We start from the raw sequence: 126,648 nt of genomic DNA on the forward strand, positions 1-126,648 counted from the left end.
TAGAAAGAAGCAATTGTCCCTGACAGGGCAGGGAGACAATTGCCGTCCTAAATATTGCATGCATGTGTGTGCACACACACACACATACACTGACACAGACACACAGACACCCTCACCCCCAAGATCAAGGACCACAATGCATTGTCTTTTGCATATACTTTGTGGAACAGGTAAGGGTTTTCCCTCCTTTAGTGAATGCTGGTCCTAGAACCTGGCCCCAAGGCAAGGGTGAAGATGGGGCCAGCCCTGTGCCCATGAGGCCATGAGCAATGTCAACACCTTGATATGAACATTATTTACAAATGCAAATTTCACTGTGGAAAATCTCCAGAGAAATCATATAGATGACATCCTGAATTGCAGCCAGGAGCTGAACCACTCATCCAAGTCTACTTTATTTGTGGTAAATAGATGAACTGGAGCCCAAGTTGTCCACATAGGTGGGGTTCTGGGTACTGGCTGTTCAACAGCCTTGTATAATAAGTTTAAGTATGGGATCCTCTGGAGCACATTCAGGAGGCACCAAGCATTTGCTGAAGCATTATTGTATGCTCAGTGCCACATGGTAGGGGCAGGTGGAGAAGAGAAAACCTGGATCTTTCCTTGGAGAAGATGTTGCCTGTGTGGGGAATTACAACTAACATCCATCATGGGAAACAGCAACAAACTAGCTCACCAGCGTGGGAGGAGTTCTAGAACAGGTTGCTTGGTTGGAAAGTACTGACTCCTCCTTTGTAATTGCAAATATCCAAAGGGTAACTAAAAGTAGGATAATAGCATGGCATCCCTGTCTCCATTTCACATCTGTCTTCTGATTTCTCTTCACTTTGGAATCCAGGAAGTATGGAAGCGATGGAGAAACATCTATTGACAAGAGTCAGAAGCCCCCACCAAATCACACTGACTTTCTCAAGTAGAGATGGGAACAATAGGTCTCTGGAAGCCCTTCCTAATGATCCACCAGGCCACACTTTGCCTGGCACTGTTGAGTAAGTGTATGCAACCTTCTCACCCTCTACCCTAATTCTTCTTCTGCCTCTTCCTACTTCATGCCCAGGCTGAGTAATAAGCCTCTGCCCATCACCATTCAGCATGTCTGAATGAAACGACCCATGGTTGAACCTGACATGTGGAATTCTGCAGAGTTGAACCTCTGGTCTTGAACTTCGGAAACAGTTTCAAGAACTCAGAAGTACACAGAGGGTAACTTAGGTCATAATACTCCTTTGGAAGAATATCCAACCTGCTGGGGGTTTGGCTCAAATGACAGAGCACCTGTGTGGCAAGCATAAGGTTCTGGGTTTAAATCCTGTTACCATAAAAACAAAACATAGACTGGCTCTAAGCCTGGCTTTTTCAACCTTTCCAAATCTCACTTTACCCATCACTTAAATGGGAATGCACAACAGTGTATCTGCCATAGGAGAGCGAAGTTTAAGTAAAATCTTATCTGGGGTTTTTGCTGTTTGTTCATTTTGTGTCGATTTGGGGGCTTAGACTCAGGGTCTGGGCATTGACACTCTAATGGAAGATAAGAATCTCACAGATTTTCTTGCCTGAGTTGGCTTTGAACCATGATCGTCTAGATCTCATTCTCCTCAGTAGTTAGGATTACAGGTGTGAGTCACTGACTCCTGTCCACTCTAGGGTTTTTGCTGGTAAATTGGAAATAAACCTCATGGACACTTCTGCCCAGGCTCCCAGTGTTAATTCCCAGATCTCAGCCTCCTGAGTGGCTAGGATTGCAGGCATGCGCTATTGGTACTTGGCTAGATCTTGCCTGAAAATAAAGCTGAGCAACATAGCAAGCATCTTGTGAGCTAATTAGTTTACTCAGTAATCAAAGAGCCACTATCAAAAAAGCAGATACTTTGCTTCTTGTCAGTCATCACTGTGCATATGGTATTCCTAAGGGTCTCCATTTGGGGTGTTGGAACAATCCAGAAGAATGCTAATTAGAGGACTGTGATGGTCCACCAGAGAAACCTGATGTAGAAGAAGGATTAGCTGAGGGTCAGCCAATTAAGGCGGGATTACCCTGCTGCTGATTTGTCGGGGGCGATGAATGTCATGCAGCATTTGGGGAGCAGTAATCACCTGCTTTCCCACACACTTCCTCAGCTTTAGCCCGACAAGCTGCCAAAACGCAAGCACAGTGCTAAAAATGACTAAGAAATCCCTCTGCAGACTCATCTTTGCAGAGCCACTGCCATGCTCAGTGCTGAGAAGGATTAATTGTTCTCCAGGCTGCTGTTTGCTAATCTCACTAGCTTCACTAACACCCCAAGGTCATGTTTATTGTGGATCAATCTATTGTAGAGCAACTCCAGGGCGATAAAATCTTGGGGCCAGGGTGTGCTCCTTCCCTGAGTTCTTCATGAGTTAATTAAAAAGGTGATCACCAGGCTACCATGCACAGATGGAATCAGAAAGAGACTGCCTGTCTCTCTAGCACAATGACAAACATTCTCACCTAAGGAGGATGGAATCCAAGTTCCAGAATTCTGAAAGGTAACTTTGGTTCCAAATAAAATGTGATCTTTATCTGAAAGATGTGTTGAACTGGAAAACAAATCCTTAATCCAGTACAAACACTGTAAGGGCTTCTATGGCTACGAATCATAGGAAGTCAGGATATTAAACAAAGTCTGTGATCTGATTACTAAAACATAGAAAGAATTGACAGTTATTTTAGCACCTACAATGGTGACAAGCCTGTGTCCTTTCAAATCCACCTGTGCAGTGACACTGATGTAGCACAGGAAAGAAGACCGACATTAACTGTGAAGAGTAATCCCATTACCTCCAGCTTTGCCCCGAGAGCTTTGTCACTGACCACCCTCTTTTAAGGGCAAGTCTTTAGCTTAGAATAGTTTGGCTTCATGTAATCATCTGCTTTGTAGGTCCTTCCAGGATCCTGTTTTCCCAGTTACTATCATGGTTTGGATACTCCAAACGAAAAGTCATGGTGCCCCCCAGGTGAATCAATCATTGAGAGGTGACTAGCTCTAATCAGTGGATGAATCCATTGAGAGATCCAGAATTGGATAGGATTCATGGGAAATGGTGGAATCTTGTGGAGGTGGGACCTAGTTAGAAAAAGTGAGTCACTAAGAAGGTGTTCTTGGGGTCAGGTCTCCCCTTCTGCCCCTCCATCTGTTTCCTGGCCTCCATGAGGTGAGTTGGTACTTGGCTACTGTTACAGTCTGTCTCTCCATAGGCCCAGACATAAGGAGTCAAGTGACTATGGGCTGAAATCATAAGCCAACTAAATTCTTCATCTCTTAAGCAGTTCCTTTTCGGTACTTTGGCATAGCAAGGAAAATCTGACTAACACAGCCACCTAAAACATATTGACATGAGCTGGAAAAAAAACAAAACAAAAAACAAAACCTAACATTGTAATAAGCACTTGACAGATTTTAGAATAGCTACAGAAACATATTAACTTTTTAATGGGGGATTTGGAACCCTGTGCACTCTTGTGGGATTATAAGATGGAGAACCATATGGAAGTGCCCCAAAAAATTAAAAATAGAAGTACTATGTGAGCCAGCAATTCTGTATTTAATACCTATAATACATATGTACCTAATAGTTATAACTCATTTTTCTTTTCCTTCTATTTTCTTGAATCCAGATCTCATCATGTTATGCAATATGGCTTGGATTTCCTGAGCTCAAGAAATCCTCCAGCCTCAGCCTCCCAAATAGCTTGGAATAGTAAATATGCAACACTATCCTCAGCTTAGAACTCATTTGTCTTAAAAAAAAAAAAAAAAAAGAACTACACCTCTCTAAATAAATAGAATCATATTAAAATACATTGATTTCAGCACTTTTCCATCAGATGGCATGCGCACTCTGGTATTTAGAAAATACCTTGTGTAGAAGGGCACTGGGGTAAATGCCACCAACCACTGCTTGTTGATTCCATTTCTTACCCCCAGAACGAGCTATAGATAACAACCTCTGCTTATTGGTTTCTGCTCTATCTTCATTAGAGTGGTTGTCCCATCAATTTTCATGTTATCAACCTTAGATGTGAGGTGTGGGTTCTCAGGCCCTGCTCCCACCCACCATGCACCCCACCCCCTCCTTTCCCTCTGCCTCCCCCCTCTTTCCCCCTCATAATATTCTCACTCATTTCCTCCACTGCCTGCTCTGCGACTTCAAATGAAGATCTAGGCCTCCATTTTCTGTGTCACTAACCATCCCTCTTATTTCTTGATTCTCTGTTTTTAAGGTGGGTATTTTTATATATTTCCATCCTTCCCCATAGATCTCCTTCCCCTCACCTTTCCACCCACTCCCCCACCCCCTACCCCACCACCAGACAACTCAGCATGCCTTCACTTTTGAATACATGAAAACAAAAACAAATCCTCACAACTCCGTGTGGAAAAATCTCTGTGTCTACATGGCAAATGAGCGCAGTACTGATGGAGTGGTACCTCATAAACACCTAGATCATTGGTTAAGGGTCATGTTTGCCAACACTGAGCTCAAAAGCTAGGTCCTTTGCCATGGACAAGCCTCCTCATCCCTGTTCAGACACTAGTTCATCATCACCCTAAGCAGGAACAGAGGCCAGAGGCCTCTCACAAGCTCATTTCTATGTTATTTCTATGGCTAATCAAAAGGTACCACATCAATGCGGCATCTTTTATTTTTTCAGGTCTGACAGGCATATATAGTGTTTTCAGTTTTTAAAGCAAGATGAAAGAAATTGATGCAAGCTAAAGTGGGTTGGTGAAGGGGATGTCATGCAAAGAGAAGGGATATCGTGGCCTAAGTTGGGCTGAGCTGTCCTGAATCTGTCCCTTTGTGTCTCCATCAGAGGCGGGGCTCTGAGCTGAATGCACCCCAGGCATGAGCCCCGAAGCACTGCTCCTAACGTGGTGGACTCTGTTTCTCCACCACTCCTAAGTTACAAATGATTTGAACTCAAAGCTTTCAGTCATCTCCATTTTATCCTCATTCACCTCACCCCCTTCCCTTATGGTCTTTGTACTAAGATATGTAGGCCAGTCTACTCCATGACCTTGCTGAAGATAGCAAATACTCAGTACTGGTTTCCTCAGAAGCTGGTTGTTTATGATGTACTCTGACATGCACTGACCTCCCTCTCTTTGCCCTGCTGCTCCCAGGACGCTGCACACAGCCCCATCCCACAGTTTCATACAGTGCATTAGGAATGTGACAGCCTCCAATTGCCCTGTCGCATGGTAAATGCAAGTGGAGAATCTCTCCTATTTTAATTTGACCAGAGGAGAAAGCACAAGTTCAGAGAAATTTTGCACCTTTACGCATAAAATTGTATGTTGCTTTCACTTAACTGAACTCAATCTGGGTCTCTGTCTGCCAGTGTGGACAGAATAATACACCTCCAATGATATCCCCAGGACCTGAGAGATATGTTACTTTACAATGCCAAAGGAACATTGCAACTGTGATTGACTAAGGTGAATGCCTGTGAACCAAACGTGTAAGGAGCCTGAGATCTAGAGAATTATGATTAGAACCCAGACTAGACAGAAAAGTCTACAAGATTCCATCTCCAAAATAACCAGCAAAGGCAATTCGGAGGCATGGCTCAAGTGGTAGAGTACCAGCCAAGCAAGAAAGCTGCACAAGGTCAAGGGCATGAGTTCAAACCCAGATAGCACTAATAATAATAATTTGAGATGAGGAGATTATTTGGATGATCTGACCTGGCAATTCCTAGAAAAGGGAGAGACTTCTCCCACTGTGGAGAAGGAAAGGGGCCAGACTGAGGGAACATGAAGAGTCCTTGAACTATCATTGCTGGCTTTGAAGATGGAGGCACAAGCAAATGCTTGTTGCTGGTGTCTTCTATGAGCTGAACAAGGCACAAGGATAGGTTTTCCCTCAGAGACTGAAGAAAGGAAGTATTGGTCTGATAACACCTTGATTTTAGCCTAGTGGCAATGCATTTCAGACTTCTGATCTCAAAATTGTAAGGTAATATGTATTAAACCACTGAATCGGTTATAATTTGACAACTAACACAGGACTCTAGTGTAGGTTGACATACCATAAAAAGATATAAAAGCAACAGATTCATCATAATGTCTAGGCATTTGGAAACTATCCATAAATTACGTATGTGACAATATAAAACTCTTGCATGATATGTCATGATGACACTTGAAGTTTAAGTTTAGCTATTGAAGGTCCAAAGCTGCTTTTTTTTTGTACTGGTGCTTTGAATTCAGAGCCTTGTACTAGCTAGGCAGGTGTTCTATTGCTTGAGCCACTAATTATTTTTCTGAATAGAATCTTATTACTTTTTCATGTCCAGGATAGCCTGGACTGAGCTACTTCTGCAGAGTTGGGATGACAGGCACAAGACACCATTCCTAGCTTTCATTGGTTAATAAGGGGAAGCAGGGGGTCCTCATGAACTTTTTTGTTGTTGTTGGTTGTGAGGCCTGTCCTCTGGTCCTGGATGCTGTATCTGAGCACCTAGGTCCAGAATTCTTTAGCTCAAGGCTAGCACTCTACGAGATGAGCCACAGCAACACTTCTGGTTTTCTGGTTGTTAATTGGAGATTAAGAGTCTCACAGACTGTCCTTGTCTGGGCTGGCTTATTTCTGGCCCCAAGTAGCTGGGATTGCAGGTGTAAGCCACTATACTAAGCCAAAGATGGCTATTTTTAATCTTTAAAAAGATGTACAAGTTCTATAGATAGAGATAGCAAGGTGTGATAAAAATATCATATCTTTGTGTTTAATGTATCTTCTCACATATACGATAGAGCTCCATATATGTCTCTGCATCTATTTCATCCTATTTATACATATATGATGCATATATATATACATACATAAGCTTTCTAATTATACAGAATATATTAAACTTTATGTAACATTTTTATAATATGTGGGAAGATTTCTTACTTAGATTATTAATTATTATCCAATATTGCTGCTTTGTTGTTGGTGACTGAGTATCTAAAAACTACCATATGCTGCAGCTTTTCTGGAAAGATCTCAATTTAAAATATTGTTTTTCTTTCCTTCTTGTTATCAGACTACCTTTCCTAAAATTTGATACAAGCACTTTGACTATTAGTTTATATGACTGCTCCTTTCATAATAAATGTCTTCAAACTACATACTCCCTTACAGGGAACCCTAAACCATGTATTATGTATTAGTAGAAATATATTAGTAGAAATACAAATATTAGTAGAAATACAAATATTTTGCAGCTTCCTATTTTGTAACTTCTCAAGTGAGAGAATGAGTTTTCTGCACCAATTTTCTAGTTAGTAAGCTAGCTCTTGGGTTACTGGCCAAGAGAGATTCAGCACTGAATAGCACAGGGCCACATGGACCTCAGAACCTCCCTGCTCTTATTGTTTGACCTGACAGACTTGTCATTTTGCTGCTCCCCCAAGAACCTCGTATGTCAACCAAACAAACCAATGCAATCATCTCTTCCTCTTCTTCTATGTAATCAGTGCACTTGACCTATAGGCTAACTCCTAGCACTAAAAATTGACCCCTAGAAGGACTGAGTCCCTTATCATTGCGTAGAATGGAGGAAGTTAAAGGCTACAACCAATCCTGAGACACACTGCCTTCTCACCCTGGAAATTCTGGGATAGGTAAACCAGAAAGCTACTTCCTTGAAATCAAAGCCACTTTGACGATCACAAATCATAACAGTAACCCAAAGAGAAACTCAGATGAGGTAGCTTGCTGGGTTAGAAGGTCAGGCTCAAGCAGGATCCGATGGCAGTGGCCCTGCCTCCCTCCCTGTGGTATGGTTTTGTGTGTTAAGGCCTTCTGCTTGGTGCAGCCTGGTCCTGTCCTTACATACCACATTGTGAGCCACCCACTTTGTCAACAAGCAGCTGTTGTGCCTTAGCTCCCGAAGCATATGCCATTTCTGGATTCTAGCTGCCTTGAATGTCACCGTAGACTAGCCCTTGCGTGTTCCGGAGGGATTAGAAATCAAGCAATAGCAAGAAACTCACTCAATCTGGACTAAGTTCTCTTTGAGATTTTTCTCATAGCTCTGGGGTAAGGAGAGGCACCTGCCTGTGTGTTGGAGGGGTGGGGTGGGGTGGAATTTGTTCCCCATTGGTCTGAAAAATGACCAACTCCTCAAAAGCCAGGTGGATAAATCTGCGAAATCAGTAAAACTTGCATCCTGTTCCATTTGGAGGGTACAGCACAGACAGATGTACAAAGCCGAGCAGTAATTACATCTCAGAAGAAAATACTAAATATTTAAATGCCTGCTTGGTGCTAATTCTTACCAGCGGGAATGTTATGGTGTGGGGTTTTACAGGCTGTCAATTTGTCTACTAAGTCATTTTTCTCAAAGTCTTAAGAAAGTGATATGTCCATAGTTCATTTTATGTAGCAGATAATAGCAAGCTGCCTTCTTTTTTTTTGGTACATCATTCTTCACCTTAAAGCTCAACTTCAGTTCTCACCCTAGAAAGTTCTTTGCTGGAGTTATCTAGAAGCCAGAGAAGCTGCTTCCTAATTGGACCAGCGTTTATTTTTGTTTCTAGGAGCAACCACTTCAGATCTCCAGTGTGTGGGTGGTTTGCATACATGAGTCATGCAGATGTTGCATTCCTTCAGAAAAAAAAAACACCACCCAGCCAGAACCTCCTAACAGGCAGGATTCCCAAGCCAGAAGGCAGCTACCTAGGAAGTCCGCCATGCCATTGTGAGCCATAGCTAATTGATGGGGGTACCATGACTGTCCTATAGAAATGCTCCAGGGGCCTCAGGGCACAGCTCCCCTGGACTGAGCAGAGCTGTTCTTGCTCAGCCCCTCCTCCCTTCACCCCCATGGAGGTCTGCTCTGATAAGACACTCTTACAAATCACAGACCTGGAGTCTCTGCTTCTGGCACCTGAACTTCTTAAGACCATACAATAGATCTCTATAGAAACAGTCCTGAAGAACATGGAGTCTTGGTGTCTCTTACCTGGTGTCATAGGCAGCTCCTTTGTGGCAGCTCTGTCTTCCTAGTTTCCTGACTGGAAGAATTCTTCTCTCAGATGCATTCATAAAGCAAAGTGCTTCAGATGTGAAGGTCGAGGGCTTAGGCAATGGAAAGGGAGAGAGAGGAGTGCAGTCACTTTATGCAGACATGCAAAACCTGCGCTGTCCATCTAACTCACCCTTAGAGATTCAGCCCATTATGCTGAAACACAATGCAACTTTTTGTGTTGTCAGCTGTTACTAGTTTCATGTAAATTAATTTGTCTGAGATCTCTATGTGACAATTAGTCCAGGCAGCACTGAATGGGGGACTTCAAGGAGAGTTAGCACCAGAATGGAAATCTGGGTGGAGGAACCTATACTATGAGCTTCAGTAATACAAGGGGCCTCAGTCAAGGTGTGGGCTCTTCCCAGGTTAGCCAAGGATACTGGTGGAGTGGCAGTAATCTAATGTGAGAATCTCTTTTCTAGTTTCAGAATCACATACGGCCGTGGACACAACATAGGACTTAACTACGCTTGCTCGTCAACCCAAAGACAAATACTTTACAACCCAGCTGACACAAGATACTGGAGCAGTCAACCCCATAGAAGCAGGAAACAGAAGAGTGACTGGGGAGAGGGAGATGGGGTATGAGAATGTTCTGCAGAACCATCACCCAACAGTGTGAATAGACTTAAGGCAACTAAACAACACACTGAAAAATGGTGGGTGCTGAATTTTATGTCCTCTATGTTTTTACTACAATTTTTCAAAAAAAAAAAATTAAATGCATTTTCTTCCAAGACAATTTGAACTTCTCCTCGAGAGCCCCAGAGACTGTTTGCTTGACTTATTGGTTGAGCTCATTTCTAAGATAATCTCCCAAACCGAAGAGGAATGCTTAACACTTTACAGCGATGCACTTCAAAATTCACATACATTCTAAAAAATTCCCATTGAGAATGATCTCAACATGGAGCCACCTCCTCCCCCACCCCAAACTCAATCCCAGGATTCTGCTGCTCTTCCACTCCCTCTTGTTACCCCCCTCCTGTTAGGTTTCACTTGTTTTTCTAGAACTTTGCCTTAGTCAAAACACACTCCTTTGCATTCCCATGTGTCTCACTGTCCTGGTTCTTATTCATGACTGGATCAGAATGAGGCCCAGAGGTTGATTTGAAGTATTTACTGAATTGTTCTCAGTCAGGCTAGGGAGAGGAGATAGAAAACAGGGGGCATTGGGAAAGAGACTGTAAGGAGACTTGCTAAGGGAAAGTGAATATATGCACCTCATCAAATCTATCTCTGTGAGGCTTCCACGGTTGCCCCAAGCCTCAGCAATGTGCTCTTGGAGAGACTCAGGATCTGACCTAGGACTCCATGGTCTGGGATCTAAACACTGTAGGAAAGTCTGAGAGCCAGAGAAGACTATTTCAGAGGTGCTAGAGAGCTGCTAGACTGGTTGGAGCTACTATTATTTAAAACGTTGTGGGTTGGGAAGGTGGCTCAGTGGTAGAGCGCTTGCCTTGCATACATGAGGACCTGGGTTCAATTCCTCAGTATCACATACGCAGAAAAAGCCAGAAGTGGCCCTGTGGCTCAAGTGGTAGAGCGCTAGCCTTGAGCTAAAGAGCTGAGAGACAGCGCCCAGGCCCAGAGTTCAGGCCCCAAGACCGACCAAAAAACAAACAAACCAACCCACGTGTGCCCCCTCCTAAATTCATGCCGAAACTTCATCTCAAATGCACTTACATGGAGAGGTTGGGCCAGTCGGAGAGGATTGGGCCACGAGGGTTCTATCCTCATGGGCGGGAATAGTCTCTTATAGAAGGGCTTCAGCACTGAGGATCTAGGTTGAAGCTAGGTAGGCCCTTACTCCTATGAGGACACAGCAGTTCATCCTCTCTAGAAGATGTAATTCTGCTACTGTAGCCCTTACCAGATACTGAGAATGGATTTCCCAGCCTGTGGAACTGTGAGCAATAAATATCCATTGTTAACTCCCAAGTTCAGAGTGTTGTATTATGGCAGCAGTAATGTACTAAGACAGAAGCAGTCTAAAGAGGCCAGAGCCTCCAGCAGAGGGAGCTAGGAGTTGTAATGAAGATGCCCCTAGATGATGAAGGGTGCCATTGGGAATAGAAATAGAACTCTCCCATCAGAAGTGCAGGAGAGCTGATTGGCTGGGGATTTCTAAAAGGCCCCTGATGCATGTTTGTCCTAACTATCTGCAAGACCCAGGGGAGCCCACATTAGGATTCCTCTTCCTGTCATATAAACTGTCTTCCTCCCTTCTTCCCTTTCCAACCACCTTCAACCCTATACTTGGAAGGTGATCAAGGAGACAGCATTAACCTGAAGAACCTATTGAGCATCTCACTCAGAAAAAAAAAAATCATACCAATGAGGGAAAAGAGACCTTTAAATTTGGGCCTTAAAGGGGAAGTTCTGAGAGCCAGCTGCAGGTGACTGTCACCCTTACTGGGTAAAATTTGAAGACACCAAGAGAGGAAGAGCTAAAGTGCTATTTTCATCGCAATCCAAATGTCATGCTAGTTTACATAGGTTTTCACATAGATTAATTTCCGAGTAATTATCCTAACTTCGCTCCACAGAGCTGTGCAAACCACTTTGGGAAAACGTGCTCAGCTTGCTGAATAGGCAGCAGAGATGTTGGCAGTGACACCCCTCCACCCCCATTCAGGCAGTTAGGCCTTATCGATCTTCATTTAGATGAACAGGACAAGCTTATATAATTAACATATTGTTGTCAACTTGGACTGTCTGCTGGGCTAAAAAATGCAATGTGTAATTTATTATGCCTGGTTTTCATTGAAGGGGATAAGAAAAAAAAAACTAAATTAGCCATACATTTAGAGAGTTGGCACATGGTGGAATGTGATGGAAACTGCAACATTCGCAGTAAAAGGCCAGCTCCCCAGAGAACACACAAGAGGAAAACCTACTTCCTCTGAAGTTCCACCAATGCTAAGAGGGTAAGAAATTGGGGTAAGGGTCCAGTGTAACAAGATCCTATGCATCTGGTTTTTCTAAAGGAGATAAATGGCTGAGTAGAGGCTCTAGGGTCCTCAGGGCTGAACAGGACTATACCAGTCCCTTCAGCAGGAAGCTGATGGAAAATCCCCAGGCCTCATTGTGGTGCCTGCGCCTGACCTGCCAGGTGACCGAGAGAGAAGATACGCTGGAAAGCCTGTCTGGTACCTTCGAGGCTGGGCCACTGCAAACATAAACTGACTATTAGCATTGGTGGCTAAATCAAGTGTCATAGACTGGTTTCTCACATAATAGTTCTTCCCTTGAAGTTCTGGAGGATAAAGTTCAAGGTCAATGCAATCTGCAGACTTTCTCTCTGGCCTACACACTGCCAGTTTCTACTTGGTTGTCACACAGCAGACAAAGGACATTCTAGCCTTTTTTCTTCTTTGTATAAGGGCACTAACACCATCACAAGGACGCCCTTACCTCATCTAAATCCCTTCCCAAAGGCTCCCTTCCCTAATAGCAATTATTACAGGGGGCTAGTACTCTGTGAATTCCAACTCTCAGCCATGTCATATGTCTGGATGTGGATAATGGACCCTCTGAAGTTCACCTGCCCCAACATGCAGTTTAGCAGTGGAGACATAGCTCTGTCCTTTCCCACACTCTAGTCTTTCAAGATACAAGAAGAAAGCCTTAGCTGAAGCTCGATCAAAGGCCTTTGAACACTATTTGTTGGGCTGAGTTTGCCCGGATGTTGTCTTGTTCCAAAAAAACATGTAAGGTGCTTTACCGTGATAAAAATGTCCGCAGTCAGTAAGAGAAATGAGGTAACAGGAAAACAAGGAAAGGGCCAAAATATGGGCCAAACCTTAAAATAGAAGGCAAGTTCAATCTATTCTGCGTAAGTAGGGAACACAGCCAGGTTTTCTGGGAGGCCAATGAATGACATGTGGTCCCATCTTTCTTTTAAATGAAGAGTTAAGTAGTGTTCTTCTCAATCTAGGGACCTGCATTTTGATGAGTTTGTTCTGTTTGAGTTTTTGTTTGGTTCCCTGACCTAAAATCTCCATTTCAATATGAAAAGCAGTTCCATCATGGCCAGTTGACAGTTTTCTTGTAACTGCCTTCCTCTTGGGTTTTTTTTTTTTCCTGGGGAACTTGGCATCTTGTAGGGGCAGCAGAGGAAGTCAAAGGTTAAGAAAGAACTGGACGGCCATAAATACAGGAATGCAGGAACTCCAAATTTTAAGAAAGAAAACTATGGGCAGAACAATTCATTTCACCTCTAGCAGTTACATGGTTCATGATCTAATTATTTTTCTAGAAGAGGATAAGATGAAGTAGGCATCCTCTCCTACATTAAAAGCTCCCTAAACAAAATTGAATGAAGGGTAATGGGCTTGACTTAAAAAACATTATTTTGGCTATGTAGGCACAGTGGAACAGAGCCGTGTTTATCCACTTCTGTGATATTTTTATGTGGGGAACAAAGGCTATCTTTTCTTTCAACTCCAGGACTTGTTTGCCAAGACTATCTTTATTCAAATGCTCTGTAGTAAGCTGCACCGCTATGGCTTCACAGACAACAGACACTTTCAGTCCCTGAAGTTGGACAACAAAACAAAACAAAAAGCAGGAGAGTTAAGAGGGAAGCTACACAATGTGATGCCAATACTGTCTCCATAGTCTATTAGCTACAGGGTCAAGTCCAGTTTTTTTAGGCAAGAACAACAGGATTTGTTACAATCTGACTTGGTACTTCATTTTTCCTCTAGAAACGGTCCCCCGGGGACTCTCTTTGTTATCCTAGATAGACAGATTGGGGTGCCATTCCTACCAGTGTCCATTAGGGTTGTTTGGTTGAAAGTACCAGAGAACTGACACCTCTAGAACTACCTTTTCCCCCCAGAAGCCTTCGATAGCAGTTGAAGGATGAAATCTGCCCAGCATCTTCACCTCCCCTTCAGATGGAATGGCTTTGTATGACATGTCAATGGCTGAATTGTGTCCCCTGCCCCTCAGTCTCCTAGGACCTCAGGATGAGACTGCATTTGAGATAGGACCTTTAAAAAAAATCAGGTTAAAACAGAGTCATCAGAGCGGATTCCTAAATCCAAACTGACTGGTGTCCTTATTAGAACAAACTTCTGCAGCAAGAAGGGAACCATCTGCAAGCTAGGGAGAAATCTCTGGAAAAACCAGGCCTGCCAGCACCTTGACCCTGTGCTTCTTCTAGCCTAGCATTTCTGGTGCTTGAATCACCTGTCTATGGTCTAGGTTAGACATCCTAAGCAGACAGATACAGATATCCCCCCTGGAAGATTTTCATTTGCAGCTCAAGTTTCTTGTGATCACAAGTCTCTCAGCTCATTGAATTTCTCCCACCCCACTCATTTGAAAGTGAATCCTTAACATTTGAAGTGATTTTACTTGGCTCTTTGTGCCTTTTTTCCCCACCTTGTCTTCAAGTCTTCATTCCATCATTATCTGGGTCTTTACTGAGCACTTTTCTGTGCTAAGTCCTTTACTAAGAGAACCTCAAGTCTGCAGATGCTCCAGCCATGAGTTTACCAGAGACTCTGACAGAGCCTCTGACACTGTGAGGTTTAGAAAAGGATGAGGTTGCTAAGCACTGCTTATGCCTATAATCCTAGCTACTTGGGAGGCTCCGATCAGGGATCACAGTTAGTATCAGCCAGGAAGCCAAAAGTGGAGGTGTGGCTCAAGTGGTACAGCCTCAACTTTGCATGAAAAGGCCAATTGGCAGTACAAAGCCTTGAGTTCAGCCACAGTACTGGAATTAAAAGAAGACTAAAGAAGAGGAGGACAGAGGAGGAGGAGAAAGAGGAGGAGGAGGAGGAGGAGGAAGAGGAGGAGGAAAAAGAACAGAAAGGAAAAAGGATGAGGCATTTTCTTTTGCAAAATTACCATCTTACTGATTTAGTAAAGTACTTGGGATCATTAGAGCATTTGAAAACTACAGCTACAAAAATAAAAATCATGAGCAAATTTTACATGAGGGAAAACTGCTATTAAGTTTTGAAGTATTTTTCTGTAACTTGATTTTTCAAATAGATATCAGAGAAATTTTCTCATATTGTAGAGCAGCTTTTTAAAACCATTGCTATTGGTGTAATAACATTCTATTGTATGAATTTACTTGATCATTCATCTATCTAACCATTCTGTTATCAGACATGGGGTTATTTCCAATCATTATTAGTATTATTGTGTTTTGTTAATTAGCCTGGCTCATTAACTTCCATACAAATCTTTGTTCAATTTGGTGATTATTTCCTTAAGGCAGGTTCCAAGGACAAAGTAACCATATAGGATCATGGGATATGACCCTTGCAGTTCTTGGCAGGCATCGGCATTCTTCCACCCTTGGCGTGGCTGTACGAAGTAGATATGGCATTTGCCATAACATATCCAAGTTCATGCTAAGGGACCTTTTCTACTTATATTTCATACCTCCAAACTTAAAGAAAAAGTTTCATTAGATCATTAGAAAACTCCTGCATAGTACTGGAGAGTTTATGCTAAGAAACTCAACTTTTTAATTATAACACAAATCATTTAGCATGGGCTAGTCAAGATGCAATGCGTAAAAAGTAAACTTTTAAGTCTGGAATTTGACAAAGTGTAGCATGAAAGATAGTATAAATCTTAGAAAGCACCCACCAACTGTAGATGATCAAATTTCATCCTAGGAAAGTTGATTGATTGAGGCCATGCAGCTACTAGCCAGAACTGATATTGGCATTCATGTCTCTAGACTCCTACTCTTCACAATCTCTCTTATGAGATTCAAGTGAACACAGTGTTTAGCAATAAGACATTTGCTATCGGCGCTCTCCCTCACCTAGCTGCTAATAAGCAGCTTCCCTAGCACCTGTGTTAGTTGATTAATTAGGAGAACTTTACAAAGGACAGGCACCCATACAGAATCTGCTATGATTTGCCTTCAGAGGAAATCTAATCCCTTTTGGAGATTTTGACTGCTTGGTAAAAGACCTAAATTCACCTCCATTCTCAGAATTTTCAGGTTATGCAATTAGTGAGGAGTGTTACATTGCTCTTGTTATCACTAGACCTGAGAAAAAATGGGTTGAGTATGCAAGGAAGGTAGGCAAAGCAAAATGTTGGTCTTCCTGCTTTGAATTTAAAGACTTAGCAAGTTCTCTACCAGCATTATCCAATAGAATACAATGCAAGCTATACATGTAGTTTATTCGGTTTAACCTACTGCATCTCAAATCTGATTCAACATGGAATCAGAATAAGGATGATTATTCATTTCTTTCACATCCATTATCCTATTCAGCGAAATCTTTGAAATCCAGAACAAGTTTTGTTCTTCTCAGGTGGGACTAGCCACATTTCAACTGCTTTCCTTTGTGGCCTCTACGTTGGACTGCAGAGCTCTCTGTAGGAAGATTCAGTCTCAGGTGGACCCCTGAAAAAGCACTTTATACCAAAGTAGAATAGGCATATTAGAATAGAAAAGAGGACATGGTCATTTATTTCTCTCTTAAATGTCTACCTGCGATATGTCTAGGTGGTTATTAAGCACTGAGTGGGAAGCTGGGCATCAGTGGCTCACATCTGTCATCCTAGCTACCCAGGAGGCTGAGACTTGGAGGATTGTGGCTCAAAAGAGAAAAAAGAAGTCTTCTAGACTCAGGATCACTGTTTAAAAACAGCCCACAAAAGAAAAATCTTGCACACTCTATCTCCAAAATAACCAGCAAAAAGCTTGAATGGAGGCATGGATCAAGTGACAGAGCACCAGCCACACAAGCAAGCCAGCCAAGTGTGAAGCCGGAGTTCAAACCCCAGTACCAGATGGGAGAAAAAGAGAAAGAGAAAGAGATAGAAGGGGAGATGAGAAACAGGAGAGAGAGGGAGGGAGGGAGGGAGAGAGAGCGAGAGAGCGAGAGAGAGACATCCATCAGTCACAGTTGGGTAATTTTGCATGCTTGGCCAACAAGTTAAATTCATGTCTCTAGACCAAAAGTTCATCTACTCTAACCTTGGGCAGCCACGTGAAAGCGGCCCAGCCCCCACAGCCATTAATCATACCCAGCAAAGTCTTGCCAGGCAGAGGATCTGCAGGGCGGTCCTGAAACAGGATGCCACCATTGGAAGACAATTTTCCTTATCAGGGACTCACAGTCTGAGAAAGAAAGTTTCCTTGTGTGGGGAGTGTGGCTTTTGTTTGCTTCTTCTTTTCTCTAGTTGAAAGCAGTTCCTGGAGAAGAAAAAATTCCAGTGGAAGCAGAAAGGAAATTCTTGCCAATCAGAAAAAGCCTTCCCCATCCAGATACATGCCCAGCCCAAGGGACTGTCCCAGCTTCAAAGCTACTGCCCAGACCCCCTCCGCTCTCTTTCTCTCTCAGAGCTGCCCCAGGGCCAGTGGCAGGCCAGTGACAGACTCAGCCTTTCAGAGAGGCCTGCTTTCCATTTCCTCTTCTGCAGGCAGGACTGCATTTAAAGCAGCCTTGGCCACAGCTGCTGTTGCTGGCTTGGTTCAGGGATAACTAGGAAGGCCAAAAACCTGATGCTCTTGGGTTCCAAGGGGCTGAGGAAGCTGAAAAAGACCTTGGTGACCTTCTCATTTAAGAAGATCCAAAAAGGCAGCGGTCCTTCCCCAAGCCACACAGCTCAATAAAAGAGAGCTGGGAACTGAAGGTGTCTGATAGGCAGCCAGCCAGTCTGTTCCTTCTAACTCATGTGGTACCTGTGGGATTTGCTGCTGAAATGTCACCACATTTACGAGCACTGTGTTTATGAGCATTGAGACTAGAGGCTGACAGAGAGGGGTTGTGCACAGGAAGTCACACCCAAGGCTAGCACCCAAGGTCAGTAAGTGAGGGTACTGCAACACTGGACCCCAGATTTACCATTTTATCACTCAACAGATCTTTCTGTGTCCTTACTGTGTGTCAGGCTGTTTCAGGCACTAGGGAATGAAGTTGGCGGAAACTCCAGCCCTTGCTATCCCTCACTTTTGGATGGTTGGGGAGATTAGTGAATAATAAATAAGTAGGCTAGAAGAAAGAAAAAGAGGAGCTGCAGCCATTTAAGATATGGTGGCCAAGTCTTTCCATTTCCTCATGCATGGTACAATATCATTCTTCCTGATGGAAAAAAATTATATTAAGTGAAGCAAGCCAGACCCAGAGAAACACAGGTTGCATGGTGTCCTCATTTGTGGTAGCTAGAATGTACCTATAAACACACTGGATGGCTTAAAACTACACTGGAACATGATAAACTATACAAGTCTCTAGGCATTTACCCAGTGAGACCCAAGGAGGATATGCTTAGGAGAGGAACACAAAGGCACAATGCCTACGTGCATCTGATCATATAAAATAATACTTATGAACTGGAAATGGAAACAAGAGATTTTTCTCTATGTTGCTTTTTTGTTTTCTTTTCCTTTTGTTTTTTTTATTTATCTGTTTGGGGGAGGGGGAAGGGAGCATAGAAATGGAGGGACAAAGGGTCAACAAATGCATCAGTGGTATTCACCAGACACTATACTGAAAATGAACTATACAACTTGTGGGTGGGGATAGAAGGGAAAAATTGGGAGAGAGCAAGGGAAGGGGTGACATTGTTCAAAAAGAATTGTACTCATCACTTGACTTATATAACTGTAACCCCTCTGTACATCACCTTTATAATAACAATAAAAAATTCATGAATGCAAGAAAAAAAATAGGCCAAGGAAAATCTCAGGGACAAGGTAACATTTGAACACAAACCTAGATGTGGAATGTTTAGGCAAACTCCATAGTATTCTGACTTTTCTAAAAACAATAGCAAGAATAATACTGACTCTTCTAAAATAACAGTAGCAAGAATAAGACTAGGCAGGTCTATTTAGCGTGTCTCCTCTGCACTCTTCTATGTTTTTTTCTATGCATTAAACTCATCGATTGCCTCAACCCTCTCCGGGACAGATGCTACTGTGAACCATAGTCAGCAGAGCAGAAAGAGGAGCAGAGACAAGTGAGATATGTCTAAAACCCAGGCGGACAGACTGAGTCCAAAGCCCACTCCCAAGAAGGGGTCTCTTAGACCTATCACAATTTCAGTATGGAAATGCCCATTGGCAAATCGGCAGGCCTTGCTTTCCAGCCTGCCTCCTAGTTGACAGAGGGGAGCAGAGACTGCAGATCAGGTGTAAATCTAGTCCTAAGAATCTGGTCTTTGCTTTGGAGAGAAACACTTGTAAAAGGTAAGCAAGCTGCATGGCCAGTTTCCAAGGTCAGAGGACCTGAGTTGTAGAGTCATCTGCCAAGACCTACACAAGGACCAGAGAGGATCACTGGCCGCTGAGCAGGTGTGACTTGGAAGCGGAGAGGACACTGCCCAGCAGGACAGGGTTGTGCAGGCCTGAGGGGAGTGGCACGCTGCAAGGCGCATGAGAACCTTGTTTACCAAAACAACGTGTTCCGAGGTTTGTTTCCCACAGGTGTTAAGATTAATAAGTAATCTTATGAATAACAACTAGCAAATCCTTATTTTCTCTCCTGATAGGCGTTAGTCTGTTATGTAATCAAAAAAACATGAGCAGATCCCCAAATAACTTCCAGTTGGTCCCTGTGGTGCAGCTGAGTTGACTTTCTGATCACGATGCCTTCCTGGATGGATAGCACTTTGGGCCAGCTGGGAAACCTGGTAGACCAGAGAAAAATCCACTTACATGGCAGAGAGGGAAGAGCCTGGTATACTGACACAGCCTGCTGGTTCCATTCTGCAAGTGGAGGAAGTATCTTACCCACAGCTTGGGGATGAAAGAGACCTGTGGCTGAAGCAGACATCACTGGTACTAGTCCTGCTGGGAACGCTACCATTGGTCCTGTGGGCCTGTTCCCCCAGCTCCCAGCCAAGTCCTTCTCCAAAGGACTGACTCTGGGCTATTGGAGTTGCTTCTCCCATAAAGAAAGCTCAGAAAATCCGGAGGCTTCCTGACCTCTCCTGGCCCCAAGGGCCCATAGCTATGGACAACCCTCTGGCCTCCAGGAGGAGATATCAAGAGCTATCATTTACGTGCCATGGCCCCCTCAGAAGTCACACCTCGGCTTTACCTCTTCTCACTTTGTCCCTGTTCCTTGTTGTTTGCTGGTTCCTTTTGGGGGTGCACTGCATGTGGATCCCGCCACACCCCGACTTTGTACATGCCACCCTATCACCAAATCAGCAGGGAGCTTTCATCTTCCGGGGCCTCTGGGGCCCCTCGAATGGCTTGGGCTGTGCAGCCTGCCCTGTTTTCCGCCCTGGGTTGTCAGCGTATTCCCACTGCACTCCAGGCATGACCTTTCTCAGGGCTTGAGGAAAAAGCCGAGGTCCCAAGCATAGGACAAGGACAAGGCCCAGGCGAGGGTCATCTGAGCAATGTAGAAGGAAGACATATGCTTTCGGAAATTGTCAAGGGGACAGATCATAAACCCAGATTTTTTTTATCAACAAAACTTAAATAGAAACGGAGAGTATTCATTCTACTACCCAGCTTAGTGTTTGGTAACAAGAAACACACGGGTGCTTAAAAAATAGATCCTCAAAATACAGTCTTGTTCTCATTTCCACGTGGTGGGTGAGTGTCCATATTTCAGAGGTAGCCATGTGGTTTGGGGGACGGATGGTCCCATCAGCCTGTTCAGATCCTCAAAACATTCTTCTTCTCCATTCAAAGGGCACATTTCAACTCTTTCAAAACCACAGCATAAAACACACTGACTTTCTAAGACCCGACAACCTTGATTTCCTAACGGTAAGTTTTCTACCCTATGCTATAGCCTCAGGCCAACAATGTAGGAAATGACACTTGTGTTTTTGTGCTTAAATATCATGGCCATAATTCTCTTAATGACCTCCTTGATTCAGGAAAGACAGGGGAGACTTGCTCTGGAACTGGGCCCAGCAGGAGTATTTGGGGGGGAAGACACAACTGAGATTGGGAAGGAATCCTGAGAGAGGTTCTTGATTCTGGTGGGACACCCTGTTGGGGATTTGCATTACACACTAGGTAGTTACCATAGCGCAGTCCAGGCAAGCCTTCAGAACTGGAGAAGTATAGCCCAAGACTGTCATAACTCTCACGAGGAGAACAGAGCAGGACCAAGGCATTGAGGACTAAGCACTAGGAAGTTTGTCCTAGGTAGGGGTGTAGTTCATAGAGAACTGAGCAGAGAAGCCAGCGGCCAGTGTCATGGCAGGTTACCTCTTCAGCCTTAGACACAACTCTAGGACATGTTTTGTTTTCTTTTCTGCTTGTTGTCTATTGGGAATGTAAGGGGAGGCCCAGAACTAGAGCGACAAAGGGTGAACAGATACAGCCACGGTACTCACTGGACACCATGTTGAAAATGACCTATACAACGTGTGGTTGGGTTGAGAGGGAGAAACTGGGAGAGAGAGAGGGAAGAGGTGACATTGTCCAAAAGGAACTGACTTACGTAACTGTGACACTTGCATTTAAGATTTTAAAGTAATAATAATAGTAATTAAAAGCCTCTAGAAAATGAGTGGTCAGCCCAACTCAATTAGAAAGCCCAGCACTGGTGACTCTTAAACACTTCCTAGCAGACTAAGAATGCGCCTTTTTGAAGGAGCCAGGACAAGGTCTGAGCAGAATCAAACTCCACGCCCCATTCCCTGACTTCTGGCTCAATAGCTACATTGAGTAAAGTCCCCAAGGACCAAATGCCAGAAAAATCTCAGTCCTAATTCTGCGACTCTGGTCATCCTGCTTTACAGGAGCAAAAACTATTTGTCATGTGAGTCCTTTCCTGGGGTGACAAAGCAGGAGAAATGGGCTGGATGTTTATGGAACATTTGTGGACTGTGAATCTAGTGATGGAGTACAAAAACACTCACCGTGGGCAAACTAAGTCAACAGACAGCCTCCATCACATGTAAGAGAAATCAGAATCCATCCTTTTCCAAGTGAACACATCAAATCACATGAATGGAGATTTCAAAATCTCTAGGTTCTGTTGGAATTTTGTTGTAGCAAATATTGACTGACGTTGGTGGGTTCCTGGCAGGGTCTTACCAATGTTTTGGTTATCTGGAAACTCTGACAGGCTTGTAGTGGAGAGAACACAGTCCCGGGGAGTTAGGAGACCCAGCCAGTTCTGGCCCAATTACTGTTATCAACAGCAGTGTGTCCTTTGGTGACCCTCTTTCACTCACTGTTTGCCTGTATTCCACCTTTGTCAGATAGGGTGTTAAGCTACAGGGTCTCCAGCTCTTTGAAAGGGTGATCTTACGACATGAAGATCCAGGAGGGAGGGTCAATGCCTAAAATTATCTGATATTAAGTTGGACTTAAAACTTATTCTAATCAATGGTTTTAGACTCAGGAGTAGCCTGAAGTGCACTTGTGAGTTCCAAATTGACTTCTTCCAAAATATAAGTCGACATGAGGTTTGTGGTATCAGAGAGCTACTTGGGAGTCTCTGGGCTGGGCAGATAATATAGAATTTCGTGCCATTGACAATAAAGGTTTGTCCAGATCTGGCTAGAGTCTGCAGCAAAAAGTACATCCATATTTCCTTTCCCTGTGTAGTTGGAGGAGGCTCAGTTGAAACAGAGCTGGATACTCCAAATGAGGACACAAGTGTTTTAATTGACAGTCTCTCAAGAACATTAAAACTCCATTAAGGGTACTGTAGACCTCAAACCACACTGGCATAGGCCCAAGTCCAAGCTGTCAGGAGGGACCGTGAGGCCCTGATTTATAGACACTGGGGAGAAACAGGACAACTCCTACATGGAAACTTTTGTGGGAAAACTGATCAGCATCTGGCCCCATCTCAAACATCTGTAACTCTTCTTTTCAACATACGGAATAAAATGAAAAAAAAAGTTTTGTTGCAGGTAGGGGATATCAAAGTAGCCACGAGAATCTACAGCCTTCCTTATGCATGAGGTCTGCACTCCCTGCCTCCCATGGATGGTACAGGGAACATCATGTTAAGGAAACCCTGCACAGAATCAAGGGGGGAAGGAGAAAAGGTTCCTTTAGTCCTCTAAAGACTTCATGATTCATTTATGAAAGGTGAGGGCTCCTGGAGGAGGGGGCTGCCTATCTATGTGGGGACAGCAAGCAGGGCAGAAGTCTGCATTTGTAAGACATAGAGGGTGATCAGGGATCAGCTGATGCTGGCCAGCTTTGGGTGGCAATGGGTAACTAGCTCTCTTCAACCTCGTGTGAGGCCATCCATCCCTTCACTTGTATCTACCCCGTGTGTGCCCATGCGCAACATAAGGGAAGACGTTCTCAGCTTTAGAAAAGATAATATGTACCGAATGTCCCAGAACTTCAAGTGGCCTCGTGTGATGCTTAGATGATGGTGCTAAATGTATCACTTACTTATTTGAGGTGGTGGGGGTATGGAGGGTTCTAGACATCTCAAAACCACAGACAGTTCAAGAATTATTTCTGTCAAACCCACAGATTATTGTCTTAGATTGTTTCTAGAGTTCTGTTATAAAATCACACGTTTTCAGGAGCAGAAGATTAGTCTGTTCTCTCCGTAAAATATTCATGGTAAAACATAAAACTGATATCAGTTTTAAGGGTACATTGTAGAACTGCTAACCATATGCACATTGTTGACACAAGAGATCTCTAGAATATTTATACTTTGCAAATCTAAACCATGAAATGATAATGGCTCCCCACTTCCTCCTTCCCAGACACTAGCACCACATTCTACTTTGTGTCCATTACTCCTTAAGAGTCCCTCACAACTCCCACCGTCCTTCCCATTCTGTCTTACAACAAGCAATAAACTTGACATATAGGTATTATTCCACCTTTATAGCTGGGAAAACGGAGGCATTGAGAATTGAAGTGATTCGTCTGACACCACACAGTACATAAAAGTGTTAAAATTGGAACCCAGATCTCTTTCTCACCGCCCCCTTCTTTCCCCACTAGTAGTGGAGTTTGAACTTACTTGGCTTTTTTAGACAAGGCTAGTACCCCACCACTTGAGCCACACCATCACTGCCTGAGCTGGCTTCAAACTGGGATTCTCAGATCCTAGCCTCCTGAATAGCTACAATTACAGGTGTGAGCCATTAGTGCCCAGTGAACCCAGATTTCTTTACTTTATAGTACTGGGATGAATAGCATCACCTCTGCCCTCCCTGACATATATCAAATTCATATCTATGTCATGTTTTAGAATGTGATTTTATTTGGAAGTAGGATGATTGCAGGAGTAATTACTCAGGGAAAAATGAAGATATACAAGATTAAGTGGGTCCTAAATCTGAGGGCTAGTGTTCTTGTAAGAAGACCATAAAAACACACAGAGACAGAGACAGCGACAGAGACAGACAGATAGACAGACACACACACACACACACACACACACACACACACACACACAAATTGGAGTGATGCAACAGTGACCCAAGAAATGTCAAAGATTGCTGCACCCACCAGAAACTAGTAAGTCATGGAGGGGAGCCTTTGAAAGTTGTGTGGCCCTGCTGATACCTGGCTCCAGACTTAAATCTCCCAGAACATAAGAGAATAAATCTGCCTAGTTTCTAGTCACTCAGTTTGTGGTAATTTGCCACGGAAGCTCTAGGAAACAAATATGAGTTTTATCTTTCTGGAAAAAGGTAGCCACTGGCTTGTCAAATGTATGCAGCATATTGAAGAGATTTCTGGTAATAGATCAAGATAAACAGGTACCCTAGCTCAGTTCCCCTCTCCGGGCCCCCTCCCCGCCCCCACCCCCAGGATACTTCTTTCTCTTCTGGCCAGCATCCATCTGGTTTCCTCTAACTCCACTTTAGTAGCCTTAAGCCAGAGCTGGGGGAGGAAAAGAGACCCAGTGGGGTCCTTGTCTGTAATCTCAGATGATAATTATTACAGGACATGAGTTTCTTTCTTTTCCAGTGTGACAGGCCAAAGATTACAATCACTCTGCCTTTCTCCCACTGACGTTCTTGAACTTGAATGCACTTGAGCAGTTTGTTCATAGCAGCTCCATATTGAGCACGTGTATGTGGAATTTTTGGTAGTCTCCAATGCCTGTAATTGTACTGACTTATAATAAGAAGCAGAGGTCAGGGTTCGGCTGGACATGTTGTTCTGTGCATCTAAATTGGCAGGCTCACACAGAGAAATCAACGTTGTGCAAAAGAAGAGGGATGCTAAAAAGATATTCTTCAGAATTAATGCCTTGGCCAGGGGCAAAGGCTCAAATTTATAGTTTTTGAAATGAAAAAGTCTCTACTAAGCCCTGTGGATGGAGACATTATTAGAAAAGATCAATGAGTTTATAATCTAATCAGAGAGCTAAAAATGGTATGAAAACTGGCCTCCTTCAAAGGAGTAACTTCCTCATCTAGCAAAGCATTTCAAGAGTTTGGAAGATGATTGCTAGTAGAGAAAATAGTCAGTATTTGAATAAGAACCACCTACTGACCTGTACAATTTGGAAAGTTACTGAAGTATATGTTTGGCAACCATATGGCCTGAGTTTTTTTTTTTTTTTTAAATAAAACAGCTTGAATACAAAATGTTCTGTTTTCTTTTTTAGTCTGTGCGTCTTGACTGTGCCATGCCCCTGTCTGAGAAACTTCATTGAGCCCAGTTATTCTTCTCTGTTCCTTCCTTTTCTCTGCCTTGGAAAGCTTAGTGCTTTGGACGTCAGTGCCAAAGTCTCCTGTTACAGTGTCTGAGCCATACAGTAGCTCTATGTCTTCATTTCCCTGAAGCCCTGCTTTGGATGGGGTTCTACACTGGTGGGAGGGGGGAATGAAGGAGCACTGGGCTCTTGAGCTGAATGGCAAATGGGATGTGATGAACAGCACAGATAGCAGCGATTCCCACCGGAACCTTGACTGAATGTTGGGGAAGAGTGGGAAGGACTTGGAGAAGAGCCTGAAGAAGTGGGAAAGAATGAGAGTGGTCCTTTCATTCCTTTTATCACATGCCCTCGCATGAACTCAGCTCGCTCAGAGCTCAATGGCCAGGGCCTAAAGACTTAAACCATTTGAAACAGGAAGTTTGAAAAGTCTTTACATTGTAGTTTTTCTTCTTATTCAATAGCTTGGAGAGAAGATTAAGAAATTTTTTTTTTTTCTGTAGTGAAAACACCTCCAGAGATAGAGACAAATGGCCCTCTGAGAGACAAATGTCCACCTAATTGTGGACAAATTCAACAAGAAATCAGAGCACATACCAGTGCGTGGCCTACAAATCCCCCTGCTTGTTAGTCCTACATAGGTGAAAATGGGCAGTAGCCTGTGTTATGCAATATCGGCTTATTTCCTCAAATTCTGCCTCACTGGCATCTCAATTTAATTGCCAAGCTACTTTTAAAAGTATGTATTTGATGTACATATGCACATTCAGAGTTTTCGTTTCCTTTAGTAAAACTGATTTTGCTTATCCAAATGCATTGTGAGCACCAACTGTATATCAATACATAGAAACTAAAAGAATCAGAGTCCTTGGAACAAAGCGCCCTGTAACAGTCTTCTGGGAATGAAGTCGGAAATGTGCCTCCTCTGCTGGGATGTTTCCTCTTTTGAAGTAAGACTTTTGGATCTGAAATGTATTCTACAAGCCAAATCCTCAACAAAAGCTTCAAGGTGAGCGCCCTTAAATTCCACAGCAAGGACCTCCCTGGCACAGGCCCCGTGCTCTTCTTGATGGATTCCAAGGTTCAGAAAACTTTCTGTATTGAAATGATTTTAACCTCAGGCATTTGGCCCATCATTGTCTTTTACTGTGATGCTTCATTCCTGGCCTGTGTGTTCTTGATCTTCCATCTCATCTGTGGACTACAGGAAAGGCTGTGGAGCAAGGCCCAGAAGGGTCAATGACCCTTTCTGTGCAGAGGGTGAATTAATATGGTGAGACTTACCATATTATCTTGGGTTGGGAAGGATCAGAGGCAGCTAGTTTTGTGTTAGGAACTTTGTTTTTCAGATAATTAAGCAGAGAGGACCAGAATGGGTTATCGATCTATAAACATGTGGAATCATGGATGTTTTTTGAAGAGGTGGGTGCTTTAGATCTTTTATTATCTAGCTTTACCATAAGCCAACAATAGTTTTCACATACCATTGGCCTGGTCTTGCATACTTCCAGTGATGGAAAGTACATGACTTTTTTCTGTCCATGCATTTATGGACAAATCTTAATCCTTGCCAGCCTCTTCCCCATTGTTAGAGGAAGTCTGCGTCCCTGCTGTATCTATCCACTGACAGCCACATTACATTCAGAGCATCTAGAATAAAACCTGGTGTCTTCTGTGGCCCAGGGAGATTATCTTCCAATCATGTCATCCTTCTACTCAACTGGACTAATTGTTTCACTTTCCTGGGGAGTTGGGTCTTCATTGAGCTCCAGTAATGCAACTTAGATTGGCATGTGTGTTTATTTGTTTCAGTCCTGGAGATGATTGAACCCAGGACCTCCTGCTTACGAGGTGAGTGTTCTACCACTTGAGTCACGCTCCCAGTTCTTGTTTTTATTTATTAATAACTGCCATCTTCTGTAAATGTCATCCATTCCCTTCTCCTTTCCTGAGGCACAGAAAGCTCTCATTAGAACATGTGAGAGTTTACAACCCCCTTAGGAATCGGCAATGAACAAAGGCGTGAATATGTGTCTCTAGACTAGGCTGCTTAAGTATAATCATAGAGTTGTCACAAAATATGCAGGCTTATGAGGGGTTGCCAAAATTTCTTCTGAAGTGGGAGATGCTTTGGAGAAAATTAAGTTAAATGAAAAGGAACAAAGAGAGAAAAAAATCAAAGACCAAATGGTTTTTATGCGTTTTATATAGCAATAATGCCCCACATTTGCCTAATGTTGCAGAGGATTCTTGAAAAGGAGAAAAAAAAAGTTCTGAGCTGTATCCGAAGTAAAAGGTCTTTACTCTTCCATTCTCTAAGGTTTTAATTCTCTCGGCCTAGTGAGGAAGCAGGGGAGGTAAAAGCATTTGTTCATCATCCAGATTTCAGATTAGTTCTGCAGGAACTCACCAAGATGATTGCTTTACAAACATATTTCTTCAGGTAATGACCTCATCAAATGAGTCATAGCCACACCATCCAGGGATTAGAGATTCATAGGTTTTTAGTTGTTGTTTTTAAGATTTCTTTTGTACTAGATTAGAACTCAGGGCCTTGGTGCTTGCCAGGCAAGTGATCTACCACTTGATGAGCCACACTTCCCATCCTTTTTGATTTAGGTTATTTTCCAGATAGGGTCTTGCTTTTTGCCCCTGAGCCAGGACTGGCTCCTCTTATGTCTCTTATGGGCTGACAAGTGTGCCATCATGCCCAGCTGTTCATTGAGGTAGGGATCTCATGAAATGTTTCCCTGGGCAAGCCTCATACCACAGTCCTCTGAATCTCTTCTTCCTGAGTGCTAGGATCATGAGCACTAGGCCCCATGTCCCCACAAGGGATTTGAATCTATATTTCAACATAAAGAAGAACAATTCAGATCCCTCAGGGTACTGTAGATGGACCCATGGAAGGAGTCTGGTCTTTGTTTCTTGAAGCAGCCTCTCAAATGTCCTGTGCACATGAGTCTAGACCTCCAAATCCAAGAAGGATCTTCTCTGGCCTGAGTATCTGGTTGCTTCCAGGATGTAGACACAGCCCACAATGCCCAGTACCTGGAGGCACAATTTCAGTCTATCAGTGAACATGATAGTGTGGGCTTCCTATGCATCTCAGGGACTGAAATGGGGCAATATTGAAATTGTGATGAGCTGAACTTGTGGGAAATATTGAAAAAGTGATGTCGCTTTTCTCATCCACTCCTCTGTGCCCTGAATTCGATAGTATATCAGCAGACAAATCCACGGACTCTCAACTGCCCAAATGGTACATTTCCATCCTCTAGAATGCTAGTTAACTTCTCTTTCTGCTTTCTCCTTCATACACCAGGCTAAGAGAGCATTACTTCAGAGATTTTTTTTAAAAAAGTACTGCTAGGACCTACATTCTCCTGAAAACTGGCTCACCTTCTCCTCCAAGTGAGAAAGCAATCCCATCTTCTCAGTTCCCAGAGATTATAACAAGGGATTATGAACAAGCACCCCAGATCCCGATTTTCAAATGAAATATAAGAACCCTTTCAAGTGTTTAACCCTAATTGCAGACTAAGGCTGTGTTGTTGGAGCTGGTTTTAAAATCCAGGCTGATGAGGCCTCAAATTAAGTTATGTTGTACCTGTTTCTGTGAAAGAAAGGGACATCAAAGAAAGAATCCATTTGGATAACAAACAGAAATAAATGTGGACTACAGACGTGGAAGACATCTGGCTCCCTTCGATGCTGCTGTTTGTTTTGTAGGTGGGGACAATTAGTGAGTTTCATGTGGTTTTGTTATGTCATCCTCTGACTCCAGTCTTTTTCTGAAGGCATCTTGATGTTTTGATGGTTAGTCTTTACAACTCTTAATTTTAATCTAACTAGAATGAGAAGTCAAGGTTGACTTGAATGCATGCCATGTCAGAATTATACTATTTTAAAGGAATGACAACTGCATTACTTTTGACCTTAGACAATAGAAATTTGCTGGACAGAGGAAGGTCTTGGAATTTGTTCAAGTGGAAAAAAATAACATTTGTAATTAATATGTCATCTATCTTTTTATGGGCTTTCAAGTGTTTTGAGTCATTCTCAGATGTAATTTTAACACTGCCTTCCATGATATTTTTATACTTTATTTCATCTAAAACATGTCAGATTTTACACTGATGACATTTTACTAAAAGGAGTGCTTGCCCATATAAAACAGTAGGGTGGTTCCAGATTTGACCAGACATGGGTTTGAGTCTTGACCTGGGTTTGAGTCTTGACCCCACTTGCTGCATGGAATGACTTTGGGCATGCCCTTAATTTCTCTCCCATGTCCCATTTCCTCATTGGTGAATGGGAATATGAAGTCTTTACTTCCTGGTGATGTTGTCAAAATAAATGACAGAACACACATGGCCACTTCTAATAGAGCTGGTCACAGACTGTCAAGAACATAAGCCACTATTCAGAGACTTCTGAGCAAGAATGGAGGGAAGACTGATTCATCAGGGCTCTGTGCTCTGTAAAGCCTTCCTAGAGGAAACTGGCTGACAAGGACACCTCCTACTGTGCCCAGCTTTAAATCCTGAGTCAATAACAGATTTAATACCACAAGAAGCAATGTATTTTGTTATGGGTTCAGAAACATTTTATCAGCCTTTAGTAAACAGCAGGGAAAGGACAATCCCTCCTGTGAGCCTCCCAGCCCCCCACCCCTGCCTGGGCTAATTTTCTGATGTGCAGAGTAAGAAAACTGCAGCGCTCATTTCTGAGAAGTTTTCAAGGCACCCAGGCTACAATAAATTAAACCCATGTCACTATGAGGGAAAAGCCCCAGACTGGGCTTGCTGGATACTGAATTTAAAGCCTAGTTCTGCTACTGTCTCAGTTTAGGTTACTGCCACAAAATAACAGACTGAGGAATTTATAAACAACAGGAAATTTTCTTTTTTCATTCTCTGCAAGCATCAGGAATTTATTGCTCACAATTCTCTCTCTTTCCCCCCCCCTCTCGTCATGCAGCTTGAACTCAGGGCCTGGGTGCTGTCCCTGAGCCTCTTTGTGCTCAAGGCTAGCACTCTATCACTTGAGTCACAGAAGCACTTGTGGCTTTTTCTGAGCAGTTTATTGGAGATGAGTCTCATGGACTTTATTGCACGGGCTGACTTCAAACCATGATCTTCAGATCTCAACCCACTGTGTAGCTAGCTTATAGGCATGAGCCCGGCTGATTGCTTACAATTCTAAAGGCTGGGAAGCTCATGATCAAGACACCAATAGATTTGATATATATCAAATGAGGTTCAGTTATTTATTGATTGTGTCTTCTTGGGAGCTTCCCCAAACCTCTTGCATAGGTTACAAATCCATTGTGAGTTTGCAGACCTCCTGTTAGGAGTTAGCAGGAAACTAGGCAGCTAGGGAATTGAGAGTTTACAACTCACAGGCAACAGGTTAAGCTAATAAACCAAAACCCGTCCAGTCAACAGTGAAGTGGGGACAGGGAGCTACAAAAGATTGGGGAAGTAAACAAATGAGGAAATAAGGCCCAACATTAAATCTTTGGCACTACCACCTATCTGAGAAGAAAAGGAGATCCACCAACAGAGAAAGACCCACGAAACTTGCCCAATAAATACATAAAAACTCTCTAGGCAGCACTACCACTGTGACTCAGTTTTTCTGGTTTTTTTGTTTGTTTGTTTTTTTTGTCCAGTTGTGGGGCCTGAACTCTGGGCCTGGGCGCTGTCTCTCAGCTCTTCAGCTCAAGGCTAGAGCTCTACCACTTGAGCCACAGCGCCACTTCCGGCTTTTTTCTTATGTGGTGCTGAGGAATCGAACCCAGGGCCTCAGGCATGCAAGGCAAGCACTCTACCACTGAGCCACCTTCCCAGCCCAGTTTTTCTAAGTCCCTTTAGTGCAGGAGTCCTGTCTGTCTCCATCTTTCAATAAAACTCTTTACTGCTGACCCTTGTTGACAGAAACCTTTCATTCTCAACCACTGAGCACACAAATTCAGCTCACCATCAGTGACTCAACCCTTCCCAAAGCCTCCACCTCCCCAAACAACTAGATTGTGGATGTAGTAGTTGATATATTAATTCTAGGTGCTCCCACATTCAGACAGTGACTGTCACGAACAATGGACTTAAGCCACAAACTCCTCCAACATCAACAGCCCCATGGTTGCTCAGTTCTTTGAACTCCTAAGCACACACATCAGGTGTAACTAGCTGGAGGGAGGGAGGGAGGGAGGGAGAGGGAGAGGGAGAGAGAGAGAGAGAGAGAGAGAGAGAGAGAGAGAGAGAGAGAGAGAGAGAGAGAGAAGACAAACTTTAAGTGAAGCCTCCAGTGATTATCCAGATGGCCAACAAAACTTACCTAATGCACAGCCAGAAGGGTGGAAGTCTTTTATAAGCAGTTTTGGAACTGTCCACATGGACTTCCTGTCCTGGTCTCCATGCTGCTGGGCAGCCAGGCCAGCTTCTGTGGAGTACATGCTGCTCTTCCTTCCACAGTCTGTGCTAGGACACTGTTGTATTTGCTCCACCTGAAAGCTAGGCATTTCCCCTGCCCCAGCCTTGACAAAAAGCCCTGAAAAATCAATCACCCATCTCTGTCCCTCTTCCATGAAGGCTGAGGATGAGCATGCTATAGCAGCAAATTTGTTTTAATTGCTGATTTGTTAAGGGGAAAGTAACATTTTCAAATGCCACATAAACAGTGAGAGCAAACCAGGAGCATCCATAAGAATAGATCCTTCCTTGCTCCTTAACTGATGCTCCACACAAGTTTCTTCTCTCCTCTGCTCCCCAGAATACTCAAGATCTGAAGAATGCCCCCAAGAAGCCAAGAAGTTTCTGAAGGACTGGTTAAAGACCTTATTTGTAGATCAGGCCTGACTAGCAGTAGCAATATGCCAGTCAATGAGAAAAAAATAATTTGTCAACTACCACTGAAAATGCTTTTTCTCCTAACAAATTTAGTTTGAACTTAAATATCTTTATATTTTGTTATATGTAATAAAGATATGTATAAATAGCATACAAATAGATTTGACAGATCAGAAAAGATGTTGGATCTTTTCCAAATGATTTTCTGCATGATTTTTATGAGTATGTGCCTTTTTTTTTACTCTGTTGGTATGATATTACCATATGATATAGTATTGATTTTTTGATGTTCAATCAACCTTTCATTCTTGGGATTAAACCCAACTTGAGTGCTGTAGTTCAATTCTGGCACTAACAAATTAAAGTGAGTTCATATCTCTCAAACGAAAGTGTGTGGCTTACAAACTTCTAACTTTAAAACACTGGCTATAAATCTGGGGATATGCTCATGAATACCCTGGGTTAACCAATCCTCTAGAGTTGTTTACAGAAACACAGAAAAATGCTATTCTCATGATTGCTGGCAAATGAAATCATGCAGATTAATGTCTGGAGGGTCTAGAACACAAAGCTTTCATGTCTTCTCCTCATAGAATGTCACTCTTCTGATGCATCAATACATAGTAAGCTTCATTAATTGTGTCCATTAATTGATTGGCATTTCATTCATTAGGCATAATTTATGCAATATTGGCAACATGATTGACTTCAACTTCTAGTTCCTCTCTTTCCTTCCTGGAGGTTAGGTCAGGCTGAATCTTTCAAATCATAGTTAATCATTCCAGACCTCACTGTGAAGTTTTCCAGGGGTGGAGAGTGAGTTATTTCATTAGTATAAACTCAGGTGTCATCTAAGAAGCGCATAAATAACATGCATTCCTAGTACTTAAGAAAACATAAGGGATTTTATATTCTTCATTCCAGGGTTCCAAGACAAAGACTGAAGTCTTTATTATACAACATTCATGATTCTTTTGTATGGTATATTTTTTTATTGAGGATATTTTTGTATCTGTATTACTACACATTGGTTTGTAGTTCTCTTGTTGCTGTCTTGTCTTGATATCAGGATAATAGAATGAGTTGGGAACTAGCGTATGCTATTTTGGGGGGAAGGAATTTGTATATAACTGGTATTAAATATCCTTTTAAATGTTTAGTAGGCTTTACCAGAAAAAATGTATTCTTTGCCTGACTTATATAACTGTAACCCCTTTTTAGTATTTTCAAATAAAAAATTTAAAAGTAGAATTTATCAGTAAACTTTTTTCTCATTTTTTTGTAGGATATTTAAAAAATGCCTATTCTGTTTACCTTATTTAGATTTTGTTTCTTCTTTTTAATCCTTTTTTTTTGGGTAAGAACTTTTCTATTTTATCCAAGATAATTGTTCCTAGTATCCGTTTATAATTGTTTCATTTCTGTAAGGTCAGTAGTGATGTTCCTCTTGCACTCCTGATTCTCTGTGCTACTACTTGGGAGTGGGAGTTGGGTGAGTATCCTGCTTTTTCCAGAGTGACACTCACGCATGAGCAGAACTCTAGGTGGGGGAGTGGACTCTGAGGTGAAAGCAGCTGGGGATGCAGACTGTTTACTTGCCATGTTTGGGGTAGAACCTCCACTAAGTCAGGTTTAGATGAAGGAAGAGTTCTGGGCCTCATGCACTTACATGGAATTTTTACAAGCATAGCTAGAAGACATGAGAATGCTGGCAGCCTACCCTCCTGGGAACTGGGAGAGAGGGAATGGCACATCAGGCAAGGGAGGGCCGAAGGGGTCATGGCTCCATGGATCCATGTACTACAGTCACACAATTCTCATGAATCATTTTTCTTGAATAAATCTTCCACTTGCTATATACCTTTGGTATATTTACAATTGCTATATACCTTGCTATATATACAATTTCCAGAGACTTTAAAATGTTATTTGAAAATAAATTTCACCAATTATAGTTGTTCACTGGAACGAGGGAGCTCAGAGGTCTTCTTGCACCATTCAGAAAATCAGCATTGGTTATCTTTTCCACAGAAACTTTACTTATTTTTTTAATTCTTGGCTTTATCACTTCAGGTGTCCATAAACAGGTCAGGGAGAGCTCATAAAACAGAAGACTGGCAAACAGGACACAACAGGCACATGCACAGGTGGTAATTAATACTGAATCTGGTGTTTAAGTATGAAATGGTTAATTTAGACAACAGAAAGCCAAGGTTATCAAGAGCGAGAATATATGTACATTCAACAATGACAGAAAAAAACCAGTGGAATGCTTACAATGCAGAGCAGGGTATACAGATCAGACACAGGAATAATCCTGGTAAGGTTGTTATTGAATGTATTTCCTGTAAAGTTTGCAAAACAGCATTTTAAAACAGTCTGGCTCCTTATCTATCTGTAAGATTTCTTGGTTAATTTCACGAGTCACTTAAAGGCAGATGCTCTATCACCTCATTCATTGTGGTAGAATTTGACAGAAACCATCTTAACACAAGTTATGACTTCAGTGTTGTAGCTTTCACCTATAACTTTAACACACAGGACGGACATCAAGACTATTGAAAAGCAGCTTGTAATGTGAAGGTTAAGGAAACCCAAATAAGGTTTTTGGCCATGTAGATAATTATTTATGTTCTTCCTCCAGAAAATTAAATAAAAGCAGCTGTTTTTTCCTCCTTCCTTTGTGCATCACGCCTAAGAAGAGGAATGGGTAAACAGCCCTGCCAGCCCTCCGAGATGTTTGCATTCTGAGGTCCTATCAGCTTCCTGAACATGGGTAAGCTATTGTTTTCTCTCCTTCCAGGATGGGGAGATAAACTATACTTCAAATATTTACACGTCTTATCTTGTCTCCTTCAATAAGGGACTTGGTTGCGGTGACATTTCCAATGAAATGCTAACTATAGAACCATATCAATTTACACAGAGGTATATTATTCAGTGGGATGAGTCTTTGCAAACTAAGATCCTAAACACATTCCTTACATATTGGCAGCACACAGCCTTTCCTTAGTGCCCTTCCACTCTGACAATGGCAGTTCAGTGATTCCTTCTGTAAGAGGAGTTAATGACAGCCACATCATAGAGCAACACTAATAACCTTTCTTAACTGCTGAAATAAAAATATATTCAATGTATTTTAATATCATTTGTAAAATGTGATTAGTGAGGTTGATGTGCAACATTGTATGCATGTATGGAAATGTCACGATGAAATCCTACTTGTACAACTAATATACGCTAATTAAAAAAAGATCCTAAGATTGATTTGAATTTGACTTTGGGGTTACAAAATGGGAGGAGCAGAAATTGCAACTGGTCAAATACACACACACACACACATACACACACACACACACACACACACACACACACACACACACACACACACACACACACACACACACACAAACCTTCATTGATTTTCAAATGGGGATAAAACACATATGTCTTAAGAATACTTTTTGGGGCTTATTTCCTTTTGACCTTCCATTTGTTATCTTTTGTTATATATATACTTATATTTTTATGTAGCCAAACATATCAGTCATTCAAATCATTTGCTTTATGATTTGGGTCAGTTTCAGGCACACCACAGTCAAACCCAACACTATGTTCGCCATCTTCTGGGCTTTTTTTGTTGTTGTTGCCATTTTACTTTTATGTTAAACTATTGATTCCCTTTAAATCTTACATGTGTAGTATCAGGTAAAGTTCTAATTGTCTTTTTCTCCCAAATTTCCCAAGACTATTGAATAGATAGTCCTTTCCAGTGTGACTTTTAAAAATCTGTATGACTATATGATCAAAGGCTTCTGAAGGCTTTGTTTTAGTGTTGGCTTTTTTTTTTAAACTAAATTTCATGCTCTCTACTTCCCTGAAAGTTCAGATAAACCATGGCTTACAGGTTTGTAAGTAGTGAAGTTATCTCATGATATACTTAAAAAGAGAAAGCATATTAGAAACAGAAACATGACTTTAGAGAGAAAATATTTAATCTATTCCATGAAAAATTACAAAGCTTTAGAAAAGAGGCATTCGGTTTCCATGTACAGTATAAACACATTCTTGCTTTCCACAATCATAGGTATTACACTTCTTTTTGAGTTGGTAAAGGCCACTGTAAAATATGCACTTGAAAAAAAAAACTGAAGAACAGTCTTGAAGTAAATGCAGAAAGGCAATGCTGTATAAAAATATATTAATTCATCTACATTAAACACATTAAAATGCACAAGTAAGTTCTTATAGAATTATACCATGTCTAGAAATGCAATATATGAACTTGTAAATAGGATTTTCATTGTACTTCTAATTATTGAAGAAAAAATAAATATAAACAAATCTTTGGAATGACAGATGTGAAGTCTGCAGAGCAGACCAACTTGAATCTCAGAAATAAAACCACAAACTTTTTCCACATAAAAGATGAGAAGCAGATTAAGTCTCCATATATTTTACCTAAGAAATGCTGTCATCTGAAATATACATAAATGTCAATTACACAGAAAAAGAATTGTCCACATCTAATGTAATGTGATGACAGCAATTGTAAGATTTCTGAGCTGACTCTCAAGGCAATCTAATGGCAATTTAAAACTTTTTGTTTCAATTAACCTAATATAAAAATATAACTAGGGAGGTTTATTTCCCAAATCAGAGATGTTAATTTGAAGCCACAGAGGGTATTGTTCTCCTTCTTTGAAAACTGAGATGCTATCAGAATTCTAGGAAAATAACTGACCATAACAACATCACTTCCATCTGTTGTAGTTATCTGTGTAAGCCAGATCCTCATCAAAGTGCTACAGAATGTACAGTATCTAGAGGGCACCTGAGGTATTGAGAGGAGATGGTAGTGTACTCTGCAGCTACATTTCAGTGATGCGTATCACAGGTGTACATAAACAATACATTTCAACTCAATGTAAGCTTCATCTGGCTAATGATCCTGCTGAGACTAAGAATAATGTCTGTAAAGTTTAAAAATAGAAGACAGTTTCATGGCAGAGTTAGGAACTTCTCTATTTTTACCCTTCATTAAGCATAATTTCCTGACGGAATGTTTTGTCCTATTTATCTCAAATATTTTCTCATGAGCATAGCACAGTTAGGTAAAGAAAGGATAATGAAAGTCCCATTTAAACCAGGTATATATAAATCTCAGAGCTCACTGTCTGCCACTTCTTAGCCCTAGTTCTCCTTTTACTTGGTTTCCAACAGAAACATATAACTAAGCATGTTAAACAGGAGTAAATCCTGTTTGTCCTATCTATTCAGTTTTGACTTTCAATGTTAGAAAAATCCATGGCAATTTTACTTAACTCTATTTCTTAATCAGGCGTATAAGCTGCAGTTTAAAGAGGAGAGAATTTATACCAAGCCCTGACAATGGAAAGAACACTTTTTGGTATAAGGCTGTTTAGTGCTAGTTTGTGCTTGTGTGAATAAGGGACTGGTGGCATAGGGGAAATACATTTAGAAATGCTTGCGATACTTTCCTTTTGGTTGAGGCTTTTGACAGAACAAAATGTCCTTAGGTACACTTGAGAGCCGTATGCCAGGAAAGAAGAGGACACATCAAACAATAAGTAACTATAACTAGGTAAACATTCCATAACAAGTGTCTAGGGTTTTCGATTTTCAACTCTAACCTTTGAAAATGACTAAGCCAAAGCAGTCCACTGGGAGTCAGAAGGGCTGCCTCTGCTCTACTGCACCAGGCTCTCTGGGTCAGACCAGCTGCCCACAAGCCTGAGGCACTTGTCTAAATCACAGATTTAGCCATGAACAAGCCAAGGTTTGTTGACCATGAAGTAGTAGAAGCCTCTAACTCTACTACTGTTATTTATGTTATCTTTTTGTAAGGAAATAAGAAAAAAACAGCAAACTGTTAATTGTTCAGCACAAAATGGTGTCTGGCTAGTGCTGTGTCCTCATTTAAATAAACAATATGGAAAATGCAGTGTTGGTGGTTAATGGTGAGTTCTGCTTTTGAAGTCTGCTAGTACTGTGACTTTCCTAAGTTGGTATATATTTTCTTATGGATTTTATAACAAAATTAATACTTTCCCTACCAAACCATAATAATACTTAAGGAGTAAAGTATTCAATAAAGAAGTTCACAACTGGACTAGGATGATCACCGACCACAGTCACTGCTATGCAGCTCCTTGCTCCACTCCTTTCCATGGTATTAATGCTAGAAAGGCAGAGTGCTCCTATTCTGGCAAAACTTAACTGCAAAAGACCAGCATATACTTGGGTCATTGTGGAGTGGACTACATATCAGTATTATTTATGAAGCAAGAAAGCAGAAGATATTTTATTTCTAACATTCACTTTCGCTAGTAAAACAAATCTTCTAAAATATAAATAAGCTTCTCAGAGTATGAAACAGTTCTGAACTAAGGATTCTGTTAGTCTTTATGATGAGATCTTAATTATCATCTGAAGACCAACTGAGACAGCACTGTTGGAACTAACACTGGTATTTCTCTAATGCCTCCATCTGCTGAGGAAAACCACGGACGATGGAAAGGGAGAGGAATATGGGCACATAAAACCCTTTGGGAAACAATTATACAGACCATTCCAAGGCTTAGATGATAAGAGGATATAATGAAATGCCATATAATTAAATGGATCTTAAATTTCAAAAGCAATCATTACTAGAGTTTTGGGAGTTCTTTGCACTGATAAGTTGTTATACTAAGCTATGAAAGATTTGTTTGAGAGTCAATACAACAGGTGGTTAAACAGACTCTTATTCAGAAAGTCTTCCTAAATAGGTGACCTTGATTATGATAATGTAATTGCTTACAAGAGTACTGGCAAGCAGTAAGAACTAAATAATGTGCTAGTCTTACTTCTTTACTTGAAAATTGAAGTGTCCATAGAAGAAGCTTCTTTTCACTCTACCTATTGTAGGTGAACCAGGAGTTAGCACAGCCATGTCCAAATAAAAGATCTGCCATCCACTGTTCATCTGAGTCATGTGACTACTCTGAGCACCTGCTGGCAACAGGCCCTGCTAGGTATCAGATATTATCCTGAGAGCTTTCTGTTCTTCAGATACATCACCAACATCCCAAACTCATTTCCTTAGCTGCACAAAACGGACATATCTACCAATATGGTTATGCTGACAATTTGAAGCCCAATAGAGCCAACGTTGCCAAACCATGATAGCGCCACCTCCTTGAAACTGTCTGGTATAAGCTGTTGAGTGCATGTTGAGGAAGTTGGGCCTAGTCCTGGGTATGCTGAAACCCTCTTGGATGCACATTCAATGCTCACACTGGTGGCATGCGTCACCATAAAAACAATAAGAGCTTAATGAAGTAGTAATATGTTTTGCTATAAAAATGTCTCTCTTCTCCTTGAACCCCAACTCTATGGAAGTTAAATTATTCAATAGATAAGATATCAAACAGAAATATTTTCCTTTAGAGATTGCATTTGTGACAAAAATGTGAAGCCATGTGTCTGTGGACATGAGTTATTGCTATCATTACTTAAGCTGGTAAGTAGTACGTTCATAAATTACTAAATGCTGTGTGAACGATTTTTCATTTATGACTCACTCAATCCCATAGGGTAGTGCAGTAGTCTTATCTTCATGAATAAGAACCTAAGTTACTGTAATGTCCCTGTTCTTACTACACTGCACTGCAAATGAACACACCATCAGAAAAGACTGTAATGATTCTATTCCATCTTCATCAGGTCTCATGACCACTCAAATAAACAGAACTGGTAGATCAAGATTTCAAGATGTCTTAAGAATAAGATAGAAAAACAAACACATTATTATTTACAATTCAGTTAATTTCACATCTTTTTTTTTTTTGGTCCAGTCATGGGGTCTGAACTCTGGGCCTGGGTGCTGTCCCTCAGCTCTTCAGCTCAAGGCTAGCGCTCTACCACTTGAGCCATAGCGCCACTTCCGGCTTTTTTCATTTTGCTTATGTGGTGCTGAGGAATCGAACCCAGGGCCTCAGGCATGCAAGGCAAGCACTCTACCACTGAGCTACCTTCCCAGCCCCTAATTTCACATCTTAAAACAAACTTTAGTTTGTTTTGTTTTCTGGTTTTAGAAATACAACACTGATCACTGAAAAAATACAGAAAAGTGAAATGAAATAAAAATAAATGCATCAATAATTCATCATTCTGGAGAACCATTATTGACATAATCTCCCTTCTATGTAAATGTGATCTATGAAGTTTAGATTTATTTTGGAGGCATGTGTGTGTATGCAGGGATTGATGGAGGGTGTCCCACAGGCTAAGGATGTATTCTCCAGTAGAGCTGTTCTCTAGCCCCTAGGATCCATCATTCTTAAACACAATGTTAAGGAAAATGGCTAAACGGAAGTCTTTTTAGCTGACAGATATAAACTTATAGGAAACTTTGTCAGTAGAAAAGGCAATTATTGTATCATAGCTATGGATTTTCATTATCTTCCCCAAGTTTTCAACCTTAGTAAAACAATCAAGGTATAACTTATCTCAGTGGTATTAGCTAAAAAGGAGACTCACTGCATAAGAAACATGTGTGAATGCTTCCTGATTATCTGGGTATCTGGGTACATACCGTCCACATCAGTAAACTATATTTGTGATGTTAAGTAAGATTTATAGCTTTTGGAAGGCCTAAGAATATTGTAACAGTTAAGGAAAAACTTTTTCCTAGTCATTGAATTTTGCCAAAGTTACACTTACAAGTAAATGAAGCTGCCAAGTTTTCCTTTGTAAATAGGTTAAATATTTGCATAAGACAGAATATGCAAGATAAGCAAAACTTATTAGTGGTCATATCAATCCCGAGTGAAAATTAAAAATTATCTCATTGTGAAATTCTCTCACTGACAGGAAAAACTAGGGACAAAAACAGCACAGCAGCTTAGGGCAAAGATTTCAGGCATGTTAGAATGTGCACAATGTCACCTCATTGACTTTTAATTAAGGTGACTTACACTGAAACCTTACTCCTTTTAAAGTGTCAAAGAATGTAATTTATGCAATAAGAAAAGTAAAAGTAAATAAAAAGTCCTTACAGAAAACAGAAGGCAGACATGGATCAAGAAGTTTTAAAATAAACTTTCTAGTGCTTCCTCTTATGTAAGAAGTTTATGTTAGTCATAAATTCTAGGAACCTATTTATATTGTTTCAGTGTGATTTATTCAAAATCACAGTAATCTATTACACACAATATTTTTAAATGTAAAAAGCAATGCCCACTGGCAACGGGTAAGAATATCGAATAAAACTAAATTTGAAAAATGAAGAGAAGTACTTCCCTATGAATAATATAAAACTCTACCTAGGCAAAGAAAAATATCAATAAATTCTAAAAGATTCACTTAGATTTTTAGTGCATATGAAAATATACAATAACATACTTTGTGTTTTTGTACTACGCTGAATATAAATTATCAGTTATTTCCACATTGGTAAGTGAAAATTACATATGCTTCTTTTAGAGAAAGAAACTGTATGTCCTTAAACAGGAAATGCTTGAGCCAAAATATTCTCATCCTGTCCAACTGGAAAGTGAAGTACAAAAGTCACATGAGATTAAAGAGTAACTAAGGCTGATGCTCCATAAAAGAGAACGTTGATGTTACACATCCTTTGATTAGAGAACATTATTTTTTGGTATGTGGAAGGAAATGACTTGTGAGGTCATTATGTGTACTTTTTTTTTTTTTTGGGTCCAGTCGTGGGGCCTGAACTCTGGGCCTGGGCACTGTCCCTCAGCTCTTCAGCTCAAGGCTAGCGCTCTACCACTTGAGCCACAGCACCACTTCCGGCTTTTTTCTTTTTGCTTATGTGGTGCTGAGGAATCGAACCCAGGGCCTCATGCATGCAAGGCAAGTGCTCTACCACTGAGCCACCTTCCCAGCCTCCATTATGTGTATTTTTAAAGAATTCTTTTTCATTTTACATTTATACATTAAAAATATATCTTTAGCAGCTACTAAATGAATCAAAGTCATTAACAATACACTCTTCAGAAAGTTAACTAACCTTAAAGTAAAAACTTAGCTAACCTAACAAGCAAATTCAGAGATTTACCTAAACTCATAAGCAAATACTATGTTTCAAAATTGTATTTCAAATACAATGGGCAGGCAATGGTGCTCAAAACATTACACTTCAAGCTCAGCACTGTTTTTGAAAGAGTTGAAGCCTATTATGCCATATTTTCTATAAATATTTATTGAATAAACAAACATGGTTCACCTGATGTTTTTAATTCTTTTAAACTAATCAAATCACAAATTGTTGTATCAGTTTAAGGAAAACAAAAATAGGCTTTTAAATAGCTACCAAGATAAATTATGCTACTGCTACTTCAAATAATAATAACACCCTTCCAATATTGTCAGTGGATGTTTCCTCTGCCGTTAAAAAAAAGTCAGCTGTTAATAAAAAGTCAGCCTTACTTTTTTAAAGAGCATATTATGTATATGTTATACCTGTTAACTGCATGAGAAACATTGAAAACTGTAATCTAAAAGTTTAAATGTGATTTTTGGAAGCAGCACAATAAATAACTGCAATTTAAAATTTGAATATGGGAACCACAGAAACCAAAACCCAACAAATCTGCATTTAATTCTTAGAAGTAAAACGTAAATTTCCCCAACAACATAAATATACGTTTATATCAAATTCAGTTCTTTATCACAGACAGTATCCCAAGTCCCTTCTTGCTGAAACCAATAACATTTCTGGGACTCATTTATTATCTAGTAAGAATGTGTTCACTCAGAACAAACAAACAAACTAGAAAATCTAGTTAAAGAAGTGCTATTAGAAAGTATATGTCAAATTTTTTTTATAAAGTTATAAGGCATTAACAATTAACATATAATAATTATTACATGTTAAAGTGATATTTAAGCAAATAATTTATAATAAAAATAGATCAAAACTCTCTTTTAAAAAATATCTCAAGTGAGAAAATCACAGGAGAGGATAAAAATCACATGTAACCACCTACATACTCTAAGCTTCTACTAACTAAAAACACTTTTCTTTTCTTGGCTTAAAATAGACCTTATGCACTGAACGGCAGGTGTCATTATACCAACATGGACACAGTCTAAGTCTGTTTAAAGTTATTGTAAAATTTGTATATGCAAGTATTCTGATGGCTACTAATAAAGGTAGAAAAGTTAGTTCTAGCATGTATTATACCAGGTATAATAATACTTGGTATTATCAGTGCTTACTACAAATTGTCTTCTGATAATATTCTCTTACTACAGTGTGGCCTTCAGTCTTATATCAAATAGTGGCAAAGATTACACTACCATGGTTTAAATAATGGTCAGCAGCTTAGGCTAGTACAGAGCTAGAAAGAAGAATTGGTTTATAATAAATCAGTAAATAAGGAACATAGCTTTATTTTAGTATTAGTTGCTGAAACTGAGCAATGAAATAATGCAGAAATAAAGTTTTGTTCCAGAGTGACAGGTGATGGTAAGGATTGTGGAGGGGACAGTGGTGAGGGATTGTTAGCTGGCTTACTAAAATACATACCTGAGCTCCACTGGAGCTGTGCAACCTGGTTGTGTATCAGTTATTTGTAAGGGCTGACTAAACAAAATCCCTTTCATCATGCATGCACTGCTGTCTTCACTACAGTAATAGAGAAACACGCTGATAGATATCACGGCTTCAAGTGACAGGCAATCACCAGGAATTGGCAGCAGAATTGTTGGTTGATTAGAAATATTCTCTATGTCTCCAGATGGTATCTGTCCTTGAAGAAGCCACTCGTTGCCTAGAAAATAGAAAATAATTTACCAAGACTGTGGAAGAAATCAGCTGGGAAACTGGAAAAAATCTTAGGAAGACAAGATCCATTCAATCAACTAACATTTACAAAATCTTGTAAGCACCTAGGCTCTGTGCTCTGTAGGATAGACATGGTATTAAGATATAATGATGACTCCAAAGAAATTTCCAGATTAGTGATCTAATTTTTACAAAAATTTATTTAAATACTATAAGCCATAAACATATTTCTACTGAAAACTGAATATTGCAAATAAAGCTCAAGATCCATAATATCCAAAGTTAAACATGAACTCCATTAAGTTATATAAATAAACCTAGGACATATGAGATCACAGAGAATTTCTACCAAACAGATAAAATTTTTCAGGCATATGATACATTTTTGGCTTAAAACATTCACATATTTTAATCACTTTAAGTGTCTATCTCTTAAATGACCAGCCAAAACTCAGAAAATATCCTTTAATTGTAGGCACAGATATGTAGTCTATAAATTTTTTTTCCAAACTGTTAAATTATTGGGATACTTCTCTGAAAGCTTATTTACCCCTATGTAATATAAAACAGAGCCACTGTCTGGGACATGTCATAGAATAGGTAAGCTCTTGAGCATTTCACTTGAACACTATTTGTATTTTGTATCCCCAGGATTCCATATTAGCTAGTGTATTTAATAAAGCAAGTCTTAAACATTAGTTTCTCAATAGCCTATTTTAAAAAAAGAAATGCATTGGGCTGGGAAGGTGGCTCAGTGGTAAAGTGCTTGCCTTGCATGCATGAGGCCCTGGGTTCGATTCCTCAGCACCACATAGCAGAAAAAGCTGGAAGTGGCACTGTGGCTCAAGTGGTAGAGCACTAGCCTTGAGCTGAAGAGCTGAGGGACAGTGCCCAGGCCCAGAGTTCAGGCCCCACAATTGGCAAAAAAAAAAAAAAAAAAAGAAATGCATTGATCTTTACCCCATGAACCACCTTCAGCTTTAGAGAGACATAACTGCTAAAGTGGCATCTAGGACTTGCTCTGTGTTCACAGATGGCTGAGAAGTAGCCCAGGTCTGTCTACAAAACAATCTCCATATATCTGAGTTTGGGTCAGCCCTCTCTGTCTGTGGGAATCTGAGGGGACAGTTTCCCACAGACTCAGTCAGTCATCCCACAGCCAGCCTCCCAAACTCCAACCAGCAGTCTACCTGCCAGTCTACCTAAGACCTCTTCTTTGTCATTTCATTTCGGGCACTGCAGTAGACAGTGCCTTCTGCCCTGAGAACATCTGAACGTAAGAAGGCCTGGGGGCCAAGATCTGGGTAATGTATGAAAAAGTATGTGAGAGAATATGAGGGAGAAGGAGCTGGGGAGGAAGTGGAAGACTGAGTGAGAATGTGTGAAAGAGCGTGGGAGAGTAAGGACAGAGCAAGAACATTGGAGAAAAGAAGTCATATGTTATAAACTCCTGGACTGGGGCTACCTCTTCTTTAAAACTGCTACTCACTGTTACACAGATATCCAAAAACACTATGATCAACTAATGAAATAAGAAGCTAGTTCACATTGAGTCACACATACGAAAGGGAGGACTGGAAAAGGTGTTAGAAGGAAGAGTTATAGGAAGAATAACAATGGAGAAGGTTCCACTTTAAATTTCCCTATTTCAGACCCTAAGAGTTTTCTTGGGAACAAAGGAAAGATTAGAATAAGGGAAGAGAGGGAAGAGAACTTCTCTTCAATTTAGTATTAGAATGCCTAGCTACAGCAATAAGACAAGATACAAACATAAAAGGAACCCAAATAGGGAAACATGAAGAAACTCTCCTTCTTTGCAGATGACAGGATCTTGTATTTAAAGAATCCCACAGACTCCACTCCCAAATTACTCAAGCTGATTCAAAACTTTGGCAAAGTAGCAGGGTATAAAATTAACCCTCAAAAATCAATGGCTTTTTGTATGCCAACAATGAGAAAAGTGTGGCTGAAATCAGGAAAGCAACTCCATTTGCAATAGCTCCACAAAAAATAAAATACCTAGGAATTAACTTAACCAAAGAAGTGAAGGACCTCTATGATGAAAACTTTAAAAACCTGAAAAAGGAAATCAAAACAGAATTTAGAAAGTAGAAAAACCTCCCATGCTCCTGGATTGGAAAGATCAACATCGAGAAAATGGCAATAGTTCCCAAGGCTATCTATAAATTCAATGCAATACCTATTAATATTCCAACCTCATTCTTCAAGGAAACAGAAGAGGCAATCCAAAAATTCATATGGAACAATAAATACCCCAAATAGCAAAAATGATCCTTAACAGAAAGAATAGTGCTGGAGGAATATCAATACCAAATTTCAAACTCTACTACAAAGCCATAGTAATCAAAACAGCTTGGTACCGGCACAAGAACAGACCTCAGGACCAATGAAATAGAATAAAAAATCCTGAAATGAACCCACAGACCTATAGCCATCTAATTTTCCATAAGGGAGCTAAAAAAAATAGAATGGAAGAAAGACAGCCTCTTCAGTAAATGGTGCTGGCAAAATTGGTTAATCAACTTGTAGAAAACTAAAGCTGGATCCTTATATATCACCCTGTACCAGAATCAACTCCAAATGGATCAAAGACCTCGGAGTCAAAGCAGACACTCTGAAAACATTACAGGACAGAATAGGAGAAACCCTAGGTCTCCTTGGCACAGGCTTAAATTTTCTTAATAGAGACCCAGAAACACAACAAATCAAAGAAAGGTTGGACAAATGGAACTGCATGAAGCTGAAGAGCTTCTGCATGCTAGCAAGATCAATAGAAAGCCCACAGATTGGGAGAAGATCTTCACTAGCCATATAACATACAAGGGTCTCATATCTAAAATATACCTGGAACTTAAAAAATTAAATCCCCCAACAACAAATCCTCAAAGAAACAACTGCCCAATAAATAAGTGAGTTAAAGACTTAAAGAGAAACTTCTCTGAAGAGGAAAGAAGGATGGCCAATAGACACATGAAGAAATGGTCAAGCTCCCTAGCCATAAAAGAAATGCAAATCAAAACAACATTGAGATACCACCTCACCCCAGTTAGAATGGCTTTAATCAAGAACTCTAACAACAACAGATGCTGGAGGGGATATGAACAGAAGGGAACCTTACTGCATTGTTGGTGGAAGTGTAAACTTGTTCAACCACTTTGGAAAGTAGTATGGAGGTTCCTCAAAAGACTCCACATAGAGCTCCCCTATGACCCAGCAATCCCACTTTTGGGCATTTACCTGAATGATCACAAACAAGACCATACTAAAGCTACCAGCACAACTATGTTTATTGCAGCATTATTTACCATAGCTAAGATATGGAACCAACCCAGATGCTCCTCAGTAGATGAATGGATCAAGAAAATGTGGTATATATACACAATGGAATTCTATGCCTCCCTCAGAAAGAATGACATTGCCCCATTTGTTAGGAGAAATGGAAAGATTTGGAAAAATTATATTAAGTGAAGTAAGCCAGGCCCAAAGAAACAGAGGTCCCATGGTTTCCCTTATTTGTAATTACTAGTATATGTCTGAGACAAGCAGAAAAGGTCAGATAAGTTGATGTTAGGTGAAATGAACCCCAAGATAAGTTTTCAAATGTTTTTTCTTTCTTGCTATTGTTTCTAACATATTTATAAGATATTTCTTTGTTGCTTTGTATGTCCCTCCCCCATGGTATAACCCCTGTTTTCACTGTATTTGATATTGGTATAATTTGTGGAGGGGAAGGGAAAAAACAAATTGTTTAAATAGGGATACAGGCGGATCCATTACAACAATGAGATGTATAAGATGTTATGTTGAAAAACAAACTTTACAACCTTGGCACGGGGAAGAGGGGCGGGGGGCAGAGGAATGGGGGTGGGGAGATGGGAAGGGATGGTAAGGGGAAACAAAGGAGGAGGCAACCATGCTTGATAATAAATGTGCTCATTACCTTGCTCGTGTAATTGTAATCCCTCTGTATGGTATTTTCACAATAAAAAAAAATGAAGGAAAAAAAAAGAATAAGGGAAGAGATCCAGCCACGTCCATACTATAAGAAACGATGCTGCTAACAACTGAAATGTAATTTTCAGTGAGTTACACTATTCTTTAATAAAATGGAGGAAAGAATCTCAAGGAAAACTGCCAAAAGAGGGTTAGACCCAGATTCATTTTTTCCCACATAATTTCTCTCAAATCTTGCCAAGTGACAGAGTAAAAATAGCACATAACAAATGAGAAAGAAAATCACATTGGACATCAAGAAATTAATTAATATTTGTTTCTTCACTAGATCCTCATACCTTCAGCTGTTAGAAACCAGCAGCTGGGAACTCCTTCAGTCAGCTTTGTTCCTGATGGGAGATCCAGGCTGAGCTTGAATTCAAGAGTCTGGCCAGGACATGCAGCTACTGGGGAAAGCCGGATGCTCGGGGCAGACTTTGGCAGTTTGGGTACTGTCTTCGGCTTTTCTTCTGGGAATGGGCCATCTACCACAGCATTGTCAGGTCTGAAGATGGGAAGCTAGGAAATCAGAAAATGTGTTGTACTTCACAGAAATTGAAAGGATAAAAATTAAAGTTCTCTATCAATAACACACTAATTGCCATTCTAATTTAAACTACCTAATGACCTCCAAACTATTCTATGAGTACAGAAAAAAGTTTACCTCAGCAAAAAGATCACTACCACTTACAAAAGGGATGGAGCTAATTATCCAATACATACAGATGTTAGAAAATCAAAGCAAAGTGTTATGAATTGAAAGGCAGTAGACAAAAATAATAACATATCCTCATAATTATCAAGCATAAGAAGATGTTCATGTTACATCAAATCTACATAAGGAGAAGTGACACTCATGATCATAACTTATATTTTTATTGTAAAACATATTTTGCAAACAAGTAGAATTTTAGAAATGTTTTTCTTTTTTTTTTTAGGTAAATGTGACACATCAGGAGGTAGCTTATAAGAATGATTTTCTTTGAAAAGTCTACTAAAGACTGTGTTGATATTTTAAAAAATTGATGGTTTAAATTTCTCCCAATCTTATTTTCCATGTCATGGGAAAAATGGCTTATAAAGGTTCCTCTGAAGATTACTTGGTAATGGAAACAAAGATGATACAACCTACTAAGTATCACTGAATAAAACAGCCCAACCCACAGAGTGCACATATGTAGTATGTGTCAGTGTATCTATAAGTTCAAAAACAGATCTGAGCCCTCTTTTTTTCTTGAAGGTTCATGAAATTCCTCTCCAACTTTCACTGTGTTTCTCAGCACAGATGGAATTCTTATTTTAAGAGTAACGGGAGATCCTCAAAGCAGGCCTTCTGGTCTCATGATCAAAGAACACGATGGAGGAACCCACTTACTACTCTTTCTATGTGTGTCAATTTCACTGAGGAGAAAATTGCTTGTAATTCCTTGAGGACTTTAGACTCCTTCTTAAAACCACACCCTTTAGCTTATGTTCAAAGAAACCTTACCATGGAAATTGTCTTTGTTTCTAAATCCATTATTTTAATTTGATGATTATTGGTGTCTGCCACATATAACAGCCGACCATTTTCTCCAATACACAAGCCTCCTGGTTCATTAAAAGTTGACTCAGTAAAACTAGAACTGATGACAGTGTTCATGTCTCCAGTCCCTGCTAATGTTGTACAGTTTTTTGTTTTGGGGTCCACAACTTTAATCTAAAGAAGAATAAAAAAAATTATAACGGAAGGTCAATCTCGTATTTGTAGGATGGAAGCTATAATATAGAGAAAACTAGACAGAATTCTCCACTGCCATTATCATTCTCAAGAAACCTCAAAAAATAAAAAAGCCAAACGTTCAAATTACACAGCCTAAAGGGAAATATTTCATGAGAGCAAAAACTTCGTAAAATCTTTAGTTATTGCGTGTTTTCTTGGAGCCTTCTTGGATGAAATTATTTCAGGAAATAAAAAAATAATTTTACTGTTTTTCTTCACAATGGCATATGTATTCACAATGACCTTTTCATGAACACCTAGATTGTCAGAGGATTTGTACCTTTGTTAAAATTCATGATATGCAGTTTTATTTCAATCATCATAAATTTGTGGTTGCTCATACACTGATTTTTATGGAAAACAAAATACAGTAAGAATTCGAACAAATATATAGATTAAAAAAATTATTTTCTACCATGCACTGCAAATATGGTACAGCTCAAGATGCTCATCCGTTAGGGGTTACTGATGGGTTATAATGCCTTACCTCCTGGAACTAGTTCAGATACTATTGTAACATCTTGGCAAAGAAAGGGCCCAGAGCAAAGAACAAGCAGCACAGTTGCTGAGGGCCGTTATTTCTCTCTGTATTTTAGAGTGGCACTTGTAGGAGGTATACAGATATTTCCACATTTTAAGTACCATGGACAAAAAGTACGGTATTAAAAATTCTGTCAAGACTCACCTTGTGATTATAGGAGTCTGCCACATAAAGCAAATTCTTCTTCTTGTCCCACGCTACTCCAAGTGGGTGTTGAAGCTTTGCATTGATGCCTATTCCATCAACATCACCAAAAGCAAATAAGTTCTTTTATTTTTTAAAGAGAAAGAAATAGTAGTGATTAATTTTTTTCTGTGCTTTGTTATGATATAAAGTGCAAATTAAGATAGTTGTAAGTATTATTAAAGTCCAAGTGGAAAAGTTCTAATTTTTATATAGGGATGGCTACTTCATGCAGACTAAAAAGGCGTGACAGAATTTTAAGCCTGAGCTAGTTTGGGGGGCTTGTTTTACTCACTACAGTACTGTATCTGGTCAGGATGCTAGCTTGGTAGTCTTTCCAAACCACCACTAAATACCAAATGTATTTTCCTTCTCTCTGCCAATAAACATTTGATCCTTTCTTTCTTTCCTGAGCCCTTAACAACTAAATATAATCAAGTGGAGTTAGTCTACTTTACAATGGTTTTATGCTTCTCTATATTCATATCTCCTTTGATCTGACTTCCATTTTACTCATGGATATCCCAAGACTGATCTCTCCTACATTTCATTAAATTTCCACAATTAAGGAAAGTGCTAGTTTGGTCAGTGTCAGGCACCCCGCACAAAAGTGACTTGCCTTACCATGGGATCTCTCTCTCCTCCTACGAGGTGCTTCACAGCTCCATCTTTCAGAGAGACAGTTCTCACTGTACTGCTCTCGCTGTCTGCCACAAAGAGGCAGCTCCAGGGGTCTTCAGAAGCCAGAGAAAGACCTGAAGGCTGGGCAAAACCTGCCTTGTGAGGATAGGCATTGTTTCGATTCTCTTCATTTCCACTCCCAGCAAACCGCAGACAGGCTCCTTTTTTTAATTCACTGGAAGGTGAGGTATATTGTGTCCAATTTAGTTATAAGCAAATGAATGTAAGGAATCAAGCCAATGGCAATAGCATTGTAAAGGAAGAGGGAAAAAAAAGCACAAAACTAGTGATGTTAGCCCAGTTAAACTGCCAGTCAGCATTCATGACATTTTTCCAGTAACTATCTTGTTTAGATACTGTGTGTGGGGACCTTCCTACTTTTCCTCAACATATACACAATTGAAACTGCTCTCAGGAGCTGGACAGAAAACCCAGACACGATTGGAATGATAACAATCATGATCAGATCACTGATAAAGACAGTTTTAGTCCTCCTTTAACTTCTTAGCTATACTTAATATTGGTTCTAAAAAGAAACTAAAAAGATTATCTAGATCTTGATAAAGTAAGGCTGAGTTAAGGCTTAAGTTTTCATTCAAAATGTCTTGTGTTTTGTAAATAGAGACTAACAAATGAAATAAAAAATAGTTTTCATAAGACAGCCAGGTTAGGCATTACCATGTTAAGAAAACTACAAGGGATGACTATGCTGAACCGACTAGTCAACTGTGCAAAAATCAATGTCTTATATAAACAAGGGAATGCCTGTTTTAAGGACTGACTACTTCATGTCGAAAATGAACTATACAACTGGTAGGTGGGGACAGAAGGGAAAAAACTGGAGAGATCGAGGGAAGGGGTGACATTGTGCAAAAAGAAGTGGACTCTTTACCCAACTTACATAACTGTAACCCCTCTGAACATCACCTTTATAATAACAAAATAATAACCAGAGATAATGCCAGTCTGCACATCAAAGAACAGTGAAATTATTTATAGTTTTAGAATTCTTAAAGTGAGCTGCTAAATAAACATTGAGGATTACAGCATCTTCCCCCACCTCCCCACAAAAAAAAAGAAAAAAAAAAGAAAAAAAAAAGGACCACTCCAAATCTGGGGATAGTGATGCACAGCTACAATCCTAGCACTTGGAGGCTGAGGCTGGAACATATTCAGTTCACGACCTGTCTTGACTACATAATGAGTTCCAGGACAGCCTGGGCAGGCTACTCAGATTGACTCAAAAAGACAAGAAATTCAAGTGAAGACGAGGTCTATGGTTAATGCAATGATTCCTCTTGTCATGCAGGAAATGTTTTACCTTGGTTTCTACATTTATGCTAGGGATAATAAAGAATACATGATAGGTAGTGCTGGAGAAAAGGAAGAAGGTGACTTTGAATGAAAAATGAGGGACTATACATATTCCATTGCATGGTACAACATGTAAAAATCTACAATGACCACCACTATGGATTGGTATGTTCCCAAAGCTAAATCAAGCAAGAAGCAGGGGATGGAAGCTAAGGGATTCAGAATGTGCAAGACACAGCTAATTACTCAAGGAACTTGTAACAAAGAGCTAGCCAGAGAAAACATGTCATAGCTAATATAAAATAACTTGAGAGATAATTGGTATAAGAAGCCTTAACACGTTTAAAAAGGAGTTCCTTTCATTAAATAGAGTGGGGGAGAAACAGTGACTTGTAAAACATTAGGGGGTCATTATCACCTGAAGATCAGTACTAAATAAAGATAATTCATCCTTAAAATTAAGAAGCAGGTCAATGTGATCTGAGTGACCATTTTCCTATTATGAACAAGAATGACAACTCTACTTATTAGGAAATTTAGGCAGCCCTTGACCATATATGTCCAAAACAGTCAGCCACAGAACAGCATATTCTGGCAAGCTCTGCTGCTTCTGTTTGCTGTTTATGATCACACCTCACACATGGTTATTGGTAACCACATAGTTGCCAACTATCATCTCTTGGCTAGATGACAGCTACAGCCACCTGAGTGCTAGCTCAGTCTCCAGTCTTGTTTCAGTCTTAATGCTGTCAAGATTCTTTCAAAAAGACAGATCTAATCATGTCACTTCCTACTTTAACATATTCTATAAAGTTTGTGGGTGTCTAAGTCTCTTAAAAGAACTCACAAGACTTTATATGGACTAATGTCCACAGACATCACTAGTGTGAGCTCTTTCCTGGAAAACTCCTGCTTTTCTCTTCACCAGGTCTCAGCTTGGTATGCCTCTTCCAGAAAGCCCCCTCAGGTACCTGAAATCTTACTGATAAAAACTTCAACTTAAAGGACTATTGCAATAACTCTCTTTACATGTAGTACTTGTTGTATACAGATCTAATTCTTCCTCTGTAAGCCCATTGTGAAAACCAACCATGTTTTTATCTTAGTAAATCTATCATTTCATTCCTAATGCCTAGCACAGTGTCTAGTACATAGTATATTTAATATTTTTAGGCGCATGATTGAATGATATAGAACATTTATAGAAATGTGTTCCAAAGCAACATACACACACACACACACACACACACACACACACACACACACACAAACACACACACTATTTGGAATACCTAGAACCTTTCTGTTGGTAAAGATAACTAAGATAAGTAGCACTTACTTTCTATGCTGATCTGACCTGTGCTGATCTGGCTGATAGTTTTCATTCATTCAATTATTCTGGAAGCCTTTATTGAGTTTCAATTATGTATCAGACATTGTACTAAGTATAGAGGCTACAAAAATAAATGCAGCAAAATGGAGGCTGGACAAATATAGTGCAATGATGTAACTTCATATGAGGTACTACTATGAAGCCTCAGAGAAGCGTATGGTTAACTCTGGCTGGAGAGAGAAGGAGCAAAGGCTCTTTGGAGAACACAGGAAACAATGTAGATACTACCTTTTCACTTTCTACTATGTGTGCAAAGCCCTGTGTTGAGCTCCTCACACAGAGTATAAGCCAGTGAGGTAATGTGAAAAACAATGCTGAGCTTCCAAAGCCCTGTGTTCACAGAAGTAAGTGGTAGAACTGGGATTTAATCTCAAAACCTGAGTAGTATGCACTTTACTATGTGGTACTCAACTATTGGAAGGAACAACTGCAGATACTTCAACTATACATAAAGAATAGGGCCCACTAAGTATTTCCAGAAAGAAATTTCTGGGTGCTCAGGAGGACAGAGCTTTTACTGTGGCTGATAAAAAAGGAGTAGAAGCAACATGTATCGCTTTGAGCAGAAGCTTCAGGAGCTAGTGAGTGACTCACCACCTCCTCTTCCCTCACTGCCAGGATAGCTGGCCTGGCAGAGCTCCCAACAGTGGGTGGCAGAGCACTGCTCCCCACTGAAGGTATGTAGTGAGCAATGAAAAGGCTTTGTTCTAACCCACTGAGCATCCAGGCTGTTTGTTACGGAGGCACAATCTAGCACATCCTGATGAAGACTGTGGGTGTTGTGAGGGTGAATCTGGAAAGGAGCTCTGTGGACTCCATGGGGGCAGAGATGGCGTCACTTACTTTTTCTTGGGCAGTTTGCCAGAGGCCAGGAGGAGTGCCCATATCTGATGGGTGCCTGCCATGGCTATCCACAGAACGTCATCACTCTGGTCCTTTGAACCTGTATAAAAGTAAGTAGTAATTATCAAACCTGAATTCATGGACAGGACCCATAAGTTTATAAATAGTATGACAGAAAAAAATAAAATGGGCTTTCTGTTCTTTTAGTGAGAGGATTTTTTTTCTTTAGATTTGAATTTTACCCGCTACAATATTATAACCAGTTTTCCTCTTTTTAAAAATGGTACGCAAAATTCAAAAAATGTATTCAAAAATATGTATATAGTATGTATTGACCAAGTCAGGGAGACTCGTATATCTCCTTAAACAAAAGCCAAAGGTTTTGTGTTGGCTGTTGTTTCTTTTTCTTTTTTTCGATGCTGGGAATGAAACTCGGGGCCTAGTACAAGCTAAACAAGTACTATAGCACTGAGCTACATCTCTAGCTCCATGCTTTCTCAATCTCTGCATCACTGGATACAATGTTTATGACTATTTGATATCTTATGTGACAAAAGAAATAAGTTGACACTCTCTAAATAAACTGCCAATTTCCACCAAAAAGTGAAATCTTCTAAGAGTTCATGGCAAGTATATTGCCATCTCAGTATTATTTAAAAATCCATTGGCTATTTGTGAAGCCTTAAAAAAGATATTAGCTGGCATATAAAACAATCAAGGATAGAATACCATATAACTGTTTATTAAAATAAATAATCTTCAGCTGGGTGCTGATGGCTCATGCCTATAATCCTAGCTACTCAGGAGAATGAGATCTGAGGATAACAGTGCAAAGCCAGCCTGGACAGGAAAGTCTATGAGACTCTTATCTCCAAAAAACCATCAGAAAACCGAAAGTGGCACAGTGGCTCAAGTGGTAGCCTTTAGCTGAAGAGCTCAGGAACAGCGCCCAGGCCTAGAGTACAAACCCACAACTGACAAAAAAATAAGTAAATAACAACAAATAATTTTCTATTTTTTTAGACTGAAGGATGTTACAGCTTATTACAATGCAACAAAGCTGCATTTCTTAAACTGATTGTACTGTTAAAATATTTCACTATTTTAATTTAGAATATCTGCTTAAGTAAATGAGATAATTTAACTTATAATAAAGGAAATATGTTTTATGGGGCTAGTTTATTTTCATCTCTTTTAATTTCAAGTAGTTGTGTCCAGAAAGAATTGTTGTTGTTTTTTCCCTCTGTAATTGGTATTACTCTTAAGTGTCCCTTAATTTAACAACAGCAAAAACCTACAATGATGTTGGTTCTCAAGTAACTTTGGCTGCTATGTGCCAAGCACTTAGACATTTGTGGCAATTTTTTCCAAAGCCCATGAGCTGGTTACTATTAGGAGGTCTAAATTACAGATGAATAAACAGAGCCTTGTAGAGGTTAGTAACGTGCCAAATTCACAGAGTTAGCATATGAAGGAATTAAACTGAGCCAGGCAGGCCAACAGAAAGTCTATTCCCTTAACCATTCCATGTGGTTCTTCTTTATCTGTGTTCAGAATTGCAATCTAGTAACATCTAAAGAGAAGCAATTCTCCTCATTTTCTTTTTCATACTCAGATCTGGTTGTACTAAAAGTGACACTGGTGGCCATCTATTCTGGGAACTCAGTCTCTGCTTAAAGACCTTAAAAACTAGATCAAAAGCTTTCCACAATTAATTTTTAACATACCACACTGCTCCTTTAGCTATTCTAGGGCTATATGTTGCTACTATTAGAATGACTAGAACATCTAAGTTAATATTCCATTATTTTAGATATAATGACATTCAAATGAAAAGTTCAACGTATGTGAAGCACTGAGAATAACACTGAAACAGCCACTCTCAAATGTCAGCCATCATCATTATTTTATGAATGTGGATCTGAATTTTGTAGTATGTTGTATTAGGAGAGTAAAATATATACACTGAATCGCACTTGATAAATGGCACTGAGGATAAAAAGTATCATTTTTTTCACATAAATGTATTAATCTTATAGTAGGCATTAACAATGAATGTATTACCAACAGATGATTGCTAATAAAGCACTCAGTTTACAGCTGCTTATTTGTGTTAAATCCACCATAAAGCCAAAGATTATAAATATTTAGCATTTCACAATGAAAATGAGTTTATGTTCCTGTTTAGACAATGGTATTATTAGCTAGGGGAATGGCCAACCAAACAAGACAAAACACAACACTTCACTAAGTAAACAAAAGGCATAAAACTAATCATGCTTACTAATTTTAACACAATTTGGAATGTTTTCTACTTATAACATTCTAAAGCCTGAGTTTACTCAGAAACATTTTTAGAGTATTACACAAAGTATTGTAAATGACTACAGTTCAAGTCCACTACTCAGTTCTTCCACTTTTTTATGAAATTATTCTATGGTCGTACAACAGACAACTAAATGAAGAGGGCTCCTGGAAGTGCCTTTCTCCAATTCCTTGGCTGTGGTAGCAGGTAGTTCTGGATTTGAATCATGACTACATCATTTCCTAATTTGTGACTCAGTTTCCCCAACTGTCAAGAAGATTGTGGCCCATTTCAAAAATTATTGGGAAGAATGTATAAGGCAAGTTAAGTAAAGCACCTAATATGCCATTGGCATGTGTTAGGTGCTAAGTGATACTTGCTGTCTTTTAACCTGAAAATCTTCCTAGGACATTCATCCTCTAGACCATAGTGTCATTTGGGATCTCTGATCAGCCCTCTTTCCTGCTCTTTTATCTAGCGTGCGCGCTCGCGCACACACACGCACACACACACACACACACACACACACACACACACACACACACACACCATCTTTTTTTCTTAAAAAATTAATTGTCATGATAAAGGTGATGTACAGAGGGGTTACAGTTATGTAAGTCAGGTAATGAGTACATTTCTTTTTTGACAATGTCACGCCTTCCCTCACACTCTCCCAGTTTTTCCCTTCCATCCCCATTCACAAGTTGTATAGTTCACTTTTCAACATAGAGCCCAATGAATACCACTGATATATTTGTTCACCCTTTGTCCCTCCACTTTGTAATCCCCTTGCCCTCCCAAAGACAGATAAACAAACAAGACAAAATAAAAGAAATTAAAAACAGAAGAAACCCACTTCCAGTTCCTGAAATTCATTTTGCTAAGTATCATTTCATATGATCGGAGGCACATAGGCATTGTGCCTCTGTGCTCCTCTCCTAAGAGTATTCTCCTTTACATCATTGTATTTTTAACCTCTACCTTGCCTTATTTTTTTCTTCATGGGATCTGTTGTTATCCTACATGTTATTTGCTTACTACTTTTTTTCTGTTAAGTTCATCTATGAGGTCAGCAGCTTTCACAGTTTTATTATCAACAATTAAAATAATACATAACATATAGCAGACATGCAAAGATTGTTTATTGAATAAGTAAACTTTCTTCTGAACAGCAGAAGAAACCATCCTCATTTTGTTATTACAGTTATGTTAATGACTCAGTATTTTATGATACTAGTGTAAGAGACAACTTAAGATGCTTTTGCTGGAGCTTATGAATTAAGTAAAAGTCCCCTAACTTTGTGTCTGTGCCCTTTGATCTGAACTATTCGCTGCTGCAGTCCCTTTGTAATTACCTTGTTTTGAAGAGGAAAGAATATTTAGTGAGAAACATCTTTTGTGGAAGGTAACTTGCCTCTCAAACAGGTAATACCTTCTTATCATCTTAAAGAAAACAGCTCAAAACTCAGGAGATCACCTTGCCCTCAGTAATAAAGTGATAACAGTTCCCCAGTATTACTTGAAGGACAAAGTGAGCTAATGGCCAACCAGGCCACACATTTGTGACTTGAGACTATTTTAACCATGGATACCTTTCTTACTCCCTGACCACAATCTTATCTATTTAACCCGAAGCTAATACGTACCCCTGAAGATGTGCTGAAGTGCTGTCTTCCCATGGCTCCAAGGTACTAAACTTCTTTTCTTGGCCCTTCACTATATTTCTTCATTTGGGATATAAGTGCAAGTGGACAGGCCTACTGTAGAACTCCTGTACTTTGTGCTTGGGGGTCTAAAAACTCAATTTCACTACCAATGATATATCCTTAATCAAAGAAATCTGCTGTAAATTTGCTATTATCCTCTAAAAAAACAAGGAGACTAGAATATCACCCTAAACATATCTTCAGCTATTTCATGCATAGTATTTTGCTTGGTAATACAGTTCTGCAAAAACATTTATATAATTAAGATATTATTTTTATTATAAATAACTAAAAAATAAAGCCTTCTAACTTCTCTTATTATGCTTCCAAATGTGACAAAAACTTAGCAAACTAGGATCAGCATACAACTTATTTAATCTGATAAAAAATACTTTCAGAAAATCTATGATAAGCACCATACTTAGCAGAGAAACCCTGCAAACATTCCTCCTGTGAACAGAAATGAGGTGAACACACCTCCTAGCAACACTTCTATCTCTGTCTAGCTCAGATGGAGGAGCTCTCTTGTATAACCAAGTAGGAAATAAAAAGCAAAAAGGGAAAGATTAGAAGATTAGAAATAAAACAGCAGTTATTAGCAGATGTCATGACTAGGTACACAGGAAATCTTGAAAGTTTTACAGAGGAATCACCGGAATTCGTAAGTGAGTTTAGGCAAGTTGTTGAATACAGGTCATTAAATAAAATTCTGTTGGTAAGCCAGCAAACAAATAGAAGCAAACCTTTATGGTGTCACTAAAAGACATCAAGCACCTAAGGGTAAATCTAGTAAAGATATGCATGTCCCCTCACCAAGGATCACTGGTACAGAATGTAGAGAGACTCATGTTCTGTTCTTGGAAGAAACACCCAGGATCATCCTTATCTTTTTCTCTCTCAGGTCACATAGGATCTGTCAATAAATCCTATTGTTTCCTTATTCAAAACAGATCCAGAACCTGCCCATTTCATATACCTCCACCTTGCTCTAAGCCAGCAGATTACTGCAAGGACCACCTCCTACCTGGTCTCTCAGCCTGTTCCCAGGTGAGAACACACTCTCTCTTCTACAGGAATGTCCTAGCCTCAGAAGAGGCTGTTGGCATATGCCTGTAATTCCAGCACTCAGAAGGATAAGATATGAGAATTTTAAACTTAAATTCAAGTTTGGCCTGGAATATGTAGCAAAATCCTGCCTCAAACAACAACAACAACAGTCAAGAGAAATGAGGATGGGAAAAGGAGAGAAAAGAAAAGAAAGAAAAAAGGAAAGGGAAAGAAGGGAAGAAAGAAAACCCAGGAAAGCCAAGTCAGATGAATTTTATGCTCAGCCATAACAGCTTTCAGAGACTGCCTTGGCAAAGGAGAGCGTTGCTGGTACATACTGGACTGAAAGTGTGGCCTCCATAGGTCAGGCTAGCTCAGCCAGGGTTTGCTTTGTACGCAAAGGCCTTGCACTGATCAAGTGTGAGCACTGGTTTTGTCTTGGTTCCTGTGTATCTATTTTCTTTTAGAGAGCAATGGGAAAAAAGTATAGAAGCAGAAGCAATGGCAACATAAGGTGCTTGTCTTTGGGTTTCTAAGTACCAACTTACAATGACGATGATGGTAATATTACGGTAATCATCCAGAACACTTGCTATGTTGGAGGCATGATGCCAGGTACTGTAAATGAATTATTTCCTTTAACTTAAGAAGTCTGAAAAGTCTTACCATCATTTTCATTTTATAAAGAAACAAATTCAAGGAGACTAAATAGTTTGCTAATATTCACACAGCTAAGTCTGGAATGAGTTCATCAGTAAATCTGACTCCAGATTCTAAATGCTCTGATGAGAATGAAAGACCTACAAAAATGAGCTTGTTCTCTGTCCAGTTCCCTGACTGGCCTTTAGTCTTAGTCTTCCTCCCTTCTGCCTTGTTCACTTAGCTCTGACCTATGTAACCAACTGCTTTTTCATGTGTGATCAGAAACAGAATCAATGTACCCGAAGCTTCCTACTACAGGTTGAAAAGCTAAAGAAACCCCATCTGCCCTTGTCTTGGTGCCCTTACCAAGTGGTCTATGGCTGGATATCTCCTAAAAGTACACCTTCCGGTTTGCAGCCTTGTCTAGGTTAGGTTTGGTTTAGATCATCAGCATTTCTTTGTGACTTTTACAACAAAAAATAAAAAAAGAGAATAGCAAGCCCAGTGCATTTGAGGCAATGAGTGCTATCATCTCTCAATCTTCAGTCCTTGAGGTAGGCACGACTCATAACTACCCCGCTGGTGAGGAAGTTGAGGCACAGAGGCTGAGGAGTTTGCCAAAAGTCACACAACTATTGGAGCTTGGAGCCTCAGGAGGTCTGGCTCCAGAGCTCATGGCATAGCACCATGCAGCCCACCTTGCATGGAATTTTCACCGTGCATGATCGTTTATTTCAATAATGGCTGAAGAAGCTGTTTTTGCACACAAAATAAGAATTTAAAAAAGGAAAACAGCACGGTGACTTGGCATTTATGATGTCTATGAAACTAATAGGCATCAATGTTAATAATTTATGCTCTTCATTCTGGAGTTGGAATCTAAAGCACATAGTTCCATTACTGAATATGGGTATTAGTTTCGTTCCTTCCAACGAGAATGTGGTAATTTCAAACATTTCAATTTCAAATCAGGAGCGTACTTAGTATTACTGACTTTCAACAGTCATGACTAAATATAATTTTTAAAAGATAGATGATGCCAAAAGCTGACAAGGCTCTAGGAATAAGTATTTTTAAAGTAAAATAGCTCTTAGTTATCAATAAAGATTAGAATAGGAATAAAATAATAAAATGTGAAAATCACCAAATTCAGCTCTTAAAAATTCTATATCATTTTAGGCAGCTATAACCAACACCGTCTTTCTAGCCTCTATGAAATCCTCTGTAGTGTAAACAGATTTGTTTCCACAGTTTCTACAGCTCCTATGAAGCAAAGCCTTGAGTCTCAAGGGAAAAGTAGCAAAGTGTCATCCCAGGGCACAGGATGTTACAGCCAGGGGAACGCAGAGGAGAAAACTCAATGCCCAGGGAGGGCAAGGCTCTGCTCTCTGCCAAAGACTCTTAGAGCTCAAGTGGGCTTCTGAGAGGAAAGCAAGATACTTTCAGACAAGCCACAGACAAGGCAGACTATTGCCATCAGAGGAGGGATGGAGGCAATGAAAATGCTCCCGTTCTCCTGTCCTCAGTGCCTAGTCAGTCACAGCCTGCCCAAGACTGAACGGAAGCTGGACCAGAACAACCAGAACAGCCCCATCCCCAAAGCAGACCCAGTGCAAAGTAACAAACACAGCAGTATAACTGAGGAAACTGCAAGCATGAAGAGGAAGAGCCACTGTAGGGCTCTGTTGTTTGGGGATGGCAGAAAGCTGAGGGAAGCCAGTGGCCACTGAGATGACCTTCAAGCACAAAGGCCTGGGCTACAGTGCAATAGCAAACCAGCTTAAGGAAATGAATAGCTATGTATGGTATGCTGTCCACAACAAAAGTAATAGTAAAGCCCAGACCAATACAGTTTCTGAAAAAGTGACAATCTCTAACAATAATGGCCCAAAATATTGCTCTCTCAGCCTCATATAAACAATGAGAAGTCCAACACAAAAGCAAGAAAACTACCTATTTTTAAGTGAACAAAAAGATCAATGGAACTGGACTCAGATATAACTTGAAGTCTAGAACTACTGGACACAGAAATGAAATAACTGTTTACTATGTAAAAGACTAGAAAATAAGGTAGCCAACATACCTAAATAGGTGGAAAATTTCAGCAGAAATAGACTATAAAAAATAGTAAAATAGAAACTTTTTTTTTTTTAAGGCAGGGTATTGAAGATGAAGAATTTCTTCAACAGACTTGTCAGCCAGCTACACATAGCTAAGAAAAGAACTGGTGGACTTGAAGCTAAATAGAGGAATTACCAAATTAACACAAAAAGAAAAAAATTCTGAAAGAACACCTTGATGTAATATCAAAGAATCACATATATGAATACTTGAAGTACTAGAAGAAAAGAGAAAGGTAGGAAAAAATATCTGAAAAACAGAATGGCTATGGATTTCTCGAAAATAATGGCTATCAAAGCACAGACTCAAGAACTTCAGGTTGGATAACTCCTGACTGCTAAAACCCAAAGGTAAATGTTTAAAGTAGAATAAAAACATGCTTTACATGTAAAGCAATAAGAGAGGAAAAAAAGTAAAAGTAAAGTACACTTTTGTGAGGAAAACTATGTGAACCAGAAGATAATGGAGTGAATCCTAAAGTATTAACAGAAAAAAGCAAAATTATCCTTAAAAATAAGGGAAAAGCTCAGAGAAATCATACCAAACAGACTTGGATTAAAAGATATTTTAGAAAAAGTTCTTCAGGCAGAAGCAATGATTCCAGACAACTTGAAACTAAGAAAACAGGCACTCTGGAAAACAACTTGGCAATTAATTTGATTCCTAGGCATCTGCCCAAGATAAGTAAAAGACATTATCTCCCGCTCCCCTCTCCTTACACTTGTTACAAATACACACACACACACACACACACACACACACACACACACACACACACACACACACACACACACACACACACACACACACACACACACACACACACACACACACGGTTCATTGAGGCTTTACGGTATCCATCTCAAATGTCCACCAGTTGCTTGAAAAGGCAAAGGGTACAGCCATATAAGTGGACTGTTCATGATTTAAAAAAAGTAAATTTCTGAGGAAGAAGCCAGATATAAAGACTGCTGAGGATCAGCAGAGACCACTGCTGCCAGTAGCTGGTATGGTGTGGTGATGGTAGTAAGACTTATTAGAACACTGTATACTTTGATCAAAATCCATAGAACTGTCCACCCAGTAAGGATAAAATTTGCTTTATGTAAATTATACTTCATTAAGAAAAGGCCTGATAAGCACCAAGTCAGTGGGACAAGATAATATTATAGTCTCTGAAATTTCAGACATAAAGATTGAACAACTCTTCCAAAATAAAAATGCTGATTATATTACATAAAATTTATCACTTCAAAAATTTCTGCATCATCTGATTATTTTAAAAGCAAACAATATTTTAATGGCATTTTGTAGCAGTCACAGAGCATATTATCTAAGCACTAATATGGCAGACTGACTGGCAGACTAGATAGATTTCAACCATTAAGGTTGTATAACAAAAGCTCAATTTGTACTGAGGAAAATGCTGATTAAAGGGCCATGAGAGGTTAATGGGATTCAGGCACACTATCCTTTCTACGAAGGTTTCTAAATCAGGTAACATCCGAAGTGCTTAGAGACTAGCAGGGGTCCTGCCCTTTATCTTAAAACATTTTTTCAGGTTACCATCTGGCATCAGTGGAATCAACACAGACTTCATCCACATTATAGAAACATGGCAAAACATCTGCTAAAAATGAATTTACTATAGCTACTCATTCATTTTGGAACACAGAAAGGTTTTGATTGTATCTAAAGTGACAAGCAAAAAATGATGAAATTCATTAAAAAACACTTTATGCTATTTTATGCTTTTATCACTAACATGACAAGCTTAAATAAGCAGTTACTATTTAAAATATATACACACATACAAATTACCTATGTATGTTAAATAGTCAGAAATATTTTAAGTACCCTTCTTAATCTCTCCTTGAAGTACATTATTAAGCTAGGGCTCTTGGTCAAGTATATACATTCAGCTGTGGATTTCTCCTTAATATTTCTTATTCTCTTTACCTAATCTTTTTAAAATTGTGTAATCTTAAATTACGTATGCAGAAACACATTATATAAAGTTTCATTACGTAAATACCTATATGCACAGTTGTACAAGCTTACAAACATCATCTGAAAACCACAGGTACCTCTTTAAAGTCATCATTCTTAAAATGTTTTGAGGTAGCACACCACTTTGTAACTTCCAACTTGTAACTAGAATTTCTGGAAATATCCAGAAATTTATAGGTAGTTTGCAATGATCACAATATTTTACAATGCCAAGGTAAAGAATCAAAGATTTAACACTCCTGGGCTAGCATGACCATTGTAACTTAAGGTCCTTCAGACAGTACTTGAAAACCACTTTCTCTTAGGCAGCATTCTGCAAGGTGTTGAGCTTAAGTGCATTCAACAGTACTTCTCTTGCCAAGTACCTGAAGTGAAGATATGTTCAGTTCTAAATTAAATGCAGAAGGATCATCTGTTAAGTTGAATCAGGACTTGGCTCTGTGAAAACTGAACTTAATAAAGATGTAAGCCTTCATAGCACATCACTTGAGTTGGAACCTGATATCAGAGTACTTTTCAATAAAGTGAGGATTTTTCTTTGAGCAAGTTGGATGCATTGTTAATACAAAGATAAACAACTAGAGATTCCATGTCATAAGGTATGATTGGATCGTAAGTGCTCTTTGCTCACTAAATAAATAGAATTTAGTCAAATACATTCTGTTACGTAATGCAGATTGTAATGTAAGTGACAGGTGAAGAACAATTCTTGTGTCCACATTTTTTGCTATGGCATCCTATAGGCAAACTTAGTCCTGTGGCTGTACTTTGTTAGGAGACTTTTTTTTTTAATGCCAGTCCTGAGGCTTGAACTCAGGGCCTGAGTACTACTGTCCCTGAGCTTTTTTGCTCAAGGATAGTGCTCTACCACTTGAGCCACAGCTCCACATATATGGCTTTTTGTTGGTTAACTGAAGATAAGAATCTCACTGACTTTCCTGCCCAGGTTGACTTTGAACCTTAATCCTCTCCTGCTAAGTAGCTAAGATTACAGGCGTAAGTCCCAGGTTCCCAGCTATGAAAACTGTTTTAAAACAGTGTGTAAGTAGATATGCCATGAGTAAAAGCGTGGTATATAATGGGGCTTACCCTTGTGTGCTTCAGTGTTTTGTCAAGAGAAGACTATGTTATAGACAATGAGTATCACGTAGAACAGATCTGGACTAAGCCCAGGCTTGCCAAGTCTCCACTTGCTGAACTCCAATCCCAATCCCGTGTGCAAGCAAGAAATAGAGGTTTATGACTGGATGAGTTTTGAGATGATTTCTATGTAGTATGATTGTGGCAACTTTAATAGATACAGTGGATATAATGTGGCAAAATGCTAACATTTATGACTATATTGTGATATAATTGACTGGTTATAAATCACTGGGGGAAGGGTTTGACATTTTAAGTGCAGAACTCATCTCCTCTTGAGAAATAATAACAACATACCAAAGCAGGAATTTGTATGCACTTTGACTATGTTACTGACAGTTAAACGTTTCTAATTCTTTCCATCCTTGAGATTTATGTTCTAAGAGCTCAGTGGTATAAATCCTGGAGGGGATTAAAAATTCTGAGACTGGCTAGCTGCTGGTAGCTCTTACCTATAATCCTAGCTATTCAGGAGGCTGAGATCAGCAGATAGAGGCTAACAAACAGTCCAGGCAGAAAAAAAATCCATCAGACTCTTATCTCCAATTAATCACCCAGAACACTCCAAAACCTCAAAAGTAGAACTATGACTCAAGTGGTAGAAGACTAGCCTTGAGCAGCAAAAGCCAAGGAAAAGTTGAGGTCTTGAGTTCAAGTCTTAGTACATGCATACACACACAAAATCTGAAATTGTCTGGAATTACCAAATGGTAATAAAAAGGACATTGAGTTTTAACTGGTGTATTGAATTCTCTATGTATATCCCCTACTGTCTGGGCCTAAAGTTAACCATTCCATTATATGACTCCTTTCATGAGCCACAAACAACTCATTATTGTTTAAAACACAGAATTCCAAAATATATTTTTAAAAATAACCTACATAAAACATCCAAGTTAAACATATTAGGTAGAAATTCACTCATTTTATTAATGTTAATATCTTTATAAAGTAACAATAGAAAAAGTAAGATCTTCACATAAAATATCCAAGTTAAACATATTAACCAGTTTTAGTATGGCCTTGTTTGTGATCGTTTGGGTAAATGCCCAAAAGTGCAATTGCTGGGTCATAGGGGAGCTCTATGTGGAGTCTTTTGGGGAACCTCCATACTGCTCTCCAAAATGAACTTTACAACTTTGCTGGGGGGTGGGCAGGATTGGGTGTGGGGAAGGGATAGTAGGGGAAATATGAAGGAGGGTATAACATGCCCGGTAGGAAATGAACTCATTATCTTGCTCATGTAACTGTAATCCCTCTGTACAGTATCTTTACAATAAAAAATATATATTAAAAATTAATCAGAATTATACTCACTTGTTTTATGTTAATAGCTTTATAAAAATCACAACAGAAAAAGTCTTTGAATTATTACTTAATCGAAACCATAACAGAAAATTATCTCAAGTATAAAGTAAATTATCTTTAAATATATTAAGGTTACATGAATCCATTGAAAATGTGACTGTCAATGTCCTCTACTTCTTGATTCATTTGTCAGATTGAAGCCATAGACATACATAGCCATCTCACTACTCACTACTGCTGGGGACCAATGACAAACCAAAATACTAACAGAAGTACTCTGGTTTTGATTTAGTCAATAAGATCATAAAGGTAATGTCTCATCTATTATGAATTGCCTAATGCCTTAGAGTGATTTTTTTTTTTTTTCAGTCTTGGAGCACCTGGGCACTGTCCTTAGCTTCTTTTGCTCAAGATTAGCACTCTACCATTTGAGCCACAGCATCACTTCTAGCTTTTCCTGTTAATTACTGAGGAACCAAACCCAAGGCTTCATACATGCTAGGTAAGCACTCTACCACTAAGCCACATTTCCAGCCTATACAATTTAATTGCTCAGAAGAAAATAGTATATTAATACTGTACCAAAAAATTTAAAAACTAAAGAAAAAGCAGCTTTTCCCTTTAATTTTTGATTTTTCAACTAGAGTACGAGCACTGTTCAGCAATATAGTTCATAAATAATCTTTTGAGGTTCTAAAATCACACACCTTTCAATTTAAGGATATCAACAGCTACATTAACTATAAGATACAGCTCAAATGAAAAATCTCTAAATTATAGGAAAATTATACTCATTTTGTATATAAAATACATTATCATTGAACTAGCCCACAAATGAAAATATATTAGATAACTAGCAGTATAGTTAGCCCAAATAGCCAAATGAGTATCTCAAGAATTTTTTGTTTGTTTTGGCAGTACTGGGGTGACAAACTCAGGGTCTGGTGCTTACTAGTTAAACACTGCCTTTTGAACAACACCCACAGCCCTTCTTGCTTTATTTTTTTAAAACAGTCTCAAATATTAATTAATTGAGGCTGCCTTGGATTGCAATCCTCTTATTTACACTTCCCAACTAGCTGGGATAACGGATGTGCACTACTACACCCCACTTTTTATTGGCTGAGACAAGGTCTTGTAAAGTTTTTGCTCAGGTTGGCCTAGAACTAAGATCTCAATGTTCTCTGCCTCCTGAGAAGCTGGGATTATAGGTGTGAGCTACCACATCTGGCTCAAGAATATTTTTGAAGCCTTTAAAAATTATTGTTATTACAAAGGTGATATAAATGACGTACATAACAGTTATAGTTACATAAGGCAGGTAATGAGCACATTTTTTATTTTTAATATGTATTTTTTATTGTAAAGATCCTATACAGAGGGGTTACTGTTACATGAACAAGGTAATGAGTCCATTTCCTATCCAGTATTGCAACACCCTCCTTTGTTTTTCCCCTACCATCCCTTTCCTCCCCACCTCCCCCTTCTCCACCCCCTCCACCCCCACAAAGCTGTAAAATTCATTTTCAACAGAGTGTCTTGTACCTCTCATTGTTACAATGGGTCATCCTGTATCCTTATTTCAGCATTTTGTTGTTTCCCTTCCCCTCCCCATTTTAGAAAAATGTATATACAAGATGCAGGATACCGGAATCAAATACAGTGACAACAAAGGTTGTACTATGGGGGAAGAACATACAAAGAAACAAAAAAAATCACATAGTACATTATAAGTACATTAAAAAGAACAAGAAAGATAAAATCAAGCTGGGTGCCAATGGCTCACGCCTGTAATCCCAGCTACTCAGGAGGCTGTGATCGCAGTTCAATGCCAGCCCCGGCAGGAAAGTCCGTGAGACTCTTATCTCCAATAAACCACTCAAAAACCAGAAGTGGCACTGTGGCTCAAGCGGTAGAGCGCTTGCCTTGAGCTGAAGAGCACAGGTACAGAGCCCAGAGTTCAAGTCCCACGACTGACAAAAAAAAAAAAAAAAAAAAGAAAGATAAAATCTCTTGTGCCCCTATCTTGAGATTCATTTTGCTTAGCATCAGGTTAAATGGTCATATGTACATAGCTTTTGACCTCTTCTGCTTGTTCTAGACATATACTAGTTATTGCAGATAAGGGAAACCATGAACCTATGTTTCTTTGAGTCTGGCTTACTTCACTTAATAGAATTTTTTCCAAGTCTTCCATTTCCTAACAAATGGGGAGCATGGCCAATAGACACATGAAGAAATGCTCAACTTCTCTAGTCATAAAATAAATGCAAATCAAAACAACATTGAGATTCCACTCCCCCAGTTAGAATGGATATAATCAAGAAATCTAGTAACAACAGATGCTGGAGGGGATGTGGCCAAAAGGGAACCCTACCGCATTGTTGGTGGGAATGTAAATTTGTTCAACCACTTTGGAAAGCAGTATGGAGGTTCCTCAAAAGACTCCACATAGAGCTCCCCTATGACCCAGCAATCCCACTTTTAGGCATTTACCCAAAGGATTACAAATAGGCCATACTAAAACTACCAGTACAACTGTGTTTATTGCACCATTATTTACCATAGCTAAGATATGGAACCAACCAACCCAGATGACCCTCAGTAGATGAATGGATCAAGGAAATGTGATGTGTGTGTGTGTGTGTGTGTGTGGTGTGTGTATATATATGTGGTATATATATATATGTATATATATGTGGTATATATACGTATATATATATATGTGGTATATACATGTATATATATATGTGGTACATATATGTACACACATGTGGTATATATATGTGTATGTATATATGTATATGTATATACATATATACATACACACACAATGGAATTCTATGCCTCCATCAGAAAGAATGAGCACATTTCTTTTTGGACAATAGTTTTTGTCTTACTTTTTAAAAGCAAAGGTTAATATTAAATGTTTACATACCCAATGTTCCAACCACGACATCCCAAGGAGAGCTAATGGGCTGCTGTTCTCCTTCAGCTCCTCCTTCTTTATCTGTACCTTGAATTCCAACACCAGCTACAGTGCTCACTTTCTCAGCATTTAGGTCAATCTACAAAAATTTAATGGATGCACTATATGTTATTTGTTTTCTTTGGTATGTAAAGAATTCCAATAAAACATAAATGTTATTTACAACATAATACTTAATAAAAAAGGTTAACTAATTATAGGGGATTGTTGTTTAAGTGATTACTATCAGTGATTTCCACTTCCCCTCCCATCCATTCCCTATTTTCTATCTTCCCCTGCATATCTACCTGCTGCATACTTCTCTCACGAATGCTACTCACCCTCATGTTACTAGAAAGTATTTTAAAAGAAAAAACATTCTGAAAAAAAAAACATGTTTCTTAAAGTTAAAGGTACATATTTCAGCTATTCTCAGCTAACAACTGATATATGTAGGGCTTAATATGCTATGATTTTGATTATTTTAGAAAAAACTGACTGAAAAATAGCTGAGTTTTCTCAAGATCCCACAAAAAATTCTGAAACAAAACATGTTTCTTAAAATTAAAGGTATATGTTTCAGTTATTCTCAGCTAGCAAGTGAAATATGTAGGACTTAGTATGCTATGATTTTGATTGTTTTAGAAAAAAAACTGACTCAAGAATAACTGAGTAGTTTTCCCAAGATCCCACAGCTAGTAGGTCAAGGGTCTGAGATTTGAACCTAGGCAGTTCCTTGTTAGTATACTGATTCTAATTTACATAATCTGAAAATGGGATGTCCTGCTTTTTAATCTCTGGAGACCCTTTTCTTAATTTATACTGTGAAAAATTTCAAGCACACATACACAAAAAATAATTTTGCAATAGTAAAGTTCTATCAGCATTTTACTTGTTTTATTCAGCTACTGTTTACATTTTATGCATTTTAAAGTAAATCACAAACACCCGTGGAAAACATCATTGTGGCGTGTTGTTTTTGTTTTTCCTTAGACAGCGTCGCATTAAATGGCCAGGCTGATCTCAAAACACCCAGACTTAAGTGATCCTCCCACCTCATCCTCCCTAGTGCTGGGGCTAAGGTATACACCACGATGCCCAGCTTACCATCACATTTAACCTACGATTCCTTCTTAACTTACGACTTTCAATACTTTTTATGTGCTTGTAGTCATCCTTATGTATTCTTTGGAGAAATGTGTTCAAATCTTCGGTCATCTACTGAAGGTTGTCTTTTCATTTTTCAGTTGTAAGAATCTCTATATATCAGATACTAGTCCCTTAATCAATTTGGAAAGAAATGACATCTTACTGTTGAGCCTTTAATGCTAATCCTATTTAGTAGCTACTATTAAATTTTCTGAGCAATAAAGCTTATATTTTAAATACTTCAGAATCTGTGAGGGACTGGTTCCAGAATATCTCTATGGATATTATAATCCAAAGATGTTCAAGACCCTTCTATGAAATGGCATGAAGTAGTTGTAGATAGTCTATGAACATTCTTTTAAATACTTTAAATCATGTTGAGATAACTTAGAATACCCAACACAATGCAAATACTATGTAAACAGTTGTTACGTTTTACTATTTATAGAGAATAATAACAAGAAAAAAATGTGTGTCATCCAGATACAGAACCTGTATATACAGAAGGCAGACTATATACAGAGCGTACCTATATATGAAATTTGTTCTAAATATTTAGGTTTTGTTGCTACCATAGACTAGATTTCTAAGTTTCATTTTTCAAATTATTGCTACTAGTATATAAAAATATCCTCAATCTTCTAATAAGGTGTTTTTTTTTTTTCTCCAACCTTCCTAAACTCATTTCTTTTTTTTTTTTTTTTTTTGCCAGTCATGGTGCCTGAACTCTGGGCCTGGGCGCTGTCCCTCAGCTCTTCAGCTCAAGGCTAGTGCTCTACCACTTGAGCCACAGCACCACTTCCAGCTTTTTCTGCTTATGTGGTGCTGAGGAATTGAACCCAGGGCCTCATGAATGCAAGGCAAGCACTCTACCACTGAGCCACCTTCCCAGCCCTAAACTCATTTCTTAAGAATACTGACTCCCTACAGTTTTCTATATTCATGACATGTCCCTGGAAAATAAAGACAAATATTCCACTCATTATGTAGTATAATTGTTCCCAATTGTGGGGTAAAACCTTCAATATTTTGCATGAAATGGAGCTACATGCTTTGTATGCACGCCCTTTATTAGATTGAAGATATTCACTTCCATTTTAAGCTCCTCTATCACAAATAGGTATTATTCCACATTTTCCCCCATTTGAAACAAATGTATAGTTCTGTCCTTTATTCTGTTACTACATTAAAATACTTTCTTTTAGTGATACCTTTTTACATTATTTCTTTAGTACTACAAGCTCCTGAGATTTAAAAAAAAAAAAAAAAAATCAAGCCGGGCACCGGTGGCTCACGCCTGTAATCCTAGCTATTCAGGAGGCAGAGATCTGAGGATCACAGTTCAAAGCCAGCACAGGCAGGAAAGTCCATGAAACTATTATCACCAATAAACCACCAAAAAACCGGAAGTGGCACTGTAGCTCAAGTGGTAGAGTGCTAGCCTTGAGCTGAAGAGCTGAGGGAAAGCGTTCAGGCCCAGAGTTCAAGGCCCACGACTGACAAAAAAAAAAAAAAAAAATCAATTTGACCTTATTCTTATTGAATCTATTTAGTGTTGATACAATAGGCAGTTTGGGTTGGGCCTTGAAATAGATCTTGATTTAAAAACTGTATCATAAAAAAATAATATGAAAATCACAGACCACATCTTAAAAAAGCACCAGGCTCAAGAGGTGTTACAAGGGAGTTCTAGCAAGTGTTCAAATTCAGTTATTCAGTGAGGCAAATTATTACAAAATACAGAAAAAAAATAAAGCTGATGATTTGATGAGGTTAGCATGACCTTGATTCTAAAACTGCATGGACAGGGTATAATAAATTATAGTCATTTAATTTATTAACATGCATATTAAAAATTACATATAATTTTAGCTAATCAAATCCAGCTTGATGTTCTAAAAATTATTAACTAAAGTTTTTCCTAAGAATAGAATAATAGCTCAACATTAAGAGTCTACTAATATCACATTGACAGATCAAGGGCAAAATATATTACTATTTTAATTTCAATTAATATTTTATTTCCCAAAGTTACAGCAAATATTAAATTTTTAGAGAAAATTTTCATACATTTCCTTTAAGATTATAGTCATGACAAGATATCCCCAACCCATCACTACTGATGCTTAAAGTCAATGGAGGTCCTAGCCAGCAATATAATAAAAGAAGTTTAAAACACAAAAAGAATGTGTTTCTGAAGACAATTCTTTACATAAGAAACAACAATGGCCTTTGGCATAAATGAACAAATGATTCCAAAAATTCATACAGAGTTGCGAGGGATATAGTATAGCCAAAACAATCCTGAAAAAGAAAATAGAAGAGCAAATAGACTTTCTGATTTAAAAATTGAGTAAAAGCTAAAACATTTGAAATCATATGGTACTGGCCTAAGGCCAGACACTGACCAGTGGAACTGACTTGAAAGTCCAGAAATAAACACATACATGCTTTCAACAAGGTTGCCAAGACTCAAGAGAAACAGAATACTCAATTCAATACATAGTTCTGGAATAACTGGATATACACATACAAGGATGAAGTGGATCCTTACCTCACACCCTAGCTGAAAACCAATTTTAAAAGAATGAAAGACTTTTTTAGGGATGAAAAGATTTACTAGAAAGCTTTCAGACGAAAATACATAATAAACCTTTGTGACCTTGAATTTGGCAATGAATTGTTATATATTACATTGAAAGTTAAGCAATTACAGAAAACAGACAAATTCATCATCAAAGTTTAAAACTTTTGTCAACTTTCAAGGGATTAGAATAAGTAAAAAGACAACTTGAGTCGGGTGCTGGTGGCTCATACCTGTAATCCTACCTATTCAAGAGGTTGAGATCAGAGGGTGGTGGTTTGAAGCCATCCCAGACAGAAAAGTCCCAGCAAGACTCTTATCTCCAATTAACCACTCAAAAATGGGAAAGTGGTGCTGTAGTTCAAGTGGCAGAGAGCTAGCTGTGAGCACAAAGAGGGACAGCACCCAGGCCCTGAGTTCAAGCCCCACAACTAACCAAAAAAAAAAAAAAAAAAGACAACTTGACAAATGTAAAAAAAAAAAAAAACCTACAAATGCTCTGATAAAGAACTTCTACTGAGAGGGGGGAGGCTGGGAAGGGAGGTGAAGGATAAACAAAGGAGGAGGCTGCAATGCTTGGTAAGAAATGTATGCATTATCCTGCCCATGTAATTGTAACCCCTCTGTACAGTATGTTCTCAAATAAAATAAAATAAAATTTAAAAAAAAAAAAAGAAATGTACTATCTTGCCAAAAAAAATAAAAGAACTTCTACTGAGAATATATAAGGAATTCTTGCAACTCGGCTGTTAAAAAGATCAATAACTCAAAAAACAAGTGAAGAATCAATAAATCATTCTCAAAAGAAGAAATACAAATGGTAATTCTTGACATTTTTAGTCATCACAGAAATGCATCAAATTCACAGTGAAATGTCAGTTTATATCCAGTAGAAAAGGAAATAACAAGTGATGATGAGTAGAAAAATTGGAACTACATACAATATAGAACGTTTATGAGCAATATAATATAGAACAACTCAGGAATCCTGAGTTGTACTAAAATGTATGAGAATAAAAATGCAGCCTCATGGTCAATATTCCAAAGCCCATTAAGTTCCAAAGCAGGAGAACTAAAGATGACAAGCACATTCAAGGGAACACTGAAGGCTAGCAGCTATCTTATTACCTTAATACATGGTTAAAAGTCTGTAACATTCTGATGCATTACAAAAGTAACTCCCAAAAGAAATGATAAAGAAATACTGCTTTTTAAAAGCTTAATAATAACAATAAAAATAACTTTCAGTAAAGGAAACCTTAGTCCAATGAAAATCAATGCTAAGTAAGTCCCTACACCACTAATATTCAACAATCTGTGAGTCAAAGACTTTTTAAAAAACACATGTATATAATACCTGTTTTTACCAGTAGGAATATATGTTTCATTAGATATTTGTTTATCAATTCATTTAACAAATATCTACTGAACACCTTCCATAAGCCAGTCTCTATTCTAGGTGTTAGAATTTCAGCAATAAAGAACATTTTTGCCCACCTGGAGATTCATAATGAAGTATATATTATATATTTTATGTATGTATTTGGTACTATATATATATTAGGTGACACCGTTAAAATGAGGCTACATGTCAACATTGAAAGAAACAAAAAAGCAAGGAAGTATTTGAAATAACATATTTATTCTACAGGATGGATTAGAGGAACTTGGTTATTTATTTTCCCTATAACATCTTAAAGAAAAATGGATTATAGACAAAATTACTACTGGCAGAGAATGTTTAAAATAACAATAAAATATGACTATCATGTCATTTATGTGGTTAATATAGAATTAAAAGAAAGCCTGCAAAAAACACTATATGCATATACATATTCAAATGGAATTGGTGGCTAGGGAAAATTTTTACCTTTATGTATGAATTGGTATTTTTTAAACAAGAAAATACACAACTTTTAACAAAATGACATTAATTTTATATTAGTTAATTGACTTGTAATATTTCCAGCCAAAGCATAAGAATTGAAGGGAGGTAGAAATACACCATTTTTTTCCCCATATTTGAGAAAATTTAACAGGAAAGGACAAAGGATCACACTGTTAACTAGTGACTAGGATAATGAGTCCGCTCAGAATGAGCAGACTGCGGTATTAGTCATATGACTTTAAGACAAAGGATAAAAGAGAACTCAATAGGTTTTACTTCTGTGGCAACTACATACTCACAGAACAAACAAACAAACAAGATACGTAAGAATTAAAATTAAAGCAAGTTCCTCTGGAAAAAAATCTGAAAAAGACACTTTGACATTCTTAAACATGGCCATTTAATTTCTAACATTTAAAGTAGTACATAATTATCAGGGTGTTTTTTTTGACTGATATATTAAAACTTTATCTTAAAATGAAAAATTACCTTTCTTTTTTTTTAAATTACCTTTCTTATAAGGTGGTTTTCAGTGTCTGCCACATATATAATGTTATCCACCATTGCTACACCCTGTGGAGAGTTAAAAGATGATTCTGAAAATATCCCATCTTTTCTTCCAGGATTAGGTCCTAAAAGACAAGATAGCCATGAGACATTTTTCCTTAAAGTGAGTGCAAAGTAAACCCTTCCAAAGCAAAAATAAATCTATATTTAATGCTGAGACTTTTTTTAAAGTAAATAACATGCTATTGCTTGCTCGTTACTAATCATTAAAATACTTCCCCAAATACCTATTTTTCTCAAGAGCAAGTTGTACTAACGACAAAGCTTACAGTACAATAGTTACTAGAGTGTTTCACTAGCACTTATCAGAAGCAAACAATTTTAAAAGTACTTTAAATACTTCTTACATAAACTAGAAATTTAAAAATAATTTCAATCTTATATAGTATCTATATGCAATAATTTTTTAAATGATTTTGAAAGACAGGCTCCTTTGAGTAAGAAAAAAAAAGGAATTATATACTTTTTCCCTAGAAAAATACACATACTTAAGAGTGCTGCAAACAATCCTAGCTCTGACAAACATCCAAGCATTTCTTGAGTCAGGAAGCCCAGGCTAGGCTGAGGATGCAGCTCAGCGGTAGAGGCTTGCCTGGCATGTCCAAGGCCTGTGTTTGGTCCTCAGCACTACTCCCCCACCTACCCCCACAAAAAAAAGAAAAAAGAAAAACAAACAGGTTAAGACTCCTTCCTACCTATTAATTCACCTTGTCATACAGTCCAACAATATCTCATACACACTTTAAGAAAGATAAAGAGTAATTCTGGTCTAAATGGTAACCTATATCTCCCTTCTTGCCTTGGCTGTAGTTCAGTCATACAGAGTGTACATTAAAGTGCCTTCCAAGCAAGCATAAAGGAAAAAGAAATTAAAATCCATACACACACATATTTCATAAGACAGTAACTATGACAACCTTTTAGGAAACAAGATGGGACATACTGATACATTTTAAAACTATATTACTTAATCATTCCCTCCTTTTGAGATGGAGCTTTGTGAGTATTTTTGTTGTAAAAAGTTCAGATACTACATATTAATTAACAAAATAATTCTGTAATAAAGTTACAAGCCGAGGCAAGTCAACTCTCTATATTTACCTCAACTACTACTTTTACACTGCAAAACATGTCACAGAACAATTAGCAAACATTACCTCCAATACTGTGTTGAATTTGGCCATTCTTCCAAACGACCAAAATTCTGTGATGTCCAGTATCTGCTATGACCAGTCTATTGGATGCACCATCCACTGCTACTTTGCCAGGAAACAGCAATGGTGATGGTGGCAAAGTGTCTTTGTAGAGTCTTATTCCAATCTTCTTATCTCTGATCTGCCCCCTGTCTTTGTAATACTTTAGAGCTATTGAAGTATATAAAAACAATTTATCTTTGTGTCCCTCTCCAATCAAAGAAAACAACATGTTTCCACGGGGTCCAAGAATGACCAGAGTTGGCCAGCAGGAAACTTCCAGTTCTTGCCAAAGGCTGGCATCTGCATCATTAACCACAGGGTGTGTAATATTGTATCGGAGAACAGCACTCTTAATGTTTTCCAGGACTTTTTCATTTGGAAACTTAGCTGAGTGGACACCAACAACCAGAAGACCATCTGAAAGGGGAAGAACGTATGTTAAATACTATAAAATACTAAATACCATTATCTATGCATTAAATTTTGGGTCATTAATAAAATCCATAGATTGAAAAATAGAACTACGTTGGTATCTTTAACTGCATTAAAATACACATATAAGTAACTTAAAAAATTTATACTGAATAAAAATTTTGGTTTCTATATAAAAATATATGATCAAATCCATATACTATTGCAGGATTATAACTATTATGCCTTTTAGATAAATAAAGCTATTTAAAAAATATAATCTATGGGCTGTGAATATATCTTGTGGTTCAAGTCTGACTAGGACATGCAAGGCCCTGGGTCTGATCCATAGCACCAGCCAAAATAACCATAATAATAATAATAATAATAAAGTCTGTTGTTTATTTTGGTGATACTGAGGTTTGAACTCAGGGTTCTGAGGTTGTTAGCAGGTCTTCTACCACTTGAGCCACATATGCAGCCCTTAAAGTCTACTGTCTAATGAAAATGTTTCATTTTTTTCAACTTTCAATAAATCACTTAGAAATTCAGAATGACTATGACTACATTTTCTTTTTGAGTATTTATTACCATAGTATTCTCTTAAATTTTCTGACCTAACTTTCATCAGAGATTAACAAAATGATTATAATCTGTGTTCCCATAAATTCTTCAATTTATTTAAAATTCCCATCATACAGTTCTTAGAACAAACTTGTGAATAGAACTGCCAAAAATTTAAAAAAATTATTTCTTTTACCTAATCAATACCTTATTTCAAGAAGTTAGCTGGGTATGGTAGCCAATGTTTCTAATTCCAGCTACTCAGGAGGTAGAGATCAGGAGAATTACAGTTTGAGGTCCACCCAAACAAATAGTAATACCTCTATCTCAATAGACAAGCTGGAACTGGTGGTATATTCCCATTATCCCAGCTATGAAGAAGGCATAAGTAGAAGGATTACAGTTCAAGAGCTATAGTTTTAGTAGTAGAGAGCCTACCTAATCAAGTGGAAGGGTCTCGGTTCATATCCCAAACTACTTAAAAAATGGAGAAGTGGTTGGCTGGGTTTGAATGAAAAGCTCAATACTACTACCAAGGTAGAAGTAATAAATTCAAACATACCTATAAATATACCTATCAAACTACTCAATCAGCATGAAGATCAAGTAAAACCACACAATTTCTTCAAACCAAAACAAAGGCACACACATGATTGTTTGAGGGTTTAGTGCACAAAAGTGGGTAAATTATAGTGGGGTCAAACTGAGAAAATCCTACTATATGATTGTAGGGTTCTAGCTGACCCTCTAATGCCCCTAGTTATGTCCTACTGTCATGCAGATGGCTAAGATTTCATCTGCACTGCTAGCCCAAAGAGCCAGGGAAGCTGGAGAGTATGGAAAAAGCCATTCTCCACTTAGGAGTTCAAATACTCTCCAGGCTTACTAGCTCTAAACACCTCTAAACACCACACATGAGACAAAACCAAAAATATGTAGCAAATGCTTAGACAACTGGGAACTGAATTACTGAGTTAACAGGAGAGACAGATAATGGAAGATGAGTAGAACTTACCAAATGAATGACTACTGAAATAAAACTATCAATATTCTCGACTGGACTGTAACAGAACCCCAAGTCTATATACAGAACATTTCAATGTTCAGTAAACAAATCAAAACTATCTGACACTTATAGAGCAAGGTAATGTAACTTATTATCAAAGAAAAAAAAAAAACAACACAACACCATAATCAAAAGACATCTGACAAAACCCAGAACATATTTTATTTGGCAAAGACTACAGCAATTATAACTGTGCTCCATAATAAAGGAAAATATATATGAAATGAATGAAAAGACAGGAAACATAAACAGAAGAATAGTGACCACTAAAAAAAATTTAAAACCTTAAAACTGAAAATAAACATTTGAAATAAATTCACTGAATGAGCTCAATGGCAAAAAGGCACAGAGATCAAAGAGCCCTTCAGGTAGTGCAGGAGAAATGACCCAAGCTAAAGAACACACAAAAAGGAGACCGAATGAAATGAATACATCAGTCATCTGTGGAATAGTCTAGACAGCTACAGTGTAAATGCAATACCAGAAGGATAAGAGAAAGAAACTGAAGCAGAATAATGCCTAAATTTCCAAAATTTGGTTAATGATTTAAAATCAGAGAATTCAGGGTCAACATATGGCAAATAAAACCAAAATTTCAAAACATGTCTAGACACACCATAATCCAACTGCTTAAAACTGAAGATTAAGCACAACAAAGACAGAGAAAAAGATTCCGAGTGTGGCTGCCTGAGGACTGGAGGGGTGTGGTGGGAAGGAGTGGTGGTAAACTTGTTGTAAAGGATATTCCTTAACCTCTCTCATGTTTTCTCATCTGTGAAATGAGAGAAATGTCAGTGACTGCCTCCTAGGTCAGGCAGACTAAAAAATTCACATAAGGCATTTATAATAGTGCCTATGTGTGTAGAAATACCTCAACCATTTGGCCATTACCATTTTTTAAAGCTGTTAAGTACAAAGATAACCAAGTAAGAATACAAATGTCTATAAATGCTAAAACAGTATAATAGAGTAACCAAAGAAATCCCATACTGAGAACCAGAACAAATGTAACAATATACATAATATTCAGATGGTTATACACAAATTCAGATGAATACATATGAATAGGCTGGCTCATCCATTAAACAAAAAATTATTTGGACAAACTATGTAAGACATTCGTCTAAACAAGAAAATCTAAAAGGCTAAAGATAAAGAAGTAGGTAGCAAATGAGCTCAAGGAAACACAAGCACTGCAGGTACTTCAGTTCCTCCCTCAGCTTCTCTAGCGCCTAAGCCAGGTGAGTGTCTAGGTCCACAATAAATGCACCAGCTTGTGATCTCATTAAGCAAGCAGAGCCCTACATAGGCTCCAATTCATGTTCTATTTGGTCTTTGCCTTCTTCCTTTCTTCATATATCTTCTTTAACTACCTTAACTTGTCATCTGCAATCTGAGCTCCTGGTCCCAGAAGCTACAGCTCCATACTTACCTACAATTATTCTCCTACTATTTCTCAGTACTCCTAGTTTTGCTTCTCAGATCAAATCAGGACTAATACACAAACTACCACATCTTCATCTGGGTCTTAGTCGTGACTTATATATATAAAATCTTCAACTCTCATGGGTTTTTTCCTAGCTACCCCATATTGGATGAAGCTCTCCTAACCAGAAAAGGCACATGTGACAGTATTTTCTGAGTTCTTGGATAAACTGTTTTTTATAGGCATTAATGGACAAATGATTGGCTGTGATAGTCCTGATTTGCACATCTTTAGACTCCTGAAATGCTGCCTGGCCTTATGTTATTTGTGAAGTCTAGTTTATGTCTGTTTGGAGGTCTCAAAGTCTTTTTTTTTTTCCCCAGTCTTTGAAGTCTAACAGTTTTATTTGGGCTAATTTTCCCTGATACTCAACATGCCCTTTCAACATGTAGATTCAAATTGTTCTCATTTCTACCACTTTTTTTTTGCAGGTGGCCGGGGAGGTGGATTTTAATTACAGATATTAGTTTTGGTTGGTTGTTCTGATTTTCTTGAGGTATCCAAGTAGTCTTATGTTGGCCCTCTTTTGCCTGTCTGCCAGTGTAATCATTTTCTCCCTACACTTTTTAAACTTCTTTGTTTACTCAGTTTCAGTCTCAAGGTTTTCCTCTCTGCTTTGTTTCAACTGCCCTTACCACGTTCCATATGAGTTTATTGTCCCCTGAGCATTTTGTAATTCAGTTTTTGCTAATAAAATTTTGAACTTGTTTTTCTTCCTGGAGTTCAAACAACACAAACATTTTTCCTTTTCCTTTTTTTCCTCCTTTTTAATCTATTTCTTAGTTATACATTCCTGATTCAAGTCAATTTTCATTATTCCTAAATGCTGTTTGTAGACATTGAATCCAGTAAGGAGCACTGTGTTACATCATGTTCTTTGGTCAATTTTGTCACTTTTTAAATGAGTTTTTTTTAATTCAAATTTTATTGTAAAGATGGTGTACAGAGGGGTTGTTACAGTTAATAAATCAGGTAATGAGTACATTTCTTTTTAACAGTGTTACCCCCTCCTTCATTTTCTTTCACTCCTCTCACCCAAGTTGTAAAATTCATTTCCAACATTAATGCCTAGAGAGTATCACTGTTGAATTGGTTAACCCTTTGTCTCATTGTTTCTATGATTCCTCTTCCCTTCTCCAAATAAAATAAAATTATATAAGACAAAGGGCACAAAAAACAACAACAAAACAGTGATATCAGGGAATAACCAAAGGGAAAAGAAATAGCTGCAAACAGTACAACAAAAAAATCTTCATTTTCATTTCTTGAAGTTCATTTTGATAAGTATCATTTTATATGTTCATATACACATAGTTATTGAGTTATTGGGGTCCTGAGAGTTTTCATGTAAGCTTTTTACATGAGCTTTGTCATGGATGGGATCTGCTTTGTTCCTCTTTTATGGGCAGGGTTCCTAGTTTGAGAGCGCCCTCTTCTGACAGTTCTTTTTACCGTGCACCTTCACTTAGGGGTAACATCCTTGAAGCCAGGGGTTGGTAGGTCTTTCTCTTTTGTTTCTGCTGGACCCTCTTCTATTTTATTTACTTCTGTCCCTACAGAGGTCTGGCTCCAAGGAAAACCACATCATGATCGCCCCAAAACAGTGCTTCTCTGAGATTTCTAATTTTAGTCCTTATCCTGCTAATAGTTGGTGCTATGATGTAGTATATCTAAGTCTTTGCAGAGTACTTTGAACTTTGTACTCGAGTTTCTCTTTCTGGGGCAAAGTACTTTGTCCAGTCCTCCAACCATTCTTCTTTCTTCATGGAGCCTGTGAAGCTTTCTGTTCCTATTTTCAGCACCCACAGACTTGATGTAGCAAGTCTTTTAATTGGAAGGATTTTTTTTCCAATCACATGTGATATAAAGGCCATGTACTATTCTGTCTCCTAGTACTGTGAAATGCAAGTGTTATTTCTGTTTGGAGAGGGCAAGTAGAGATACAAAATTAGGTGGTCACCATTTTCCTTACCTTGAAAGAGTAGACTCATTCCTTTTTTTGTAGTTGCTGTGTTAAACACTGTTTGTAATTGACTAAAGCAATATGCTATTTTTATTGTAAATTAAATACTTGTAACTGAGTACTAAAACCAGCCTTTTATGTAATGGAGGAACACAGCAGCATTTCCAGTAGAAAGAGGAATAAGGAAAAGGTGTTTGCTGCCATTTCCACTACTATCTGGCGAGTGGGGGTTTGGCTAACATAATTACACAATTAGAGCCACAAGCATTGGAAATGTTTTGCATGTAAGTGAGATAACAGTATATCAGGGAAATTCTAGAAAATAAGTTATATACAGAAGAGATAGGATATGAATACTAGAGAAACATTTATTTACACCTATCTACTTATCTATGAATACACATCATCATCATCATCATCATCATCTAGCCTATCACTATATTTTATCTGCCTATCATCCACTAATACCACCATCACCAATACCATCATCTTATCTGTCATGATAGATCACAAAGACAATTGGTAAATATCTATTCCTCCCACTTTTTGTCTTAAGAATCTTAATTTTAGTAGTTTTAATAATACTCATTTTTCTCAAAGTGATTTTGCTTTCCATTAAGTATATGTAATAAAAATGCAAGTATAAGATTCTTCCCTGTGTGAATTTATTTCCAAAACAAAGATTAGAACTAAGCCACTTAAAAGAAAACAAAAAAGGAAAGAAGACAGAAGGAAGAAGACAGGAAAGTAGGTAGGGAAGGAAAAAAGAAAACATATTCCAAATTGTAATTGTTTCTAAAATATCAGCAATAAAATAACTTTCAAGAATAAGCCATTTTTAAAGCTTCAAAGGTCTTATTTTTCAGAAAAGTATACAATTAGGTACACAATTAGACTTTATTATAATTGATTCCAATTGGATTTACAATAGAAAGTATAATCCTATAATAATTTAGCAGGTAACCATACAGGAATCTAGGATGAGAGTATTTGAGACATATTTAGGCATTAAAAAAATAATAAACTGTAGACTAAAACATTCTGAGCTCTAAAAGGCAGGCGTGAGTTCCAGACAGAAAAGACAAGAAGCTCATGCCAGGCATGGAAGGTGTTATGGCTCACAGTTGTAACAGCAAGAGGAACAATGACATGGATGAACTGTAGGAAAGCCAAGAAGACTACAATGGCTTGGGGAAGAGGCAAAGAGCAGAAAGAGAACTAGGAAGTTCCTTTTTGGACTAAGAACAGTAGAAACATTGAACACATTTGAACATTAAATTGAAGCAAGTATCAGAAGCAAATTCAAAAGACCATAAAAATGGACAGGCTAATGCCTGTCTAAACTCCCTAAGAAATATGCCATAAATTGGCCAATATTTTCCTAGGACCTTAACTATTTAAGAACACAAGATAATAGAGTGCTAGAAAAGAATATAAAGCAAGTATAGAATAATTAGCCCAGCTGCCTGAAACACCTATCTATCGTATTGGCTCTTGCCTGGTATCTGGGCACAAAAACTAGGGGAAACTTCCTGCCATACTGAGAAATGGTAAGAGTGGCTTACTGCCTGTCAGGAACTTTAGAACATGGCCATCAAGAAGTTATCCACGTGACTTTTCCAAATAAAATCCCTGGGATCTGAGCCTCTAATAAGGGACTTAAGCCTCTAATAAGAATTAGACGTGTCCCATGTGGCTCCGCTGAGACAGGACTTGGGATCTTGTCCTCCAGTCTCCCCTGGATGTAACCTCAGGCATGCTTTTCCTTCCATAGTTTGTCTGCACACACTATGGCCATGAATACAACTCTTCATGGAATCCTGAGTCCTCCTAATGAATTACTGAATTGTATCACAATGGAAACTCTGACACAAAGTAAAATTATGTACTAAATCACTTAAGACTGTTTCATAAAAAAGTTGAGTGTATTTTTTTAGTTTTTCACAAGTATAAAACAGGAAAAAAAGCACATACTACAGAATATTAGCATTTAATCAATAAAAGTCAGATTTTGTTATACATTGATAAATACCTAACAATCACACAGTAAATATACAAAGTTTTCCTAATAAATGTTTTCTCATGAAATGAGTGCTTTGTTTTAGATAATAGCCATTGAGCTAAATTTGGGTACCATATATCATTAATATATACAGTATAAATAAACTTTAAAAAACTTAAGTAGAAAAGGAAAAAAAAAGACACCAAGGGACTTAATCAGTTTAATATAAATATGTACTAAATTATTAACAACCTAGGACAAAAGGCAAAAAAGTCACCAAGGGACTTGGTCAGTTTAACATAAATACGTACTAAATTACTAGGACATTATTTTCTTTAAAAAAATGTTAATTCCAGAAAATGAAAACCAGAGGGTTTTTTTTTGCTGTTTTTCTTTCTTTTTTGTTCTGTATATTTGTCCATATGTCTTTGGGAGTGGAAGGGAAGGCACAAAATTAGAAGGACAAAGGGTAAATAAATACACTGGAGACACTGTTGAAAACAGACTATAACTTGTGGGTGGGATGGGAGGGAAACACTGAGAGACAGTGAGGAAAGGGGTGACATTGTCCAGTAAGAAATGTACTCTTCACCTGACTTATATAACTGTAAAACCCTCTTTTTTTTTTGGGTCCAGTCGCGGGGCCTGAACTCTGGGCCTGGGCGCTGTCCCTCAGCTCTTCAACTCAAGGCTAGCGCTCTACCACTTGAGCCACAGCGCCACCTCCGGCTTTTTTCTTTTTGCTTATGAGGTGCTGAGGAATTGAACCCAGGGCCTCAGGCATGCAAGGCAAGCGCTTTACCACTGAGCCAACTTCCCAGCCCCAACTGTAAAACCCTCTGTAATCACCTTTATAATAACGATTTAAAAATTTAAAAAACCATGGAAACATCAGAATAGCTTATTGCTATCAAGCACTGTTTACTTTCTGCTTTAAAACTCATGAGTATTTTCTATGTGCTCCTGGGAAATAATACAGGTCATTACTGAAAAATCACAGCTTAAAGTTGGTAACAGAGGAGAGAAAATAGTTTTTAAATTGACCCTCTTTCAAGGTGTTTTAAATTAACAAGCAATTCTCCCTTCAGCTGAGGCCTTTTGGCTTGTAGTAAAATGAATCGCATATTCCAAGGAATTTCAAATACACTCCTGACTTTAAGAACATAAATAGGACTATTTCAGATATGTTCTGAATGTATCAGATAGTAACAGGAGACAGCTCCAAGAGAGCAAATTTAACTTTCCTGTGATGTCTTGGGTACGTCTCCTTTTGTGAATATGAATTGACTTATCTTTTCATAACATAAACCAGGATTTTCATGTCATAGCATATTACTGCAATTTTTATGGGTTTTTTTTTTTTGGTCAGTCATGGGGGTTGAACTCAGGGCCTGGGTGCTGTTCTTGAACTCTTGCTCAAAGCTAGTGCTCTAGCACTTTGAGCCACAGTGCTACTCCTTCTGTGAAGTTATAATGTTGAAATTACTTCAAGGCTTAAAATTTTATTCCACAAACAATATTCTAAGAGCCAACTGAAGAAAAACAAGGCAGTCTCTCAGATTACAGGATCATTGGAACAAATGAGCTATGAGGATAACAAAGTATATTCAATGGCATGCTAATAAGCTAGCTCTGTGATTTCAGAGTGATATAAAAAACTCAAATTTTAAAACTCCCCTGGCTTGTACATGTTGCTATCCACAATGAAAATACTCTCATTAGGGGCTAAGTTAGGCTTATAACTGGCTCATATTCAAATTCTAAAACTTAACCATTGCTCTCACTAGTTTGCAGAATTCTGTACTGACCCACCACCCCAGTCCTTACCCACCCCCAGAAACAAATCTGCCCTTATAATATTCATTTTAAAAACAGGGGTGAAAAGCCGGGCACTGGTAGCTCACGCCTGTAATCCTAGCTACTCAGGAGGCTGAGATCTGAGGATCGCAGTTCAAAGCGGGCAGGAGAGACCATGAGACTCCTATCTCCAATAAACCACCAGAAAACCGGAAGTGGCGCTGTAGCTCAAGTGGTAGGGTGCTCGCCTTGAGCTGAAGAGCTGAGGGACAGCACCCAGGCGGAGTTTAAGCCCCACGACCGACCAAAAAAAAAACAAGGGTGAAGCCCCATGATTGTGTTTTTACAGGGTTTTCTATAGAACTGGCTGCTTAGCTTTTTTGGGGGGTCAGTTGTAGGGCTTGAACTCTGGGCTTGGGCACTGTCCCTGTGCTCTTCAGCTCAGGGCGAGCGCTCTATCACTTAAGCCACAGCGCCACTTCTGGTTTTCTAGTGGTTTATTGGAGGTAAGAGTCTCATGTACTTTCCTGCCCAGGTTGGCTTTGAACCATGATCCTCAGATCTCAGCCTCCTGAGTAGCTAGGATTACAGGTGTGAGCCACCGGCGCCCAGGTGCCTTAGCATTTTTAAGTGTACTAATTTCACAATGTTCACATTGTGTAGTCATCAACTCCATCAATCTCCAGGACTTGTCATCCTGCAAAACTGAAGATATACTCACTTGTAAGTCTTCGATTCCCCCTCTCCCCTCCCCCCCCCCCACTCCTTGTAACCATGGCTACACTACTGGCTTTTTCTAGGATTCTGACCATTCTAAATACCTCTTGTAAGTGGACTTGTACCGTATGTCTTTTTATGATTGGCTTTTATCAATTACCATGACATTTGCAGGGTTGTCAAAACTTCCTTCCTTTTTTGAGTACTAATCCACCGTGTGCACATACTACATTTTCTGTATCATTCATCCATCAGTGGACACCACAGTTGCTCCTACATCTTTGCTATTGTAAATAATGCCACTAAATATGTCTGTTCAGATTTTCTATTTCTTCATGGTTTAGTCTTGGTAAACTTTGTGGTTTTAGAAATTTATCAGTCCTCCCACCTCAGTTATGCAATGTCTAGGCATGCAACAGCTTGTATTGCTCTTCTAATCCTTTTTATTTCTACGGAATTAACAGTAACTTCCCCACTTCGGTTCTTGATTTTAGTAATGGGAGTCTTTATTTTACCTTAGTTCATCTAGCTAGGCTTATCAATTATGTTGATGTTTTCAAAGAACTTCTTTCAGCCTGTATTATTTTTCTATTATCAAGTATTTCTTTCTGCTCAAGTATTTATCATTTTGTTCCTTGTTAGCTTTGGGTTTGTTTATTTTCTAGTTCCTTACATTGTAAGTTAGATTGCTGATTTGACAAAATTCTTTTCTTTATGATCTGAGCATTTATAAATCCTACCTTAAGAATGCCTCTGTGTGATTCAGGTGGACCTGTTGCAACAATGAGAAGTACAAAATGTCATGTCAAAACCAGCTTTACAATGTCGGTGTGGGGGGGGAGGGAGGGGGGGTATGATTGGGTGGGGGGGGGAGGGGGGAGGCTGGGAAGGGATGTGAAGGGTAAACAAAGGAGGAGGCTGCAATGCTTGGTAAGAAATGTATGCATTATCCTGCCCATGTAATTGTAACCCCTCTGTACAGTATGTTCTCAAATAAAATAAAATAAAATTTAAAAAAAAGAAAAAAAAAAAAGAATGCCTCTGTGTGCCATAAATTTTCATTCATCTCTTAGCATTTTCTAATTTCCCATATGAGTTCCTCTCTGGTCCACTAGATGTTAAAAGAATAGGCTTAATTTCCAAAATTTTTAAAGATTTTCCAGTTTTCCTTCTAGTACTGATTTCTACCTTTATTCCAGTGCAATCAGGAAAGATCCCTTGTATATCATCTATCTTGTAATATTTACCGAGACTTAATTTGTGGCCTAACATATGATGTAAGCTGGAAAATGTACTATTTTTACTTGAAGAGAAAGTATATCCTGATGCTGTTAGTCTGTATGTGCCTGTGAGGCTTACTGTTGTTCAAGTTCTTTAGTTCCTTGGTGTTTATTCATGATTGAGAATGGAGTATAGTCTTCTCCAACTACTGCTTAGAATTATCTCTTCTTCAATTATTTTTTTTTTGCTTTGTATGGTTTTCACCATCTTTTATTAATAAGAGTTCATAATTTATGTCTTCTTGTAATCAAGTTTTATTAATACATAACCTTTCTTCTTTAATAGACACAGTCCTACTGCTTAGTTTCTACCTTTCCAGAATTCTCTTCCTACTTACCGAGCATTTTACTTCTTAATGAATGGTGATTACAATGGCGGGGGATTACAAGGGCCCTCTGGCAGAAGTGAGTAAATTTGCTTCAGATATGGGATTTGCCAATTAAATTAATACAGTCATGTAGGAGTGATTTTAGGTAAGGAAATGGTTAGCCCAGTGTACAGTGCCTTTCTGAAACCCAATCTTATTATGTCTCCCTCCCAAAACAAACACAGCAAAAAACATCTCCACATCTTAAAGAAGAAAAACTCTAAATTATTAAGAATGATACATGATGCTCTTTGTAATACAGTCCTCTCCTGACTACCTTTGTCTCCTTTCTCTCTTACTATAAACTTTTATTCTCTTGCCGCATTCAAATACTGGCCTGTTCCTGAACTAAGAATCCTACTCTCTGGGTGTCTATGCTTGTTTACCTGACCCTTCCTCTGTCAGGAGTATCCAACCAGCCTGTTTTCATTTCTAGCTTCAGCCACTCATTTTTCCATTTCTGCCTCAATTCTCTAGATCTCTATGAGAAATCTTTTCCAATACGAATTATAGGTTTTTTTAGTGCTAGTCCTGGGAATTGAACTGAGGACCTAGGTACTGTTATTGAGTGTTTTAGCTTAAAGCTAGCACTCTACCACTTAAGGCATAGCTCCACTTCTGGCTTTTATGGTGGTTAACTGGAGATAAGAGTCTCACAGACTTTCTTGCCTGAGGTGTATTTGAACTGTGATCCTCAGATCTCAGCCTCCTGGGTAGGCAAGATTACAGGCATGAGCCACTGGCACCTAGCTGAGTTAGTGCTTTTTATTCAAATTAGTTACATATTTCCTCAGCAATTAGCAGGGTATCTCACGTATATGTTAGTAAGTGTGCTAGCTTCAGTAGAAAGCAGACATTTAAAACCTAGGGAATAATAAAATACCCTTACTTCTGAAATCCAGAGAAATGAGTTCTGGAAAACATGATTTTCTTATTGGGAATATTTTTGATATGGGGAATATATGAATTCCCAATAAATCTTCTGATTGGTAATTTTAAGATACAATCTATTACAACTCAAAAGCATCTAAAGTTTAAATTGCATTTTCGATTTTATTTGTAAGATACCCTTGTCTTTGTCTATAAATTCTATTCCCCTCTAGACTCACCCAATCAGTGGCCCTATCTCTTTTTATCCATTCCTAGAAACTGCTTCAGTTCTTTTAAACTAAAGAGAACAGTTTCTTCAACTTCACTTACTCCCATGCTGTTTTTAGAAAGAAGTAAACAAGGAAAAGAAGAATCTGATAACTTTTCAAACTTCTCCAGCAAATAGTAAGTATAATCTCTTCCATCTTCAAGATTCCTAATGCCCTTAAGAGGATTTCCTAATGTGCTTTGGAAAACGTTAACTGTAACAAATCATTTTTTAATGAAACAGGGTCAAAGAGAAATTATGTTATAATAGTTTGCATTCCACTGTAGTTCATGTCATTCCACGTTAATGGAAGCCTAATCACATTTCTTAATAAGAACTTTAAACCTTACATCACAGTGATAAGCATAAAATTAGGGTCAGAGATTTTTCTTTTTTGAAGAACAAATATAGATAAGCCTAGACATGTAAAAACAACAACAACAACAACAAAAGACCTTTTAAAATACCTAATCATGAAGAAGTAATTTTTGTCCTAATCCTGTTCTTAGTTAGGCACACCATTTATCAGGAAGTTTAACCCTTCATGAAAAGGCACATGAAAGCCAAGTGTGGAAATGCTTTTGAGTGGCTGAGATAGGGGGATCATGAGTTTGAGGCCAGTTGAGACAGTAGACCTGTCTCAAAAACACAAAAGAATGAAAGTAAGGACACAGAGCCCTTAATTTACAGATTAGAGATTACTTCTTGAATCACTGAAGTCTTGCCCAACGTCCACTCTCTTATGAGCAAATGTGTCAGACACCCTTCCAGTGCTTGCCGGACAGTCTGTGGGACAGGAGTCAAAGAGCAGATACCTTGGTCAGAGTATGTTTGCTCTAAGGCGTGGAGATCAGGCAATAGGTGAATACAGTTTATGCAGCAGTAGGTGAAGAAATCAAGGACGACCACTTTTCCACATAGGTCTCTGTAGACAGAAATGGGCTCTTCTGTATTCAGCCACTCTAAACCTGAAATGTACACAAAATAATTACAATACTTAAAGAAAACAACAAAGATATGATCATATAAAACTTTTCATTGATGTGAGTCTCTTTTTTCTAAGACCAAGACAAATGGTTAAAACACCTTAAAAGATAACACAATCTAAAGTCTATGGCAGTTCTACCAATAAATCTGAGACGTAGAGGACAGGAGATATTTTCATGACTGCAATAAAATGTGTATTTGTGACTTAAGGAAGAGACCAAGAAGGATGGAAGGGAGTAGGAACAGGTTGGGGGAATAAGAGGTTGAGGATGGAAAAGCTGCTATTACAAAGATGTCTGCAAATGTGGGAGACAAGAAAAGTTACTAAATTCTTTCAGAAATAGTGTATCCATCTCTATGTGAGGGAGGTAAAATCACAGTTAAAATAAGGGAAAATATCAAATATTAAAATGATCTAAGTGCATATCTAATTAGGTATGAATGGGGCACTGACAATAAAGGTCAAGCTTAAAAATAGCTGAGAAGTGACTAAACATCAAAAAAGGAGCAAAATATATGTACAGATCAGCATGCAAAACGTATCAGACAGGCTCAGAAGAGGCTGAAATGTTCTGGAGCTAGATGAGATCCTAAATATAAAACAAAGCATTTTAAATAAGAACTTAGAAGCAGCATTAATATTGACAGTCACACTCCTTTCCCTTCAAAGAAAAACAGAATCTCATTAATCTGTACTTTTCTAAATTAGAATTTATAATTACTTGACTATGATTCAAAATTTTAACACTGAAGATTTTGTTAAATTAATATCAAAAGTACAAGAAATCTAATCAATTTGATAAATCAAAGATAGTAAGTTTGTTGCTTATAAGTAAATAATTATAGCTATTAGTAATTATATAGTGATGCAGATATTTGGAAATACTTTATAATGACAGAAAGCCACAGTTGAGCAGAAAGAGTAAATATACAGCCCCTATCTGGAGTAGATACATTCTAAGACCCTCAGCAATGCCTAAAACTGCCACCAGAGCTGAACTGTCTGCCTTAAACCCTTCTCCGTATGATGTAATCGCTTGCCATGCACTGTGGCCCTATGTGACTTGAGGGATAGCAAAACTTGAGGGACTTGAATTTTTTTCTTCTTCACAATCTGAAGGATCCCAGATCCCAGGAACCTCAGCATATGATTTTTTTTTTCTCTTTACAGCGTGGGGATCTTCCACTTTTTCACTTAAAGGAAGTACTGTGGCTCCTCTTTGTCAGTATCACTGCTCTTGAGCTTTTTAGGGCCATCATGAAGTATCCTGAGGGTTCGTTGAAGCCAGTGGTAGGACTAGGCTGGGCCTGAAATCCCAGCAACTACTGGGTGACTAACACGGGTAGCACAGGAAGCATAGGTATGCTGGGAGGGGTGATTCATATCACTGGACAAAGGGATGACTCATTTCTAGGGCAGGACACAGTGGGAACTACAGAATTCCATCATATTCCTAGAATAGTGCTGAACTAGAAATTGTTTCTTTCTAGAATTTTCCACCTAATATTTTCAGACTAGTAGGCCAGATTGAAACCACACATAAGTGAGGACTAATGTATTAACAACCAATAACAGAAACTGGAGTTACTAAAACAGAATTCTTGGAGAACAACAACAACAACAATAAAAAACCCTTCAACAGAGTTAGCATTTTACCAAATGATCCCAACTGGCAACTTCAGGATACAGTGAATTCTTAATCATCTATTTTGATAAGTGTTAATTATATGCCACATCAAATGATGATACAGAAGTACAAACAACAACTTCTAATTAATGTATATTTCACATCTTAATTGCAAGGTACTGTATATATGAGTCTGTCTTCTATGACTTTTCTCTAAACTAACAAGGGCAACTTAGGGTGAGGGGCTGGGAAAAGAGTTATGTTACTTGCTAAAAATCACAGGGATAATGAAAGAAGTAACAAGAATTTAATCTCAGGTCTGCCTGAATCTATCCAGTATAAAGCATGGCCTCCCACAAACTTACTTATTCTTTAAAAAAAAAAAAGTGTGTGTGTGTGTGTGTGATATTTTCTTGGTTTATCAATAAACTATAATCAAGAAGTCATAAACCTAACTTTATCTCAATTACTGTATGTTTTGTTCACTTTTTGCACTCTGTCCCTAATAATCAGGTCTAGCACAACATCAGACATGTCAAACACAAGAATCAGAGAGATCAAAAGTCATGGTAATAAAATATGACCCATTCATTGTAAATACAAACAAGACTGGAAAATAAGAACACTCCCTCAAATTCTAACTGGTAGCCAGGTTGTCCCTAACAAGAGACATATAATTACAAGCTTTTTACAAAGCATGTGTACGATTACACTGATATTCATAACGTTTTGAAGTTTGTTGGATGGGATAAGCGTTCATGTCTCTAATTCTTTTCTAAGAATTGATTCATAATGGAAAAAAAGAAACCCTTCTCAAGGTGAGTACAAAAGGCCTAGAAAGACACCCAAGCCTCTGTTGTCAGGTTCTGATACACCTCGCATGAGATAACCCAACCCCACCACAACCAACCCATTAAGAATACATGGGTTTCAGTGTCATGCCAGGACAAATGCCAACAGCACCAGCAGGCTAAACAATGCCACTCCCAACCAAACAAGGGAAAGAACGGTTTCATTTCAAACTGCACTGCTGGGAGTATCTATTCCCTCGTGTTCCAAAGGCTCACACAGCACCGAATTCAAACCCTTATAACAAGCTATATAATAGATTCTAACTTGAAGGGGTAGGGGGTGGGGGAAAATCACAGAAGTTTCACAACTCTGAATTGTAGAAATCCAGGAAGGCCTATGGGAGCAGCAAACCCGGGGTCTGTAGCCTGCAATTCAACTTTGACAGTTATTTAGCTGAAAGGGGGGGGGGGAACCCCCCCCCACACAACCCGGTGCCTCGGTTTCCCTAACTGTAATGCAAGACTAACACCACCTCACTGGCTTGTAGGGAGAGCTCAGCAGTGTTTGGAATTGTAGAATTGTAGATGGCAGGTAAAAACCGATGGGCAGGAAGCGCGGAGGCGATGAGGACGACCCAGGGATGGACAGGGGGACGGGGGTGGGGGGTGGGGGAGGGCGCTAGGCCGTGTCATGTCAATCATCTGGGTCAGGCCCGGGCGGGACCCGCCCCGCAGAAACCCACCTCTGGGGGCGGAGCCCGCGGGGGACCCCGGGGGGCAGCAGCGCTGGGGTCGGCGCGGGCCCCCCCCCACACACCCGAGGAAGAGGGGGCCCGGGAGCAGCCCCCACCCCGCCGACGCCGACCCCTCACCTTCCGGGAACTCGGGCACCGCCAGGTCCTGCTCCCAGCCGTCCACCTTCTGCAGATACTGGTAGACCAGGTCGCCCTTCTCCTGCTGGGTGACGGCGTCCAGCAGGGCGTACTCCAGCGGGGTCTGCGCGGGCAGCAGGCCCGACAGGCCGGGGCCGCGCGCGCCCGGGGCCGCCATGGCTTCCGGGGCCTGGCGGACGGGCCTGGCGCTCCCGGCCCTTCCGCTGCCGCGCGGCGCCCGCACCGCACCCCGCCGCCGAGGCGCTCCCGTCGCCTTCCCGAGGCGTGCGTTCGAAAGCCAAGGCCCACACGACGGCAATTCGCGGGCACGTAATTAAACGCGCGTCCAGCGCACCCCGCCCCTCCCGGGCCGCGCGCGCCGCCGCCGCCGCGCCCGCCGCCGCCGCCGGGCGTCTGGATGTTCGCGTCGCCAGATTCGACAGGGACACGGCCGTGGGGGCCACGCGGAGGGACCCGTCCCGACCCCTTCCGCTCTGGAAACAGGAGCGTTCAAGAGCAAAAGTAGGAACAATAAACAGCAGGACTTACAAGGACACAGTGGACATCTAAAACACATCTTAGGAGCCCGTGATTATAGCGGCAACGGCCGATTCGACACGGCCCGCGGCCGCAGGCGCGTCCCGCCGAGACCGGCCAGGTACCGGCGAGTTGGGGTCGGGCGCGAACGAAGAGGGCTTTAAAGGTTGGGAATGGCTGGCCAGGGGCTTCGGTTTGTTCACAGATAGGGTGCTGGGTGCCCCCGACGGCGCCGAAAGTGCGGGCGGGAGCCGCAGCCGGCCGGGCGGGAGCCGGGCGCGCGGAGCCCGCCGGGGGGTGCCGCCGCCGCCGCGGGGGTGCCGCCGGGGCTTCGCAGGGCGGGCCTGCGGGTCCCCGCGGGGCCTTTGACGCTGACTGTGCGCAGTCCCGGAGGCGCGCAGCCCCCCACCGCCTCCCCACCAACTCAAATCCGGAGAGGGAGGCTTTGGGCCCGTGGTCTCCCCTGGGAGGCTGAGGAGAGAAGGCTGACCACCATCCTCGGGACACCTGGTCCCCGAGGGCCGGAGGACAAGGGTTGACCCCCCCAACACAAGTGCAACTTCACATGTTTGAACTTCGTTCCCCCGTGCAGAGTTTGTGCCTACTGTTGGAGGAAGATTCTGGACTGATCTGGAAACTGAAGTTGTGAAATATCCGAGAGTCTCGCGGATAAGCCAGAATTTAGGGTTTTTTTCTGAATCACAATTTTGATGATGGTGCTCCTAATTTTACAAGTACGCTGAGGTTGAGTGTTTGGAACACTGAGCCAGTTACCCAGGGACTGTGAAGAGGTTTGTGAATGATTCAGACAAATGTCCCCTGGACACTAACAGCTGCCCAGAGCTTCCTTTAAAGATAGTTGTTGGCTCCGCCCCACTCATTAGTATTTAATTATTAAAGTATTTTTACTTGCTTTATGAAAACATATCTTGGAAAAGGCTAGATGACTTAATGAAACAGAACAATGGAAAACCTTACAGATACTACTTTTGTGGGAAGGTCTCTTAATTTTATTGTCTTATAAATGGAACCGCAGATGTTGTCCAATATAAGGGTTATAGTTTGCCTATATGTCCATAACCAATGTTTTAGCTTGCCTACCAGTTAGTAGGGGTTTTTTGTTGTTAATTTGGGGTGTTGTTGTTTTTTCCCCAGCAAAATAATTCTGTTAAAAAAAAAAGTTAGCCTGGCATCCGTGGCTCATGCCTTTAATACTAGCTACTCAGGAGGCTTAGATCTGAAGAGGGTGGTCTGAAGCCAACCCAGTCAGGAATGTCTATGAGACTCTTATCTCCAATTAACCACCGAAAAACTGGAAGAGGGAGCTGTAGCTCAAGTGGTAGAATGCTAGATTTAAGCAAAATTATCTAAGGGACAGTGCTCCGCCTCTGAGTTCAAGCCCCAGAACCATCCTCACATACACACACATAAACAATTGTAAAAAAAAAAAAAAAAAGAAGAAGAAGCAGAAGAAATGATCAGTGCTTTGTGAGTGCTAAAATCATTTTACCATGTTAGAAGACACATTTTTAGAAGAAGATATCTGGGAATATAAATCAAAAAGAAAACCAAAATCAATACATCTAGATAAGTGCTCAGAAAAGACTCCAAAGTCGATTGAAAAAGTGACAGATGGAAAATACCAGTCAAAACGCAAAGGAAACAAAAAAAGAACCACAGAGGATAAAGAGAAAACAAAGGACCATGACATAGGTCTTGGGGAAACAGATTGTCAGACTTCCATAGCTTCTAGTCAAAATTCAAGTTGGAGAGATGGTATCGAACAGTCCCAAGACAAACAGAGTACTCCACACAGGCACTGTAAGACTCACAAAAACAAACAAATGTCCCCAAAGATACGTCCAGTTTATGATGGATACTGTCCAAGCTGCCAGATGCCCTTCTCCTCATTGCTGGGACAGACACCTCAATGGCATGTTTATGAGTGTTTGAATTCTCCACCAGTTTCTGACATAGGTAAGATTATAGAAACGGTAAGTTTCTAAATAGTCTGAAAAGCCAGCATTAGCTCAACCATCTCAATTCACTGTAACTCAGGGTAAGCAATAAGCTAAAGTGAGACATTATTCCAGTCAGTGGTATGCTTGGAAAGAAAGTTGTAAACCTGAAAGTACTTTTGATACATTTTATTTTTTTCATAAATGTTTCTAAATATCCCAATTTTTAAAAAAATTCATGTTCATTGAGCCTTTTTTTACATAGCTTCACAATTGCCATATAGAGTAGGTGTTCTTAAAAAGTTTAATAATTTGCTCAGTTTGTGATCTTTTTCTGGAACCATGTAGAAAAGTATAAATCATTTTGGTTTCTAAATACGGTTGTGTTCTGTTCAACATGTTAGTCTACAGGAAGGAGTCTTAGGTGATTTAAGATTCTCATTATAAAAATGCCAAATTACAGAAGTCATGCTGTGCTTTTATTATCTTTCAAAATAAATGTCATACTTAACATGGAGAAAATTCTTCGTCTATATGGAGACTGAATTATAATGAGTGTACTTGAAGTCTCAGAAGGTTTTTTTGTTGTTGTTTTGAGAGAATAGCCAGGTGCTGGGTGGCTCTGCCTGTAACCCTCCGCTGAGATCTAAGGATTTTAGTTTGAAGTCAGCCTAGGCAGAAAAGTCTATGATTCTTACCTCCAGTTAACCAGCAGAAAGCCAAAAGTGGAGGTGTTGCTCAAAATGTAGAGCAGCAGCTTTAAGGGATAAAGCCATGTAAGAGCTCCACACCCTGATTTCAAGCCCCAGTACCTACCAGATGTGTGTGTGTGTGTGTGTGTGTGTGTGTGTGTGTGTGTGTGTGTGTGTGTGTGTGTGTGTGTGTGTGTGTGTGTGTGTGTGTGTGTGTGTGTGTGTGTGCGCGCGCGCGCAAGCACGCATTTGAAAGCATTTTGCTTTAAGGTAAGAATTAGTAACTTGTAAAAACATTTTGTATTAGGTGTTGATTTTTTTCCCCGTCTGGCAGTATGGAGGTTTTGAACTCAGGACTTGCACTTTCGTAAGCAAAAGCACACTATTGCTAACCCTATACCTCCAGCTTTGATTTTTGCTCATTATCTGAGATAGGGTCTTGCTTCCAGCCTAATTTCAGTCTGGAGATCTATCTGTGTCAGACCTCCAGGTAGTTAGAATAATAGGTGCATATTATTGCATCTAGCTCATTATTGCAAAAGTATCTTTTCTAACTGGGCTGGCCTGGAACTGTGACCCAACAATTTCAGCCTGGTGAGAAACCAGGATTACAGGTGTGGGCCACAGGGCACCCAGGCAAGTGTTGGTATTTTAATACCGATGTTTTGATTGTGCAGTTAACAATGGCTAGTGTTAAAAGTCCTCCAAGGAATATTCATAGTTTTCCACTTGCAGGCTAATTTAAGATGATCTTGTAATACTTTTTTTTCTCCCTTCATTGAAATTTCCAGAGTGTCCTGATGGTTTTCTGTGTACTTCAACATTTCCTTCTCATTATAAGAAATACACTCACCTTCTGCTTGCTCAAAAGAGGGATAGCAAGGAGCCTTTCATCAGTGTGTCACCTGTACCAGGTGGGACTATCTGTGAGACTAAGCCTGGCTTCACTTGTAACCTTGAAGAAAGATGGTCTCAGCACCCAACGCAAACTGAGAGCTTAAAAAACGTTTCCAGTGATCCTTTATTGAAATCCCAGTATCTAAAAAAGTCGCAGTTTCTAACTGAAAATAATGAAAAAATTTCTACATCTGAAAATTCTAAACCACCACCACAGGTTGCACAATTTACAGAATTTGTTAAGAAAGACAAACTGGTAGGCGTTGCTTTGCCTCTGAGTACTGTGGAAGAAGTGGACAGCCAAAGCAATGCACGATGCACAAGCTTGCCACTGCCAGAAAATGATTCTGACAGCTGTGAGATCTCCTATTCTCCACTTCAGAGTGATGAAGAAACTTATAATGTAGATGAAAAGCTGGATGATTCACAACAGGAGCTATTTTCTACTAGAAGCTCTAAAGATGGCAGCCTTGAGGATGACAACAGCTCTGCTGAGTTGGAAAGTCTCCCTGGTTCCTTCCCAAAGGGCTCAGAAGATAGCTGCTCCCAAATGAGTCGCTTCTTAACTCAAGATGACTATAATGAAGAATTGTATAACTGCAGTATTTTCAATGCTTCGTCTCAACTTACCTCCCAGTCTGAGAGCAGTAGTCTATACAATGAGTCCACATGTCCTGATGATTATTCTTTGTTGTTTGCACCTGCATTAAGGGGACAGCTTCCTCCTTTTAACTACCAAACAGCCAACAAGTACGCTAATGAGCCACAGTTTCACACATCTCAACCAGATAAACAGAAGCTAGTAGTTGAAGAATCAGCTGTTTACAATCAAGTTTCTCTGCCTTTCAGAAGCCAGGGAGGCCATCTAACCCAAAGGCAAGTGAGAGAATTGTCAAGTAAGAATAGTGCCAACTCAACATTTGTCTGCAGAAAGGCATTAAAGGGTGTGCTAGATGGTAGTAAAGTGACAGTTTTAAATACAGAAAAATATCCTAGTACACCTGCTAAGTCTTCTATGCAAACATCACCCTCTAGTCGTAAGTGCCACGCAAGCCAGCCTTCTACCAAGGTAATGAAGCAAATGGATATAGGTGTGTACTTTGGACTGCCACCCAAAAGAAAAGAAGAGAAATTGCCCAGGGAAAGTGCAGTAAAAGAGACAGACTCAAATCTAATTGTAAGTCCTCAGGAAAAGAGGTCCAGGCAGTGCAAGAGAAAAGCAGAAAAATCTTTAAGTGATTTAGAATTGGATGCAAATAACTTAAATGAGAGTCAGCACTCTGTGGAACTCTCTGGGGAGAGATCACAACGGCGAAGAAAGAGACATAAAAAGTCAAATTCACCCCAGAAAGGAGCTCAGCAGAAAAGGTGGGACAGAACAGAAGCTGGAGCAGTCCATTCAAATGCAGACAGAGTCTTTGTGAACTCAGCCTCTGGCAGGCCACAAAGAAGGAATGTGAGAATTCCAGAAGCATCTACTACAGGAGAATTAAGAAAAAGGACATGTCCATTTTATAAGAAAATACCTGGTAAGTTGAAATATCAATGCCCAGTAAACCAAAAAAGACACAATGTATCTTAATCCATATCTGTTGTTCATGGGTGTGTTCATGAAACAGTCCTTAGTACTATATATGATGCTTCATGAACCTCTTAACATGTTGCTTTGTCTGTTTTTGCTTATTTTTGTTTTCATTTTTTGCTTTGTTACAAAACTTGCTAACTACCTGTTAAGTAGATATTCTAGGCCTCTGAAAGACTAGCGATAGAAATGAAGCTTACTATAGAAGAAGGAAGGCATCCATAACAAGAGTAAAAGTGCCTCAGTGTGTGTGAGAAATATAAAGTATTAGCCAGGCACTGGTGGCTCATATCTTTAATCCTATTCATCCTATCTGTAGGGTCACAATTTAAAAGCCAGCCTAAGGGGAAACTTAGACTATTATCTTCAAAATACAAAAGTGTGGAGGTGTGTGTTTAGTGGCAGAGAACCAGCTGAACAAAGAAGCCTAGCAAGCAAGTGCAAGGCTTTGAGTTCATACTCCAGTATTGCAAAGAAAGAAAAGAAAAGGAAAAAAAAAAAGACAAGAAAGAAAAAGAGGAAGGAAGGAAGGAAGGAAGGGAGGACAAAGTACTAAATAGCTACAAAGAAGGAAAATATGATGTAGGATACCTATCATATTTTTAACCAAATTAGAACTGGGTTTTTGTGCCTTTTCCTATTATAATTTCTCATGCCCTCACAGATGAGTTTATTAAAAAATGTGTAGTGAAATGAATTTTATTACTGAAGAGACCAATAAACTTCTGGGAACAATAAAGCAGGAAAAATAGACTTGATTTCAAAAGATTTTTTTGAAGAAATGCTTTATTTATAGATCCATAATTTGTTCCAAATACTTGCATAGAAAGTAGCATTAATTTTTATATTTAATAGTTGTTGTGACAAACATTTTTATACTTTGAGGTGAGCCTAAAACAAGTGTACCAAGTGTTGATAGACTCAACAGAGCTGTGGTGTTATGTTTCGTTACTTGCATTATTGCCTGTCAGCACACTTAGATATTTATATCTTTCATGAACACATCGTAGACTATTTTGTGAACTTCCCTTGTCCTTGCTATTCTACCATTCTACTTGAGCCATGCCTCCTGCCCCTTGTTTTTTGCTGATCAATTGGAAATGTAGTCTAAGGAACCTTTTTGCTCAGACTTGCTGAGAACTACAATCCTCCAGATCTTAGGTTCCTGAGTTGAAGATTTTTAACACTTCATTTTTTTTTTTTTTGTTTTCACTTTCCTTTCTTACACCTTGAAATGAAATTCAAACACTGTTATTTCATTGTGACTCTTTGAAAGGCAAAAACTTTTATACAATGCAAGATTATTTTGACTCTGAACCATTTTTGTCTGTTAAGAAGTATGTCGATATTGCCCCATTGAGAATTTCTGGATCTAAATTTAGTGGTTCTAAACTATTCTCCTATTGCTATTTTAGGTGCTAAGCAAGTATCACAAAAGTATTAACTGAAACCGAAGTGATTGAGTTTAGCTTAGTGTCTTTTACATTTATTTTTGGACAGGTATTCATAGAAATAAACACTATATTGGGATACTTATTAGAAATTTACAAGACTCATTCTCACCTTTAGTTAAATTTAGATCGATAAGATAAATAGACTGACAGATGAACAGATAGATTAGATAGAACTAGAAGATATGGGGGATTGAGGCTCAGAATTAGAAGATATGGGGGATTGAGGCTCGGTATCATCTGGCCAGGACTGGTTCTGTTAACTCTTGCTCCTTATGCTATGTTGGCATTTCATTGCAGGTACTGGCTTCACGGTTGATGCCTTTCAGTATGGTGTGATTGAAGGATGCACAGCCTACTTCCTCACACATTTCCATTCTGACCATTATGCTGGGCTATCTCAAAGCTTCACTTATCCAATCTACTGTAGTGAGGTAAGTTTCAGTTTTTCAATTCTGACTTTGTAGAAGTCTGTAAATTTCTAAGCAGTTTGGTTTTTTGTTTTTTTTTTTTAAAAAAAGACTTAGTCAGATCATTCTTCCAGGAAACGTACAAGAAATTAGGTTCCTCATGGAAATTGGAAAACCAGATGTTATTTCACACTCTTTTATATACTTATCCCTCCCAATAGCTGGGACAATAGGTACGTGCCACCATACCCAGTTTATTGTTTGAGATGAATCTTGCTAACTTTTGCTTGCCTGGCCTGGGACTGTAGTCTTCCTTGAGCTCTACCTTCTAAGTAGCTGGAATGACAAGGTTGAGCTGCCTTATCCAGCACATAACCCACACTGTATCCATAGCCAGGCAGAAGAAAGAAGATTCCAGACAGAGTAGAGTTTGTGTAGAAGCACAAGCACCTAGGAATTATGTCTAACCCAGGCTTAGAATGGCAAGAACTTGGAGACTCTAGGACATAAGCCTATAGCAGTGGACAAGGGCCTAGGTGAACTTGTATGCATCTGGCTGGGAATGATGAGTTTTTCATATGTAAAAGCTGGTCAGCAGGTGGAGAGATTGACAGTGTGCAAGCAGAGGAGTGACTTGTTGTTTTAGGTGTAAGGGGCTTGCTTACTTTAATCAAAGTGGGAAAACAGACGTTAAGATGTTGAGGTCTTATTTTTTTATTTCATTTTTATTTTTTTGTCAGTAATGGGACTTGAACTCAGGGCTTTGGTTTTATTTTTTTATTTCATTTTTATTTTTTTGTCAGTAATGGGACTTGAACTCAGGGCTTTGGTTTTATTTTTTTATTTCATTTTTATTTTTTTGTCAGTAATGGGACTTGAACTCAGGGCTTTGGCGCTGCCCCTCAGCTTTCTCATTCAAGACCAGCACTGTACCACTTTGAGCCACAGCGCCACTTCCACATGCTGTGGTTTTAAACTGGATATAAAACACAGTGCTCCTTTAGTGTTTACTTTATCAGCAAGTAAATACATCCTGTCTTGCAGGTAACTGGCAATTTGTTGAAAAACAAGCTTCACGTGCAAGAACAATACATCCATCCACTGCCAATGGATACCGAATGTACAGTGAGCGGCATCAAGGTTGTTTTGTTTGATGCTAATCAGTGAGTGTTCAAGTTGCCTTAACAATTGCCCATTTAAAAATATTCTAGAGGAAAACACATTGGCATGGCTAAGAAATATCCTCAGAATTAATTTCCCTCATATTTCCTAAAACTTGAGTAAACCATGTTTCTACTTTCAGAAGAAAGAATATGCCTACTTGTAGAATTAGAGATGAAATATAGTTTCTCTGTTGTCTAACCCATTTATTATCCAGTTTACATTGCTATACTTGATATATAAGACCCCATTTCATTTTTAAGACTACTTTTGTTATTGTTGCTGTTCTTCAAAAGATAATCTTTTACCATTTTTATATAAATAGAGTAGCCTGTACTCCATTTAGATACTACATGAGTGGGCCTGTGCTCCCCACCCCCACCTTTAAACTAAACTCTTAAGGTTTTAGATACTAAAGATTTATAAGATTTTTTTTTCTTGGAAATAGTTTCTATTCTCTTTCTTCTTCTCCTCACCATTCATGTTGACATAACACAACTAACAACTAGACTTCTTTCTGGGACATTAGTTTCCTGTTCCATTAAGAAAGAAGTAAGACTAAGTTTAGTTTTCCTAAAATCCAGGCCCATACAGTTTCTTCAGGTTGCTTTGTTTACATTTTTGTGTTGGCTTGAACTCAGGTCCTCTAGCTCTCACTTAGCTTTTTACACTAAAGGCTAGAGCTCTATTACTTAAGCCATACCTCCACTTCTGGCTCTTTGCTGGTTCATTGGAGATTAAGTCTTTTGGATATGTCTGCTATTTCTTTTTTGATTGCCAGTTTGAATTCTGATTTTTTTTTTTTTTTTTTTTTTTTTTATTGTAAAGCTACTATACAGAGGGTTACAGTTACATGAGTGAGGTTATGAGTACACTTCCTCTTGAACATTGTTACCCCCTCCATTGTTTTCCCCCTACCATCCCCTCCCTCCCTCCCTTCCCCGAGGTTCTTTTTTTTTTTTTTTTTTTTTTGATTGTGATTAAATGATTACATAATTTCAAAGTCACAAGTTCATTCTAACTTCCCTGGAGCAAATTGTCTACCACAGTCTGTAATATATAACAGTGTTCACATGTTATATACCATATTTGTGATCAGCAGCATGAGGATATTTAGTAGTGGTTCAACCAGATGAGCGGGAGTTCTTTGTTTCTTAAGTCCTGTTAGTTTTGTCGTATCACCTAACCTTTTGGATTTAGCATCCACTTATGAGGGAGACCATGTACCGTTTGTCTCTTCGTTCTTGGCTTACCTCGCTCAACATGATTCCTTCTAGCTCCATCCATTTCCCTGCAAATGCCATTATTTTGTCATTTCTAATGGCTGCATAATATTCCATTGTGTATAGATACCACAATTTTTGGATCCATTCATCTGTGGTGGGGCACCTAGGTTGTTTCCATATCCTAGCTATTGCGAACAGTGCTGCAATAAACATGGAGGTGCACGTGTCCTTGTATATTGGTTCCTGTTGTTCAGGGTAGATGCCTAGAAGTGGTATGACTGGGTCGTAAGGGAGGTCAATCTTTAGCTTTCTAAGGACCCTCCAGACTGCTTTCCAAAGTGGTTGTATAAGTGTACATTCCCACCAGCAGTGTAATAGGGTTCCTCTTTCTCCACATCCCCTCCAGCATTTGTCGTTGGCTGATTTGTGGATGTGGGACATTCTGACTGGGGTAAGGTGGTATCTCAGGGTTGTCTTTATTTGCATTTCCTTCACCACCAGGGATGATGAACATTTCCTCATGTGTTTCTTTGCCATTTTTATTTCTTCATTTGAGAAGTCCCTCTTTAGTTCCCTTGCCCATTTAGTAATTGGTTTGTTAGGTTTGGGAGGGATTAGTTTCTTGAGTTCCCTGTATATACAGGATGTTAACCCCTTGTCTGATATATTGCTGGTAAATATTTTTTCCCAATTAGTTGGTTGTCTTTCTAGCTTAGTTGCGATAGATTTAGCTGTGCAGAAGCTTTTTATTTTAAGGTAGTCCCATTTGTCGAGTCTCTCTCCAACTTGTTGTGACCCTGGGACTCTGTTCAGGAAGTTCCTTCCTGTGCCTATTAGTTCAAGTGTCTCTCCTACTCTGTCCTGCAGTAGTTTCAGAGATTCAGGTTTAATGTTAAGGTCTTTAATCCATTTTGAGTTGATGTTGGTGCATGGTGATAGGCTGGGGTCCACTTTTAGTTTTCTGCATGTGGCTGCCCAGTTTTCCCAGCACCAACGGTTGAAGAGGCTGTGTTTCTTCCATTGTATGTCTTTGGCTCCTTTGTCGAATATCAGCTGGCTCTAGGCCTGTGGATTTATATCTGGATCTATTCTGTTCCATTGGTCTTCGGGTCTGTTTTTGTGCCAGTACCATGCTGTCTTTGTGATTATAGCTCTGTAGTAGAGTTTGAAGTTTGGCATGGATAGCCCTCCCATATTGTCTTTATCCCCTAGAATTGTTTTGGCTATTCCAGGTCTTTTGTTGTTCCATATAAATTTTTGGACTGTTTTCTGTATTTCAGTGATGTACGTCATTGGGATTTTAATAGGAATTGCATTGAATTTGTATATTAGTTTTGGAAGTATCACCATCTTTACTATATTAAGTCGGCCTATCCAGGAGCATGGGAGGTCTTTCCATTTCCTAGTGTCTTCTGCAATTTCTTTCTTTAACTTTTTATAGTTCTCATTAAATAGTTCTTTTACATCTTTGGTTAGGTTAATTCCTAAATATTTTATTTTTTGGGAGGTTATTGTGAATGGGGTTGCTCCCTTTATTTCCCTCTCTTCCTGTGCGTTATCAGTGTATAGGAAGGCAACTGATTTTTGTGGGTTTATTTTGTATCCTGCTATTTTGCCGAAGTGACTTATGATTTCTAAAAGTTTGGGGATGGAGTTTTTGGGATCGTGGAGGTATAGTATCATGTCGTCTGCAAAAAGGGATAGTTTCACTTCTTCTTTCCCTATGCGGATCCCTTTAATGTCTTTTTCTTGCCTTATTGCCCTGGCTAAGGGTTCTAGGACTATGTTGAAGAGGAGTGGAGACAGTGGACATCCTTGCCTTGTTCCTGTTTTTAGGAGGATTGGTTGTAGCTTTTCCCCATTAAGTATAATATTGGCTATTGGTCTGTCATAAATGGCTTTTATTGTTTTTAGAAATGTTCCTTCTATTCCTATTTTCTCCAGAGCTTTTAGCATGAATGAATGTTGAATTTTATCAAAGGCCTTTTCTGCATCTGTGGCGATAATCATGTGATTCTTGACCTTGGCTCTGTTGATATGCTGGATTACATTTATTGACTTACGTATGTTAAACCATCCCTGTGTCTCTGGGATGAAGCCTACCTGATCATAGTGTATTATTTTTTTTATGTGTTTCTGGATTCTGTTAGCTAGAATCTTGTTAAGGATCTTTGCATCTGTGTTCATCAAGGAGATTGGCCTGTAATTCTCCTTTTTGGTTGGGTCTTTGCCTGGTTTGGGGATGAGTGTGATATTGGCTTCGTAGAATGAGTTTGGGATAGCTCCCTCCTTCTCTGTTTCTCTGAAGAGCTTGAGGAGTATGGGTATTAGTTCTTCTTTAAAGGTCTTATAGAATTCTGCTGTGAATCCATCTGGTCCTGGGCTTTTTTTTGTTGGAAGACTTTTGATAGCTTCCTGTATCTCATTATAGGATATTGGCTTATTTAATTGGTTAACTTCTTCTTTGCTCAGTTTGGGTAACTTGTATTTCTCTAAAAATGCATCCATTTCCGCCAGATTTTCTTCCTTTAGAGAGTATAGCTTTTGAAAGTAGTCTGTTAGAATTGTTTGGATATCTTGGGTGCGTGTTGTGATGTTTCCCGTGGCATCCCTAATCCTATTAATATGGGTTTCCTCTCTTCTTTTTTTAATTAATCTTGCCAACGGGCCATCAATTTTGTTTATTTTTTCAAAGAACCAGCTTTTTGTTTGGTTTATTTTGGTTATGGTTTTCTGATTTTCTAATTGGTTAATCTCTGCTCTCAATTTGGTTATCTGGCTTCGTCTAGTAGCTTTAGGTCCCATTTTTTCTTGTTTTTCTAGCTGTTTTAGTTGCAACATGAGATTATTTACTTGGTCTGTCTCCATTCTCTTGATGTGGGCACTGAGGGCAATAAATTTGCCCCTCAGGACTGCTTTTGCTGTGTCCCACAAGTTTCTTTGTGAGGTGTTTTCATTTTCATTGAGTTCTAGGAAATGCTTTATTTCTTCTCTGATCTCTTCTGTTACCCAGGCCTTGTTAAGGAGTGTGCTGTTCAATTTCCATGTATTAGAGAAATTTCTGCGGTATGCTTTGTTATTGAGAGCTAGCTTGATTCCACTGTGGTCAGATAGGATACAGGGGATTATGTCGATCCCTTTGTATTTGCTTAAGTTCCTTGAATGAACTATGATATGGTCTATTTTGGAGAAAGTTCCATGAGCTGCTGAGAAGAATGTGTACTGTGTTGTTTTAGGGTGAAATACTCGGTAGATGTCAGTTAATTCCGCTTGAAGTATGGCCTCACTTAATTCGGTAGCTTCTTTACCAATCCTCTGGTTGGTAGACCTGTCCTTTGGTGAGAGTGGCGTGTTAAAGTCTCCTAGTATTATCGTATTGGGATCTATTTTATTCCGTAAGTTTGAGAGCATTTGTTTAACATATCTGGGTGCACCAATATTTGGGGCATATAAGTTGATGATGGTTATATCCTCCTCTTGGATTGTTCCCTTTATTAATATGTAGTGTCCGTCCTTGTCTTTCTGTACTGATTTTAATGAAAAGTTTATTTTGTCAGATATCAGGATAGCTACACCTGCTTTCTTATTGGGGGAATTTGATTGGTAGATCCTTTTCCACCCCTTCACTCTGAGTTTGTTTGTATGTTTGGCTGAGAGGTGGGTCTCCTGAAGGCAACAGATGGATGGGTCTTGTTTTCTGATCCAGTCCTCAGTTCGTTTTCTTTTAATTGGCGAATTCAGCCCATTTATATTAAGAGAAAGTATAGAGAGATGCATTGTTGTCCCTGCCATTCCGTTTTCCTAAGTTTTTCTTCTTTCCTTTCCTCCTGTGCTTGCTCAGTTAGACTTTGAGTAATGCCTGTTTGGGGCAGGTCCCAGTTCCTGGTTGCTTTCTTCAGGTTGTGTCCCCCCTCTTAGAATTCTTTGTAATGCTGGCTTAATGTTTATGTATTCATTTAGTTTTTCTTTGCTATTAAAAGTTTTCAGTTCTCCATCGAATGTGAATGCTAGCTTTGCCGGGTATATCAGTCTGGGTTGGCAGTTATTGGCTCTCAGGGCTCGTATGGTGCTTTCCCAGGCTTTTCTTGCATTCATTGTTTGTGTGGAGAGATCTGCAGTGATTCTAATTTTTTTCCCGTTGTAGTATAGCTCCTTCTTCATTTTTGCTGCATGCAGGATTGTTTCCTTATTATTCAGATCCATCATTGTTACTATAATGTGCCTAGAAGTGTTTCTCCTGGGATCTTGCTTGTTGGGTGTTCGATAAGCTTTTGTGATGTAGTTAAGATGGTCGTTTTTGAGGTGGGGAAAATTTTCATTGACTATCTTGTTAAATAGGTGTTGCATTCCCTTGCTCTGGAATTCCTCACCTTCGTCCACTCCGATTATGCGAAGGTTAAATTTTTTAGCATTATCTGCTTGCTCTTGAATTTCCCTTTGGTTTAATTTGAGTGATTTTTCCATATCTGTCACTTTTTGGTCCAGTTGGTGTATTCTGTCTTCTGTATCTGACACTCTACCTTCCATTTCATTCACTCTGTTGACCGTGGCTTCTATTGTGGTTTGCATGGTGGAAATGGATCCCTTTATGGATTCAATGTTGGTTCTCAGAGTACTGATCTCACCTCTCAATGAGGTGAGATCAGTATGCATTACCTCTAATTTGGCGTTTATCTCACTTCTTACTGAGGTTTGTGCAGCTTCTATTTTTGCATCCAATTTTTGTTTGATGTCCTGTATATCTTTTGATAGTTCATCCTTGTGCTCTTTCAATTTCTGATCCATTTCTCGCTTTATTTCTTGAGTCATTGCCTCCAGCAACCCTTGGATGTAGTTTTTGTCTTCCATTCCTGCTTTGCTCCCACTGGGGCTCTCCCCTGCGTGGCTGCTGGCTTTTGAGGTGAGCTTGCTGTCCTGGGTAGTGGTAAACCTTGTGATTTTTCTCTGTGATTTTCGCATGGGGGTTCAGGAGACTGCTCTTCAATCTTGTTTTGGTGTGTCTGTCTTTGCTTGGTTGCTGATTCTGTATTGGTAGAGAGAGTCTGTGCCTGATCTGGATTCTGTTGGGAGCCTATTTCCAGCTGCTATTCACTTAGGATTCTCAGCTCTCTGCTGTAGCAATTCCCGCCTTTGGAAGGGTTGAGCAGCCTGGACTGCTTGTGTTTGCTCCTGCGGGTGCTCTTGGGAAGATCAGATGCTCTGGATGCACTCTCCCAAATACTGGAGTCTGCTATGGGCTCCTGATGTGTTTTTGTTTGTTTGTTTTGGGCTGATTGTGGGCTTGAACTCTAGGTTTGGGTGCTGTCCCTCAGCTCTTCAGCTCAGGGCTGGCACCCTACCATTTGAGCCACAGCCCCACTTCTGACCCTTTTTGCTTTGTTCAGGCGCCGGTCCCCTGGCCTGGTTCCGGCCCCAGCCTGGAGCGCGCTCGTTAGGCCTGTGCTAATGTGTATACCACCTTGGTTATGCAGCCTGGAGGACACAGTTCAAATTTCTTCTACTGTTGGTAGTCTTGACCCAGGGGCACTGTTCCTGGCTTGAGCATTTAAGCTCCCTTCCAGGGGCGCTCTTGCTCTGGCCTGGCCAGCAGAGTGTGCTCTACCGGCTGGTGGAGCTCTCGAACAGTTCCCAGTTTTAGTGGGTCCTGTGGTCCGGGTGTTGGGGTAGGGAGTCTAGGTCAGGGTCTGGGGATTCCCTCCAGCTCTGGTCTCCCTTGATGGATTCCCTGTCCCCTGATGGGTACTCACCCTGTAGGTCGTCAGTTGTTGTTGCAGTCCGAGTTCAGTTGGGGTGGTTGCGGGCTGGGTTGGGCGGCCCCCCGCCGGGTCGTTGCGATCGCGATTGGGTGGGTGGTCTGCGGACAGGTCCCTTTGTGGCGCTGCTGGTGCCGGGCGGCTTTGGCAGGATGGAGCCTCTCCGCTCCGGTGGAGAGTGATGGGTGGGGTGGGATCCTCCTGGAGACTCCCGGCTGGTAGGTTTCTCTGTTCCTGGCGATCCGCTGTTCTGCAATCCGGTACCTGGTGATCTGCAGGCAGCCCCCTGTGTCTCTGTGGCTCCGGCAGCCCCCGCCGGGCCGGCTGGCCGGCGGCTTGGCGCACTGCCGCGCGGCCAGTAAAGGTTGGGGGAGGGGTCTTCGCTCTTCTCTGTTCTGAAATTCTTCTTTTCCTCTCTTTCTTTTTTTTGTTATTTTCCACCTCTGGTTTTTCTCTGAGTGTTCGTCTTTTTGTTGTTGTCGGTCTCTTGGGGAGATTAAACGTTGGAACTCGAACTCTCTTTTTGGTTGGAGAGAGCTGTGGCGTTTCCCTACTGCCCCGTCGCCATCTTGGTCCCCCCTCCGAATTCTGATTTTTTTAAAGTCAACTTTATTGGGGTACTCACATGGATCACACATTTGGCATGAACGCCCTGATGAAGTCTATGCATCAGACATACAAAACACTCGTTATTAGTATTGTTGTTGTTATTATTATTTAAGTAGTTGAACAAAGGTTTCATTTCAATAATCTTATCAAACTTTTTTGGGGAATGTGCAGGGTTTGAGCAACCCATATTTGGTGAGTCTTCCTGCACACCAGTTCTTTAATGATGTAAATTTCCTTGAGTTTAAGCATTTCATTTGCACTAATAAAGGCTGTGTACTAATAAAGTATTACCTTGTCAATACTGAAATAAGTACTCTGTCTTAGGTGCTTTGTATGCATAACCAATATTCCTTTTAATTACTGCATTCAGCTGTCCAGGTGCTGTCATGATCCTTTTCTGCCTTCCTAATGGTGCTGTCATGTTGCACACTGGAGACTTCAGAGCAGATCCCAGCATGGAGCGCTCTCTCCTTGCTGCCCATAGAGTGCACACGCTATACTTAGATACCACGTAAGTGAGCACACCACAGTTCTCCTTTCTGCTGCTCCTTTCCCGGGCTTCCTATTCGCCACATAGTGTTTGCTCTGAGTTTTATGAATAAATTAAGCATTTGCTTAGGTAATTAGAATGGTGACCTATTGCCAACTATTTTTTAAGGCCATTTATCAGAAGGATACTGTTTGAAAAAAATATATTTGCTTGGACAAATGGGATTGCATGAAATTGCAGAGCTTCTGCATGGCAAAGGACATAGCTAGCAAGATCAATAGAAAGCCCACAGATTGGGAGAAGATCTTCACTAGCCATACAACAGACAAGGGTCTCATATCTAAAATATACCTGGAACTCAAAAAATTAAATCCCCCAACAACAAATCTTCAAAGAAACAACTGCCCAATAAATAAATGGGCTAAAGACTTAAAGAGAAACTTCTCTGAAGAGGAAAGAAGGATGGCCAATAGACACATGAAGAAATGGTCAAGCTCCCTAGCCATAAAAGAAATGCAAATCAAAACAACATTGAGATACCACCTCACTCCAGTTAGAATGGCTATAATCAAGAACTCTAAAAACAACAGATGCTGGAGGGGTTGTGGACAGAAGGGAACCTTACTGTATTGTTGGTGAGAGGGTAAACTTGTTCAACCACTTTGGAAAGCAGTATGGAGGTTCCTCAAAAGACTCCACATAGAGCTCCCCTATGACCTATCAATTCCACTTTTGGACATTTACCCAAGTGTTCACAAACAAGACCACACTAAAGCTACCAGCACGACTATGTTTATTGGAGCATTATTTACCATAGCTAAGCTATGGAACCGACCCAGATGCCCCTCAGTAGATGAATGGATCAAGAAAATGTGGTATATATACACAATGGAATTCTGTGCCTCCCTCAGAAAGAATGACATTGCTCCATTTGCTAGGAAATGGAAAGACTTGGAAAAAATTATATTAAGTGAAGTAAGCCAGGCCCAAAGAAACATAGGTCCCATGGTTTCCCTTATTTGCAATAACTAGTATATGTCTGAGACAAGCAGAAAAGGTCAGATAAGTTGATGTTAGGGAAATGAACCCTAAGATATGTATTCAAATGTTTTTTTCTTTCATGCAATTGTTTCTAACACATTTATAAGATTGTTTCTAACACATAAGATTATTTCTTTGTTGTTTTGTATGTCCCTCCCCCACGGTATAACCCCTGCTTTCACTGTATTTGATGTCGGTATAATTTGTGGAGGGGAAGAGGAAAAGCAAATCTTTTAAATAGGGATACAGGTGGACCCATTGCAACAATGAGATGTGCAAGTCGTTATGTCGAAAACGAACTTTACAACTTTGGTGGGGGTGGGGAGGAGGATTGGGTGGCGGCCTTGGGGGGCAGATGAGAAGGGATGGGAAGGGGAAACAAAGGAGGAGGCTACAATGCTTGATAAGAAATGTACTCATTATCTTGCCCATGTAATTGTAACCCCTCTGTACAGTATTTTCACAATAAAAAAAAATATATATATATATTTGCTAAAGGGCAAGTACAATGACTATGTGTCTTAACAGACTACAGCTTATTTTTTAATTATGTTTGAAAATTTACATTTTTGGGGCTGGGAAGGTGGCTCAGTGGGAGTGTTTGCTTCGCATGCATGAGGCTGTGGGTTGGATTACAAAGCAACACATAAGCAGAAAAAGCCAGAAGTGGTGCTGTGGCTCAAGTGGTAGAGTGCTAGCCGTTAGCTAAAGAGCTGAGAGACAGTGCCTAGGCCCAGAGGTCAGGCCCACAACTGACAAAAAAAAAAAAGAAAGAAAATTTAGATTTTTAAATTTGGAAATTTATAGAAGAATCTTGTTATTGAACAAAGGAAGAAAACTTTGGGGGCAGACTTTAAGAACACACCCTTAAGATTATCTTTCCAAAGTATACAGTTATTAGGAATAATAACTGGTGATAAAAAGAGGCCACAGTGCAGTTCTGTTTCTGAGTATTGAAAATTGCTTTTGTTCTTAGAAAGCTAACTTGTGTTGTCTCTGAATTCCTTGGTTCTATCAACACAAGGGTGTAAGCCATCCTATTTAATTACATATTTTTCTCAGCTTTATTAAGGAATAATTGAAAGATAAGTTGTCTAGATTTGTGGTATCCAGTGTGATATATATTAAAATACTTAGTTATTAGAAATCAGTTATATTTACTATTTTTCATTAGTCAAATTGCCAAATTTGAAAGGGTGGCAGATAGCCACCTTTTCAAAGGCGAATTTAGTTTGGTTGGTATATGTTAGTAAAAGCTGATTTTCCCACATCTAGTGTTTTCACGATAACTCTTTTTTTTTTCCTCTCTTTTATGCCTGTTCTAAGTATAGAAAATTAGGAAAACACATTTTTTTAAAAACTTGATACATAGTTCTATTCTGAATATATAATTCTAAATATTTGTGGGATTTTTACAGGAAAAGAACTTTCTCCTCTTTTTACATATCTTACTAACAAAAACAATTTAGAAAGCTGGAGGAAAATATGCTTATTTGGTGTTTGTAATTTAGTCCATTTTGGGGAAGTAGTATTTACTTTTCATTTCAAAACACAGATAGTATCATAGGGTCAAACTTCAACTGGTTGGTTTTTAATTTAGTCCCAACTGTATCTGTGGTATTCCTGTAATACCACATGTACCTTTTGTGTGTGGGGAAGAAGAGACGATATCCATACTTCAAATCTTAGCTGTTCAACTGAAGCACATTAAGTTCACGATTGGTTTCATTATTTTGATTTTTAATTAAATGAAAATTCTCTAGTTCAAATGTAATCTCTATCAGTGTTTTCTTTGATAATGATTGGTGTGTGTGTGTGTGTGTGTGTGTGTGTGTGTGGTGTGTGTGTTTATAATCTATAGCTGCCTACCTGAGAATATTCTTAGACGGGAAAAACTCAGAAAGGAGTTGGAGGGCAATAAAAGAAATATAATTGAAAAAATAAATTGAAAAGTTATCAACAATACCAGGTTGCAGATATTTGAATTGGGTATCAGTAAGTGAGATAATGGTATAGTTTTAGCACATTGTACTGCTGCTCTACGTAATATACTCAAATAGCATCCAAATGTAGTCTGTAGCCTATTGTTCTTTTATGACATGCTGCATTTCCTTATTACAGATATTGCAGCCCAGAATACACCTTTCCATCTCAGCAGGAGGTTATCCAGTTTGCCATCAACACTGCCTTTGAGGCTGTAACTCTAAACCCACGTGTTCTTGTTGTCTGTGGCACATACTGCATCGGAAAAGAGAAAGTCTTCCTAGGTGGGTGGCAACCGTATCTAATTTACATTAATATATTATAAAGATCAGATTCTTTTTGCATAAAGCCTTTTCAGTCTCCACTGATAATTGTTTCCTGTAATGATCCACTATGACTTTTAAAGTTGAAGGCATATTTGACAACATTTGATACATTTCAACTTTAAAAGGCTTAACTTTATGGAAACATTCGATAAATGTATTTATCGTGGCCTTTGTGTCTAGAGATGTTTGTAAGCAAATATTCATTCCACGCTGTTACTTGAACTTTGAAGGCTGACCAATGCATGGTTGTCTTGCACCATTCATCTAGGATAACCATCAGTTAATTCTTTTAGGAAATAGTGGTGACAATTGTTGCTCAGTGACATCTGTAATCTGGTAGTAAGCTACCTAGTATTGTACCATGCTTATAGAGTACTTTCTTTCCACTACGTCTCCAGTATGCTCACATTACGTGAAAAGTATTCAGATATGAAGTGATAACAGCAAGATCTAGTCCCTTTCTTCCTTCTATCCCTTTCTATCTATCTTCTGCTTAAAAAAATTCTTCAGATTTCTCAGTTTTCTCCACACTAGCTACAAAACAATCTACACATTGAATTTGGTTTTATTGAGTGAATTTGTATTTTAAAATTGGGTTGAGCTGTTACTTTGTTGTTTTTTTTTTTTATAAGTTGTAATTTTACCTGATTTCCATAATGTTTAACCTGTTTCTTGGCGTATAGCCATTGCTGATGTTTTAGGCTCAAAAGTGGGCATGTCCCAAGAAAAATACAGGACCCTGAAGTGCCTCAACATACCAGAAATTAACTCTGTCATCACTACAGACATGTGTACCTCTTCTGTCCACCTTCTCCCAATGATGCAAATTAATGTTAAGGTGAGTATCTAAGAGATGTGACTTTAGGGTGACCCAGAAAAAGTAATCTGATGATTGTAACTGGGAGTGACCTGCAGTGAACTAGGAATTAAATGATAATAGACTCTCTTAGAGGAAAACTACCCTACAAAATTTTTCAGGGGAACTTTTCAGTGTTTTTAGATATTTTTTGGTGCATGTAACTCTACAGAATAATTTATATGCCCTCCAGGAGTGTCATAACTAAGGAACTAGCATACAGAAAGAAACAAAATGGGAAAGTATATAACTTTGTGCTCATCCAAACTTTCCATTTCATTTTCTAGATCCTTCTGGTGAAGGGAGAAATGAGTGGAGAATCCCAAGTTCTTGCTTTTCATTGAGTCTTTTCTCTCCCTCCCCTGCCCCCCCCATATGTATTTTTTAATTTAATTTTTTTTTTTTTTTTTTTGCTGGTCCTGGGGCTTGAACTCAGGGCCTAGGCACTGTCCCTGAGCTTCTTTGTGCTCAGGGATAGAGCTCAACTACTTGAGCCACAGTGCCACTTCTGGCTTTTTTTTAGTAGTTTATTGTAAATAAGAGTCTCATGGACTTTCCTGCCAAGGCTGGCTTTGAACAGTGATCCTCATATCTCAGCCTCCTGAGTAGCTAGGATTACAGTCATGAGCCATTGGCACCCAACATCTGTTATTTTTTATTGTTAAGCTTCTATAACATTGACATATGTTGAAAATTTACTTCCAATGGTTATATGAAATAGTGAAAGTACATCATGACAAAAGTTCTAACACTAAGGACAAGTTACAAACTAAGATACATATGATATAGGAAGTGAGATACTTCACTGTGATTAGGGTTAGCTCTCAGATTTAATCACTAACTAAAATTTATTCCATATACTAACATTTTGATGCCTGCCAACGGAATGTATATGAGCTGTGGATTAACTTTGGTTTAGAAGATAAAACACAAGGAAAGGTGTTACTTTTGCTATAATTTTAATGAAGTAACTGTACTGTATTTCTTTTGCTTTACTTACTCATTTTATTTTATTTTATTGGATAAAGTCTCTAATATTTTCCAAGGACAGCCTTGGACTCCACTCTGTGTACCTTTGCTTAACTTGTAGCTGGGCTTACAGGCCTAATTTACCACACCCAACTTATTGGTTGAGATGCAGTCTTGATAACTTTTTGCAAAGTTTAGCCTTGAACCTCACAGTCTATTCCTCTTGGGTAGCTAGGATGGCTGGCCTTACGAAGTGACTTATGTGAAGCCTTTCAAAATAGGCTACTGATCACTGTGTCTTATGAATAACATACAGTGAATAAAGAAAATGGTTTTTTGGCATCTTTCTTTCTTTCTTTTTTTTTGGGGGGGGCCCGGTTGTGGGGCTTGAACTCTGGGCCTGGGCGCTGTCCCTCAGCTCTTCAGCTCAAGGCTAGCGCTCTACCACTTGAGCCAGCGCCACTTCCGGCTTTTTTCTTTTTGCTTATGTGGTGCTAAGGAATTGAACCCAGGGCCTCATGCATGCAAGGCAAGCGCTCTACCACTGAGCCACCTTCCCAGCCCCTTTGGCATATTTCTTAAGACTTAAATCATTAATGGATATTCTGTCTGGTATAACTTAACTACTTTATTCATGAGATTGAGGTAAACATTGTTATTACCATTACTTATGTATGTAATCCATAAAAATTTCAGATATAGTCATGGCATAGTTTTGCCCACTAGTATTCAGTTTGACAGGTATCTAATTCAAGTGAACCCTAATGAGATGTTGATTAGTCAATCCTAAGAGATGAACTCTCTTCCCTTCAAGAGGGTGAGCATATTCCTATTATTTTTTTACAGTTTTATTCTACATACATAGTTTGTAGCAGAGTTAATGTGTTGTAGAAATGAAAGAACCAGAACTTTGCAGCAGAAGGTATTCAAAAGTGTTACACAACTCAGAGCGATCAAAGGAAGAGGAAAGGCAATGTGGCAATCAATGGTGGACACGCAAGAGCTGTATCAGTGAAGTAGTACATGTTGTACTATGACTGAGTCTTGAGAACATTCTGTCAGGTAAAAGACTAGAACCAAGGCTCCACATTGTATGACTCCATGCATATGAAATGTCTACCCAAAATCAGGCAAGAATTATGTGTTCACGCAACTCTAAGCTCAAGTTATTATTTTTTTTTTTGGGTCCGGTCATGGGGCCTGAACTCTGGGCCTGGCTGTCCCTCAGCTCTTCAGCTCAAGGCTAGCGCTCTACCACTTGAGCCACAGTGCCACTTCCAGATTTTTTTCCTTTTTGCTTATATGGTGCTGAGGAATCGAACCCAGGGCCTCAGGCATGCAAGGCAAGCACGCTACCACTGAGCCACCTTCCCAGCCCTAAGCTCAAGTTATTTAAGAACACATTTTTTTTAAGGATCCAGAAATGTTTACTGTGAATATTTTTAGGCCAGTAACTTAGATCGATTTTATTAGCCAAAATAGCTTTTGAATCTGAAAAAGATAATTCTACTAACATGACAAACCATTTCTTTCCATAAACCAGTTTTTCATAAATAGATTACCAATAAACAGAGAGAAACAATAATTCAAATAATTATCTAGATCAGCAATGTTATTATGTTTTAGAACATTCAACTGATCTGCTTTAAATCAGAGTTGAAGTCAATCCCAAATCACATCTAGGACCTTGAAATGAACTGGATTGAATGAATGGCATTAATCATAGTAGTATTTCAAAGGCTTCCAACATACTTGGAGTGGGTGTTTACCATCTCTCACTAACTAACGGATCAGGTCTCAGACTGTGATCCTCCCAATCTCCTCCTTCCAAATAGCTGAATGGAAGGAGTGAGTCACATGCCTGACCCCCTAGATGGAGAGGTTATATTCAAGAGATTATATTGTAAGAAGAATAGATTACTTTGAATTGTAACAGCATGAAGAGTTTGAAAATCAGTCATTTACAAGATGACAAGAATAAACACGTGAGAAGAACGTTATCACTTATCTTTATAGCATGTGTCTGTGTTGAGTATAATACCACTCAGAAAACTGTTTCTGTATTCTCTCTGCTCTGTCTGTATTCACAGCATTAATTTGCACTGATATTTATTTACTGTTGTTATTATTAGTGTCCCTATGTAGTTGGATTTGGAGTGGGGGTTTTGTAGGTATTTGAATTCTAGCTTGTTTACACACAGCAATTTTGTTCAGAATTGCTTCATCATAACTTCTTTTCAGACAGTCCCTAGGCTTGTTTAGATAAGAAAAGGAGAGAAGATTTTATGTACTTTATTCAATGATTTTATTTCTTTACAAGCTTGGCAAGCTAATCCAGCCACATGAAAAAAAACCATGATCATACCACTGTAACATCTTTAATCACTACCTTTAATTCCACATAACCCATCCCCTCTGATGGCTAAATCAATATGCTATTTTTATTCAACAGGGTTTACAAAGTCATTTAAAGAAATGTGGTGGGAAATATGATCAGATTCTGGCTTTTCGACCTACAGGATGGACACACTCCAACAAACTAACCAATATAGCAGATGTTACTCCCCAAACCAAAGGAAACATTTCAATATATGGTATGATTATTTAATTATCCTACCTGTAATGCTAAAAGTGGCTGTTCATTCAAGAGCCAAGGGGAACAGGGAGCAAAAATGTTACCAGTTGGAGAGTTTCAGATCTCTAACTCTAACCTTTACCTAGTCTACTGCAGACTGACATCAAAGAACTGGACCAGTAGACAGGTGTTGACTAACACACTCCACTTAGTTTTTGTCATGACCTTTAGAGGAAACTGGAATTCTTGAAAGATTCTGTGATCCTTTGTCAGAAGTCTTATCTAGGTGGCGCTGTTGTGGGATTGAAAGCAAGAAGAAGATTTAGGGTTTTCATCTCTGGGGGAGGTTTGCCATGATGCTGACCTACTTCAGCCTCTGTTAGTTTGTTTTTTTGGGTCCGGTCATGGGGCCTGAACTCTGGGCCCTGGCGCTGTCCCTCAGCTCTTCAGCTCAAGGCTAGCACTCTACCACTTGAGCCACAGCGCCACTTCCGGCTTTTTTCTTTTTGCTTATGTGGTGCTGAGGAATCGAACCCAGGGCCTCTGGCATGCAAGGCATGCGCTCTCCCACTGAGCCACCTTCCCAGCCCCCTACTTCAGCCTCTGAAGACCCCAGATCTCACCAAACAACGCCCTTCTAACCCTTCTCTAAGGGACATTATCTTCCTTTTTATTTTTTTTATTATTTTTTCATTTTTTTATGTATATCAAATTTTAACACTAAAATCTGCTTACTTATGTAGAAATTAAAGTCTCCTACTTATCTGTTTTACTCATTTCTTCCACATTTTTCTGAAATCAATCATTGAGAAAAAGGTTTAAAGAGAAGAACTATTTTTTAAAATTATCATTAAGTAGTTGTATAAGGACATAAAAGGAAGAATTATTTAAAAAAGAAGAAAATCTCAATTAAATAAGACTTTCTAGGAATAATGTCTGTCTAAACATAGAAAAATGATAGGATTTCGACCTTTCTGAGTTTTCTATTATTTTAATGTTTTAATCTTTATTATTTATAGAAGGTGTCAAGTTTTCTTATCAAAGTTTTCTTATCGGGGAGTTGACAGGAATACTGCAGGTCGCATTTCTCGTCTATTAAATTTTATAGTGGTGAATTTTTTGTATGACTTTTAGTAGATAGTGGCATTTCTTTGGTCTTGCAGGAATTCCGTATAGTGAACACAGCAGCTATCTAGAAATGAAACGTTTTGTCCAGTGGCTGAGGCCCCAGAAAATCATCCCTACTGTGAACATGGGTACCTGGAGATCCCGGAGCACAATGGAGAAATATTTTAAGGAGTGGAAATTAGAAGCTGGTTACTGACAACCCAGGACACAGGAGTGGTTAGGTAGCATGGCTGTAGCTTATGAGGAGTGAAAATTTACAGTGACATGGAGCATGCTTTATGTGACAACCTCAGGAAGAACAGTTGTACAGTTCTTCTCATTTATATATTTGAGTCATGTGTTCAGGGTGCTCAGTTCCTCCCAACATCCCTGAAACCATGGGGAATAAGTCCCCCCAATAGTCCTCATTTCCCATCCCTGTCTCCATGGAGACAGTTATTCTGCATCAGACCTTCATTAGGGAAACAAAGGCAGGTTTGCGGACCAAAAAATATTGTGGTAATGGATAGCCTAGACTGGCAGTATTATATGTAAGTAATTATGTATCTTTAAAATTATAAAATTAACTTTTATATAATAAATATTCTTCAATAAAACTGAATATAAAACGTGCTGTAGCGTCCTTTGGCAGGTTTTGTTTTGTTTTTGCTTTCTTTTAGATACAGTTGATTTTTTTTTTTAGAACAATTTTAGGTTCACAGCAGAATTGTGCAGAAAGTAGAGTTCTACCTATTCCCTACTGTTGAGGTCCATCCATTCCCTGACCACACTCTCTACAGCCTCTCCCATGACCAATACCCCTCTAGAACAGCCTGTGTACTAATACCGATGAACTTACAATAACGACTTCTCACCACCCATAGCCCACATTTTACATTAGGGTTCACTGTCAGTGCTGTATGTTATTTGAGTTTCGACTCATGTATAATGATACCTACCATTGTGGTATACAAAAATTTTACTTCCATGAAAATCTCTGTGCTCTGTGTATCCATCTCTTCCATAACTCCTGGTGATCCCTGACCCTTTTCCTGCCATTTCCATAGCATCACATAGTTGGAGTCATACATTAGGCAGCATTTTCACTTTGGCTTCTTTCCCTAGTGTTGTGCATTTATGTCTCCTTAGTTCATTTCTTTAGTGTTGACTACTATTCCATTGTTGGGGTATAGCAACAGTTCACTCACCTATTGAAGGACATCTTAGTTGTTTCCAAGCCTGGAATGTACTCTAGCGATCACTAGCCTCATCTCTATACCTCCTAATCCTGGTGCTGGGATTACAGCCATGTACTACCATGCCTGAACTTTATAGTTATTTGCATGCCTATGTGTGACAATATGGGGGCTTGGACTTAGGACTTAAAGTTTGCAGGTTTCTTGCTTACAACTGGTACTCTACTACTTGATGCATAGCGCCAATCCAGCATTTTGCTGGTTCATGGCATATGTTATTGAGAACTTTCAGCTTGGAGTAGATTTGCTTTTGATGTAAAACATGCAAAACCTCATTTAGAGACTGTAACAAATAGTTTTATAAGCAAGTCACAACCAGAACCAAAATTTCCTAGGCTCTCTTGAATAGATGACATTCTAGTTCTAACACTCAATAGTGTAGTGAGTAAAAAAAAATATTTTGCAGTGAAATGAAAGAAGAAATATACCACCAACCCAAAATAAATAGATGATAGCTCTTAACATTTTTTAAAATGTAGAGAGAATAAGATTCAATAAAGCCAGCATTGAGGGATTGCTTTACTTTACATTGACTTGGAACTTGTCAGGCTGCTTCAGTAACACTCTCCCCTGATACTGCACACTCACACATGGGTGACAACGTGAGGTGATTAGTTAAAGGTCACATGACTTTGATCTAATAGGAAAACCTTTCTCCCCTAACTTCAGTGCCTTTAAGTTTCTCCTTACTTACATATTTAATAAAGTATCTAAATATGAAACTGTTTTGGGGGGTAGCAAATACAAATTGATGCTGTATTCTGACCTAGAGTTATGTTCCTGCAGCTGAAGTATATCCAGCATCTCATTTGGCCCTGAATAACCACCAACCACGACTGAGGAAACTAGGAAAACTCATCTTCGGGCGCCAACCTTCCAAAATGATCTGTCTTGAGAATATTAATAACTTGTACCTGATTTATTTCACTCCTCTTCATTTAGCTCATTTGCTATTGATCATAGAAAGATGCTTATAAAGAAGCTATTTTAAGCTTTTCTTGGCATTCAGTTTGGTATGCTAATTATATTTCATCTTTCCCTTTCCTGCATTATCCATTCTTCCCAAAGGAGAGCTCTCTCTCCCTGTCCTCTCCTCTCCTCCCTTTCCTTCCCCTCCCCTCCCCTCCTCTCCTCTCCGTCCTGGGGCTTGAACCCAGGGCCTCAGGGCCTGTGTACTCTCCCTGAGCTTTATTTTTTTAAATGTTTTTATTGTGAAAATACTGTACAGAGGGGTTATAGTTACATGAGCAAGGCAATGAGTACATTTCTTATCAAGCATTATTGCCTCCTCCTTTGTTTTCCCCCTACCATCCCTTCCCTCCCATCTCAACAGCTTCACTCCCAACCCCTCCCCCCCCACCCCCCCGAACTTCTTTTTGCTCAAGGGTGGCACCCTACCAACTTGAGCCACAGCACCATTTCTGGCCTTTACTGAATAGCTTATTAGAGATGAGAGTCTCACAGACTTTCCTGCCTAGGCTGGCTTCAAACCTCAGTTCTTAGCTATCAGCCTCCTAAGTAGCTAGGATTGATTACAGGCATGAGCAATTGGTAACCAGCTTCTCTCTCTTTCTCTCAATCACTCTTTTTGTGACAGGACTGGTGCTTGAACCCAAGGCCTGGATACTGTCTCTGAGCTTTTTTCCTCAAGCTTGGCACTTTACCTTCTGGCTTTTTGGTTGCTAATTAGAGAGATAGGAGCCTCTTGGACTTTCCTGCCCCAGCTAACTTTGAACCATGATTCTCAGATCTCAGCCTGTTAAGTAGCTAGGTTTACAGGCATGATGAGTGCTCGGCAATACTACCTTTGTATAGTAATATATTCTTACGATTACAGTTGGATATTTGATGAATCAAATAACTTACAAAACATTTGCTATGGGATGTCCCAAATATATACAACCAGATATAAAACCATTTTTCTCTTAATCTTTCATAACTACATGCCCTGGATGCTATGTTTAGAAGCAATGCTTTTGGAGGCCGACTATGTTTGCAGGATCTAAATATGAGTACTTTTCTCTTTAAATTTTGTGCTAAGAAACCTCAGTCTCAGCCCTGATTCATAGTATCTTAACTAGATTCTTTTGCCTCTGAGTGACAAAAATACTTATAAAAATGAAATGTGTTATCTCTCTGTCTTCAGTATACATACATAAATACATTTTAAGCGTTTTTCAGAATCACTAATATTGAGCTAATTAGGAACATTTCTTCTGAAGCACCCAAACTTAGATTCCTTTGAGATCCTTCTGCCTCATGGATTGTAAACACTTTTAAGGCTAGAGCTTATAACTTATTAATTTCATGATCCAGTACCTTTTTTAGTGTCTGGCTCTGAGACAGTTCTCATAAATGATAAATGCTTGAGCGAAGCTTGAATAAACAGTGACAAAAATCCACCTAAGTTCTAAGAATTAACCTCCAAAATTCTCTTACGTGTATTCCACTTAGAAAAACAGTTTTATGTCAGAAGAACCACTGGAAGGAAAAATAGATTGAGGATGGGTGTTGATGTAATCTTCGCTACTCAGGAAGATCATGGTTTTGAAACCAGTTGAGGCAAAAAGATCTTGAGACTCATCTCAACCAATAGCTTGTTGTGGTGATTTCTGCCTATCATGCCAGTTACTCTTGATACTGAGATTAGAAGGATCACAATTACAACCAACCTGACAAAAAAGTTCATGGACCCCATCTCAACAGAAAAATCTGGGTATGGTGGTGCATATGGATCACCCAGGTGACAGAAGGTGGCATAAATAGGAGGGCTTGCCAGGGCTGGGAAGGTGGCTCAGTGGTAGAGCACTTGCCTTGCATGCACGAGGCCCTGGGTTCAATTCCTCAGCACCACATAAGCAGAAAAAGCCGGAAGTGGTGCTGTTGCTCAAGTGGTTGAACACTAGCCTTGAGCTGAAGAGCTGAGGGACAGCGCCCAGGCCCAGAGTTCAAGCCCTGCAATCTGCAAAAAAAAAAAAAAAAAAAGGAGGGTTGCATCTGGACTGGCTTAGGTAAAAAGTGATAATAGCTCAAAGTAACCAGGACAAACAAAAAAAAAAGTACTGAAGGCATTTAGTAGTCTACCAAGCAAGCTTGAAACACTGAGTTCAAATCTTATTACCATCAAGGAGAATACACTCACACACACACACACACACACACACACACACACACACACACACACACACTACACTGTGAGTTGTTAGTGCATTTAGCACATTTGTTACTTAAGTCTAGTTCAGTATAGGAACAAGTTGGAGAATAAACTCTTTAAAAAGATAATTTGGTGTGACTTCATATTTTAGAAAGGTGCGATTCAGGTGGGTGAACTAGCTGGTGAAATAGAACACTCATGACACTAATTTAGAGACACAACAACTCATGGTGACCCATCAGACTGGTCTTTAAATAGCTTGCTTTAAGTCAACCTTGGTTTTATCTAAGTGCTATGCCTATATTTTGGATTGAGTTCTGTGGTTTTAAGTTCTGAGAGAACTAGAGTTTACATAGAGATTTAAGAGTACCTGAGAATACTGTGTTCTTTGTCCTTAACAGCATAGACTTTTTTTTCTTCTCAAGGAAAAAAATGTTGTAAAGTTAAGTTATGTTATCTGTCTAAGTCCTTCTGTCATTTCAAAGTGGAAAGTAGGGCTTAGATTGTAAAATGGCATCAAAGTGGGGCTTTAATACACTGTTAGATAATGTTATTAAATGGGTTTTCTAAGTTCCTTTGATAGAACTGTTATGGACTTCCTGTGGAGGCTCTGAGCTCTGATTACATATCAAGAGGAAAAAGCAGATAACGTTATAAATGAACTCAAAGCAACAGTGTCTACAAGGGGTGGAGGTGAAAGCCAAATGCCATTGCGTTGCTGAATCAACCGCTTTCTGTATTGCATCTCTTATCCATGGAAAGAGTACTAAGTTCTGGTGAGGTTTTTAAAAACAGTTTTATCAAGATATAATTCATATATCACACACTCACACATCTTAAGAGCACAAACCAATGGTTCTTAATGTAGAGTTGGGCAACCATCCCCACAATCAGATTTAGAACATTTTTTTATCATGCAAATCAAAATTCAATCCCCTTTATCAGCCACTTCTCAGTTTTCTCTTACCTCCTTCCCCCAACCCCAGGCAGCAGCTAATCTTTCTGTCTGTGGATTTACCTACTTTGGACATGTCTCATAAACAGAGTCAAATGACATGTGGCTATTGACTCTTTTCACTGAGCATTATATTTTCAAATGTTGCCCATATTGTCACATAGATCAATACTTCATTCTTTACAGGAGCAAACAAATTTCATTACTTCAAAATACCACATTTTTTTATCCATAGGTGAGTTGATTCTACTTTTTAGAGGAAAATATACAATATGCTGTATTTGGGAGGAAAACATACAAAAATCTCAGTTAAATGGATGTTCTAAAACATATTATTTTAAATCTTAGCAAAATGGCCAACTTTAAATACTTCATAGAAAATAAGGATGTTTAATAGTGAATGGCTAATGAAAGGGACTCAAGTTATTGCTTGGATAAATTGACAATACATAGCAGTAGTTCAGTTATCTTCAAACAGTTATGTGCAGTTCAGGTCAGGAGGTCAGGTGCTTTCTGCCTCTCAAGAGCAGCAAAATGAATTTCATGGTTCCTAGTTAGAAAGGAAGACTTGAAAGAGGAGGATTTGTATACCAACGTAGATAAAATCAGCTGATCTTAAGTAAGCACAATCGTGGATAAACATTGCCCACGATGGCAAAGCCAATCACAAGTAAATCTTCAAAATACTATCAAACATGCTATCAATGCTTATCTGAAAGCTTATGAAGCACATAACATCTTTGGGTCACGTTGGACCTCAAATCATATAATTATATAATTTCTGGATAATATCAAATTGGTTTTTTTAAGCACTGGTAGTAAAAGCACACTGTTTTAAACAAGCCAGCCATTCCCATGTCATGAGAAGAGACAATCAGCCAAGAAACATCCCTTATCCCTCCCCCTCCTTTTTTAGAAAGAATTTTGAAGCTTTGTTTATGT

The 126,648-nt window shown here is 39.1% G+C and overlaps 2 protein-coding genes across 2 annotated transcripts; one reads left to right on the forward strand and one right to left on the reverse strand.

The window, feature by feature from the left end:
• Positions 1-42,718: 42,718 nt before the first annotated feature.
• Nhlrc2 (NHL repeat containing 2) lies at positions 42,719-94,903 on the reverse strand. Its single transcript, XM_042689340.1, has 11 exons — positions 94,719-94,903; positions 91,256-91,408; positions 77,610-78,065; positions 76,396-76,517; positions 70,235-70,364; positions 55,018-55,117; positions 51,411-51,642; positions 50,748-50,870; positions 49,790-49,999; positions 48,600-48,819; positions 42,719-44,272 (listed from the first exon to the last, which is right to left on the reverse strand). Exons 1-11 carry the CDS (start codon positions 94,894-94,896, stop codon positions 44,016-44,018), a joined length of 2,181 nt encoding a protein of 726 aa, XP_042545274.1. The 5' UTR covers positions 94,897-94,903; the 3' UTR covers positions 42,719-44,015.
• Positions 94,904-96,665: 1,762 nt separating this feature from the next.
• On the forward strand, positions 96,666-120,971 carry Dclre1a (DNA cross-link repair 1A). Its single transcript, XM_042689594.1, has 9 exons — positions 96,666-97,232; positions 98,697-100,331; positions 102,136-102,269; positions 103,290-103,408; positions 111,365-111,505; positions 114,647-114,792; positions 115,518-115,672; positions 119,112-119,253; positions 120,398-120,971. Exons 1-9 carry the CDS (start codon positions 96,767-96,769, stop codon positions 120,556-120,558), a joined length of 3,099 nt encoding a protein of 1,032 aa, XP_042545528.1. The 5' UTR covers positions 96,666-96,766; the 3' UTR covers positions 120,559-120,971.
• The last annotated feature ends 5,677 nt before the right edge of the window (positions 120,972-126,648 follow it).

Source organism: Dipodomys spectabilis, unplaced genomic scaffold, assembly GCF_019054845.1.
Source record: "Dipodomys spectabilis isolate Male_0828 unplaced genomic scaffold, ASM1905484v1 ptg000125l, whole genome shotgun sequence".
Classification (NCBI taxonomy): domain Eukaryota; kingdom Metazoa; phylum Chordata; class Mammalia; order Rodentia; family Heteromyidae; genus Dipodomys; species Dipodomys spectabilis.

Bases quoted from the DNA above. Each gene is read 5' to 3' on its own strand.
- Nhlrc2 (XM_042689340.1), bottom strand. From the start codon at position 94,896: ATGGCGGCCCCGGGCGCGCGCGGCCCCGGCCTGTCGGGCCTGCTGCCC. The intron at 91,409-94,718 runs GTGAGGGGTCGG...TGTACATTTCAG, and splicing joins GGTGCCCGAGTTCCCGGAAG to GTTTAGAGTGGCTGAATACA. The intron at 70,365-76,395 runs GTAATTTAAAAA...AAATTTTTGTAG, and splicing joins AAAACCACCTTATAAGAAAG to ATTGACCTAAATGCTGAGAA.
- Dclre1a (XM_042689594.1), top strand. From the start codon at position 96,767: ATGTTAGAAGACACATTTTTAGAAGAAGATATCTGGGAATATAAATCA. The intron at 97,233-98,696 runs GTAAGATTATAG...TGAAATTTCCAG, and splicing joins TCCACCAGTTTCTGACATAG to AGTGTCCTGATGGTTTTCTG. The intron at 119,254-120,397 runs GTATGATTATTT...TTGGTCTTGCAG, and splicing joins AGGAAACATTTCAATATATG to GAATTCCGTATAGTGAACAC.